The following is a 144,179-nucleotide window of genomic DNA, read 5'->3' on the forward strand; positions in this document are numbered from 1 at the left end:
GATACTCATTATTTAGGAAATATTACACTCAACCAATAAAAATAAAAAGGCAAACATGTTCATGAAATTGGATATTCAGAAAGCATATGATATGGTTGACTGGAGGTTTTTATGTAAAACCTTAGAAGCTTTTAGATTCTCTCACCAATGGAAAAATCTTATCTATCAATGCATATCTTCATCAAAAACATCAATTCTCATTAATGGAACCCCCAAAGGATTTTTTGACACATCTAGAGGTTTAAGACAAGGAGATCCACTATCTCCTTTCCTATACATTATCATTGTAGAAGCATTTGGTATAGTGATTACAAAAGCATATCATGATGGCAAAATCAGGTGAATTACTATGACCGAGAATGTTACTAATATAACCCATCAACAATATGCAAATGATACCATTTTACCAGGAGAAAGCACAATAAATGAGGCCTTAAATGTTATGACAATTATTCAACAATATATGGAAGCTTTAGGTCAAAAAGTGAATGCGGAAAAATAAAAAATATTCTTCATTAACACCAAACCTTAAATGGAAAAATAGATTTGTAACATTATGGGGTATAAAAGAGGTACATTCCCATGTAAATACTTAGTAATAGAGATAGAAAAAGGCAATAAAACTAACAAAGGATGGCATAATATTCTTGATAGAATAGATAAAAGGATGAGAGGGTGGAAAGATAAATGGCTCACTAAAGTGGGTAAAGTTACTAAGATCAAAGCAATTTTATCTGCCCTCCGAACATATCCCCTTTCTTGCTTACCCTTAAAAAAAAAATTCAATAAGAAGCATGAGGCAAAACTCATAAATTTTCTCTGGAATGACACTGACGAACATAAAAAACTAGCGCTTATTAAATGGGGAAATTTATGTAAGCCAAAGGAATTAGGAGGCTTAGGTATCAAAAACCTAAGTTGGCAAAATGAAGCATTAGGGACTAAACTTACTTGGCATCTCTTTGTAGAAAGGGATAAGAAATGGGCGAAATGGGCTAAATTCATGTATAACAAATACCTTAATGCAAATGATCTTTATTCCATGTTTAAAATGACGACCCTCCCTAAAGGATCTAAAAGTTGGAATTTTATAGCAAAAAGCAAAGCCCTTATTAATAAATATCTCACATGAGATGTTGGGAATGGTGATGAAGCTCTCTTCTGGGAGGATTCATGGGATGGTTACCCCTCAATACATAGCATGGGGATCCCAGCTAGCATCAAAGAGAAATTAGTTAAACTCTAGGGAATTGAGGTCAATAATTATAAAACTAAAAAGTTATTAATGGAATTATAAGATGGGAATGGAAATCTGTGGAAAATATAGAAGTGGAACCAATAGTAAAAAAGGCATTTGAAAAAATCATTCAAAACAAGAAAATAAAGCAGTTAGAGAGAAATGAAAAACTCATTTGGGCAACATCAAAAGATGGTAGGTACAGTGTTAAAAATGGATATAGAGTTATCATGTATTCCCAAAAATGGGAAAAAGTAAACATCCCACTTAAACTATGTTGGGATTCATCTTGTCTGCCAAAGGTAAGATTCTTTTTGTGGATGGCATCTCATAATAGGATCCTAACTACTAATAGACTCAGTAAGATGATCATTAAGGGACCATCAAGATGTGTGTTATGTAAGCATGATAATTAAATTATTGATCATATCTTATATAGATGTCCTGATACTCAATATTGTTGGGTTTGGCTTAGACAAATGTTGGGTTGGACAACCCCTATGCCAAGATCCCTAGAGGATTTTTTTAAAGGTTGTCCAATAGATAATAGTAAATGTATATATAGAAAATTATGGAATATATGTCCTTCTATCCTTATGTGGGAAATATGGAAAGAAAGGAATCGAAGAATATTTCATGACAAGGACATGACAGAAGATAAGATTATTAAAAAAATCGAGGCATGTATAGTTGAAACTGTAGATGCTTAAAATCATCCCAAATGCTATATTAATTCATTTAATATTTCCTTTGAAATTATGGTTAATTATTTATTAATAAATTATATATTTCATATTCTTCTACTTATTTAATTAAATATGTTCATTTCCCTAATGTATTTAAATTTAATTTAAATACTTCCCCTCTAATGTATTAAATTCATTTGATGCATAGTGCTCCATAAATCCCCTTTTAAATAAATTATAATTTATTTAATTCCCTCCACTTTATTAAATTCTCTAATCATATGATTAAGTTAGATCCTATTTAATTTAATCCTAATCCCATCTTAAAACCTAGTCTACACCCATCACCCTCATCCTTCTAAGCCTATCCATTAATCAATCCCACTTTATTATTCTAAACGTCTTTTAATCACCTCTTTAGCAACTAAGTGGTTGATCACAAATATGTGAGCAACACAAGGCTCAAGGAGCCTCCTTTAATTAAAGTCTCCAAAAGGTACTCTTATACCTTTGTCCCCCACTCCTTTCCCCAAGGTTGCTCACACATGTGTAAGCACACCTTGAGCCTCTCAACCATAAAGGCTCTTTTTGACTTTTGCATGGCTTGTACTTTAGCCCATGTGTCTCCCTTGTGGCACCTATGTGGATGACACATAGATACCACCTCCCCAAGGCCTCTCTCAAACCTATAAATAGAGCCTTTGTCTCAAGCATTTTTCATCTCCCTCATTTGCATTGTTATCATGCTAGTTTAGAGTTAGAGATTTCTAGTTGTTTTAGAGAGTTGCATGTTACTAACCCCTTTTGGTAGATGTTAGATTCATTTCACTTATGCTTGCATCTCATACTAGATTATTATTGCTAGTTTGTTTCATTGCTTCATTCCATTTCATATTCACATCCATGGAATCCTTTAAGGATGGCTTACTCATAGCCATTGCTTGAAGGCATTTCACATACATTTTAGTGTAGATTGAAATTTACTTATTTACATTCATTTGCATTGGTTTGAAGAGATTCATTCATAGTTGTGTTTGGGAGAGAACATCTACACCCCTCACACTTAAGTACACCAACAAGGCCTCTTATGGGTGTCTTTGTTGAGCTGCTTTGAGGTTGTGTGGGAACTCTTTCTTATCAGTTGCATTAGTATTAAAATGCAATATTAGTCAGTAGTTTTCTTGATTTCAATATGGTTTTATGCACATGCTACTAATGTTTTATTGTTTATGTGTGCTCCCAATAGGTTAGGTTTTCACACATACATAAATTTTAAATACTCACCTAAGGAAAGTCTAGAAAGAGGAAGGATCATTTTCATTATGGGATGAATTAATGAATAAGAATTAGAAAAACCTAATTAATCCTTCCCTTATTTATAAAAAGAAGAATAAAGAGGCGAGGGACAAATGTAGATGGATCCCACCATCAACTAGGTGGACCAAATTAAATTTTGATGGAGCCTCAAGAGGCAACCCTGGTATGGCTGGAATAGGATGTATAATTAATAATGATTCTGGTAGGTGGATCACCAAAAGGGCTAAATCCATAGGACCAACCACTAATGACCTTGCTGAAATAGAAGCTCTGCAAGAAGATCTCCAAATTTGCCTAAATCTAGGTTTATCAAAACTTATTATTGAAGGAGATTCACAGATTGTACAAAATGTCATTAGGAAAAGGAAGATGCCTAATTGGGTTTTAAACTATAAACTAGAAGAAGTATTGAATATTCTGGACTGCTTCGAAGATATTTAGATTCTTCATATCTTCTAAGAAGGTAACAAAAAGGCAGATTAGCTAGTAATTAAGGGTGCTGACGGTGAAAATATTTTATTATATAAGGATTAATAATGTAAACAAGAATCAAATAGCCATACTAATATAAAGGGATTAAGGAAAATCATTCTATTAGTGGAATTGATTTGGAGTAGTAGTTAGAGATTAAGGATACATCTGCATCACCTTTAGATATCTATTTCTATAAGGGTACAAAGGTTGGTTCAAGATTATACATACATAAAATATATTTATTTAGCTGAATGCAACTTATAGTCATTGGAACATTTGACACATATAGTTATAAAGGGATTGTGGGAAAAAATTTATATATACTAATCAAGAATGTGAAAGAATCAAAGGCAATCTAAAAATAATTAATCAAAAAAGAAAGGTTTTTATAAAAAAATTAAAACAGTTAGAGAATAACTGGAACATCTAGAAAATGAACTCTATGTATGATTTAGGAATTAGTAAATCATATCTATTTCTTTGGTTAATTGTTTAGATGAGATAGAGTTCTTGATATCAGAATGGGAGAGATGTTCATGATTTACACTAAACTCAGGTTTAAAATTGAGTAGTGGATGCAGATTTAAACCAACTATCAAGGGGTAGTTGATATCCAAAAGTTGATGTAAACATAATTTGTTAGTATAGGATATTACAAACTCAATTATAAAGTATAAAAATTCATAACATGTGAATTGATATGGCATTAAATTGTCATGAAGGGTGGGATTATTTTCATCATTAGGAAACTATTGATCATCGGATTAAGCCACAACCTTAGATCTTAGTATAAGGCTTTTTAATAAAAAAATGATTTTAATAACTAACAAGATCTTAAACTATTCAACACTGTTAGGATCAAGTTTGTAATATAGGTGGATATTATGTTAGAATTTAAGTAAGAACATTCTTAAAATGTACTACTGGTCAGTAATCTTTGACCTAATGTTAAAGGAAACAAACATAGGAATCTCCAACTAGGAATTCAAGGATATCTAAATCAATGGTTTTAATTAATAGTACTAACATTCATTTTGAGTTGCACCATTGAACAATAGGTTAGCTAGGTGTTATCACACCATCCAGGATTGCAAAAGAAGAGTCAACTATAAAGTATATATAGATCTGTTCGAAGCAGTCACTCTCATCTCAGACGCTAAAGAGTTCAAATGATTGTTATAGAGATCATTGGAGCTTGTATAATTCATAGAAGGAATCAGTCATTTATATTGTACTCAATAACAAAAATTAGAAATTGGTAACTGGGGTATCCCCCTTTTAATAATGTAATAATAAAGGACTATGGTCCCAAGCAAGACTAGAGGTTTTCTTCTTCATTCTTTCCTACCAATGCCCATTTGAATGAAGATACTCTGATATTTTTTTAAAAATTAAATTAATATAATCAAAGGCTTTGGCCATTTATGGATCAATTTTTTTTTTTAAAATCATTGAATCATCAATTAATTATTTATTCATTTTTTTCCTATGGTTTGACCACCTTATTAAAAGAAAATATCCCCTTTTATTTAAATAAAATCTCCTTTATCCTATGCACGCACATAAGAAGGGAATTCCTAATTTCAAAATAAAAATAAAAGGACTTTTTGTCTACACATTGAATGCACTCTTTCCAAGGTTAGTGGAATCATTTTTTGCCTCTTAATCCCCTTTACTTATTATTTTTCCTCTTCAACACAGCCTTTGATTTTGTCTCTTGAATTTCTTGAGCTCAAAATCAAAATGAGAATAATTCTCCACCCTTGACTTTGCCTCTTAATCTCTAATTGTCCAAATCTCTTTAAAAGGAGGCTCTCTCCACATTACTCTCTCATATCTTAGACTTTCATGGTATTTTTATGTTGTTTCTTTGTCTCTTGTTTTCTAGAACACTTGAGCACTCACTTGCATTCTCATACTTGCATCTTAGCTTAGTATTTTATTTTATTGCATTATCTTAGCTCATGTAGCTTAATTAGGGGATTGTAATCTTGAATTGTGAGATTATCTTACTTTATTTCACTTACATACCATCTTAGAATAATCTTGCATCATTAGTCTACTTAGTTTTGCATTGCATTCTCACTTGATTCTTGGATACTTGCGTCCTAATTTCTTGTACTCTTTGAATCTCTCATTCTATGGTGCACCTTGCAAGGGTCTCCTATCTTGGGTTCATTTGAGAGCCACCATTATCACATCTCTTTGATTCCTTGCATGTCATGGATAAAGGAACATGAGTTGCCATTCAAGACTCCATTTTCACTAGATATATTATAACCCTCTTAGGAATTGCTTTGATTTGCTTATGATTATTAACTTGAATTTGGATTATACTTGTAAAGGGAAGCAAAAAATATCTCTCTTTATAATTGGTCCATATAATGATTATTTGATGGCCCATATATGTTCTCTAATCTCCCTTTTACTTCACTTAATACCTTAGTTGTTTAATAATCCCCACACATATTAATTATTTCTTAAATATTTAATTTCTCTTTAACATTTAATATTTTATACTATGCATGTATATATATTAATACATATCTCAGTTTTTATCCTCTAAGTTGCCTTTATTCCCTTGGTTTTTTTTTGAAATATCTCACATTTAATGGGATTTAACACCCCTTGTTCCTTTATTTTCTAGGTGATACAAGCTTTCCAAATTAATCAGCAACTACTCTTAAAATATCCTTATTACCTTTATTCTTTTCACCCATTTAAGCACCTTATTCTTCTTAAATTGTTTTAGTCCCTTTTGATTCTTTACTTTTCATATCACCGTATTTATTTATTTTTAACTCTCTCGTGTGTATTCTTGACATGTTGCATATAAATAGTGAGCCAATTAAACTAGCATAGTTATCTTGAGTGGGCCCCAACCAAAAGGTGGCAAATCATGTGGTTTTTCAATTATATTAGAATGTAAGTTATTTGTTATAGGATATTGTACATATGGATAGTAATAAATATTATTATAGTCAAATAAATAAATTAATTAAGTAATGATATTATTTAAATAAATAATTCTTATATTAGTTATTAGTGTTTATTTTGATTATAGAATATTATAATATGGTTAAGTGTATACATGTATTCTTGATGGTAGAAATAATTATCTCATATATCTATGAGATTATAATACTATAGAAGTTGATAAAAATACAACTTTACATATCCTAGAAATATCTTTCAAGAAAATACCTGTTACAAGGAAGATGAAGCAAAGAAGAAAAGATTTCTCCCAAAACACAAATAATATATTCATGTGAAAATGAGAAGTGTTCTCATGAATGAGAAATGAGATATCAAGATGTATAATACAAGAGAGATGATCCCTATATAAAGGAGATCATACAATCTCTGAGGAGGATAAGGTGATAAGGGAATCCTTGTCATCCACTCCTAAAGAGATTAGGGGACCATGCAATCCTATTGTGGATTCCCTAAAGAGATAAAGCCATTTAATAAATGAAAAACATTTATTAAATGTCAACTATGCATAAAGGTGAAATCTTAAGAGAGGATAAAAGACAACTTTAATAAAACAATTAAAGTTAAGTATTTTACTCTAACAAATACTTGATATTATTTGATTATATCTCTAATCATATTAAAAACATATGTAATTTAAATTTATTTAACCCTTTTTATCATTTAAAATTGTTGGGTCCTATTCGTTGGGTCATGACAAGTTCACCCTCCCTCATATTGGTTGTCCTCGAGCAATGGTACATTACAATGAATGACTTCAACTATGTGGGTATTGATTTTAATTAAAAATTTGTAGCTCATTTTTAGATTAATTATTTCCTTATTCTAGAAATGCACATGAGTGGTTTGATAAAGAAGCATATGCGATAATGCATAAGAAAACTTGGGTCCCAACAACATGGCCTGATGAGGTACCCAATTACAACCCTAAAGAGATAAGGGGACCATGCAATCCTGTCATGGATTCCCTAAAGAGATAAAGCCATTTAATAAATGAAAAACATTTATTAAATGTCAACTGTGCATAAAGGCGAACTCTGAGAGGATAAAAAAAAACTTTAATAAAATAATTAAAGTTAAGCCCTTTACTCTAACACCCCCCCTTAAGATGAGCAACAATGCAAAAGAAAAATTGGGTCCCAATGACATGGCCTAATTAGGTATCCAATTACAACCAAAACTCTATGAACTACAGAAATATAGGAAACCAGATGGGAAAAAATCTACTTTGAAAAGAGATGAAGAAACATGTTGAAAAACATGAAAAAGGAAGGAAGGCCTCACTAAGAGCCCCCAAGGACAACTTTCTACACCCCAAGCATGGTGTGAAACTCAAGATAGCGCAGTGATGCAAAAGATTTAGTGAAGATGTAGGCAACATACTCTTTTGTAGGAATGCACTCTAAGATGAGAACACCATCTTGGATCAAGGGTTAGATGAAGTGCATGTGGATCTCAATATGCTTAGTATGTTGATGCTCCACTAGGTTGTGTGAAATGTGAATGACACTCTAAAGCATAGTGGGAGTATTAGGAGGAAACCCAAACTCAGTCATCAACTATCAAAGCCACAAAATCTCCTAACTAGCTAACACCGCTACATGGTACTCAACCTCTATAGATGATAAGAAATAGTAGATTGCTTCTTTCAAGACCATGTGATAGGACCATATCCAAGGCAAAACATGAAGCCAAAAGTAGACTTCATATCATCAGCATCGCCAGCCCAGTCTAAGTCAATAAAGACAACAATGTGTGAGGATATTTTAGTGTAGTAAATGTCAAAATGTGTAGTGCTTTGAATGTACCTCAAATATGTTTTCCTTTCTACTAATGGCTCTTATGAGGATCATGGGAAAACTAAGAAAAAAAGTCAACTGCAAAGGAAAGATCAAGACAAGTTTGCATGAATTGCAACAAATTGCCAACCAACTAAATTGGTATAAAGTGGAATCCATTGAAGCAATATTACAAGTGGTAGACAAGAAAAACCTAACTGAAATAGTGTAGGGGTAGGCTTGTAATCAAGCATGTTGAATTCCTAGAGCACATCAAGAGCATAATTTTGTTGACAGATGTAAATACCATCAGAAGTCTAAGTAACTCTGAGGCCCTAAAAATAGTGTAGAAGAACAAGATTTGTCATCTCAAACTACTCTATTAATGCTCTTTGAACACTCTAAATCATGGAGGATGAGTTACATGTAATGATGTGATCATCAACATAGAGCACAAGTATCACAATATCAACCCCCTTACACTGAATGTATAATGTGTGACTGGAATGACAATGTGTGAAAAGTAAAGTAAGCAAGAACGAGTCCATCTTCTCATACCAAGCTTGAGGGACTTGTTTGAGACCATATAATAAACATCAAATCCTGGAAAATAAGGAAGAGTCTTGCAAAAAAATTTGAGGCTTCTCCATATAGATCTCCTCATGAAGATACCCATGTAATAATGCACTCTTCACATCCATATGATAGATTGTCCATCCTTGTAAAGCTGCTAATGCAAGTACAAAGTGAATGAAATTTATCTTGGTGACAAGGGTAGAGGTCTTAGAGTAATCAATACCTTCTACCTATGAGAATCCCTTCGTAACAAGATGTGCCTTATACTTATCAATAGAGCCATATGCAACATACTTGGTACGATACACCTAATTGAAATTGAATTGAACCAACTTTCTCCCTTTCAAAAGAGAACAAAGATCCCAAGTATTATTCTTCATCAAGGAAGAGTACTCCTCAATTATAGCCAAATCCCACTTTGGATGTCATGTCACCTCTGACAATATCTGAGGATCTATAGAAATAACATGAATCAAAAAGCTAGAACTAGATGTATGAGCTCTAGCATGATGTGTATCAAAGGGAACACCTAGTAAAGAACCAACTACCTCAACTATGATGCATGCCCACTTGGAAAAAGGTAGAGCAACTAGTGGTGGAGGTGGATCATCATCTACATCATCCTGAAAAGATGGTAAATCCTCAAGAGATAAAGAGGGAGGAGTAGGTAATGAGGAGGAATCAAGTGAGGGAGAATTTGGAAGAGGAAAGTGCTCATCAAACTGGACATCTCTCCGAAACAAGACTTCTTTAGAATCAAGATCAAACAACCTATATGCCTTGACATCCTCACAATAGCCAAAAAATATGAGTGGTTGACTCTTTCTCTCTATAGATTTCCTCTGAGCATCAGGAATAAAAGCCCATGCCTCACTACCAAAAACTTCGAAATAGAAACATTGGACTTGGCATGAGACCAAGCTTCCTTAATAGTCATATTTTTCAATGCCTTGTGGAGCATTTGATTCTGCATATAGGTAGCACAACTGATTACTTTAACCCAAAAATAAGATTGCATATCCCATGACTGAATCATACAATTTTCCATCTTCCACAGTGTTTTGATCTTTCTTTTGGAAATGACATTCTCTTGAGAGGTATGAGGAAATGGAAACTGATGTAGTAACCATGTGCAATGAAAACGTCTTTGAATGTATGATTCACATACTTCCCCCCTGCCCCATTATTTGTGTGTATTTATTTGAGAGAAAAAACCAAATTGCTTCTCCACAAATGTCTTAAAGATTTGAAAGGAATCAAAGACATTAGATTTGTACTTAATAAAGTACACCCATGTACATCTAGAAAAGTTATCAATGAAGGTGAGCACATAGTGAGCCCTTGAAAAAGGAGTAGGAAATGACATAAGATCACTATGGACCAACTCTAAGGGTTCCTTAGCATGTTTGCTATTCCCGTGGGAAAGGGATCTTGATGATGCTTTCCAAGAATACATCCATGAAAAACACCATTAGTGCAAGAGATTTGTGGTAGCCCAGTAACAAGCACCTATGTACTCATCTATTGCAAATATTTATAGTTGACATGGCCCAAACATTGATGCCAAAGCTTGCTCCCTAAGTTTTTATGAGAAATAAGAGAAGAATTCAAACTTTCCAAACTCTCAAAGCCATCAAACTAGTATAAGTGAGACTGAGGATCAACACTGCTAGTAGCAACAACTGAATCAAGTTCACAAAGGCCATGAATAATCACATCATGTGGTGAGAAATTGACCATCTTACCAGAGCTATAATGGAAAATTGATAAACTAAAAGGAGGTTAGTTGAAATGTTAGGAACAAGTAGTACATCCTAAAGAGAACCACCATCTAATGAAACCAAACCTAAACCAAGAATTAGGAGTTGTGCTAAGTCACCAATTGCAATATATGAAGTATCACCATGGACAAGTATGGTGACCAAATCTTGTGAATGTGTCATATGGTGCAAAGCACCAAAATTAATGATCTAAAAAGATCCTAAAGGTAAGGCTTGTGCATGAAGAATACGACCTTTCCCTATGGAAGGAGGTTGAGGTGGGGAGATACGATGCTATTGCATGTCTTCCTCTAAAGCTTCTAACTGTTTCCAACACCTAGAAACTGGATGTCCTTCCTTGCCACAAAAGATGCAAGACTTCATAGTCTTGGAGGAAGACTCGCTAGAATTAGAAGGTTTAATCCATTTAGGATTGGATTGGGATTTTGAAGGACACTTTAACGGTGGCATGGAGGAATGCTCACTATTACCAGTTGAATCTTTCTCAGACTTTGGTTTCTATTTTGAATTCTCCTTAGATTATAGAGCAACCAATTCTTTGGTCAATGATGCTGGGAGAGAATCAAATTGAGATAGCTTGGCCTCCTCACAACTCAAATGATCACAAAACACCTCAAAAGTAGGCATGGTAAATCATGTACCCAAAGCATCCATGGTGGAATAGAAAGTCGAAGAGAAGATTTGAAAAGGAACTCAAAGCTTTGAAAGAATCAAATTGTCAGTTTTGTTCTTACCACAACCCTACAAAATAGATTTGATGGATTTGAATTTCATCAAGAAATCCTCAATGAAGGGAAATGAATGAGGAACCAAGGAAGTTAACTCTTCCTTAATTTGCAGTGCTCTAAACTCATTTATGGTGTCAAAAAGCCACTCAAACTTTGTCCATATAGCTCAAGGAGTAAGACAACCATCTAAATGAAAGAGTAGACTATCAATAACATGTAAAGATAACAAACCCATAGCCTAATCCATGTTGTTCTTGTGCTGCATGAACTCAAAAGCATGTACCAATTGAGGTTGAACTGCATCCAAACATGACCATAACCCTTGTGACCTTAGAAGTCTTGTCATATGAGCTTTCTAGAGATGATAGTTGTGTGGAGTAAGCGACTCTATAGAAGATGAATATGCCATTATTTTTGGAAGGGTTCAAAAGTGAAGAAGCTCTAGTTTCTGATGTAGATTACAGAAAACAAGAATGAAACTTCCCCCATAATGTAATAACCCAACCACAAAATTAATCTATATACTTAATTATGTGGAATTAAGAGTTCAATTTGTGATTTTCTAGTTTACTTAAGACACTTAAAGGAGCCAATGAATTCAAATTGAAACCAGATCACACCCCCCAGTTTCACTAAATCATAAATCCACACACCCCCCCACCCCCCCCAAAAAAAAAAACAATTTTTTGGTACTTTATAATGGAGTGTAGGTACAATTGTTAGTTGTAAAAAAAGAAAAGTGGGCTTTGTTTTTTTATGATTACAACTTCCAATCTAAAGTAATATCAAAATCATACAAAAAAAAACATACAGACCACTAAATGATCTAATATAGGATAAGTACCAAAGATGCCAGTTTTTGAAAGTGATTTTTTCACTCAAAGAAGACTATCTTTTAATAGTATATCTGGATGGATCATAAAACAATATGCACTTTAAAAAAAATAGAACTTGAACATGTGTCTGTAAGAGCCCATACACAGCTCTGAAAGTTGCAAAATTGAAGATTATGTAGCTACAGTCATAAAAATTATTTATTACCTCAAAATTTGTACATCACAAAAAAAATATTACCATTACAAAATTTGGGAGTTTCTACCCCAAATCAAAAAAAATGCATGTGATTTGGTGTCCGAATGACCAAGTTATGGCCTTTCGAAGTTTGACTACCAAATCAAACATCAGATTTCACATATCACATAATACATACACATTTCACAAAAAATTGTATTTGTAGTCTTATCTTTATACCTTGCTAATTTACAAATTACAACCCAGTAGGCTTTCATATCTTTATACACTTTACAAAATACAAAATTAACTTTCATCGACTTAAGGTTAACATTGCTGTTCTAGACCTATCACTGTGGCAATGTATGCATGTCGACTGAACTGATGAAGTGACCTCTCACTGTATCTGTCGACAGAACTCCACATATCTGAATCTGTTGAAGTACTATCGCTGGTGTCACTATCAGTATCCACACTGTATGATCTGTGAAGAGGAGTAGATGACAAGCTCAGAGAACTTTCCTCAAAATGTACATCCTTCTCCACAAATATCTGATGAGTCTCAGGATTTAGAAGTCTGTATGCCTTCACACCATCTTCATAACCAATGAAAGTACAAGGCTAAGATGTTTGTGCCTTGCGACCCCTAGAAGATCTCTTTGCCCATGTAGGACAGTCAAAGACTCTGAAGTGTGTCACAATAGGTTTTTTGCCACACCATGCCTCAAAAGGTGTTTTCTGTCTAAGGCTGGATGAGGAGAACGATTAAGAATGTGAGTGGCACTGGAGATTACTTCAACTTCTAATGATGGATCTAGAGACTTGGCATGAATCATGAAACTTGCCATAGACTTAAGAGTTCTAATCCTCAATGCTGCAACATCTGTCTTATGTGGATAGAATGCTGAAGGAGTCTAAAGATCAATTCCCTCATGTTTGCAAAAGTCCTTAAGTCTTCTGTTCACATCCATGTTTTCATTGTCCATGTGAAGTATTCTGATGGCCTTTCTGGATTTCCATTCTACATGAGTCTTGAAGTCTAGAAACTTGTCCAACACTTCATTCTTACTATGAAGAAAGTAGACCCAAGCGAACCTTGAAAAGTCATCAACAAAGGTAAGTATGTAGCGACCCTAGCTAAATGCAAAAGGACCTGCTAATACCATGTGAACCATCTGAAGAACACCTATTGCTCTAGAAGACTTCCCTCTTTGTAACTTCCCTTTTGGATGCATATCCACTGAATCTATTGAACACTCACCCTTAGAAAAGTTGATTTGAGGTAGACCTTTGACCATGTGGTATGTGCAAAGTTGCTAAAGATAGCAATAGTCAAGATGACCATACCGCTCATGCCATAATTGCATGTTTGAATGTGATTGAGATAACAAGGCTTTTGAAGAAGACTTGGGTACAAAATGAGAGAAAGAGTACAACCTCTTGTGATCATTCACTTTCCCCACTGCAACCAAGGAATCATCTTTATGTTTGTGCACTTTTACTGAGTCTAGAAGGAACTCAACTCTATGTCCATCTCCAAAGTGAGTGACTTGGTAGATTGATAGGAGATTTGAACTTAGGTTTGGAACATAGAGAACCTCTTGAAACTCTCCATTTTCCATTTCCACATTACCTTTTCCTTCAACTTCCATTTTGCTATCATTCCCCATGAAGATGTGCGGTACCCTTGAGTGATTCAATGAAGAAAAATCCTCCTTTGAAGAACCCATGTGATATGAGGCACCTAAGTCAAATATCCATTCTTTTGAAGAGTTTGCATTTGCCATGAATGCTTGCCCTTTGCCCTTTGAATCTAAAGAAGATCCCTTCTCCTTGTAAGCATTAGGCAATGGAACATTATGTTTCTTCATGATGTTGGTCAACTCATCAATCTTTTTGAGATAGAACTCATGCTCTTCATGACCCGTTTTCTGGCAATAAGCACACTTTTTCTTCTCCTTATTATTGTCCCCTTTCTTGTTGGAATTCGAGGACTTGCCTTGTTGATTGGATTGAGGTGTTGTCTTTTCTGTATCCTCAGATTTGTTCTTCCATTTCTTCTTACCCTTTCCCTTATTTGAAGATTGTCCAGCTGAATTTTGAGAACCCTCATTGGCCACCAATGCTTTGGACTGAGATGATTTGAGAATCCCCATTGATTTCAACTTCTTTTCTTCATCATCCAATAGTTTAGCATATTCATCAAAAGTGACTTTCTTCTAGGTAGACCCTAAGGTAGTCTTTGAGGTGTTAAAAGAAGATACAAATGTGGAATATTCTAATGGCAGCTTGTTATGGATGAGATAGATCAGTCTGTCATCTTTAATATAATTCTCACAATCAGTAAGCTTTGTCCTTAATTCATTCACCTTACTGATGAAGTCCTGTATTGAGTCATACGACTTAGGATCTAAGGAAACAAGCTCATCTTCAATTTTGAACACATCCTCTTCAAACAATTTCCAATAAAGGCTTTCGAGGGTATCCCAAGCTTCCTTGGATGTAGTACATTTCTTAATTTGATACATGATTTTATCATCTACCCCCAAACATATATCACCTAGGGCTTTCCTATCCATAGCTACCCAAGCTAAAATTTCACTTATTGATACATTATCACCTGCTGGTTTAGGAAGAGTACCATCTACATATTGTGAAACTCCATTATGCATTAAGTGATACAACATTTTGATTGACCACGAAGCATAGTTATGAGGAGTTAATTTAGGAAACTTAAAGTTGCCCATAATGCAAAAAATGAAAAAAAATTGTAGAAAAGAGAGAACACAACACCAAGAACACCCCCCCTTTTCACTAAATCAAGAAACCCCCCCAAAAAAGATGCTTTGGGCACTTTATCAATAGTGCGATTACAATGGGCCACTTGCCAATTTTGGCCTTTGTGGACTTCTGATTTTTTTTGTTACAACTTCTGAATAGAGTACAAATCTGAAACTTTATAATGTGCTAGAATTCTGAAGCATTACAAAGCAAAGAAAGGCCCTATTTTGAAAGTGACAATTTTGTCCACACAACACTATAATCTGATGCCAGATCTGGAAAGTAGATGAAAAAATATGTACTTTCAAAAAAAATGAAACTTGTTTTCGACTCTAGATGTACCTGTATGGATCGTTTGAAGTTGCAAAATGTATGATTATTCAAGTATAGTCACCAAAAAATGCAATTTTTGAACAAGCCATGCACCAAAACCAAAAACTGGCTACACCACTGAAAAATTTAGAAAATTTTACCCAATTTCAAAAAAAATTGCATTTGATTTGGAATCCAGATGTGCGAGTTATGGCCTCTTGAAGTCGGACTGCAAAATATAAAATCAATTTGGAGAGGGGTTGCAGTAGCAAAAGACAGGGTTAAATTTGACAGTCATACGATTGTCTCAGAAGTTATAATTTGGCCTGTGTTGACGTCCAGACGGGCGTCAATTTTAAGCTCATAAAAGTGATGACATCATCAGATATTTGCCAACGATGACGTCAGCGTGACGTCATGATGATGTCATCATGTATGGACCGTACAAAATTTTATCACGTGGCAGGGTGACGTGTCCAGATACAGTTGGAAAATTTGTTGACTGGGCAAATAATGCTGACTGTATTGTTTGAGGTGGATTGCATGGTCTTATGCTAACTATGCAGGATGAGTTGGCATGTTTGCGGGCAGTGCTGACTGTATTCAACTGCGAGTTTTAAAATGCCATGTGGAGGCTTCGCTGTCCATCGCAAACTGCCAAAAATGGATGTGTGAAGACCAGGTCAAGAAACTGTCAGAGATCCTATTGTGATGCCGGAATATGCTCCGCACGTCTAAAGAATCTGGGGTTTAATCCTACATTTGTGGGAATAGAAGAGTGCGCAAACTTTATAAGGCACAATCCGCTCAAACTGAAATAAAGGGCTTCCAGATAGGGATTGATCACCGCTGGTGTGAGAAGAGTGTTGTCGGGTCTTTAGAGTGACCGCGATCGAAATGTGGCCGTTGACTATATAATGCGCAGTTACAGCTTAATTGAATAGGGCTGTAGATTAAATAAAAAGCCCTGCAAAAAATAGTAAAATATTCCACCACACCAAATACCAGAGCCGAGCCGAGGTGTCACTGCCCAGTTCGACAAAATTTTTCCTCTGCTAGAGTAATAAATAATTTTGAAAATAATAATTCGAAATACTCAAAAAAATGCAGAGAATAAATAATTCAGATCTGGAAAATAAATTAATTAGATCTGAAAATGACCATACCCGAATTGCAAATCAAGGCCTCCGAGGTCCAATTTGCAAATTTTTTTTGCCTCATGATCAACTTTCACCAAAGATAGGCAAATTTATAGTCGATCTTCACCGAATCGACGCTCCAAACGCAACGGTGAGGTCAAATCTGGCTCTAGATGCTCCCAATTTTTGCGGGTTCTCTAGATGCGTGTCGAGGTGTTGAAGCATGAACGATCTCAAACAGCTACATGATGAGAATCCTCCTTAGCTCTGATACCATGTAAGAATTTGGCTTAGGCCAGAATTCACCCAAGAACTAAAGAACTCAACAATAGCACACAGTAGACCAAAATAGATAGAGTATGATTAGAATGATGATATTCATTCAATAATTTGATTCAAGAGTACACTAGGAGTTCTTGAATATAAAGGCCTCAGGAGAGCTTCTAGAATGCATAGAAGTTAGCATCATGATATGTCATACAACCAAACACATGTCCACCAGATATAGATTATCCTTCATTAAGCACGGGATTAAGTGCGATGATGTAAGGATAAACCTACAATGGTGTAGCACGCAAATCAATGGAGTAGACAACACGTGCTAAATGAGGAGTGCAAAAAATTGTGTTGTCATCATAACAACTCAGTGAATGATGCGTACTCCTGTGTTGTAGACACCATGTGCATAATTAGAGTTGCGTAACTCAATGAGAGTTCACAAACTCCTAAGTCTCTCACCTAAAATAATAATAAAATAATGCAAAATAATTAAATAATGCATTAACCTAAGTAAAACTTAAGTAAGTGTAATAAGTAAATACTTATTTACACCAACACATACAATCCTATACACTTGCATACATTATTGTCATGATGTCAAGTATTGGTACATAACTTCATACATGTCCATGATATGCCTATGAAGCTCGCTAATTGAAAATCTATCTATTCTACCAAATAAACTATATGATACTTAGACAATTTTCTAAGTATAAACACCATAACTGATTATCCATAATCTTCCCTCTTCACACAGAAGATATATTCCCATAAATGACAACATCTAATGCTTACTTTAGCTAAATTTTCAATAATTTGGAGTCTGGATGACCAAGTTATGACCTTCCAAAGTTTGATTACCAAATCAAAATTCAAAAGTGCTATTTTAACAGGCATATACGCTACAAAATATATCAAAAGTGCTATAGGATACCTCATATGCACTAAAATAGAATTAGAAGTGCCAAAATGTTGTGCAGATGCACTACAACATAATTTAAATGCACTAAAGCAGAGTGTAAAAGCATTGAAATGACATAATTTTCTAGATTGATCTAGTGGTTATCTGTTGTGATAACACAAGTTCTATTAATGTTGGTAAATATATTTGTTCTTTCCAGTTCTTACTCAAAAGTTCCCTAATTTATGAACAAATTCTGATTACAATAGTTTGAAAGTGGCTTCTTTAAGATTTGGTTTCCTCTAAATTGTTAGGTACAACTCCAATTCCATAACCCAAAATACCCATTTCTTTGTTATACCCCATTCTATCAGTATACTGTTGTATTTGGTAATATGTTTGTAACTCTATTTGTATTGTCCATACAATCCTGCACACTTGCATACATTATCATCATGATGTCAAGCATTGGTACCTAACTTCATAAGTGTCCATGATATGCCTGTGAAGCTCACCAATCAAAACTCTATCTGTTCTACCAAATAAACTGTATGATACTTAGACAATTTTCTAAGTATAAACACCATAATTGATTATCCATAATCTTCCCTCTTCACAAAGAAGATATGTTTCCATAAATGACAACATCTAATGCTTACTTTAGCTAAATTGCCAATAATTTGGAGTCCAGATGACCAAGTTATGACCTTCAAAAGTTTGACTACCAAATCAAAATTCAAAAGTACTATTTTAACATGCCTATATGCTACAAAATATATCAAAAGTGCTACAGAATACCTCATATGCACTAAAATATAATTAGGAGTGCCAGAATGTTGTGTAGATGCACTATAACATAATTTAAATGCGCTAAAATAAAGTGTAAAAGCATTGAAATGACATAATTTTCTAGATTCATTATTTAGAAGTACATATGCTTCAAAAAAATTCAAATAGGAATAGGAAGCTGCATATCTGGGGCTTTGATACCACGTAGAAGTTGATAAAAAGACAACTTCACATATCTTGGAAATAACCTACAAGCAAATACCTATTACAAGAAAGATGAAGCAAAGAATGAAAGATTGCTCTCAAAAAAAAAAAAAATATTAATGTGAAAATGAGAAGTGTTATCATGAATGGGAAATGAGTTCTCAAGATGTATAATACAAGAGAGATGATCTCTATATAAAGGAGATCATGCAATCTCTAAGGATGATAAGGTGATAAGGGAATCATCGTCATTCACTTCTAAAGAGATAAGGTGACCATGCAATCCTATCCTAGATTCTCTAAAGAGATAAAGTCATTTAATAGTGAAAAACACTTATTAAATGTCAACTATGCATAATGGTAAAATCTTAAGAGAGGATAAAAGACAACTTTAATAAAACAATTAAAGTTAAGCCTTTTGCTCTAACAAATACTTGATATTATTTGATTATATCTCTAATCATATTAAAAATATATGACATTTAAATTTACTTAACTCTTTTTATCATTTAAAATGGTTGGGTCCTATTTTGAGTTGGGTCATGACAAGTCCGCCCTCCCTCATATTGCCTGTCCTCAACCAATGGTACATTACAATGAATGACTTCAACTATGTGGGTATTGATGCTAATTATAAAATTTTAGCTTATTTTTAGTCTAATTATTTTCTTATTCTAGAAATGCACATGAGTGGATTGATTAAGAAGCATATGCTTGAATGCACAAAGTCATGAAGTAAACACAAAGTATACACATTGATGCAAGAAGACACAAAGAAAACACAAAGTAACACATTGATGCAGAAAAATATGAAGCAGATACAAATCATACCCATGAAGACTTGAAACATACATGATGTATACATTTTGATGTAGGAGAATACAAAGTATACATGTAAATGTAAAGAGACACAGATAACATACTTAAATATTTACTATCTATCTCTTTGATATGATTGTTTATCTACACGGGCATGTTCTTATAGTGAGTGGTTAGATTACTATTCTTGGGCATGGAAACAATCTACTTGAGGCTCCCTCATGAACAACACCTATTTTAGGAATCTCTACCTCAATGTGACTAAATTATTCCCCTCTCCCTTCACAAGATCCTTATTCACTATAATGCTTCAAGGTAGGAAAATACCTATGTTAATAGGACTTGGAAAAAAAAATGCAATTACTATTCCCCTACATTGTCATGATCTTATAGTGAATGGTAGAATTATTGTGCTCAGGCATGGAAACAACCTACTTGAGGTGTCCTCATGAACAAAGCTCGTTTTTGAATTTTTTTCCTCAATGTAACTTAATTACTCCCCTCTCTCTTCACAAAATCCCTATTAATTATAAGGCTTAGGTAGACCTTCACACATGGTGGCTTCAATATTGAACCTTGATTTATATATGTTCAATCTTGGCTAATCATTAATTCCTCTTAGTTTTTTTCCCTTCCTTTTATATGCACCTTCCCTACAAGATGGCAAGATCATGCTCTAATACAACTTGTAATAACCCCTCTTAGCCTTGATTTTCTTATGATAAACTTGAGTTTGGATTATACTTGTAAAGGAAAACAAAAAATACATCTCTTTATAATTGTTCCATATAATGATTATTTGATGCCCCATACATGTTCTTTTATCCCCATTTTATCCCTCTTACAAAAAATATTGCTTATAGTATTTTGTTTACTAAGATATTACTTTTAGAACTAATTAATATCTTAGTTGTTTAATACTCCCCACAAATATTGATTATTTCTTAAATATTTAATTTCTCTTTAACATTTAATATTTAATATTATGCTTGGATATATTATTATGTATTTTTCTTTTTACCCTCTGAGTTGCCTTTATTCCCTTGGTTTAATTTTTTAAAGAAATATCTCATATTTGATGGGATTTAACACCCCTTGTTCCTTTATTTGCTACCTGATACAAGGTTTCTAGATTAATCGGTGGTTGTTCTTAAAATATCCTTATTACTTTTATTCTTTTCACCCATTTATGCTTCTTATTCTTCTTAAATTGCTTTAGTCCCTTTTAATTCTTTTTTGTTTGTATCACCTTCTTATTTAAAAAATAATAATCTCTAGTATGTATTCTTGACATGTTGCCCGCATATAAATAGTGGGCCAATTGAATTGACACTGTTATCTTGAGTGGGCCCCAACCAAAAGGTGGCAGGTCATGTGGTTTTTTAATAATATTTGAATGCAAGTTATTTGTTATAGGATATTATATATAGATAACAATAAATATTATTACAGTCGAATAAATAAATTACGTAATGATATCTTTAAATAAATTATTCTCATATTAGTTATTAATATTTATTTGATTATAGAGTGTTATAATATGGTTAAGTATATACATGTATTCTTGATGGTATAAATAGTTATCTCATATATCTATGAGATAATAATAATTGATATTATTTAATTATATCTCTAATCATATTAAAAATATATGGCATCATCCATATACTTAACACTTTTATCATTTATAATTGTTGGGTCTTATTCCAAGTTGGGTCATGACATGTTATCTTGGATAGAAGGGTTTATAGAAGTGTACCTACTTTGAACATACACCTAGATACTTCTTGTATCCAATATATTAAAAAAATCATTTACCAAATTGAAAGTTAAGCTTTATATTGTGGATTTGGTAATCAAAACCTTGTAACTGTGCAAACACCTTTATATTAGGCTTGTGATTTAAGATCTAAAACCTAATTTCACCAAGAAATGACCATTCATGACAATTTATGAGCTTACAACATGATTTTAAAATCCCATATAGGGCATTGAAGGCACCATACAAATAGTTCTTGGCTTGTAATTGGCCTATAGGTTTGAATTTTAAGGGAGAAAATAGAAATTTAAGGCTACTTTATTGGCACTAGTAATAAAACATACAAAGAAAATTGGTTTATGTCATACATTTGAAAATCACACTTGAATACATAGTTGTTAACAAGAGTTAGGCAACAATGATCCATCTTAAACTATCACATCTAAATAAATTGGGACATGTCAAAATTATAAAGAATCCAAGACATTGGAAATTAGGTCTAGTGATGATGAATCAACTTTCACATTTAGAGCAAAGGATGGAATGGATCCAAAGGGAAAACACTTTGCCCTTCAAAAAGTTGGGGAGAAAACCCTACCGTGTCACCTTTTGTACAGTGAATACTATTGATCCCCTTATGAATAGTAGGGCTATTTCACTTGGGAGTGGATAGTTCATAATACCTAGGAGAGTAAGTGGGACAATTTGTGGTACTTACAATCATAGGGAATAGTTGTTGGGAACCAAAGCAATATAAATAAAATTCCTATGACTTTTTTTATGAGGATGTCATTCAAACCCCTATTAAAAGATAAAACAAAAATCACAAAATACCTTTTGAAAGATGAAGAGTGATTGAAGGAAAAAAGTAGAGAATAATCTTGACAAATTTATTATTACATAATCACTCATGCAAGCTTCTTGTTATTCGAAGGATCGAATTAGGGTCAGATCAATAATCTTAATTATTTCATTAATTTAACATATAATACATAAAGAATACATAATGGTATTGTTAAATTTTTGATCATTCCCAATTTGTGTTCTGGGAAGTTTAAAGTACCAAATGGATTAAAAATTGCAACCTAATTCACTTTCAAGAAATTTTTGAAGCACGAACAATAAAAAATTCACTACCCACTACTCAATCTGGAATTTCCTACCATACTTTAAAAAAAAATATTGCTACCCAATTTATGATTTCAATTCTTTTTTCAAATGTTGAGCATATAAAAAATTGTCGCGTAGTTCATAGTCTAGAAAGCATGAACTTGAATAATAATTTCTCTTAATTCATGTCTTGGTGTCTTTCCAAACATAAATGAGATAAAAAATACACAGGATGTGGATAGGAGAGAGTTTTGTTTATTAGTGGCCAAAAGTCTTGACAATGGTAACATATATTTCAAATCCTTCCTTTCAAAAACAAGATTTCTTACACTGAAAATAGAGGTCATAACAAAGAAACCAAAGGAAAAAATCAATGCAAATCTCTAGGGCACAAACAATTTGTGGGTTTTAAAGTGTAAACATAATTCTACCCACTCAAAAAACTTGTGGTTGTGTGGAATTTCAAAACACTCTTCTCTTTCTATGCTGAAAACTAGATATCCAACTTAGTGAGAGGGTGTAGCAAACCCTACAAGTTGGTGAAAAAAGTTAACTTCACATTAATTATGCCTATGAAGGTTACAAAAAAATGACATAAATAAAGCTATGCGCTTGCCAATTAAAATTAATTTGTTATCACAACACAACTTATATATATATATATTCTATTCTTCTATTCGCAAAAATACATAAAAACCCCACCAAATTAAGTACAAACCAATAAAAAATTGAAAACAAGTGCTACATAGTGGCTTGTATTTGTCATAAGTTGTATAGTTTAAGTTAAAAAAATTAATAGCTAGAGAATAGTGAGTTCCCATAAGTTATACTATTTTAAAATTAAAAATTTAATAGAGAATAATGAATTGTAATGATGCTATTTGATATAATTTAATCAATACTTATTAAGATTAAAAAATTATAAATAATTTATAATATAAAAAATATACTATGCTCCATGGAGTTTCCAAGACGGGGACGTTTTAGGGGATGAGAATGTGTTTTTGGCACGGGTACGGGTCGAAGCCAAAATTTAGGGGACGAGACCTCAGGGGACGACAATTAAAAACAGAGAGAGAGAGAGAGAGAGAGAGAGAGAGAGAGAGAGAGAGAGAGAGAGAGAGAGAGAGAGAGAGAGAGAGAGAGAGAGAGAGAGAGAATTCGAATATGCGTATCATAACATTGATAAACCATTCACCATAGAAATTTAAAAAGATCAATACATGGAATTTAATCAAATGGCAAATACTAAATACTTCCATTATAACAATATGTCAATATCACATACATATATAGCAAAAATCAAAATGCCTAAAGTCTCTAAGTACTATGCTGAAATTAGAATGAAATAAAGAGAAGTCCAACTAAAATAGTTAATAAATACTAAATGCAATCTTTCCTCGCTAAAAACAATCTTTCCTTACTGCTGCCACTGCTCTCATGTTTTTTTCTTCCACTTAGCAAGTATGTCAAATCTAAAAATGATTAGAAGAGTTAGTGTTTTAATAGACCATATATGGGTTGCATATTTTTATTATGTCTTTAAGATGACTAAGGGTTGCGCGGACATCAAAAATTAGGTTTTTTTTTTTTTTTTTGGTGGCGTTTTGCCTTTACCAAATTGGCTGGAAAAAAGGGGATGACCAACAGTTTCGAGGACGGACAGGGGACGACAAAATCGTCCTTGGTACTGTTGGCTGTCCCCAAGTTTCCTGTCAAAAAAATTGCTGTTTCGGGGACGTTTTTGAATTTGCCAAAAAGGGGACGACTCAGGGGACGACCAAAATCCGTCTCCGCATCCTCGGTATGAGGACAACCAAAATCTGTCTCCGCATCCTCGGTATGGGGACGACCCCAAAATCATACGAGACACATCCCTGTAAAACACATAAATTATATAATTAAAAAAATTAATTTATATATAAATGTAATGTTACTATTCACTTTATTTTGTTTAAATTATCATTCAAATTATTAAAAAAAAAATTAAAAAAAAAAATTTATATATAAATGTAATGTTACCATTCACTTTATTTTGTTTAAATTATCATTAAAATTAGATATCATTTGTTCAAGTAGAAAAAAAAAATCACTACTTATGCTTGCAATAGTATGTTGCACGACAAATACAATAACACATTAAAATTAATTCATAAAATCTTGCCTTCCAAACTTTGGACTATTGTATTTGTCTTTAAATAATTGAAGCAAACGAAAAAAATAAGAGTTCCCTCTCGACTAACAATAAATTGATGAGAAAATAAATCTAAATCTTAAAAAGAAATATCAATTAAACTTTTAATTAACATACATTTCATTAGCTAAGCAAAATATAACGGCGACCCAACCAAAATGGTAATGTTTTACGTCGACACAACTGAAAAAAAAGCATATGGCTCTTGTTTATATTTTCTAACGGACACTTAACGGTAGTAGGTTATTGATTTTACCTTTACAATAATATACAAATAATATTAATTTAATTGATACAATATCAAAATTGAAAACAATTTAGAGAAAATAGGGCAGAGAAGTTGCCTTATCAGACAATAATTTAATCTTTTTTGGGTTTCATTTTAGCCCAACGACCATCGGATTCGAACCTGCGACTCCTCTCGGTGTTCTGAAATCTTCATCGCTTTGTACAATGCAACCATAGAAAGCAAGGACGTATCTTTTCTTTTATTCTGTATGGGAGTGTGGCCGAATCATTGCCTTAATTCATCTCATGATTCCTAAAAAGCTGCTGTGTATGGCATTGTGAAATAAATTCTATCAACTGAAGTATATGATGGAGCCAGAGCCAAGTGATATTGCAATTGTACTTTCCAGGGCGTCCAAGCTTCATTCAAAGCTGAGCACTTGTATTATCGAGAGAGCATCATCGGCACAGGAGGAAGAAGAAGACGATTATGAAGACACGGAGACCCTAAGCCTAATAAATATTCGGGACGCTCTTGAATCGCTTGAGCAACAGCTTTCTTCTCTCCAGGTCAGCAATAACCATTTTCATTTCCAATTTCGTTTTGCCTTGTTTGTCTCTCTACGTTAAATTGTTTTTCGTTTTGTTTTGAGGAATATTTTTCCTTAAGCAAACAGTTGTAATGTAAATCAAATGTACAATATCCAATGACGTATAGCATTTTTATAGCCGTCTTGACATGCCCTACAACGATTTCGGTTATACTAAAAAGTGAGGTTATGCGTAAATATGAGGGAAGAAAATGGAAGAATTAGGCCAAATACAATTACCAATAGAATGACCTGTCGTAAGGACTCTTTATGACATTGTTCTGAGAGAATTAAATAAGCCCTTCTTTTTCAGCTATAACTGCTGGAAAGAGGGTGCAATAAACAAAGAGGCTAGCTACGGATTGGCCTTGTGGTATCCTCAACATGATAAGAATTCAAATATTCTTGAAAATGCAACTTTCAACAAAGACAAAGTGAGATTGCAGCGAGAAGAATTCAAATATTGTTACATATGTATATAAACAAACTCAACTCGAGGTTTTGGTCAAGGTTCAAGGTGCAACTTGTTGAACGCAAATAAATTTGTGCAGGAGAAGTGGAAAAATTGCTACACTTTCAACCTTTTACCTTTTCTTATGTGTGGGCCATAATGTGGCCAAGAGCTGATACCCAATTGATTGCAGAAAACCCTCTTGGATAGCAGGAAAATGTGAGATAATGAGGTTCCCTTCTCGATTAAGTGTAAAGTCATCAGGATTTCTTGTGTCTTGGAGCTAGTGTGTTTACCCTTAAGCAGAATTTCTCTGCAGCTAAACTTTGAACTGGATTGCCCTTATGTGCATGGGTTAGTGCTAAAGGCCTGAAACTCACTGATATAAAATAAAAATATTTTAGGTGATTCTTATAAATGAAATCAAGTAATCTTCAATGCATTTAGCTTCCCAAAATGCTACAGGTTCTGTATTTAGATCCTATCAGAGAGTTTCTGCTGTGGCTGAACCTTTCTTTGCCAACAGTCTTTGCATGTGATTTGTTGAACTGATTGTAACCTGTTAAAACAAATTGAGTAGGCTTAATTTATCTGTTAGCCATGCATGTTTTCTGTAGGACATCAGTATTAAGTTTCAATCACTCAATGCACCCTTTCTCTGTGTTCTGATCTGACAACCTGATTTTCATACTATAATGAGTCATTAAGAGTATAGAGTACAAGGAAGATCTTCATGAGAAAACTACGTGACCGAGTTAGCTAATTTCACTAAATTTTTATTGGAAGAATCAAATCAATATTCTAGATTACAATTCAGATTACAGATTGACAAGAAAACTACTGACAAAGACAGCAGCAACCAGCAAGTCTGCTGAAAAAAAAAACTGTAGTCGCAGCCATAAACAGAAGAGAATGATATACTGTAATGTATCACTCTATATTCTGCCCTAGAAGGAAAAATTCAATGAAAAAGAGGGAACATAATATAGTTAGAGATATAACTTTACCCAAAGAATGTAAAAGAAAAAGAGATCCTTGTTGAGATCCTGCAAACATGTTAGGCAATTATTGAAGATACAATTCATAAGAGTGGATATATAATCCCTCTTGTCCTCATTGGGCCTTCTACCATCCATCCATCATAAGGTGGTCTACCTAGTGATGAATCGTGTAGTTCTTATTACGATAATAGATAGTTTCTATTATATCTGTTTAGTATCTAATGGTTATCTATTGTAATCTTCTGTAAATATTAGAACGTTTTTAATATTTAGTTAGCTGTGGTTATCTGTTAGCTTTCTTCAACTTTCTTTTAGCTAGAATAAAATATTTTTATTCTTTACTATCGTTTCCTAAGGAAACATTGCTTTATTCTTTTGTATATGTAGACCTCTCGGTCTCTGTTAATAACAAGCAAATATTTTCCAATTACTTCGTAATATGGTATCAGAGCCAACACTCTAATTTTTTTTGAGAATAATTATAATTTCTTGGTTGAAATTATCTGCCTTTTATTTTCAAAATTATTTACATGCATATTTGCTTCCAACTCTCTCTATAATCTGACTAGGGTTTCCATTCTAAGAGATCTAAATCCGTTGACTTCTGCTTCGGTTTTGCAACCCATTTCTATCCAGATCCGTTTGCTTTTTTTGCACATTTCTACCATTTTTTGTTTTTTTTTTTGCAGTAGGGCCGCTTTTGTTCAAAACCCAACTTTTGGGTTCGGAATTATTTCCGAATTTAGATTCTTGGTGGGTTTTTCGATAGATCAATTGGGTTGTCAGTTTTTTTGGGTGCCTCGATTTTTGTGCCTCAATTTTCAAGCTAGCTGCTCGAGAAACTGACAACATATTCTTGCTAGGTTTTTTGAGCTCTCTTCTTGGTCACCCTTCAAATTTTCTAGGTCTCTACTTTTTGAAGGTTGAATGTACTTGCATGTTGTTTGCATGTGCTACTTTACAATGCAAAGTCTCGTGTTTTGCCTCCCTTAAAAATTTTGGTGGGTTTTCATAATTTTTTTCCCAAAAAAAAAAAAATTCTGATGGGTTTACATTTATTTTCCCTAAAAAGTTTCTTATGGGTTTCTATAAATTTTCCCTTAAATTTTTTTGATTCTGTAATTCGCAAAGTTATGTGGGATTCCTTTGTGGGTTTGTAATTTTATCCTAAAAAATTATCTGTTGGGTTTTACCATTTTTCCTATAAAAAAATGAAGCTTTGTAATGTTGGGTTTTGATTGATTTTTCACCTCAAAAATCATGCTGGATTTTGATTGTTTTTAAACCTCGAAAATCATGTTGGGTTTTGATTGATTTTTGACCTAAAAATTATGACTTCTTGCGATTTGATTTGGAGAATTACGCTCATCTACAAAGTTTTGGAGCATTATCCAAAGTACCGTCAACACTCTTCTTAGCAGACATCCTCTGCTCCAGATTCAGAAGGCTCCCGGAAGAAAAACATTCAATACAACTATTGCCACAAGTTTGGGCACATGAAGGTTGAATATTGGACGTGCTTAGCTGCCCTATCTAAGCAATCTGGTTCGCAACCCACAGTGAACAGTGCGAAGCACCTTGAGCAGAGAAAATGATCTAAGCAATCTGGTTCGCACCACAACGAATAGTGCAAAGCACCTTGAGCAGACAAAATCTGCCTTTTATGCTTTTTGATAGCTTTGTGCTCTGGATAGATTAACCATTAAGGGAGGGTATTACGATAATAGATAGTTTCTATGATCTCTGTTTAGTATCTAATGGTTATCTATTGTAATCTTCTGTAAATATTAGAATGTTTCTAATATTTAGTTAGTTGTAGTTATCTGTTAGGTTTCTTCAGCTTTCTTTTAGTTAGAATATAATATTTCAATTCTTTATGATCATTTCCTAAGGAAATATCGCTTTATTCTTTTGTATATATAGACCTCTTGGTCTCTGTTAATAACAAGCAAATGTTTTATAATTACTTCGTAATAGTTCTCTATCTTCATGTCATCCTTATTCACCCCCTTATGATTGAGAATCCCTTGAAAATATCCTAGCAATCAATTAGGTAAAGTTTGGAGGGGAAACTTCAATAGGGTGCCCAAAATGATACTCTAGCCTAGCCTCAAGAGCAGATATACCATCCTTCTTGGCCTTATGTGGCCTTTCGCCATCCATATGAGGCAGTGCACATAGTGATGAAGCCTATAGCATTTCTTCCTCCTTGTATAGGGTACCCAAAACGATCCTCTACCCTAGGCTCAAGAGTGGATGTACTATCCCTCTTGGTCTCGTGGCCTTCCACCATCCATATGAGGTGCTGTGCCTAGTGAGGAAGCCTATAGTAGTTCTCCTTCTTTGTATTCCATTCCTCACCTTGCCATGATTGATTGTTGCTATTTGGAAACCGACATTATCACTTATGTCTAATATATACGATGCTATGGCCAAATATGTTATCCTATATAATTTGTAAGAAATTGTGCATTATATTGCTGCATATATCAGACATAGATGTTTAAAAATATATTCATGCAAACCACCTAAGTTGCCGACTTGTGTTGGGGATTGGGTTTTGGGTTTGGGTCCATAGGTTTGATCAAATTGTTTTAGGGGCTATGGGTTTGTTTTGGGTTGCCCGTACAAAAACATATAAAAAATAAAAAATAAATTCATATATGCAGTAGTAATTGAGTTTGCAATACATCACTATGCTAATTGTCAAGTAACATAGTAAAATACGCCACCATACATATTAATGTTTAGTCCAAACAACATAGCAAAATGCCAAAAAACACCACCATGTCAATGTTTCAGTTAAAAAATAATTAACTATTAATAATCAGCCTTCACTGATCAAATATCATCAAAACTCATAAAAAATATTATCAATAATCATTCTCCATATCAATATGTTGTGGTAAACTAGAAGAAGCACAAATAGTGTCATTGGCAGTGGCACTAGCACAAGGATTGGCCGTGGTGCTAGCAATCTCATGATCTACTTTATGATCACTTGTTAGCTCATGGTCTTCATCAACTCCAAGTGCATCAAGGCGGGCAAATAAATCATCTGACTCCACATGCTCTGGATGAACATTCCACTCCCTTATCTCCCCTTTTTTGTAGGTATTTTCTTTGCGTGTTAGGTGCCACAAGTTTGAATGCACATTGACCAAGTCTTCTGCATTCTTGGAGTTTAGTCTATTACACTTTATTGAGTGGATGAAGGAGTACGTGCTCCAATTCCTCTCAAATTACGATGAACTAGCAACCTAGCAAGATTTTCAATTTTGAAATTAGAGAGTTAAGGGCTATGGATTAAATTTTAAATGTAATTTCATCAACAAGAAATTAGAATCTTAAGAGTTAAGAATGAACTTTTGTTAAAATTTCTATGGCAATGGGTTGTAGGCATTAGTTTGCTTCTCCATAGAAGTACTGCCATTTATGAGCATCAACACTATGCTTGTCCAAAAGAGTATCAAGACCACAATTATCCATGTTTGTAGAACTTATGAATTCACCGCTTGTTGTAGGTTGTATATCTTCGTGAAAGAGTCTACAAAGGGCTTCCTTCTATCCTTGAGCAACTTCAAGATCTCTATATTGGGCAACTCTTGTGCTAGTGGCATCATTATTAAGGACTAACTGACTATAGCACTTAGGGCTCAATGCAAAGGCAAGGAGATGCAAAGGAGTAGTCATTTTGCTCCATCTTTTTGCCATGATTTTCTATAGCTCCTTGAATGTATCTTTAGGATCTTGGTCTTTATCATTTATGATGACTTTGGTATCCTCAATCATTGCGTCAATGTCATCATATACCTCACGCAAGCAAGGCTTGTTCGTGTCAGTATATGGAATGATATTCAATATAGGCTCAATAAATTTCAGGAGGTACTCAATGTGTTTTTGCCAAGATTTATCTAGTTCGATTGCGTTATTGGTAGTTGCTTGTTGATTTGAGTTTTTGTGACCACTCCAATGTGAAAGATATAATACAATTATTCTACCCTCTCTTGAACAAGGAAGCTTCAAATGTAGAACAATGTGAAATTGTGTGATCAAGTAAAACAACCCCAAGGTTTACAATGCATACTAGTGTCTTTAGTATTGGACACAATTTAGTTTAATGATGTGATTTGTTGGTAATCACAAAGGGACTTATGCTATTCGTTCATGGATCCATCAAATTTTCAAATGACAAATGATTTGGCAATGTGGGCTCTTCAACTATTTTTAATGAGGATTTTTAAATAAAATGCAAGAAGGATATGGGTTTAGTTATTTAAGCTACTTCTACCTCTAACTCTTCCAATGCAAGAGATTATTGATGATGAGGTGAAGCAAGCCAAACTTTGTTTTGCCCACTTAAACAACTACACAAAGGAAGGTGCTATCTTCCAAGGGTGCGTGGATTATTTTAAAATTGCTCATCTACATCAAAACCATAAAGTATGCAAGTCAATGTGCATGAAAAAATTGAAGCTAAGTGCTTTGCAATGAGTTCAACCTTGTACTTTGACTTGCAATTAACAAGTAGCAAGAGTTCTTAACATAAGTTTAACCATGAATCAATAGTAAAGTCTTTCATTGTCTACTCAACTAAAACAACTTGTACTCAACATAACAAATCCTATCTAGGTGAGAAGTAGGACACCATGCAACACTCGTAAATAATACAAATACTCACTGAGCTTCAATGGATTGGAAATTACTTTGGTAGTATCTTAGCAACAATTTCACAAAATCTCCCTTTACAAATGAAATGAGCATGCCTTACAATAGAGGCCTCAAGTACAATGGACGCCTTAAATTGATTCAAGATCAACAACCAATATTATTTAAAATAACCCTAAAAAGGGTTTGCTTTAACTACCCCTTGCAAGCATTGAATGCTGGCCAATGAGAAAATCACATTGCTTTGAATACATATCCTTTTAAGGATGGAACAATGAGAAAAATTCAATGGGGGAATACATTAGATGCATTCCACATCTCTACTTGGAATAACTTGATTGGATGAACTTGGACTTGTCAAGTTGGAACTACTTTGGTTGAAAATGAGTTGGCACCACCTCAACAAGCTTTTCTTGTTATCCTTATTTCAACTCCACTTCTTCATCCTACTTATTTTGGAAATCTTCTCATTGAAAAATGTTCTTGAAGTTTTACTTGTCTTGATATCTTGGCCTTGGTCCTTCTTCATGACTTGAACTTGTCGACCCTCATCTTCCCTTATTCCATGAGATGTGCATATTTGCAATTCGATCATCACCCTTGGTTAAGGTTTCCAACAAATTTGGATATGCAACATTGATCATCATATAAATGATGCCTTCTTTATGGGGACATTGAATCATTTGGCAAGGCAAAATGTGCCGGAGGCATCTCATAATCCTTTCCTCTACATCACTGAAGTTGTGATGTCCTTCCTTGTTCAGGTTGCTTTTGATGTTGCAATGATTTTTCTTTTCCCTTTGAATTCCCTTTCATGCAGTTGCTCACCTGATCATCATCGTCCACAATTATCTCCAATTCAGCTCCATGTTTAAATCCTTGCAAAACAATAGAAAATATTCATATTAGAAGTGAAGTATTTGTAAGAAGATAATCACTAACATTTTTAATCCGAGATTTGAAAGGAACTTAAATGCGAGACACTCCAGGTTCTTACAAATGATTTACAAACTCAGATCCTTAAATCTTTATCATTCTAACTGCAAGTCATGCCTGCCATAAAGCAAGATCTGACTTTGGAGCTGAACTCTAAATTTTAATTTTCAATCTGCACCCTTTCTAGTTCTGATTTTCACACTTTACACCTGATTTGGGGTCCGTCTAATGATCATGTTCACATGCCTTTCCAGGGTCTTCTCTGCACTTATCGATTTCACCCCTGCTGCTCTGATTGTAGTCAATTTAGCTTGAAATTTGCATTGAATTGTGATTGAAATAAAGGCACTTGATCTGTCTTTACAGGCATCCCTTTAAAGGACACGCCTTCTTAGTTAAAGAGGGCGACCCTCAGCATATAAATGATTTGTTTGCAACCCTTCACACTCTCAGGCTGACCTGATTAGCAATTAAACGTTTTCGTTTGCATCTCCCAGCAAGCCGACCTTCATAGCAAGCTGACTGTCATAGCAATCGGGATCTTCGCCCTAGTTGGAGCAACATCCCTCAAAATTTGTTTTAAAACTAATTCTACAAGTGGTCAGAATTCTGACCCTCATTAGGATTTTACCTTGAATGGTTCCTTAAGCCCCCAAGACCAGGGCGGAAATTCTCCCTGCATTAGAATTTTTCATCGCATTGACATTGGAATTTCTACCTTTAGGTATTTTCTTCATAACTGCAGATTGAAATTTACATGATGGTTTGGAATTTGACTCAAATAGTTGGAAATTTGGGGGAGGTTGGAAATCAGGCCATTGTTACGATTTTGCACCAAAGCCAATCTTTACAATTATCTCTTCAAATCATATGGTCTTTAGGAATTTCGCTCAGGAGCAAATCAGATATCTCACTAAGGTTTTGTAATTCCTTAGCAAAAGCAGGTTGGAAATGAGGCCTGCCTTGGGACTTTTCAAAAGCAGAGAAAAAAGTATAAAGATTTCTTCTCCATGTTGGGTGGAAGTTTGATCAATGTTGGGAATTTTGAATTACAAGCAAATTGGAAATTTCGTTTGTGCTCGGGCAATTTCTCATGTAGGTTGGATATCTGAGGCTCATTTTGGATTTTTCTCACAACCTAGATTAGAAATTTGACAAGTCTTAGGAATCACTCTTCAAATGTGGTGGGAAATTAGGTAGTTGTTAGGATGAAATCACATGATGCTGGTTGGAAATCTTAAGCTCTTTAGGAATTCAGAGTTTTCATGCATTATTGTTGGATTTTGGAATCCTATATAAGTATTACGCAACAAATGATACTCATTCAAAGCTAAGTTACCGATTCTAGTCTGATGCGGGTGTGGGGTGCTCATGCGTGGATGTATGGATTTATTTTTTTGGGATTTTGGATGCGTTTGGGTGCATCCATACATACATACATACATACATATATATAAAGTTTTTAACTATAATTTATGTATGCAAAGAAATACAAGAAATATACAAAAATAAACCGTTCATTGAATCATTATCATAATCAAATTGAAATAACAGTAATGTCTAATTAGTAAATTACTCAAGTTCAAGATTCTAATGCATTTCGAATTACAAAATCAAAATATAGTTCATGGTTCAATGTTGATCAATCAAGAGTCAAGGTTCAAGATTCACAAATCACATTCAGTCATTCAGAATCAGAAGGATTCTCAAAAAAATCCACATTCTCATCATCTTCTCCTACTGCAACACTTGCAAGTTCATTTGAACCATGCATGGTTCCAATTGTGCTAGATGCACGTGCTATGATGTTATCAACATCATCATCCATCATCATAGTAAGATCCTGAAGTGTTGCATCCAAGTTCGCACATTTAGGGGCTACATCCCAAAGCTTGGTTGACTCTTCCTTGTATCCATCCTCCATATGTGACAAAAGAAGCAAGTTGGTATGTATATAAACCAAGTCCTCAGCTTTCTTTGAGCCCAACCAGTTGCGCTTCACTTAATGGATATAGGAGTATGTACTTCAATTCCGTTCAACAGAAGAACTTGCAACTTGAAATAGTGTTCATAAAAATTTAAAATGAAACATACAAATGAAAAGCAAATTAGATAATGTTAAACACTACAGTGTAGAATACAATTGCTAAATATATAAATAAATGAAAACCTACTTGTGAGAGGATCTTGATTGCAAGAGGTTGTAGATGCTTGAATGGTTGACCATACATGTACCACCATGTGATAGCTCCCATGTCATTTTGGTCCTTTATTGCATATGGAGTAAGTTTTGATCCTGAAGCAAATAAGCAAAATTCTTGCCTCACCATTTTGTGCATTTCATCATCTGAGAAGAGTCTTGCAAATGCAGTGTAGCACCTAGTAGCAACTTTTTCATCCGCATATGGTGCAATTCTATTTGGCATAGCGAGTATTTCCTGGCTATAGTACCTTGGAGATAAGGCATATGCAAGGAGGTGCAATGGGGTAGTCATCCTCTCCCAACGAGGATGAATGATACCCTCCACCTTTTTGCACAAGGCTTCGCATTCTATGGAGTTAGTCTCATGTGGTTGTATGGAAAGCTTTACCTTTTCTACCATGGTGTCCATGCCATTGTACACATCCCCCAAGCAAGGTGCATCTGTATCGACAAAGCATAGCATAGTCATGATAGGATCAATGAAATCCAATACAAATTGCACACGAGCCCACCAATGCTCATCCAAGATCATACCCTTGACCTTCAAGGCTCTCCCTGAATTTGAAGCCCTCCATATAGCCCATTGGTTACAAATAATTATTTGGCCCAATGCTGATTGCACCTTGAGGAGTTGTTTCAGAACAACAATATGAGATGCAAATTTAGTCTCAGCAACCTATAAGAAAGTTGACAATATGACATCAAATATAAAACAAAGTTATTAACAAGAAATTTGATAATCGAACATGAATATAAAACTGATTCAAAATAAATAAATAAATGAAACTAAGTAATTACAATTTTAAATCTACCTTCAACAACTCCAACTTGGAGAATGATCTGATTATAGATTGTGACATGTGGTGGTTTGTCACAAACATTTGTATCTCCTCTCCCTCTTGGTATATTTTCTTCACCCAATCTATTTGGGTGCCAATTTGTTGCATGACCAAGTTGAGAGTGTACAGTGCATGGTGTCCAAAAAATATGGTCGTATCGAGACTCGACCAAAGCACCCACACCTCTACAATTTGTGGCATTATCTGTGACCACCTAGACCACATTCTCACTACCCACCATCTCTATTGCCTCAATGAGAATTTTAGAAATGAATTGTGAATCCTTAACTTGTCCTTCACAATCAATAACCCTTAAAAACATTGCCCCTTTGGGAGATATTGCAATCACGTTTATCAATGGTCCGTTTCTTGTGTCTTTCCATCCATCGGACACAATAGTTATGCCGGAAGTTTTCCAAAATGTCCTAATTGGTTGAAGAGCTTTGTCTATAGAAATCTTTTCTTTTTGCAAAAGAGTAGTACACACCTTTTCAAACCCGGGGCTAATGTAATCAGCTGGTGCTCTAAGGATGGCTGCAACCATTTCCTTCCAATATGGTGATCTTACCAAATCAAAAGGAAGACCATTGGCATAAAGGCAACGCGCAATTGCTTCATCAACAATCTCTCTTGCCTCCATTTTGAATGCTTGATCCAACGGACCTCTTTTGCGAGTGATAACTTCTACTTCATCCTCCTCCTCTCCCACTTCCAAGAATGGATGTTTGGAGGATGCAACATGATCGGTGGGCACATTCACTTTGCTCTTTGTAGGTGAAGTTTTGTACAGACTTGTTTTTGATTTGCTCATTAAACGATCAACAACCTCTTGTTCTTTTATGAATCCGGCTAATTGTGCATCGCTCAACCTTTTTCCATCTTTACTTCCCTTGCACAATCCTATTCCTTTACTAGTAGGGCCCATAAAATGAGCTTTGACCTGAAAATAAGAGCTGTTGAATGGTTTACTATGACATACATTGCATCTCCAAATGTATGACCCACCTTCGAAAACCTGTGATGATCTTGTGGTGTGTTTCCATAATGGAGATGCCACATCAATATTGAAGTTATCACTTAGTTCTTGCCCTGTTGTTAAACTTTGACTATTAGTAGTGGCTTTTCTTGCACAATAGAAACTATGAATCTAATAAGAAAATAGAAAAAATTAACTTAGAAATGTTAAAAAAAACTATGAACATGAAACATACAAGTGCAAATATACAGTGCAAAAATACTAAAAAAAGGTGGCTACACTTATTCCTTCATTTCTTAAAAAAAAAAGATGAAAAATCTTGAAAGACTCTTCTAAAACTTGAAAAATTCATGAAGATATAAAAAAATCACTAAAAAAGCTCATGAAATGGATCAAATGCTTACCTTGGATGCTTATTCGTCCTTTGTGGAAGCTCAATAGACACCCTACTAATGATTCTCTTCAAAACTAATGACCTTGCTTTTAGAATGCCACAATGGAGACCAAATGAGAAGAGAGCCCAGCTGCAAACAAAATGGGAAGAATGGGCAATGAATGACCTCTATTAGGGCCGTTGTAGGGTTGAGGCAAATAGGAGGAAAAAAATATAATAAAAAAACATATAAAGCACATGTTTTATTAAGTCACTTAAGTGACTGGCCGCTCAAAGCATCTGGATGCTCACGGGATGTGCCCAGATGCTCTCCCAAGAACCCCACGCGCATCCGCAAGAGAAAGAAGTGCTTTCTGACAGCACCCCCGTGCATCCTCCCGCATCTGCACACTAGAACACACCAGCATCCGCATTTCCCTCCATCCTAGATGCATTGGTAACTTAGATTTAAATGAATAATGACTTACTTTATGGTAATGACTATAAGTAAAAACTAAAGTCTGTTAGGACAGACTATGTAGGAATATGATAACCTGCATACGTTTTTAAATAGGGTCTGCTTTGTTGGGACTCCTTAAACCCTTGTGTATTGTTTCCTTGGTTTAAATCTGATTGCTATGTGAAGCTGCAACTTTAGTTAGGCTGAACCTCTGAAACTCTTATCCACATTTGTCCAAGTCCAATCCTGGGATGGGTAGAGTATTGTCTTTCTAGAGACTCGTTGATAATTGTAGCTGATAAAGGTAAGTTGGAAGTAGTGTTCAAGTAGGACTCTACTTTATCCACCTAACTAATTAAATTAGTCACCTACAAAGTAGACTTCAAGTAGGACTCTACTTAATGGAAGTAGGCTTCAAGTAGGACTCTACTTTTCCCAACTGCTGTTATGAAAGGAAGCTAAGAGTTAAAATAGAATTCAATAATCTTTGTCAAGGACAAAACAATCAGAGAAGAGAATTCTGATTTGCAGCAAGGCAGAAAGGAGAAACTTTACATCAGTTGACAACAAAGGAGAAGGTAGCAATACCAAGTATATTCCAGGTTTTCTGTTTTGGTTATAACTTGTTTTTCAGAGGCAGTTTCCTGTGTATTGGGAGCTCTTATAAGTTCTGAAGTTATTTTGAATGATGAACTGATTGAAGAGCATATGAATTGTGTATGACTGTGTTTTTCTTTTCTAGTTTTCCGCTGCTTTATTTTGCTAAATAAATCTAGTAGTGTAAATCTAGATCTGATCTATTTACCTAGATATTGGATTTAAGAAATTAACATGGTATTAGAGCTTTAAGTTTTAAAATAAAAGCACATGACAGATGGCAGCCAACAGTCTCAGGTTTGAGGATAGGCTAGATGGGGTTTCAAACTTCTTGCCATGGAATGCAAGAGTCATACCGGCTTCTCAAAGGGCAAGACTTGTGGGAGAATGTCGAAAAGGTTTTTCCACTACAAACAGATTTTGCACTTCAGGCAGCACTGGATAAGGACACTAAAGGACAAAGGGTGATTCTAGATGTTGTAAAGGATCTCTTGATTCACATATAGTAGAAAAGATGTAAGCCAAGAACCTGTTTGATGACTTGGTCTCTTTCAAAGTGATAATATGAACCCAAAGATGGTTCTGAAGAACAAGTTCCAAGAGTGTCAGATGACCAAATCTAATAATGTTACCAGTCTCCTTATGAGGATCACACAGATCTGTGATCAGCTTGCAGTAGTTGGAGAAAAGATCTCGGATGCATAGCTAGTGAATATAGCTCTAAATGGTTTCACCTAGCCATGGGAACCATTTGTGAAGGGAATTTGTGGTCGAGAAAACATTCCAGATTGGCAGAGGCTATGGGATGATTCTTTTCAAGAGGAGACTCGAGAGGAGTTTAGGTCCAACAAGCAAGGATGTGGTGATGAAAACTTGGCCCTCAACACCAAGACTAAGAAAAGAGAAGGTAACGATTGTGGTGAAGGACATCATCTTGAAAACAAGAAAGACTTAAGCAAGATCAAGTGCCTTGTTTGCCATAAGCAAGGTCACTATGCTTATCAGTGTCCAGAGAAGAAGAAAGGCACAAGGAAGACACAAGTAGTAGCAGCAACAACAATAGAGACTTAATTGAGTGAATTTGCAACAAAGTTTGAGAAGGATTTTTCCCTTGTAGCTTGCCCTTCTACCGAATCTATATTTAGAAGTGATTGGCACCTGGACAATGGTGCTTCCCGTCACATGACTGAAGCACGAGAGTTGTTCAATCAACTTTCTGAGTATAACTCAGGGATCACTGTGGAGCTTGGCAATGATGCCTTGCGTGCAGTTAAGGGACAAGGAATTGTGTAGTTTTAGCTTGAGTGAGGAGGATCAATTGATGCTCAAGAAGTGTTGTATGTACTTGGTCTAAAGAACTTGTCCATCTCAGTTATGGGGGACAAATGTTACACTATTACCTTCCAGAAAGGGCAAGTGTTTATATGCCTAGAGGGAGCCAATTCAGACACAGCTATGAGGATAGGAGTCAGGGAAGGCAACTTGTATAGGCTACAAGGTAACTCCATTCAAGCACTGGTGCATAGCAGTGAGAGCTTGTGCACATTGCGGCATAAGAGGATGGGGCACTTGCATCACAAAGCACTATCTAGATTGAGAGAGATGGCCACCGGACTTCCAAAGTTTAGTTTGGAGCAACAAGGGGTATGTAAAGGTTGTGCTCTTGACATAAATGTCAAAGCTTCATTGCTAAATAGTGAAATTCGATCCAAAGAGATTTTGGATCTAGTACATTTCGATGTTTGTGGGCCTATGTCAATGGCATCAACGAATGATGCATCCATGTCACCTTCATTGATGATATCTCTAGGAAGACCTAGATCTACTTCATGAAGACCAAAGATGAGGCCTTCAGTCTACTCAACGAGTATAAATCTCAAGTGGAGAATTTGGTAGGGAAGAAGATCAAGGTGCTGAGATCAGACTATTACGATAATAGATAAGCTTCTATTATTAGTTAATGGTTATCTATTTGTAATCTATTGTAAATATTAGAATGTTTCTAATATTAGTTAGTTTGTAGTTATTTGTTAGCTTTCTTTAGCTTTCTTTTAGCTAGAATAGAATGTTTCTATTCTTTACGATCGTTTCCTAAGGAAACACTATTTTATTCTTTTCTATATATTGACCTCTTGGTCTTTGTTAATATCAAGCAAATATTTTCCATTTACTTCGTAATATGGTATCAAAGCCAACACTCTAAATTTTTTCGAAAATAATTATAATTTCTTGGTTGAAATTATCTGCCTTTTATTTTTGAAATTATTTTCATGCATATTTGCTTCCAAAACCTCTGGTTCAACTAGGGTTTTTTGCCAAAAAATTGCACTATATTGTCTGTGACTCCTGCGATTTTTTCTGATCTGCAAACTCGCATCCTTCTATTTGCAACTAGTTCGACTCGATCTTTTGAAAATCGAGGGTTATTATCTGCTGTTCATGTGGAGGCTTGTTGGGCGCCATTTCTCTACAACTCACGGCCAAATTTTCCTACCACTTGCGTCCAAAATTTTTTGAAAATCGCACGTCTGTTTTGTGGCCCGATTTTTCCATTTTTTTTTTAAAGTGGTTGTTTTTTGCCTATTTGGAGGCGTCTAGGTTTTTTACAAGCCTCTATTGGTTATTCATGCACAGATTTTGCAATTTTCTCTGCAAATTTGCCATTTATCTAAGCTTTTTTGAAGCTAGGGCCATTTTTGTTCGAAAGCCTAATTTTTGGTATAGGATCAAATTTTTTCGTATAAATTTGTGGGTTTTTCAAGAGCTCAATTGGTTTGCCGTCTTTTTTTTGGGTGCCTTGATTTTCGAGCTAACAGATCCAAAATTAACGACATATTTTTTTTGGGTTTTTTGAGGCTCTCTTTTGGTTACCTCTTCATTTTTTTGGGTCTTGTTTTTTGCCTCAAAGTACGTGCCTTTACAAATTTTTACGCTTTTTCATTGAAAAATGTGCTATGGCATCTTTGACTAATATTTTGCTCGAGGGAAGTCAGAAGTTCAACAGTCGCCATTCTGGCAGGTGGAAACAACAGATGCTAACCATCTTCGAATATCACGACAATGATAAGGTGGTTTTGGTTCACAACAATCTTCTTGGCAGAGGTCCTCTGCTCCAACTTCAGAAGGCTCCAGGAAAAAGAACATTCAATGCAACTATTGCCACAATTATGGGCACCTGAAGGTTGAATGTTGGAAGCGCTTGGCTAACCTATCTAAGCAATCTAGTTCGCAGCCCACAACGAACAATGCGGAGCACTTTGAGTAGATAAAATCTGTCTTTTATAGGGTTTAAACTTGAGATAGGACATTTTAGGACTTTTAGTTGTCTAGTTTATATTCACATGCCTGTGGAGAAGAGGACAAAGTTGGAGCCCTCAGGTGAGAAGGGCATTCTTGTGGGATACAATGAAGAGTCAAAAACCCACAAGGTTTTTATACCAACACAACAAAGGACATTTGTGAGCAGAGATGTCAAGTTTGAAGAAAACTTGGTCTCCAAGAAACCTCATGATCCACCAACAGTTGCAAAGGATATTTTGCAAAAGGGTTCAAAAGGTGAGAAGAGTTCACAAACTTCTAGTACAAAGGGCCAAACTTCAAAAGAAGGACAATTAACCCCTCTTGTAATAGTTGGGAGGCCCAAATTGTTTGAGAAGACCTTGCGAGATGCTCATTGTTGCCAAGTTTTAGTTGCCCCTTCTTGTTTTGATTGAAGTATTTGGTTAGATTGAGAATGTGTTATACATGAAGTATGTCTTAGGTAAATTACTTCTCATCTTTCCCAAGCCATCTACTTTCTTCCATTGTGGCTTTCTTGTTTATCCAACGCGCATGCAATTTAGGTCATCTAGGAGTCATTGGTTTGTACTTTGGCGTCTTCCCGATGAGAAGTAAGTTGTTCTTCACCTCATTATCAAGTACTTGGTCCTAACATTTCATTTTCCACGGCTTCAGAGATCTCGAGCAACTCTTCCCCTTCAAGCAAACCACATCAAGTGCGGCTCCGAAGAACAGAGGCATGGCAGTTGCTGATAGGTCTCAATTGTGATTTTGTCAAAATCAGAGGTTTGCGAGTTTATAGACGGAAGCAAATGTATTTAAGATAAAAGTCTACTCTCTGCTTCCGATGCCACATGAATTTAAGATAAAAGTCTACCCCAATGACCGAGGGACTGTATAATGACTTGCAATTGTTAAGATGTGGTCATAAACTAAGCATTGAGGCCTCCACAAAGAAATAAAAGTAACAGGCTGCTTGCTGGATCTTAGATTGGGAAATGCGGTCGTAAAGGGTATTTTCCATCCTAAGGTAACAAAGAAGCCATTTTTCTGAAGAGTGTGAAAAGAGTAAAGTAAGGATGCCCTAAAATATGAATATTCCTCAGACACTCCCATTAGATGCTTCCGGAAATGTCAATAATAAAAGGTAACCCCGATACAAAGAGAAAGCAATACTAAAAGCTTTCGGTGGGAAGAAGAAGAATGAAGTGTGCGCGCTACCAAAGGATTATTGCCCATGCTGTATTTCCGGATAAAGGGAAAGCGACTTGCGGAAAAGTTAAGTGTATCTCTCTCTCCCACATATATAAGCGCTGTTAAATATTTGTGCATTTTGGACTTTGGTGGAAAGTTGGGCACTTCTCGTAAAGATAAAACACTCATGCAAAGTCATATAACTCTAGTAAAGTAATTGTGCTTCCGGAAATGTTATATTTGATGTGCAAATAACAGAAAGTTTAAATAGCCGTTTCTCAAAGAATTAAATGCAAATCTTTCCATTGTGAACGTTGGCCAAACTTAATTTTGTTCATGTGGCGCCAACGTTTGAATTCATCTACCTATTTCATTAGGATTGCTGGTATTTCCCTTATTCAAGTATATTTAAAATGACTATTTATCAAAATCTGCATCCTTTGTAATCATTTGGCAAATGACAATCAAAGCTTCTAGTTACGAGAAACTTATTGGCCTAGAGAGTAAGCCAAAAGAGTTGTCAAATACATTCTTCAAATTCTAGGATTTGGGTGATCTTCATAGAAGGCTTAATTCTCAACCTCTTCACCCAATCACTCAGAAACTCAAAGATAGTGGATTGGTCGAGGTAGCTGGATTTCCTATGGCTGTACATGTACGTGAACTTGTTCAAGAGTGCATAGGACGATATGACCCAGAAACAAAGCAGATCTTGTTTCCCGACTAGTCTATTCTCTTGTCTATCAACAAGGTATTGATGCAGTTTGCGTTTGGCATCCCAGTCAAGGAACAATATTGTGACATAGATTTCATGTCTTCCACGTCCATGTTCAATGAAAAGAAGAGTCTCAGGCAGGAGGACATGCAGAAGACCTGGTTCCAGATTGCCCACTTGAAGAAGAGCAAGATGCCAAAAACTTTGTTCGGCACAAATTTAAAGCGAGAAATTGTAGACATGCTCACATTTCTCAGGCTAAAAGGAAAAGAAGAGATATTAGAGTTTGTTGAGTATCATTTCTTTCTGGTTCAAGGAATTTGTGCAGAAAATATGCACATAGATTGGGCACAGAGCATCTGCCATGAACTGTTGGCATGGTTAAATTCAGCCAGAGGCTTCAAGCAGTTCTACATGTCTTCTTATTTGATTTATGCCCTAGCGACTCACCAAAGGTGGCTTGGCCTTCCTTGCATTCAGGATTACAATGAGAATAGTAAAGTCTATGAGTTTTACCCACATCCGCAACTACAAAGAAGTTATGAGGAGTACGTGGCAGTTTAAAATGCCTTCACAATGAGGCTATGCTGTGAATTGCAAGGATGACCATGTTTACTGTATAGGTAAATTAGATTAATTCATATAGATAATAGGAACACGAACAACAGAACTCCTTATGCATATCCAAGAGATTACATATAGAGCATAAGATAAGATAAGATAAGATGCTTTACAATGATCCCAGACGGGGTATAAATACTTCCTGCCGAACCTTCATGAAGGGGTCCGTCTACTAACTAATCTACCTGTCGGCTACAAAATCTTTACCGACAACATGAACCCGTCGGCTACATAGTTTCTACCAACGACATCATCCCCCTCAAAAGAAAAGTCGTCTTCGGACGACAATTACAAAATATTTGAGACAAATTAACAAACAAAATACATTAACTGACTAACTACAACAAGATAGATCTATTTCTGTCACATCACTTTCACATTTGTCTCGTGCCTGCACCAAATTGGTCTCCAAACCACGTTGCATCTGCAGCCTTTGCTAACGTAATACTGTCTCCTTAGCAAGCTGACCTTGATAGCCACCGGTGCTGCTTTCTCTGCTTCCAACTCCTGCATACCCTGAGCCAAGTGTCGCTGAACTGCCTTCAACTGGATGATCAACTCCTCCCAAGCTCTCTACGCATCCACCATGACAGCTTCACGTCCAACACCTGCTCCAAGTGCCTCAAAGCGTAACATCCCTCTCGAAAGGCTTGCTCTGTTGATCTCTCCACCTCTGGCACACTATGCTTGCAGCAGCTCCAGGTCTTATCAACTGGCCATGCTTCCCACGACTAACAATTGCAGCGATTGGGGGTCTAGGGGGCAACGCCCCCAGCGGGGTCGAGGAGCAGCGCCCTCGCGAGGTCTTGGGGCAATGCCCCAAGAATACAGGGCAGGGTCGAGGGGCAGCGCCTCTCGTTGCCAAAACCAAATTAGCACTTCTGAAGCCACACGAAACACCATTTTTGTGATTTTCTTTCGATCCCACACTCTTTTTGGTAACCGCTGATGTTTTCCCTTCCCTTTGGCATCATGCGTTATTCATTTTGAACTGCTTCAATCTGTCTTCGCTTTTTTTTTGTTTTTAAATTTTTATTTATTTTATTATTGAGAAAATCTGCTGTCACCCTTCTTCTGCGTCTACCAGTGTACTGCAATCTTCTTCTTCCTCTCCAGTTCCTGACCGTATGGAATGGCTCCCTTCCTGTTGCTCTAAGATCTATCCATGGGAGATCAAAAGCTCACTCAACACACCTCCGCGGAACACTAACCCGCAATTACAATGCAACCCGTGGAAACTAGGAAGTAGCCCACGAATAGAAGAGCCAGTGTGCGGAAAGGAAGACACTCCATGGGAAGGCAGACAATCCGCAGGAAGACAACTCATTCGTAGGAAAAAACATCTGCAAGAGAACAAAAAAGGACTCCGTGGAAGATGAAAAAGCTCTGCGGAAACACTTGCATACGTGGAAAAACAAAAGAAGTCTGCAGAAAATAAGTACTGCTCCAGAGTGTGTCCACCGCAAGCTACTTCCTGAGTCTGGGCTGACCTTGTGATCTCAAAACGGCTTATATGCCAAAATGCTTTTGTTTGTTCGACGACTTCACTACTTCGTTACCTTGCAAGAAGGTAAATACACATGCAGCAACCACCCGTGGAAGGACCACAAAGACACCCGTGGAAGGAAAGATGCCCATAGAAGGTGAACACACGTGGGAAAAAACAAAAGTTGCCCGTGGAAAACATTAGGTGTTGCGGGAACTAAGATACCTGCAGGAGGATGTAGGAAAACGCTCGCGGGAGGGGGAGTCGGTGGAGCATCCGCAGAAAGTTGCCTGCAAGACAAGTGTCCGCGGGACAACCTGCCCACAGAGCAACAGTTCGCGGGTGTTCCTGCGGGCACACTTCCACCCTTGCCATTATTATTATTTTAATTTAAAAAAAAAAATATTAATTAATTAATTTTTTTTAACAAAAGATACAATTGCCCAATTTTCCCTCCCAACCTCGCCAACCTATGACGAGGGAGATTGTCGGGCTTGGTCATTCTGCAACGACGACGAGCTTTTCTTTGCATAGTACATCTTTAGTTTCGACTCATTGACTACCTGAGGCACTTCTTGCTCGTCCAAGGTCCACAATTTTATTGCTCCATTGTCGCCTACCTCTTGGATTTGATATGGTCCGACCCATTTGACCTTAAACTTTCTTGGTTTAATTTCATTTCGACCATCGTACTTGAGTACCAATTGCCCCGGTTGAAACCTATTGAGTTTGAGATGCTTATCATGCCATGCCTTACCTCTGTTCTGTGTCACCTCCCTGGCCCACTGTGCTTGCGGTTGTCGCTTATCTAGATTATTTCCTTGCTGTCGGTACCCTTCAATGAATTTTATGGGGCGGTGCATTCTTTTCTTTTTGTGCGGTTCGTTCATCGTGTACCGGACAGTGGGATCTTTCTTTTTTCTTGGTTTGAACTGTATGTTCTTCCCATCAGCTTCAACCGTAACTGCCTTTCCTTCTTCCGCTTCTTTGTATTCCTTCGGACATCCATTTTCGTCTGTTTTCTCACCTTCGTTGACCCTTAACATATTACAACTCGAAAATAGTTCGTAGTCTTCTATTTGCCAGTGGAAAAAGCCATTCATCGAGTCTGGGTCATTGTCATTCGATCCTCCTTCTAGTATCAATACTCCTTCATTCGGTTCCATTCTCCTCTTTCCTTCGTTGTCACTTTCGCCTTCACCTTCTGAATCTGATGATGTTGCCTCCTCACTTACCATTTGTGTGTGCAGGTCAATTATGAATCTTTTGCCTCCGCACTCCATTGATAGGGTATTTCGTTTTCAATCATGTTTTTTTTTTGCTTGCACCAACCAATTCCATCCCAGAATAGCATCATATCCTTTTTTTTTCAATGGAATGACTACGAAGTCCAATAAAAATGGTTGCGTTCCAATAGTTACCAGTTGCGCCCTCAAGGTTCCCAACGGTTTGATCCCGTGTTGGTTTGCCATGAGCAACTGGAATGTAGGTGGCCACAATGTCGGCTTTCCCAGCTTCTTCCAGGTATCCTCTGGTAACACATTCACGCCAAACCCTCCATCGACACTTGTGTCTGTCAGAACATTTCCCAAAATCCCCATCTCGACGACTGCTGGATGTCTTCCTGTTGTGAGTGCCAGAAGCATTGGGTTTGTTGCCGTCGTTCCACTACTGTCCCTTCCTATTTCTTCCATTGCTTTTGGGAGCGTTGTAGAATTCAGAATGGCCGTCCGTAACTGGGGCATTGTGAGGTCACTTAATTTGATTGGAACTTCCATTTCCATCACTTGCTTTATTATGTTTTGCTCGGCGCAGTTCCTTGTTGAGGTGCTGGTGATGTCTTTCAATTGAAATGTCTTCGCCTCTGCTGCTTTTTCAATTTTCGTTTGTGCTTCCTCCAATTTCTTCTTTTCTTTCGTTGGGGCAGGGTACACCTTTGCTTGCCTCCATGTAATTGCCAGAACCTCCTCTTTGTCCGTACTGACAGTGATCAAATTTACTCCAGATTTTGGACACTTGGCATCTTCATGGTCCCCGGGTCCGCACCATCTACATAATAATTTCGATGTGTTTGTCGTTGTACAATCCCGTGCAAAATTACCCTGCAAATTACATTCTCGGCATTGAACGATTAGCCGTCCATTTGCATCATAGTGGTTTCGACTTCGGCTGCCATTATTATTATTGGCATTGTTGTTGTTTTGCCCTCTGCTATTACTCTTGTACCCAAACAAAGTGGCACCATCAATGTTTGCATTTCTGTTCCCTCTTGACGTGGAAACTGCCTGTGTCAAGAGCACCTGCTTAGATCCTCTGGTTTTCATGTTAAGGGGCATTCTTTTGTCGAATGTCCCATGATCTGACAGATGTCGCAGAATTGGTTCTTTGGAGAAGACCCTTTAGTATGACCGTCCGTCTTACACTCCGTGCACCATAGCTCACTTCGCTTTGTCTCTTGTATATTTTTAAATTCCTTCATCATGCGGATCATGTCCTTCTGTAGGGCACAGACCTTCTTGCTACTGCTTTCATCATCATTGCTATCCTCTCCCAAGGACGTGTCGTCATCTGAATTGGAGGAACTATTCTTCTTTTTTGTCCTCTGCTCGCTTTCCAAGTTCATTGCTCTGTTGTATGCTTCTGTGTATGACAACGACGGTACAATTTTCATTTTCTTCCACAGCTTCAGCCGTAGGCCTTCCACAAACCGTCTTTTTTGAAGTCTGTTAGCCGGCTTATTTTCCATTTTACTTATCAAGTCTTTTAAGTTCCTGGCGTAGACGCGAATAGTTTCATTTTTCCCCTTAGTATTGAATATCTTTGCTACAATTTCATTATTATTACGCAATAGTTGAAATTCTGTGAGAAACTCCTTTTTAATGTTGTCTCAACTGTTTAGCTTCTGTGGATCTGTATTTGTAAACTATTCAATTGCCACACCTCGTAGGGTTGCTGGAAATTGCCTCACCCATTCGTTTGTATCTGTTATGCCATTTGCCCTCCAAATCGTTTCACATGTTTTATAGTGTCGGATGGGATCGACCGTACCATTGCCATCGAACTTCAGCAGCTTTTCTTTTGGCCCTAAACAGGTGTTGCTTGGTCCTGCAACAGTGGCGCTGTTCACTCCCACACCGTGGCTTTGCACTCCCACACCGATAGTTTGCTCTCCCACATCGGCAGTGTGCTCTCCCACACGGACGGTCTGCTCTCCCACATCGGTGGTCTCAACAGCTATGAACCTTGCTGAAGAAGGATCTTCTGAAGTTGTCCCCTGCAGAAGTGTATCCCAGCCGAAGAGTTCACTCTACGCTCATGCTCCCTTGGCACCCCGAGCCGTGTGAGTCGATTCCCTTCCATCTGGATTCTCTTCCCTCAGCGAATACAAGTTCAAAAACTCTTCTTTTGCTTCTTCCACCAATTCCACCCGCTGGCGAGTCTCCTGCAACAATTCCTCGGCGCTCCTATTTCCGTCGGCAATTTTCTGAAATCTCCTTCGGCGCTTGGCCTGTTATGCCAAAATTAAATTTTCCTGAGTTGTGCGAATTTCATCTTTGTCCTTTAGCTTGTTCTTGTTTTTATTGAGCTGATTCGGCATTAGTCTTCATTCTCCTACCTTTCTAGGTCCATTGGGCAACGGCGCCAGATGTTTACCGTACGGGTAAATTAGATTAATGCATATAGATAATAGGAACACGAATAACATAACTCCTTATATTATTCACATATCCAAGAGATTACATACAAAGCATAAGATAAGATAAGATGCTTTACAATGATCCCAGGCAGGGTATAAATACTTCCCACCGAACCTTTCTGAAGGGGTTCGTTGGCTAACTAATCTACCCGTCGGCTACCCAGTTTCTACCGACAACAGCCCAAAGAGGAGATTCTCACCTGAGGCAATTTCGAGAATAAGTCAATTCGGATGTTCATTCATCTAGTTTTCGAGTTTCTCCTATTTTATGGATAGGAGCTTATGACGGTTTTCCTAAGAAATTACGAAGGTATCCGAAGGACAAAGTGGTGCTAGTTGAGATGTGTCGAGAGATTCTAGAAGTAAACACTCTCTATTCTAATGTAAAGAAGGTTGCCGAAATTTCATTTCCTATAGTGGTTGGCCCGTATTCTTGTGCCTCTAGATTAGATGCTCGAAATCTGGTGAAAAGCTTTGAAGGCAAGATCAAGTTGCTAGATTATGAGGTGCTCAGGCCTCAGTATGATCTAGTTGATTTTGTAAAGGACCATTTGAAATTGGGATATGCCTATAGGCATGTCCCAGACATTGAAATTTATTGGTCTAGGTGTCTCAATGAGCACCAAACTCAAGAGAGATTTTGGTCACGGCTAAGTGTTGATGAAATTAAAGTATATAACAATTCTGTTGATGTTTCTGACCTTGCAGATGATGGAGGCTTCATGCATACCACATCATATGAAAAGATCAAGAACACCCTGATTCTGTCCATGCCATATGCTGGCCTAGTTATTGATACCATGGAGGTCCTAATGCGAGGGATCATTTAAAGAATTGATAAATGGGTTGAATGGAATCGAGCAAGGAAGAAAAGAACGGGAAGTACTAGATCCATAGGAGGAGTTTCCTTTGGGGCCGCTCAGTTCGCTGTAGCAACAAACACCACAACTACTACTTCAAGTGCTATAGGTCTTGCTCAATCCATTGGGCAGGGAGGAGATCAACGTCCGGAGAAGAACATGTCAATTACTCCTATGTGCAGAAGTGGCTCTCTTCTAGACACTAGAACTCTTGGAGAAAAGCACAATGTTGGAGATAAGGGGAAGGAGCAAGAAAAATCAGTGGCTAAACCTTCCTCCCCCATTCAAGTCATCAATTTGGATGGTGACACCAATCTTATGGATGGTTAGGAGCAAGATGTATCCCAACAAGGATATACCTTAGCCCTTTCGGTCAAGGTAGTTGCTTTCCCCATTGCTTCCCGGGACAACACAACTCCTTTAATGCCAAGGAAGCTGTTCAACCCCACTGCTTTGCAGTCGGTTGTCAATGTACTATCTACGGAGTCATGGCTCGAGGAGACTATTGACAAAAAGAAGAGGAGATATGAGGATGCTACTCCATCAAAGGACTTGGTCACACAAGTTACCTCTTCTTAGCCATCCAAAAAGACGAAGAAGCAAAAGACAATTGCTGCGTTGGCTACAGATTCCGCCATTGGTCACATGCTGATCGATATCGCTGAGCCACATAAAGACGAGAGATTTCATGAGCTTTCAAAAGATTATTTCCAAATCAGAACTCTGAATCTTGGTATCCTTGTTCATGATTCCATGGTAAACATTTGGAAATCTACCAATGAGAAAATAGAGGACAAGCTGGAAGAGCTTAGAGTAGAGAAAGAGGTGTTGAAGGCTTCAAACAAGGAGCTGGTGGAATGCATCAAGTCTGCCCTTGGAAGCATGTCCCTAGGTCAATTTGACCCGAATGCAGAGGAAAACAAGAACTTGTTGACAAAGTTGCAACATTGAAGATAGTTCAGGCAGGTTGGAAGGGCATAGATAGATCATTCAAGGTAACCCACTGGTGGAAAATTTGGGAAACTTGGTGTTGGATGCACGCAAGCTTAGAGAGGTAACCTCAGACCGTAAGAAGACTATATAGAAGGCGGCTGATGGATTGACAGAGCAATTAGCCCTTCTACAAGTGGTAATTGACATGAAGACTAATGTGGCAATTACTCACGGGATCCTCAAGACGGGCATGGAGCCATTGTTTCATTGGAAACAATCTTCAGAGTTTGTCATGGAAAGCTCTGCGAGGTCCGTAAATAAGCTAGGAGACGTATGCGACCTAATGCAAAAAGTTATTAACAAATGCTTTTACAACTTGAAAATATTGCACACAGAGTCTTTTGTATCCACTAATGGTAAGCTTGTGGATGTCGAGAGAATGAGGTCAAAGTTCTTGAAATTTGTCGATGAAGCCATTGACCCTCTCAATTTCCAAGTGTCTAAAATCCAAGAGCTCTTAGTAGTAGATGCAGTCATAATTAAAGAAACAGAGAAGTATAAATCCAGACTGACCAAAACGGATGAGTTAATAGACATACATGACTACTAGATCGTCCAGGCTGATAACATTATCATTTCAAATGCCGAAGAGTTGAACAATGTAATGGACGTTGTGAAAGCATATAAAGCTAACCCCGAAGAAGACATAATTGTCTTTGACATCTGTCATTCTTCTTTCTTCTCTTTCTTTTTGTAGCCACTCTTGGGATTTTGTTAATCTCTGTAACAGGCAAATGATTGAAGCTTGTTCTATTAGTAGTATTTTTGTTTGGAGATGCTCTTCAAAGCAATCATCCGGCCATTTGGAGAAAGCCTATATATATAATCTTTCAAGAAGTTAATCAGATTGGCAAAATTTACTTTGGGCAAACTCCTATAGCTGTGACTACTGTGTGCGACTCAAAGTTCATATTAGATTTTGCTGTTCATTTAGTTTAAGAGGAATTGGTGGAATGAATGTGCTAATGCTAAAAATTGAATGAGTGTGAATGAACTTGGTTTTATTCCCTTTATTTAATGAATGGTGTGCTTTACTCTATTCAGCATAAACATGTCTTCTATTATTTCTGCTGATCCATGTCTTTAGTCAATCCATTGCATTTGGAAGTTGGAAACTAATCATTGAAGTGGTTGAAGAATAGATAATTTGGGTATTATCAAAGCATCAACTGAGTTTCGTAATCAGGGAATTACTTATTTCATGGTCTCTTCCTCTCTTCCTACCGTTTTAGTTATTGCTACATGTTTCTCAACATCCTGCATTGTTGTTTTAAGTAGAGTGCATTTAGCGAGTTCTCCTTTTTCTTGCCTGAGTTGTTTAAAGTTTTAACTTTTAAGCAATTTGGTTTTTGCCTCTTCTGCTCTCAGGTTAAGAGCATACCCTCCCCATAAATCACATAAACAAATTCATTGCATATCTTGCACTTACAAGGGAGTTGTACCTTTCAATTTAGGGGTCTTTGAATAGATTACTACATCGACCCATTTTGTTGTTAACTTTGTTTTTTCCATAAGCCATAGGGCAAATAAGGAGTCAAGGTACAAACCAATAGATTAAGGAAGATAAACTGTTAACCAACACTTAGGAACATGTTGAGACTCCTAGAACCACATTCAGGGAGAGTAGGCCTTCATAGGAGTTTTTGACATATATGGCCTTGATGACCAACAGCTAGACTCAGAGCCTTCTAGCTTTGACGAAGCAACTAGCCAACGGGTGTGGAGAGATGCCATGGTGGAGGAGCATAACTCCATCATGAAGAATGATGTTGGGAATGTGTGCAAAGGCCAATGGGGAAGTCATTAGTGAATTCTAGATGGTTGTATAAAATCAAACATGCAACATATGACAGTGTGGAGAAGTATAAAGCAAGATTTGGGGCCAGCGGATTCTCTCAAAAAGAGGGAGTAGACTATGAGGAGACCTTTGCTCTTGTTGCGAGATATTCTTTTGTGCAAACTATTATATCCATTGCTTCAGAGTTGGGGTGGAAGATTCACCAGATGGATGTGAAGACAACATTCCATTGAGGAAGAAGTATATATAGGGCAGCCCAGGGGTTTGAGGTACATGACAGAGTCACATGTATGTAGACTTAAGAAAGCATTGTGTGGACTCAAACAAGCTCCGAGGGCATGGTACTCCAAGATTGACTGCTATTTGTAGAGCATGGGCTTCACCAAGAGTGAGGTAGATCCAACCTATACTTTATACTAGTTGGATATGAGATCCTCATCTTGGTGCTCTATGTAATGTTCCCGTTATAAAATAAATCATTAATCAAACTATTGTTGATGGGCCAATTGATTTAATATATCTTGGACCCATTTTTTGTTTCCGTAGTTTTTGTTGCCGTCGGCTATCTTTGTACACCCTCGGAAAGTTTTCCCCGACGAGTATTCAAGCACGACTTGTAGGTAGTCATTAGGTATGCAATTTGGATTATTTTTTTCTATACTACGAATTTCTGTTGGGATTCTTTGTTGTTCGCCATTTCGGAAGTGAAAGACCTTCCCCATTTGGTTCTTCCGATTTTGGTGGGATTCAACCTTCACCCTACTCCGTTCCCTATAATGCTTCACTTGGATCTGGCAAATCAGAGCACCATCATTTTGCGAATTGGATTAATAACTTGTTTAATTTGTTCTGCTTGCTTGTGTTCAATCTCTAGCACACGTTTGTGTTCTCTAGCATTATTGGTGTATCGTCCCTACTCTCGTCCATTTGCATTTGCCATACGTTATCAACTTTGTCCCTCATCTGTATGGTCATTTGGCAATGACTCAGCCACTAAACGTACGGCCTCCATAGCTACCCATCACCCGATTACACACTGTACAACCTTGCAATTCAAACCATAGTACGGCTTTGTCTCCACTCCCCTGTACAACCTACAGTCATCCATTGTACGGCTTGTCTTCAAGCCACCGTACGGCCACCCTGTCTGCCACCATACGACCTGTAGGATTCTACCATATGACCACCCTATCTATAACCATATGGCCTCCATATCTCTTTTGCAATTCAAAACATCGTAAGACCCTCCATAGCCTGCATTACCGTACGACCCACAGACCATTGTTACTGTACAGTCACTCTGTAATTGTATACTGTACACTTTGTTGCACTCACGGAGGTTGGGAACATCACAGTGGTATCAGATCCTCGATCCTGCTAGCCTGTGGACAGTGAATGAGAGTTTTTAGCTAGAAGAGAAGAAGAACCCATTCTGTTGATATAATGGTTGCCAAATCGGAACTCACAATTGTTGAACTCGTGGAACTACTAAGAGAACTTGCAAAGCATCAGGCACAGATCAATGATACTCAGCGACTCATGGAAGAGACTCTCAAGAAGTTGGCAGACAATAAAATATCCAGAGAACAAAATGGTCACAGCGCAGACTCGATGTCAGGTAAAGCAAACCCTCATCTAGCACGCTCTCGATCTTCCATGCCGTCTTTTCCCCATGGATGGAGACACCACCTGGAGGGAAGCAGCCAACCTTTGAAGAAATGCAACTGAGAGAAGACTGGAAGAATGCGAATATTGAGGAAGATATATCCTACAAAGACTATGCAAATCTGAGAATGAGATATTCCAGAGGTGGAAACAGAGGATATTTTAATGACGATCTCAGGAGGAAGTTGAGTAAAGTAAATCTGTCACCATTTGACGGATTTGGATCCGTGCAAGCATGGGTAATGAAGGCGGATACTTACTTCCAACTTAATCCCATGCCATAAGAAGAAGCAATTTAATTTGTGGCCTTACACTTGGAGGGAGTTGGGCATGAGTGGTGGCATCACGACACCATCACATTGAGGCATGATCAAATAAATACCTATGCTGAATTCACTGAGAGATTGATAGATTGTTTTGACAGTAAAGATCGAGAACTCAATTCAAAGATTTGGCACAATTGAGGCAAACTGGATTGATTGGCCAGTACGTTGTAGAATTTCAAAAACTCTTTGTTTTGGTCATGGACTTATCTGAAAGAAGACAGATAGTGCTCTTCATGGACGGATTGATAGAACCATTGAAAGGTTGGGTAAAAGGGTTCAATCCTGCCACCCTGTCGGGGGCTATTAAGAGGGCGACAAGTATGGCATCATCAACGACGTCATCCTCACGAAGTTACTCACATTCCAAATTGCCAGTGTTTCCGAGGGACAAAGATAACAAACTTCCATCGAGAAAGCTGTACATGGACGAAGTGACTAGACAGGAGTTCTGAAGGAAGAAACTGTGTTTCAACTACAAAACACCATGGGAACCTGGGCACAAATGCCTCAGAAAAGGAAAGATCCACTACATTGAGGTTGTGTTCGATGATGAGGGAGATCAGGAAGAAATACTCTCCGAAGACAACCAACACCACGACGACACCAACATGGCTAGTTTGAACCTTGCAGAAAGAATTGCAACATTGGTACAACGTGGAGGAACTATTGCTCTAGCCGGTAGCCTGAGGTGTATGGTTTTTCGTGTATGGGGAACCCTTCAAGGACAAAGGGTCATGGTGATGCTCGATAGCGGAGCCACTCTGAACTTCATAAGGAGACGCACGCAGGATTCCAGGTCAGGTTGCCGGAGGGACTCTTCTGCCTTGCACATACATTGTTCTTTAGCTAAGTATCACAATGGCGAATCACACGGTGATCGAGGATTTCTGCATAGTGAACCTTGATGACATGGAGGTTATTTTGGGCATACAGTGGATGGAGACACTTGATGAATACACTCAGAGTTTCAAATGGATGAACTTCACTTTTGTTGTTGATGGAAAGAAGGTTGTTCTCCACGGAATGACAAATGAAGGTCTGAAGGAGGTTTTTGCACATCAGATGGAGGCAATTTTTCAGCGTGATGACATTGCTTGGGTTGCACATGGTTTTGTCTTGGCGGAACCTATAAAAGGGCAATGGACACCTCCCCAGGATGATGATCTTCAAAATATTTTGAGTGAACATGATAAAGTTTTTATTGACATTCCTCGTAGCATACTGCCTCATCGAGGGTTTGAACATCCTATTGAGTTGGAAGCTAGAGCCAAGCCGGTCATAACCACACCCTATTGCCATCCGAAGAAATTCAACGATGAGATCGAAAAGACTATTCAGGAATTGCTGGAGAAAGGATGGATTTGTCCCAGTTCTAGCCCCTTCTCATCATCAGTGGTATTGGTCAAAAAGAAAGATGGGACGATGCGCATGTGTGTGGACTACCATGCGTTGAACGAAAAAACAATAAAGAATAGATATCCCATTCCCAGGATAGATGAGTTGTTGGATGAATTATGTGGCGCAGTCTATTTTTCGAAAATAGATCTCCGTTTTAGATACCACCAGATCCGCATGAGGGAAGAAGACGTAGAAAAGAAGGCTTTCTGTTGTTACTACGGGTATTATGAGTTCCTGGTCATGCCATTTGGATTAACAAATGCACCTGCTACATTCCAATAATGCATGAATCTCATCTTCAACAAACAATTGCGTAAGTACTTACCATTATTTTTTGATGATATTCTTATTTATAGCAGGACATGGGAGGAGCACCTGAAGCACCTGGATGAAGTTCTAAGGATCATGAAGGATCAATCTTTGTTCGCCAAGCAATCCAAGTGTGAATTCGGTATGACCAAAATATTGTACCTGAACATGTCAATAAATACGGCGTTCAAGTTCATCAGGATAAGATTCAGGCTATCCTTCATTGGCCTCCCCCAAAATCACTCATGGAGTTGCGAGGATTTTTTGGATTGTGCAGTTATTACCAGAGGTTTGTAAAAGGGTTCTCTCAGCTCAATGCCCCACTAACAGATTTGACAAGAAAGGGGTCCTTCCAGTGGAATGAAAAGGCACAACTCACCTTTGATAAGTTGAAGGAAGCAATGAGTACTTGTCCTGTGCTAACTTTACTTGATTTCACTCTGCTGTTCTATATGGAGTGCGACGCATCCGGAGAAGGCATTGGCGCAGTATTGATGCAAGATAGACACCCCATAGCCTATGAGAGTAGGAAGTTGACGCAAACAGAATGCTTGTATTCCATCTACGACAAAGAGATGTTGGCCATCATACATGCACTAACCAAGTTTGGACAGTATCTGGTAGGTGCCAAGTTTGTTGTTCGTACGGATCACAATAGTTTGAGATATTTTCTGTAGCAAAGAGATTTGATTGAGAGGCAACAAATATGGGTAAGCAAGGTTTAGGCTTTTGATTTTGACATTGAATATGTGAAAGCAAAGAACAATGTGGTTGTAGATGCTTTGTCCAAGAAACGCACCATCTGCTTACTAACTCAGATTTCAATTGATTGGAAATCACATTTGTTGGTAGAATATTCCAAAAACACATTTGCCTATGAGCTGATAGATGGCAACATCGAGGATGATTGGTACAAAGTGGTGGATGACATCATTTACTATAAGAATTGGATATTTTTAGTGCCGGAATCCAAATTGAAGCAGAAAGTCTTGAGGGAGGTACACAACTCACCCTTGGCAGGACACCCAAGCTTCCTCAAAACGTGTAGACATCTTAGGGAGAGGTTTTCATGGAAAGGACTTAAAGGAGACGTATTGCAATATGTAAGAGAGTGTGTGGTCTACCAGCAAAACTAATCCGAATATACTCTACCTACCGGGTTACTGCAACCTCTGCCAATTCCATAACATAAGTGGGAAAGTATCTCGATGGATTTCATCACTGGACTTCCCAAGGTGAACGGAAAAGATTGTATCTTCGGGGTGGTTGATAGATTGAACATACATTTCTTTGCCATCCCCTCAGATTTTTAGGCTGCACAAGTTGCCGATTTGTTTCTTAGAGAAGTCTTTTGTCTACATGGGTTACTCCGAAACATTGTCAGTGATCGGGATGGGCAATTCATCAGTATTTTCTAGATAGAACTGTTTCAGTTGGCAAGGATAGAATTGTCACCAAGTATGAGTTACCACCTTGACATAGACGAACAAACGAAGATTGTGAACAAGTGGCTCGAAGGTTACCTTCAGAACTACCTTTCGGCACAACAACGGGCGTGGGTCAAATGGATACATCTAGGGGGATACTGTTACAATACCACATACCAAATGTCCATTGGAATGACACCATTCAAAGCTCTATAGGGTACGAACCCCTTTCCTTCATTGACACAACGCTGGGTGACAATTGCGCACCAAGGGCGAGGGACTGGCTTCAGGAGGGACAGAACATCCTCAGATGCTTGAAAGAAAACTTACATCGGGCACAAAATCAACAGAAGATGTATGTTGATAGACATCGAATGGAGAGGAGTTTCGAAGTAGGGGACTTGGTTTATCTCAGGCTCTAGCCATATCGACAATCCTCATTGAAGGAAAAGGGAAAAAAATTGAAGCCACAATTTTATGGTCCCTATCGTGTAGTTTGTCGCATTGGTGAAGTTGCCTACGAGTTGGAACTTCCGGAGGGGAGTTGTGTTCATAACGTCTTTCATGTTTCATGCCTGCAGAAGGCCGTGGGGTAGAACGTCACGGTAGCCATAGACCTTCCGCCACTCAATGAAGAAGGAAAGCTCATATTGGAACCAATTGAGATCATCAAAGTACATGAGAAGAACTTGCAGAACTGCACAATGAAGGAATATTTGGTGTGTTGGAAACACTTGTTGTTGGACGACACGATGTGGGAGGGCGAGCACATTCTTCAACACCCGGCATTGCATTTGCTTGAGGACAAGAAAAATTTGAGACAAGATTGTAATGTTCCCGTTATAAAATAAATCATTAATCAAACTATTCTTAATGGGCTAATTGATTTAATATATCTCAGACACATTTTTTGTTTCCGTAGTTTTTGTTGCCATCGGTTATCTTTGTACACCCTCGGAAAGTTTTCCTCGATGGGTATTTAAGCACAGCTTGTAGGTAGTCATTAGGTATGCAATTTGAATGTTTTTTTCTATACTGCTAACTCCTATTGTGATTCTCTATTGTTCGCCATTTCGGAAGTGAAAGACCTTCCCTATTTGGTTCTTTCGGTTTCAGTGGGATTCAACCCTCACCCTACTTCGTCGCCTGTAACACTTCGCTCGGATCTGGCAAATCAGAGCACCATCATTTTGCGAATTGGATTAATAACTTGTTTAATTTGTTCTGCTCTTTTGTGTTCAATCTCTAGCAAACGTTTGTGTTCTATGGCATTATTGGTGTATCGCCCCTACTCTCCATTATCTGCATTGCCATATGTTATCTGCTTTGTCCCTCATCGATATGGTCATTTGGCAATGACCCAACCACTAAACGTACGACCTCCATAGCTGCTTATCACCTGATTACACACCGTACGGCTTCGTCTCCACTTCCCTGTACGACTTGCAGTCATCCACCGTACGACTTGTCTTCAAACCATTGTACGCCCTTTAGGTATCTACCATATGACCACCCTGTCTACCACTGTACAACTTGTAGGAATCTACCATACAGCCACCCTGTCTGTAACCATATGGCCTCCATATCTATTCTGCAATTCAAAACATTGTATGACCCTCCATAGCCTGCACTACCGTACGACCCACAGACCATTGTTACCATACAGTCACTCTATAATTGTATATCGTACATTGTGTCGCACTCATAGAGGTCAGGAACATCACACACTATGTAGAGGACTTAATTCTTATAGGCGTAGAGAAGTTGGTCGCCGAGTGCACATTAGAGTTGGCAATAGAATTTGAGATGAACATTGGGTTGATGCATTACTTTTTGGGACTTGAAGCTCGACAGAGATCTAGAGAAATCTTTCTTGGACAAGGGAAGTATACACTGCAGTCCCGTATGAGATTCAAGATGGAGAATAGTAGATCAATGGCTACTCTAATGGTAACCAACTTGAAGAAGGTTGATTCTTCAAAGTTGGAATTGGCAAATTGTAGACAATATAGGCAATTAATTGACTCATTGATGTATCTCATCAATACTCGACCAAACATTTGTTTTGCTGTAAGCACCTTGAGTCAATATATAGTAAAGCCAAGCAAGGTTCATTGGATTGCAACAAAGCATGTGATTAGATATTTGTAGGGCACATTGGAGTATGGTTTGCAATACTTCTGTGGAGATGGGGAAGTTGCAGGGGTATTTTGATTCACATTGGGTAGGGAGTGATACAAATCGGAAGAGTACCTCAGGTTTTGTTTCAGTTTGGGGTCACCCATGATTTCCTAGATCAACATGAAGCAAACCTACTGAGCACTCAGTTCAATTGAAGTTGAGTACATGGCAACTGGTTTTGGCAAGTTGTGAAGCAATTTGGTCAGGATTTGGGGCCCACTGTGAATAATTGTAACAATCAAATTTGCATAAAACTCTCAGAGAATCTTATGTTTCATGATAGGTCAAAACACATTGAGATCATATATCATTTCAATAGAGATAAGGTCTTGAAGGGAGCAATCAAGCTTCAATTTATTTCGACGGATGATCAAGTTTTAGACATACTCGCCAAACCCTTGGTATAAGGGAAGCTTGTTTTCTTTTGAGACAAGCTTGGAGTGGTGGTGAATACCTTCCTCGCTAAGAGGGCATGTTGATAATTGTAGCTCATAAAGCTATGTTGGAAGTAGAGTTCAAGTAGGACTCTACTTTTTCCACCTAACTAATTAAAGTAGTTACCTAAGAAGTAGACTTCAAGTAGGACTCTACTTTATGGAAGTACACTCCAAGTAGGATTCTACTTTATAGAAGTATACTTCAAGTATTACTCTACTTTATGGAAGTAGACTTCAAGTAGTATTCTTGTCATGGGGTTAGAGTAAACCCCTGTGCAGTACTGCCTCTAAGACATAAAATGGCAACAAAAGATTCAGTACAAACTACACCTCCACAATAACACAAATTATATATCTAGGGTAACCATTAAAATATGCATAGAATCTTTATAAGACTTAACCGATGTAGCAATGCATAAACCCAAAAGCATACAAGAAGTAAATAAACACCGAATATGGGGCAAGACACAAATTCTTTATTCATGCAAATATTAATCATTATAATAAACAATTCATGCTCTGTAAGTTGGATACCACTGAAAGTGCTTACAACGTAGTTTAAGACCATCCACTTACGCCCACAAAAGGTACCATGCCATGACAGAGAATCCAGTCATGCTAGTAACCTATGAAAATATCCCATCTTACTTACAATATGAAACCAAACTATGCATCACAAATTAAGCCTATGTAGTTCTTGCTCGCCTTAGCACACTATGTCTATACTCTATATCAATTATAATGAATAGCCATCCTCATATAGGTAACCAAGCCAATCAAGAAGATCTATGCCAACTGGTAACAACCATGGAGAACCTTGGCAATCCGTGGCTCTAGGATAGAACCAATCCTCGCGCAGGGTATTCACATAAGTTGTCATGTTTCGGTTTAGACTTGTCACTTGCGTTCCCATAGATTGACCTAGGCCATCCGATGTCGATTTGCATGGATTGATCCGTGTGACCTTGGATCACAAGCTTTCATGATAGCCATTCGATCATGATCTGTGTGCGTTTCATGAAGCATTGCACCTTCATGAAGCACATTTGCTTTCAAGCTCAACATGATGCATAAGATGAGTTGTGTTTGTTTCCACCTTTCATTATGTAAGCATATACCCAATTTGCATTGCAATTCTAGCTCGAACATGAAAGGCCGCAACATTCTCCCCCACTCAAATTAGGCGACGCCCTCCATGTTGGTGCACCCTGCCTTCCCTTGACTGCATGAAGATTTTCCAGTTCTGCTCAAATTGGCCGGACTGAGCTCCTCTTGTTTAGGAACTCCATCACCTGTTCTTCATCCCACCAGAGAACTTCAGAAAGTTCCCATGTCGCCTTACCCTGATTAGCATTATCCCAGATCACTAGGAACTCCCTGTATACCATCTTTCCAAACCCTTTGATTCTGACAACCAATACCTCTTTTACTTGTTAGTTTGGGTTGTCCATGACATTTGCTGGACCTCTCTCAGGGATATTTCAGGCTAAGTCTTCTAAGTCTGCATGATGCAACCTCAACTGGGACACATGAAACACTGGATGCACTTTTAGATGCAAAGGCAAGATTCAACTTATAGGTGACCTTGCCCACCTTTGCAACAATTTCAAATGACCCATCCCAACACTGCACCAAGGAAGAACTTATACTTTTTGGAGCCTTGAACTGATCCGGATTCATCCTCAAAAACACTTTGTCTCCCACTTGAAACTCCACACTGCTTCTCTTGTGATCAACAAAGTATTTCATCCTGTCACTCGCCTTAGTGAGATGATATTGAGCAACATCAATCTGCTTGTTGCATCTTTGAACAATCTAAGTTGCACTTACTTCATCTCCTTGGTAGCCACCTAATATTGTATGTGGGGTTAAGGGTTGTTGTCCAGTGGCTTGCTCAAATGGAGAAAACTAATTGGACCCGCTTTTTTGCAATTTATAACTAAACTGTGCCATTTCCAAAAGTTCTGGTCATTCAGCTAGTCACCATCTACATAGTGCCTCAAATAATTCTCAAGCAAAGCATTCATTTGTTCGGTCTTCTCATCTGTTTGAGGATGGTAGTTGGTACTCATAAGTTGCCTTGTCCCAACGAGTTTGAACAATTCCATCCACAATTTTGAAGTGAACCTGGGATCTTTGTTGCTGATCAGGCTAAGAGGTACTCCCCAATACTTTACCATACTTGGCGACAAGCTTGGTGGGGCATGGATATTTTGCAAGGCACAATTATGCCATTCTTTGTAAATCTTTCCACTACCACCACGGTGCTATCAAATCCTTTGCTATTGGTAATGAAGTTATGAAATCCTTATAAATACTTGCCCAGGGATGAACTGGTACAGTCAAGGTTTGCAAAAGGCTTCCTAGAAACTTGATCTATTCTCGTTGGCAGACAAGGCAGGTTCATACATACTACTCAACATCTATCCTCATCTTTGGCTAGCATAGACCTTTTTCCAATAGAGCTAGTGTTTGATGCTTCCTTGGGTGACCAGCCCAGATGACATTGTGACACTAAGATATTATTTCCCTCCTCAATTCTTTCCACTTAGGCACATACGTCCTATTGCCTGCAAAATAGAATAACCCAACAATCATATTGAATCGTCTAGTCCTCCCAGCTTGGACTTGCAAGACGATTTGGTGGGCCTATGTATCAGCATCCAGGCCTTCCTGAATCCCATCCAACATCTCACTGTTTAGTTCCACTTGATTGATAGCTAGCTCCTCTGAATCAGCAACAACAACTCCCAATTGAGCCTTTTGGCTTAGAGCATCGACAATGACATTATGTTACCTAGATTGTGAATCAACTCAAAGTTGAATTCAGCCATGAATTCCTGCCATCTCGCCTACTTGGGTGTTAACTTGGCTTGAGTTTTGAAATAAGTGGAGCTGATATTGCTAGTGCGCACCACAAAACTGACACCTAGAACATAATGTTGCCAAGTCCTAAGGCAGTTGAATTCAGCCATGAATTCCTGCCATCTTGACTACTTGGGTGTTAACTTGGCTTGAGTTTTGAAATAAGTGGAGCTGATATTGCCAGTGCGAACCACAAAAGTGACACCTAGAACATAATGTTGCCAAGTCCTAAGGCAGTGGACTATGGCCGTGTTGAGGTCGATTTTGTACCACTACATAACATATAGCAATTGAACATCTGATATGGAATATCAAATCCTCAATTCCTCTCTTGAAAAGTTAATACTCATGAAGACATAAGCAAAACTCCAGTGTTCCTTACACCTGTGGATACTAACTCAGTTATTGATGTGTTTTGCTGGTAATCACGTCTATTCGTTTGAGGACAACTTGGACTTTTGATGGGATGGTGGTGACAATGGTTTTGTATGAGTTCCAGATGATGTTGATGGAGATGGTGATGGTGATGGTGAGTGTAGTGCTAGATAATGTTGATTGCGCGAGGAGGCAATAATGCTTCTAATGACTTTTACCTTCCTAACTTTCTAGAATGAAATTCAACTATTCAACTACTCGCTATTCTACTCCTACTCCTATGAATGGAAATATTAGCAAGTGGATGGGGATCGAATCTAATGAAAGTTTACCAGTGGCTCTACCTCCATAGATGCAATGATTCAAGGGAAAAGAACTAGTTTACCACGCAAGGCTTCCCAACAAGGCGCTAGGATGCTAGTGGCCTAGTTATAGATCCCTATCAAACATCCCCTAATACTACCAGGCAACTATCCATCTACTTTTCTCTCTACTCAACAACCTTGAAATGAAATCTACTTTAGCAACTTCAAAGAAAATCTTATTCTAACTATTGGAAGTAGAAACCATGCAATAACATCAAATGTTCTTAATCACCATGCAAGTCACAACAATGATAAAGGGAGACAATTTTGGTATTATTTTAGCAACAATTTTCTTCAACCCTTTACAAATGAGAGCAAATGGCCTTATATAGAGGCCAAAATTACAACCAACGGTAGAGATTAAGAGGCAAAACCAATGATCTAGATTGGATCCTAGAAACCCTAATTAGGGTTGCCACCCCATCAGCCAATGAGAAGACGCCACCTCATCGATAGACCATTGAAAAAAAGAGAAAATGGCTACCAATGAGAAGGTGTCAAAATGGTAGCCAATCAGAATTAGACATCTATTCTACCCAAGAAGAAGGAGAATTTGCCACTTGGGCTTACATCAAATGATCTTGTAATATAGTTCTACCCTTTTCTTTCATCTTTTTAGCTCGTTGACTTTCTTCATGGGAGGGCAAAGTGTATGTTTCAGCTTGAGCTCAGCTGAATTTATCATGTTGTTCGCTGCTTGTGTTTTCTCATGATCCTTCTCATATTCTTTTGCGTATCCAATAAAGGCATTAAAGGAGGCAAGGGTGCCCAAATGTTTCTTCTTGATGGCAGCCTTCCCCAACTCATCCAATCTCGATCCAAATTCTGTCTCATTGATATTCTCTTCTTTGACATCTTCAAAATCAAGTGCAGCGCCAACATCGCTCATCATGGTTGAAATGAAAGTGTCAATGCTTGGGCTGTGCTGTGAAATCTCATTCCGTATTTGCTCAAGTATTCTCAATCTAGTAGTCAAGGCAACAAACCAAGACTCCACAATGCTCAAGCCTCCTCCATCTACCAACTTGGCTCTTTCCAGATATTTCTTTGGTAGCTCAATGAATGCCTGTAGTCTAGAAATAGCTAAATTCTTGATTGGAAGGAAATCTTCCATTCACCTTCAAATGTTCTGAATTTATCTCTAATAGCCACTAATGACCTGAATGTCGAGACAAAGGAAGGCAAAAAGTTTCACCCGTCTTGGATTGTATCATGGATCCAATCCTTGACTTCACGCAGTTGAGTTGATATCTCTTCTATGTTGCTCCCATTGTCTTGAGGAAGGGCTGCCTGGTGGTACTGTTGGATAGACTAGCAATCTCTCCAATACTTGTTCTCGGCCTCCAACTTTATGATCTTTTCATTTGCCTTCCTCAACCTTTCTCTAATTGACACTATGCCCTTCTGGATCTCCTTACATTCCATGTCATCCATGCTTCTTCCCAAGTTATGCTCTAGTATCTTGTATTCCTGAGTTGCAATTTCATCCAATGCCTTGTTAACTGTTGGTATAGCAATCTGAGCCTTGTTTGCCACTGTTTTTGCAATTTCTCTCTAGTTCTCGCTATCACCCTTTTCTACTAATCCTTGGATATCTTCAACTGTTCGGACAATCACTACCTCGCCTCTTGGCATAAGCATTTGTCTTAATCATCATGGTGCAATGCATCTCCCCAAATTTGGATTCGGTTTGACTAGCAAAGCATCGCCAACGGCTTTTGGCGCCTGGCTTATTTCCTCAATATCAATTGGCCTATCTTCTTCACTAGTGACTGTCATATCTTCTCCATGTTGGTTCTTTGAGAGAGGAGAGTACTCAGTGCTATCACTGTACCCACTTGATTCTGAATCAGAGCTCACCTCTACCGCAGTCCCTTGTTCACTTGTGTTATCTTTTTGACCTCTAGCCTCAATTATACTTTCCCTTGATCGTGCTGCATTCTGTCTCTTTGTTGGAGGTTCCTGATGTTCTTTACCCTTTTCACCCTCCAAACCTCTCTTCTTGCTTCTAACTGTACCTTGCTGCTGGCTACCTCCTTCACCCCTCTGTTCGACTGATTCCGTTGGACCTTCCTTTGGCTTCATCTTCTCATAAGTAAGGTGTACCCTTTGACTTTGTAATTTCTTCAACTTCCCATTGTACCATGACTCAGTGTGCAAATCATCTGCTCTTGTAACTGCCTCCAAGGAAGGATCCTGGTGATCATTTCAATCCACTAGATTCAACTCTATTCCCTCCTATATTATAATCTTCTCTCAACACATTTTCATCATCCTCCAGTTGATCGGGAATATCAAGGCCTCTCCATCTGATTGCCCTCATCATGTTCACTAACAATCTTGAAAGCTAGCTTCCTTACGTGAAAGTCATCCTGTGCATTGGCCCAGAAATCTTCTATAGTAGGAACATGTTTGAATGTATTTCCATGAGATGCCTTGATAAAACCATTAGCATCAAATCCTTGCCTTGCTCTATACCATGCTAGATGATACCATTCTAATTCGTTCTCCGCAATTGCAAAGGCGATAGGATTGGGGCATCTATCATTGCCAATTCCAAATGAGAAGGTAATGCCTGTCTCACCTTTGAGTTTCAACATTCTGTCATAATACTCAAGTTGGCTAGCCAATTCCATCAAAACTACCTTGTTAGGTGGGTACCTTGGAAGTCTCTTGGGACATACTGTGCTTCTTGCTACTCTAATATAAGTGAATTGCGGAAATTGGATGAACCAACTCTCGTACTTCTTGACTTTTGCTTTTGCTTCCACGGAGAGTCTCTTAGCAGGTGTCCCTTGCAATATCCTTACCGTTTTCATGGAAAAGGCGTCACAAAATATCTTATAGTCTTTGTTGTTGTGCAAGTGAAGTTGTGGATAGCATTCGTGCACCAAACATTGCCTCGACCCATTACCAATTACTCCTAAGGTCTTAAGTTCCGAATTTTCATACAATCTCGCAATCATATAGAACAGATAGGACGCCATATAGAATTGTTTTTGATTTTGTATGATCCTAAGTTGCAATTCTAGATTCTCACGTAGGATCCTAGCCCAATCAAATCTTCTTTTTCCTTTTTCAATTTCATTAATAAAGAAGTACATCTAGTTTTCAAATTGCATACCTTGAGCTAGGCCCATGATCCGGTTGAGAAGCACAATGCGATTGCCAAACTTCGATTTGAAGTTTGACACAATGAGCTTTGATGATCTGGTAACTCACTTCTTGCCTTCGTGTAGCCAATCCTGCTTTAAATGAATGAAATAAGCCTCCGGGTTATCTTGGAATAACTTAGCCGCCTGATCCATCATTACCACTGTCATGCTTTTGTGCTTGGGAGATTGAATGTTTCTTCGATCACTTGTCCATTGATGTTGGCTAACACTCTCTTCCGTTCATCAAAAATGATGGATTTACTAACCAAATCAAATCGAGATGCACATTCCATTACCAATTCTGGACAAGGCAAGGTAGGAGGGAAGGCCGCCGCGTGTACAATTCCGCTTTTGTAAATCTTCTTTGCCATAGGGGATTGTCCTTCCTTCAGTCTGTCCTTTAATTGTATCATGTTTACTGTGCAGATATTGGTATCACTTATTCGCCTCACTTTCGAGAAGAAGGTGGTCTTAGGCATCATTTCTTCCTTGCCCTTTTTGGTGTTCGTTCCTGTTGGGTTCTTGCTTGCACTAACATCTACCATCCTAAACACTTATTTTTGCCCCTTTGTTCTAAGTGATATGGACTACCCTTATCGATCTCCAACCTTCTTTTCTATCGATGGATTCTAACTTATTTTTGCCTCGTCAAGTCCTATCACTACACTTATCAATCTCCAATCTTCAACCTAGGGTTGGGCCTTTTATTTCTGCTTCTTCGTTACTTTAAGATGGACTACACTTATATCTCCCAACTTTATTCCTAAGGTGGTCTAGCTTATTTTTGCCTCGCCAAGTGTCCTATCATGAAATCTACACTTATCTCTCCAATCTTCAACCTATAGATGGGATGATGAAGTGGTGGATGATGAATGCAAAAAGAACGTAAGGGAGACGAAACCAAGCAAGAACAAGGAGTAAAATCCGCCTTTGAGACCAATCTTCAGCTCTAAAATGAATTGAATTTTACCTTGATTTTACCTTTACCAATAGTCGGGCCTCCTTTTGAAGTTCAGATCAGACTTTGAAAATTCAAGCCTCCTTGCAAAATCAAAATTTTGATCTCTTTCAAACTGCCCATACTCTGCCAAAAATCAGACTTTTGATCATGTGTTTCCTCCTCCAAGTAAAATTACCTCGATCTGGTGCAAAATTCATAGCCCTTCTAGAGAAAATTAGGCCTCCACAAAATTTGCCCAAATCTGAATTTGCTCCAAAAAATTGCCTAGGGCAGAAAATATTCAGATGTGCTCTCTTTTGGAAAATCGCCAAACACTTGAAATCTGCCCAAAAAATCGCTAAGCACCAAAATCTGCCCTTGCAAAATGACCAAAGCATAGAAAATCTGCTCCTTTAAGAGAAAATCACCAAGCATGAAGGCTGGTCCAAGGGGAAAAAATCGTAAAAGAGAAGGCGGCTGTGATGGAATGGAGAAATGGGAGAGGGAGGAGCCCTCTTATACCACATTCTACTCACTCCTCCAAGCTGGCCGACTAACACCTATAGGAGAAAAAGATTAAATTAGCATTCCATTAATGGTCCCAATTAAATGCCAAGCTAAAAATTAATTTTGCTTGTAGTGAAATTTGCATATTTAATTGCCAGTTAGGACCAAAATTGCAAAATAAAATTAAGAAAGCCTTGGAGATGTTCAAAAAATTTCATTTAATGACATTTTAGTAATTAAAATATCATTTAAAATCGGATTTATTAGCAAGCTAAAATTGTGAGATTGCTATCAGGATTCAATTGTGTGATTTTTGAGTCAAACTCATTGACCCATGTTTCATGAGTAGTGATTCAACGTGAATCCATCTCTCATGAGAATAAATGGAACACTTAGCACTCATTAGATCGAGGTGATGCTCACAAGGGTGAAGCATCGGGACTTCTTGGGAGGTCACCCATCCCAGTACTACTCTAGCTTGATTTTTCAATTTTAATTTACCAATCATTTTATATATATATATATATATATATATATTTTAAAAATCTTCAAGGCAATTTTTCTAATTTAATGCAAAATTTTGCAATTTAATCCATTTTCAATTTTGCAATGCAATTTTAATTTTAATTTTTTTAAAGAAACCATTTTCTAGCATTCAAAATCAACTTTTCAAATTTAATTTCACAATCACAAAATTTTCTTTTCACCCAATTTTTTTTTTTATTTGTTGAAAAAATTATATCTAAAAATTTCATTTTTAAAATGCTAAAGATTATATAATTACATTCAATTTTCAAAATAAAATCGTCCAAGTCCCAAAATTTGTAAATTTATCTTGCCAAGTGTTGTTTTTTGAAATTTGTTCGGCCTAAGGATAAAATTACTCGTTTCGGAAAATCATATCAAGATCGGGTGAAAAAACAAATCTAACCACATTCCTCCTGGTCCAGAGACGTCCAAAGCGTAAAATTTCTAAATTCAAGATTTTTTTTTTTGGACAACTCCAAAAAATTCACTAAGGCGATAAGAAAAGGGGGTCCCCAAAATTTAGGGTGATGATGTGAGAACTTCACAATAGGCCGTCATCTCTTTCTCACGACTAGGATAGTTCCTTTCCTTGTCCTTCAATTTCCGTGACTCAAATGCTAGAGGAGGTCCATTTTGCATTAATACTCCACCAACAACAAAGTTAGAAGCATCAATTTGCACCTTAAATGGCTCACCATACTTCGGAAGTGCCAAGACTGGTTCCTCAGTCAAGCACTACTTCAACAGGACAAATGATTCCTACTACTTGTCACCCCGTCTCCAAGCTTTATCCTTCTTCACTAATTACTATTCTATCCGGTACTAGGTAGTCAATCCAAGGAACCGGCGAACCTCATGCAAACTTTGCAATGGCTCTCATTCACGATGGCCTGCAATTTTTTTGGCTCAGGATAGATCATATTGTAGCCAACGATATGCCCAAGGAGTCCAATGTCCTAAGCAAAAGAACACTTTTGCTTCTTAACATAAAGCTGGTTCTTCCTCAAGATGGAGAACACCTTAGCTAGATGTTCTTTGTGATCCTGCAATGACTTACTATACACCAAGATGTCGTCTAGGTACACCTCAACACATTAACTATTAAATGTCTAAAGATATCGATCATCAAAGTGCTAAAGGTAGGAGTGACATTTGTCAAGCCAAACGGCATGACAAGAACTCAATGCCATACCTTGTTGTGATCATTGATTTCTCCTTATCACCAAGGATGATTCAGATGTGATAATAGCCCAATCTCAAATACAACTTTGTGAAGATCCTTGCCTCAACAAGGCAATCAAAATTGTTTGCAATTAAAGGCAATGAGTACTTGTTCTTTATGGTAAGCTTGTTCATAGCCCTATAGTCCACACAGCCGCGCAAAGAACCATCTTTCTTTGAAATAATATAGGAGCTACATAAGATGAGTGAGACGGGCACAGGTAACCAGCATCAGCAAGCTTTAATTCAGCCATCTCGGGCCCTAAAATACAATAAGGAGCTTGAGTTGGGGCTTTAGCACCGACCTCTAGCTCAATAGAAACTGAGACTGTTCAAAGATGGAACAAGCAGATTGATGTTGCTCAATATCATCTCATTGAGGCGAGCGACAGGATGAAATACTTTGCTGATCACAAGAGAAGCAACGTGAGGCTTCAAGTGGGAGACTAAGTTCTTTTGAGGATGAATCTGGATCAGTTCAAGGCTCCAAAAATTATAAGTTCTTCCTTGGTGTGGTATTAGGATGGGCTGTTTGAAATTGTTGAAAAGGTGGGCAAGGTCACCTATAAGTTGAATCTCGCCTTTGCATCTAAAAGTGCATCTAGTGTTTCATGTGTCTCAGTTGAGGTTGCATCATGTAGGCTTAGAAGACTTAGCACGAAATATCCCTGAGAGACGTCCAACAAATATCATGGACAACCCAAACTGACAAGTAAAAGAACTATTGGCTGTCAGAATCAAAGGGTTTGGAAATATGGCACACATGGATTTCCTATTGATTTGGGATGATGCTGACCAGGGTAAGGTGACATTGGAATGTTCTGAAGTTGTTTGGCGAGGTGAAGAACGGGTGATGGAGTTAATGAACAAGAGGAGCTCAGTCCGGCCAACTTGAGCAGGACTGGATGATCTTTGCACAATCTAGGGAAGGTAGGGTACACCGGCGTCAAGGGCGTCGCCTGATTTGAGTGGGGGAGAAGGTTGTGCTTTTGATGTCTAAGCCAGGGTTGCAATGCAAATCGGGCATATGCTTATGTAATGAAAGGGGGAATGAAACACAACTTATCCTATGCGTTGTATTCATCTTGAAAGCAAGTGTGCTTCATTCAGTGTGCAGCCTCAAATGTTTCTCTAGTATATTCAGTTGCACAAAAAATGAAATGACTAACTTTGGAAATTAAAATATTTTGCCCCAGCCATTATTATCAACATTCATTTGACATTTTGGATTTTTTTGAATGACATTCTTCAAATGTGTTAGTTTCTGAGACTCATAGAGGTGTTTTGATCAGCTTTTGAAGCCAACTCTGGAAGCTATTTGAGAAATTTTGATTAGAGTCCAGGAACTTTGGATGTTAGAATTAAATGATGGTTTCTTCAAGCTTTTTGAAGTCCCGAATCTTTCTAGTTGAGGTTTTAGGATAGTTTTACTGACCACTTATTCTAGAACATAATTTGTGTCATGTCATCAAGCCTCATTTCAAGTGTGCTTTGAAATACATCATTAGTTTAAGTCATTTAATAATTTTAATATTGGCAATGAAATTTACATTCATGCAAGATGAGGAAAAGGCGGGTTGAAATGTTTTAAAGAAATCTCTATGGTATTTATTACACGGTGGCCACTTGAACCAATGGAAAAATGTAATTCAATTGCAAAAGGGTTTTTAAAGACTCTTTTGCGTATTTTGGCATCATGGTGTGAGTTGAGGTTAATCAAACAATAGCATATTCAATGTTTTTCTGCAAAATTTGATGTTCTCCAGCTCTTTGATTGCTTGCACGGATGTTTGGACATGTAAAATCAATTGAAAGGGTTACACGTGTTAACTAAACCACTGAGGTGATTTGATCTCATTTGGGGCAATAGGAAGGAAGATATCCAAGATTTTGTGCAACTAGGTTTGAAACCCTAGGTTTAACAAGGTTCCTGGAGTAATTTGCTTCTAATTCAAGTTTTCATTGATGACTTTCAACGACTATTTGAGGATCAGTAGTAGAGGGGTCTTTTATGTCACAAAATGTTTGGAGTTAAAAACTAAAGGGGGTTAGGAGAACCAGCGAGCCCTAGTCAGGTAAACAAATAGTTGTGGACAAGAAATTGTTGCAAAAACGATCTCAGAAGTGAGAAGTGGATTGATAGACTTCATCCAAGGACTGGTTAGTAGTCATCATGGTGTGGCAGCACTGCTCCAACCATTGGTTTGGTCAAATACCTCAAGGAAAGTAGAGTTGCTTCAATATGTGCAGAATTAGGCCTAATTAAGACTAATTCACACTAGTATAGGGTTGACATAGTCCAAGGCAAAACCTATGTCCAAATCGTTGATCTCTCAATATTTCCAAAAGGTATCGAATCTACAACTTGTTAAGTGGGTTGTTTGGAAGGAATTAATAAGGTAAAGGAAAAATTACTTTAGGAGGGCTAATTGTAGCTAGGTCTCCTACTAGTCCTATTTGCAAAACTCAACAAAAGGATACCAAATTGTTGATATTGCATATTGGGGTTGGACATCTAGGAGTCTTGGAGTTTGTCAAAGGGCTCTAGGAGTTGTGAGAACATATTTTGACTCTTCTGCCTATTTTGGTTTGGTTGTGGGCCTCTTAGTGGAGGAAACAAACTAACCTATTTAGTTGCTTCTCATCACATTGGTATTAGAGCTAGCACTGATTTTTGTGTGGATAGAAGGATTGTGGTATATGTTAGCTGAAGGTTGTGAAGAAGAGGCTAACACAATGCCTCCCAAGGGTATGTCACAAGATGCAGTGAAGAAACTAATAGAGGAGATGCTAGAGGAAAAGAGTGGGGAGCTGAAACAACCTAAGGGGAAGGAAAAGGAATGTGAGAATGAAATGATGGAGAAAAAGAAGATAAAGCAGAGGGAGGAAATCTTAACCAAGCAATAGAACTACTTGTAGAACAAAAGGATTTTGTGGAAGCCTTGAATTCAATAAATCGGAATGCTAGAGTTAGTGTACCCACATATAGTGGGAGTATGAATGCAAAATAGATAATAGATTGGATAGCGGCCTTAACCAATTATTTTGAATACAAGGAAGTACCAGAGGACAAGAGGGTTAAGTTGGCCAAAACAAGGCTAAAGGGGTCTCCTCTCACATGGTAGAACTATATACAACGAGAAAGAGTGAAATAGGGAGAGAATCTGATATCCTCTTGGGAGAGGATGAAGGCAAAGATCAATGCTCAATTTGTACTAGTGTATCGTGAGGTTCAAATATATAGGAAGTTGCAGAACCTTAGACAAAAGGATCTTGATGTAAGTTCCTAAATTAAGGAGTTCCATAGATTAAGTCTTAGATCAAGGAGACAAGAAGAGGACTCATAGAAGGTAGCCAAGTTAATGAATGGCTTAAGGATGAGTATCCAAGATGAAATTGGGATACTAGTACTAGATACAATATCAATGTGTTTTCAATTAGCCCTAAGGGTATAAGAGAAGTTGAAGAGAAAGAGTGAACAAAATAACCCAGGAAGAAGAGGAATAGATTTTAGGGGCAAAGATAACTTTGGTTGAACGAATCCACACCAAAGGGTCTCAAGGGGAGTCTAGCCATGGAGAACAAGTAGCAGAGGAAGCTACAAAGGAAGGGGGCCTAATGGAAGAGGAAGGTCTAGTAGACTAGGAAGAGGATCAAATCCTTTTAAGTGTTACTACTGCAACAAAGTGGGACACTCTGTTAATAGGTGTCTAGAGAAAGCCTCAACTTCTCAAGGTGGAGAGAGAGGAGCTACTTTGGTTCAAGAAGACTTAAGGAGAGTAAGCTCACCTGAAGTACAATTGATTTTAGAAGGAGAAAGCCTAATGGTCAGAAGAACCTTACTCAAGGAACCGACCAAGAATGACTCACCCCAAAGGAGAGCATTACTAAGAATTAACTGCAAGATACAAGGTAAGCTTTGTAAAGTCATCATTGATTTAGGGTCTATTGATAATGTAATACCTTTAAAAACTGCAAATAAATTAAAGTTCGAAAGAATTCCCCATAGTTGTCCCTATAAGATGTCTTGGTTGAACAAAGGTCAATGAACAAAGTTGGGTAGAATTCAGTGTAGGAGCCTCTAAGTACGGAATTTTATGTAATATTTGTGCCAATGGATGCTTGGCACCTGCTTCTTGAAAGAGCTTGGCAATTTGATAGGAAAGCACACCATGATGGGGAAAATAATTCTTATTCTTTTGAAAAAGATGGGGTGACCTACAAAGTACAATCATTAGTGCAAGAAGGGATCCAAAACAAGTCAGTCCTAGTGTAGTGATGGTAGGAGAGAAGGAATTCATGGAGACCCTCAAAGAGGAAGGGGAGAAGGTTTTACTTTAGTTTTGAAGCCAAAGGATCCAAAGAAGAAGGGTGTAAAGGAAGAAATACTAGTAGAAGTGCTTCAAATTTTGGGAAGGTGTAAGGGTGTAGTTTCAAAAGACACCCCAAAATCATTGCCTCCAATCGGTGACATTAGTCATCATATAGATCTGATCCCAAGAGCTACCCTTCCAAATAAGGCTGCTTACAAGATGACTCCTCAACAAAATGAGGAGACAGCCAAACAGATTTAAGAATTGTTGGTAAAGGATTGGTCGGGAAGAGTTTAAGTCCATTTGCAATACCTACTGTCTTAGTCCTCCATAAAGATGGGGAGTGGAGATTGTGCATTGATTCTAGGGCCATCAATAGGAGAACCATCAGGTATAGGTTTTGTATCTTTGGGATAAAACATTTGATGGATTGCTTAGGAGGAGCTACTCATTTCTTAGAAACTGATCTAAAAACTGGATATCATCATATAAGGATAAGAGAGGGGGATGAATGAAAAATTGCTTTTAAAACAAATGAGGTATTGTGAATGGCTTGCAATGCCATTTGGGCTATCCAATGCTCCTAGCACCTTAATGAGGTTAATGAATGAACTATTACATGATTTTATAAGGAAGCTTGTATTGGTTTATTTTGATGATATCTTGATATTCAGTAAAACTAAAGAGGAACATCTAAAGCATCTTGAAATTGTTCTAAGGGGGCTACATGAACAAAAACTTATGATAAACCTTGAAAAGTGTGAAATTTACAGTGTAAACCTGAAGCACCCGGTGCGAGTGTGTCGTGCACCTGAGCACCCCCGCCGGCCGAAAAAGTGCCGCCGCATTGGTTGAGCACCTACGTGGGATGCGAGACTCGGGTGCGTTGCGAGTGCTCGGGTGCAGGGGTTTGCGCAAGGTGCGATCGGCTGACTGGCCCAAAAAGCTATAAAAAAATACTTTTTGCATTTCTTTTTTAAGCAAGCTAACCCTTGGGATGATTAGGACTGTTTACCGCATGGGGTAAATAGATTAATGTACACAGACAATAGACAAGAACAACAGTACTTATTTTATTATTCGCATATATGCATAAGAGATTACATAGTGCTTCTGATGATTACAATGACCTCAAAAGGGGTACATATACTTTCCGAAGAACCTTCCCGAAGGGGTCTGTCGGCTACATAACAAGAACCTTCCTGAAGGGGTCCGTTGGCTACTTAATATTTACCAATGACATACATCCTATCGGCTACACAATATTTATCGACGACATCATACCCCCCAAAAGAAAAAGTCGTCTTCAGACAACAACTACAAAATATTCGAGACAAATTAACAAAACGAAATACATTAAATGACTAACTACAACAAAATAGATCTGTTTCTGTCACACCACTTAAATGTTCATCCCGTGCTTGCACCAAACTGGTCTCCAAACCACGTTGCATCTGTAATCTCTGTTAACACAATACTGTCTCCTTAATCAAGCTAACCTTGATAACCACCCGTGCTGCTTTCTCTGCTTCCAACTCCTGGGTACCCTGAGCCAAGTGTCGCAGTACTGCCTTCAATTGGATGATCAGCTCCTCTTGAGCTCTCTATGCATCCACCAAGATAGCTTCATGTCCAACACCTACTCCAAGTGCCTCAAAGCGTATCACCTCTTTCTAAGAGCTTGCTTTGTGCTCTCTCTACCTCTGTTACACAAACACTGCATGCCTATAGCAGCTCCAGGTCTTATCAATTGGTCAGACTTCCCACGACTAATAACTGAACCGACTGGGGGTCTAGAGGCAACGCCCCCAGTGGGGTCCTGGAGGCGTCCGAAACTCACACAAAACTGCATGGAATACACTATTTTTGTGATTTTCTTCTGATCCCACACTCTTTCTGGCAACCGTTGATGTTTTACTACCTGTTTATGTCTTTCCTTTCCCTTGGGCATCATGCATTATTCATTCTGAGCATTTTTCATTTGTCGTCGTTTTTTTTATTTTAAAATTTTAGAAAACCTCCTGTCACCCTTCTACGTCTACTGGTGTATTGCAATCTTCTTCTCCCTCTCTAGTTCCTACTGTATGGAATGGCTCCCTTCCTGCATTGAAGATGTTCCCAGTTCTCCGACGTATGGCTTCCCTTATTTCATATGAGTTTCTATCTTGCTCCTTGTCGTCACTCCTTCCTTTGTCTGCTTCATATGTATGGTGTCCAATAGATAAATTGTAATTGCTGTATGGCAATCTCTGCTTACTCTGCTAGGTGATATCGCTGTACTGTGTCTGCTAGGAGAAGTCACACTTCTGTACGGTGGATATCCAGAGATATATATCTTGACTGAAAGGTTCGTATAGTCATAAGGCTATTAGAAGAAGCCGTATGGTGGTACCTTCATAAAATCGCATCAATTATCTTTTCAAAACATTGCCATAAAGACGCATCAAATATCCTTGCTTTAAAATTGCCGTACGGATGCATCAATAGGAACCCATACGATGCTACCTTAATATTCTAAACTTTGTTTAAAAATCTGTACGGTGAAGGGAAAAGATAATATATGGCATATAAAACACCATAGCATTTATTACTACCTTGTCCGTACGGGTATGAGGATCTGTTTTTTTTAAAAAGGCTATATGGCGTTTGGATAGAAGGGGAGCCGTATGGTGACTGTGCTGTACGGTTCCTTTCAGCTTAACTTAAGCTACAGTACAATGACTTTATTAACTTTTTTTTTTTCATTTAAAAAAAATAAATAAATTCTCCTTCCGAGTTTCGTCATTCTCTGATGACGAGGGGATCATTCTGGCATGGTACATCTTTAGCTCCACTGCCTCTGGTATTTCTTCTCCTTCTAATGTCCACAACTTTATTGCTCCATTATCACCTACCTCCTGGATCTGGTATGGTTTGACCCATTTGACTTTGAACTTGCCTGGTTTGATTTCGTTCCGTCCGTCATACTTCAACACCAGCTGTCCTGGTTGGAACTTGTTCAGTTTTAGGTGTTTATCATGCCATGTTTTGTTTTGTGTCACCTCCGTGGCCCATTGTGCCTATAGTCGTCGCTCATCAAGTTTATTTAAGTTACAAGATCTCTCCCTCAGGTTTTCCATATCGCCTCGTTTGTTCTTGACACTCGATACCATGAATTCCGTCGACTGCCACTCCTTGCCGTCAATAACTGTATTCTTGATTTTAGATCCTCCACTCCGTACTACTGAAGTTTTTATTAAACCCTTACTCTTTGTTTCTTGTGCAGACTGTACGATGTGTTTTCCTTGCTGTTGGCACCTTTCTAGTACATTCATGGTGCATTGTAACCTTTTCTTTTCGCGTGGTCCGTTTACTGTGTTTCGTACGGTGAGATCTTTCCTTTTCTTGGGTTCGTATTGTATGTTCTTCCCTTCAGCTTATGTTGAACCGCCTTTCCTTCTTCCGCTTCTCTGTATTCCTTAAGACATTCATTTTCCTCTTCTTTCACACCTTCATCGACCCTTAACATATTACAGCTCAGAAAGAGCTTGTAATCCTCCATCTGCCAGTGGAAAAGGCTGTTCATCGAATCCAAATCATCGTTCGTCGATCTGCCTTCCAATCGTAGGACTCCTTCCGGATCTGGTTCTATTTGCTGCTTTCCTTCATCCTCGTCTTCAGAATTAGATGAGAGAGCTTCCTCGCCCACCATTTGCGTGTGTAGGTCAATTATGAATTTCTGCCCTTTGCTTTCTAGTGATAATGTATTTTTCTTCCAGTCATGCTTAACCTTTGCTTGCACGAGCCATCCGTAGCCTAGAATGGCATTGTATCCTCTCTATTTCAACGGGATGACGACGAAGTTGAGTAGGAATGCTTGTGTTCTAATCGTCATTGGTTGTGCCATCAGGACGCCGAGAGGTTTAATGCCGTGTTGGTCCGCTGTTAGCAACTGGAATGTAGGTGGCCACAATGTCGGTTGTCCCAACCTCTTCCAGGTGTCCTTCGGTAACACATTGATGCCAGACCCTCTGTCCACAATTGTGTCTGTCAGAATAGTTCCCAGAATTCCCATCTCGACGACCGTCGAATGCCGTTCGGATGTGAGGGCTAACAGCATCCGGTCCTCTACACGTGCTCCACTTTCCTTCTCCCTTCCTTGCTCTCCTGATAATTTAGCAGTTGGAGCAATGTTTGTGAGTGCCGATCGGAGTTGAGGCATTGTGAGTAGCAGATCGTTGATTTTGACTGGTACTTCAGTTTGTAATATCTGCCGTATGATGTTCTGTTTTGCGCAGTTCCTTGTTGAGGTACCAGTAGTGTCCTTCAAGTGTGCTTTCTCCGCTTGTGTCGCCTTCTCAATTTCTGCTCGTGTTTCCTCTAATCTCTTCTTTTTCTCCGTCGGGTTGGGGTACAATTTTGCTTGCTTCCGTGTGATTGCCAGAACCTCCTCTTCGTCTGTCCCGATTGTGATCAAATTCACTCTGATTTCAGGCACTTGGTATCTTCATGATCTCCAGAACCGCACCATCTGCATAACAACTTTGGTGCGTTTGCTGTTGTACAGTTTCAGGCAAAGTGGCCCCACAAATTGCATGCTTGGCATTGAACCATTAGGCGATCGTTCGCATCGTACTGAATTCGGCTGCGGCTCCCATTATTATTGTTGGTATTGTTGTTGCTGTTTTGCCCTCGTCTATTATTTTTGTATCCTCTCAACGTGGCACCCTCATTACTGGTGTTTCCGCTCCCTCCTTACACGGAAGCCTCCTGGGTCAAGAGCACTTGTTGAGGTCCTCTTGTTTTCATATTGAAGGGGCATTCTTTTGTGGAATGTCCCATGATCTGGCAGATCTCGCAGAATTGGTTCTTTGGACAGGATCCCTTCGTGTGATCTTCTGTCTTACATTCTATGTACCATAGCTCGTGTCCCTTCGTCTCTTTCTGCATATTCTTAAATTCCTTCATCATTCAGATCATATCCTTCTGGAGAGCTCGGACTTTCTTGCTGCATTTTTCGTCATCGTTGCTTTCTTCTTCCGAAGACACATCGTCATCTGAATCGGATGAGTTACTCTTCTTTTTTGTTTTCTGCCCACTTTCTAAGTTCATCGTTCGATTGTATGCTTTAGTGTATGACGATGGTGACACAATCTTTATTTTCTTCCGTAACTTCGGGCATAGTCCTTCAATGAACCATCTCTTTTGCAATCCATCTGTTGGCTTACTTTCCATCTTGTTTATTAAGTCTTTTAATTTTCTGGCATATACTCAAACTGTTTCATTTTTTCCTTGCTTCGTGTTGTATATCTCTACTATGATCTCATTGTCGTCGCGCAGCAATTGAAATTCAGTGATAAATTCCTTTTTAACTTCCACCCAATTGGTTAATTCTGGGGATCTGTATCGGCAAACCAATCAATTGCTACACCCCTTAGGGTTGCCAAAAATTGTCGCACCCATTCATTTGTGTCAGTTATGCCATTTGCCGTCCAAATTGTTTCGCATGTCTTATAGCATCGGATTGGATCGGCCGTTCCATCACCATCAAACTTTGGCAACTTCTCCTTTGGTCCAGCCATTACTGTTCGAGGTTGAGGGATCTGTTGTGTACCCATGTTTTGTGCACCCGTGTTGTTCGGCACACCCGCGCTGTTCTAAACTCCCGCGCTGTTCTACATACCCGCGCTGTTTTGAACAGTCATCTTATTTCCGACAGTCATGTTATTTGGTGAAGAAGGGTTTTTGTCAAGCGAAGCTGTCCGTTCTGGAAGTGTATCTCGGATGAAGAGTTCACTCCATGCTCATGCTCCCTCGACACTCTGAGCCGTGCGAGTTAATTTCCTTCTATTTGGATTCTCTTCCCTTGGTGTATGCAGGTTAAGAAATTCCTCCCTTGCTTCTTTCACCAAATCCAACCACTGTTGAGTCTCTTCAAGCAATTCTTTGGTGCTTTGGTATCCGTCGACAATTCGCTGAAATCTTCGTCTGCGTTCGGCTTGTTGTGCCAAAATTAAATTTCCTTGTGCTGTGCATATTTCATCTTTTTCCTTCAGCTTATTCTTATTTTTGTTCAGCTGATTCAGCATTAGTCTTCATTCCTCCTTCGTTCCAGGTCCATCGGGCAACTGCGCCAAATGTTTAATGAAATGTCTAATCAAAAAATTTCAATATATAGGTGTTGACTGTTTAATGACCAATGGTTGTTTGTTTGAGCGACTTAAGTCACAGTTCGTTTAATTTGCTTTGACGGTTGTTATTTGTTATTGAGAGAGACACATCACAAATGAATGTTCCTTAATCCTTTTCTCTCCTACTTAAAGGTGTTCAAGTAGTCCTACAACTTATCGAATTTATCTTGATTTGCAGTCTTCAACATCTGCCAACTGCTCAATATAAGTACACTCAGTCTAAACTGCAAACTATTCAAAGACATTAAAAGGCGGGTCATTATGCAGGGCCATTGATTACAGGAGATATATCACTGAAGATATTAATACCAATCACAGAAGCCAGTATTATTATAGTGGACAATTCAACTATTGGTGACTATTTATAGTTATTGTGAATTATATCACCCGCAAACAAGAATATATTATTATTCTTTATATCATAGTCTTAAAGTTGTAGTTTACACTCATATTGCAGAGGATATAAATAACACCAGAGTCAGAGTTTATATCACATTTACATATATAAATCTTAGCATATATTATATCAGAGGACATGCAGATTATAGCAGAGGTTATTCATATATTTGTGCATCAATATATATTTTGATCTTGACAAATTGTGGATATATCTGATCATCAGTTTCAATACCAAGAAGGAAGACCATTTAGCAGTGAGAAACTCAATAAGGCTAAGAGGAAATACTCTTCTTATGACCTTGAACTATATGCTATGGTTTGGGCCCTAAAGAAATGGAGACAGTAAGCCTACAAGTTTATACATTTACCATTAAGCACAAGAAAGGGCAAACAAGGTTGCAGATGCTCTAAGTAGAAGAGTACTTACTGCTCAAGAAGTGCCAATGCAAAGCATGGGCATTGAAGCATTAAAAGAGATGCACATGGAGGATCAAGACTTTAAAGAGATACATACTATTTGTAAGAACTTTGAGTAGTCTTTCCACTCTGATTTTTCTGAATACACTTTACAAAATGGATTGTTATTTAAGGGGCATCAACTTTGCATTCCAAACTGCTCAATGAGAGAAAACATAATCAGAGAGAAACATTCTAGTGGGCTCGGAGGTCATTTTGGTTAAACAAGACTTTGGATCTAGTAAGGAGGTTCTACTTTTGGTCGAAGATGTAAACGATATCAGAAAGTTTGTAGAAATTTGTGCCATCTGTCAAAGAGCAAAGGGCAATTCAACAAATGTAGGGCTGTACCAGCCTTTACCCATTCCAACCAGGCCATGGGAGAGCTTGAGCATATATTTTGTATTGGGTTTGCCAAGGACTAAAGCAGGGTTTGACAGTGTGTTTGTAGTGGTGGATAGATTTAGTAAAATGACCCATTTTATACCTTGTAAAACCACCAATGATGCTAGCTATATAGAAGGCTTGTTTTTAAGGAAGTAGTAAGGGTACATGGATTACCACTGACCATTTTGTATCTTACAGAGATTCAAAATTTATTGGTCCCTTTTGGAGGACCTTATGGAAAAGGTTGGGCACACATTTGTCATTTAGTTCAGCATACCGCCCTCAGATTGATGGCCAAATTGAGGTGGTTAACAAATCAACATGAAATCTCTGAGGGTGTCTAACCAAGGAGCATGGTCAATCTTGGGACATGGTGATCCCTCAAACACAATTTTCTTATAATGATGCTAGCTATATGGCAGGCTTGTTTTATCTGGAATTAGTAAGGACACATGGATTACCACTGACCATTTGTATTTGACAGAGATTCAAAATTTGTTGGTCACTTTTGGAAGACCTTATGGAAAAGGTTGGGCAGAAATTTGCCACTAAGTTCAATATACCACTCCAGACTGATGGCCAAATTGTGGTGGTTAACAAGTCATTAGGAAATCTCTTAGGGTGTCTAATCAAGGAGCATGATCAATCTTGGGACATGGTGATTCCTCAAGCCAAATGTACTCATAATGGCTTAATGAACAAAAGTACTGGTACAAGCCCTTTTGAAATTGTTTATTGGAGTCACCCTGGAGGAGTGTTTGAGCTTAGAGATGGACAAGAGAAGTGGACATGTTGAAGGTTTTGCAGAAGCCTTGAAGGATATCCATTAGAAGATTAGAGACAATTTGTAGCAAAATGCCCAAAGAACCAACGAAAGAGTAGATAAGAAAAAAGAGGGATGTACAATTCCAAATTGGTGATCTAGTTATGGTCCATCTTAGTAAGTATGTGTTACGTAGAGGCAGTCATGGTAAGCGTAAAAACCCCTTCTGACGTTTTGTTTGTTTACTGAATGAAATGAAGAATGTTTTCGAATTTTGTGTTTCTTTCTTTTGAGTTTATTGAACATAGATTAAACCACAAAAATGAAAATGAAAATCACAACAAATTTAATTCCAGAAGTGGGTTGTAGACAATTATACTGCCTGGGGAGCTCAACTCAAGGCCCACCTTCACTGGCTGGAGGTTGGTGATCAAGCTTTTAAGGAAATTTTTAATGCGTTGAGGGCTCGCCATTCTGCGGTGGGGATCAAACGCATTCGGGAGGATCAACACTCCTTTTGTGAGCTTTCTGACATTCTCCAAGCTTTCATTTGCCACTATGAAAAAGTTTTCATAGCGCAGGGTCCCTCGAAAGCCCGGAATCAAGCCTTGCAGGCTTGTTTGGATGTCACTCCTAAAAGACTCGCACCAGAACAATATGCGTTCTATGTGCAGAAGCTCACTTTAGCGGACCTCAAGGACGCTGTCTTCTCCATGGCGGACAATAAGGCCCCTGGTTGTGATGGTTTCCCTTGTGAATTTTACAAAACCTTTTAGGATGAGATTGGACCAGACCTGCATAAGGTTTACCTTGAGGCCTACAATTCCCACTCTCTAGGCAATATTATTAGTAAGGGGAATATCAAATTCATACCTAAGGCGGGTGACCCTGAAGATATATGTAATTGGAAGCCCATCACTTTGTTGAATGTCTCTTATGAGATCATTGCCAAGGTTCTCTCTCTTAAAATTCGTCATCTTCTTCCTCAGATCATTCACCCTGAACAGATGGGTTTTATTGAATCCTGTTATATCTTGGACAATATAATTGTTGTGTGGGAAGGGATGGAATGGGCTCGACATTCCAAGCAACAGGCCATCTTTCTCAAGATTGATTTCGCCAAAGCTTATGACCGGATTGAGTGGCCTTTCATCCTTGCAATGCTTCAGGCGCTTGGGTTTGGCCCTACTTTTCTGTAGTCAGTCCAGATGCTTTTTGGGGATGCCTCTGCTTGCATCTCCATTAATGGCCGCTAGTCTCAAGCCTTTGGGCTTTATCGTTTAATTCAACAAGGCTACCCGTTGGCACTCTCTTTATATGTGTTGGCAGCTGAAGGTTTTGGGTATTTGCTTGCAAATGCCATCTCACAAGGGAGGATCCGTGGTATTTCCCTCCCGGAATCCCTTGATCAGCTTGTGAATGGCCGTTTCGCAGATGACTCCTTCCTCACTCTCATTGAGGATGAAGAGAATGTTGCCTCCGCTTTGCAATGTCTTGACACATTCTGTCTTGCTTCAGGGTCTTCTATTCAGTGGCACAAAACCCTTTGCTACCGGCAGTCTTCCCTTCCCCGTCCTGCTTGGCTTGGGTAATATCAATGGAAATGGGTTCAACATGGGGAAGTCTTTCGTTTTCTGGGCATCCCTTTTGCCTTCCAAGCCTTAGTTGTCGAGCTCTAGAATGCGGTTCTTGCTAGATTAGTGAAGAAGTTGGAGTATTGGATCACCAAACCTCTCTCCGTTGCGGGAAAATTCCAGATTATTCCAAAGTGTTAGCCGCCACCCATGTGTACTATTCCTCCTGTTGGGTTCCTTCAAAGGCCTCTTATCTCAAACTTGAGCGCCTATTACATGATTTCCTCTGGGCGTCAGATGCTTCTCACCAGGGCTTTCATAGAGTTGCCTGGGATTTCTGCTATCTTCCCAAAGAGTCTGGTGGCCTAGGTTTGCTGTCCACCCAGAAGCAAGTTACTGCTTTATGTGCCAAAAGGGTGATTCGAGCTCTTTTCGGCAATGAAGCTTGGAAGATTTTGTTAAGACATTGCATTTCCTTAGGCTTTCCGGTTCACCAGCCAGCCTGGAAGGGGATTGGTTTTCAGACCCTTCTTGTCACCACCGAACCTATCCAGATCCAAGGCACTTTTGTTGCTAAGAGTATTTGGAAATCTTGGGAAGTAGTTAAGCCTTGACTTCGCTGGGTTGGCAATGGGTTTAGAGATGGGCTCTCCATGAACCGACACAATCTCTGGTGGTCACCATTATTTGTTATCCAAGGTGTTCCCTTGGCTACGGTGCATTGGGCTAGTGCTTTGCGTTTTTTTAAATGTGGCATAAGGACCCCTAAAGATCTTTTCTCTAGAGTTACTATGAGCTTATGGTCGTGGGAGGATATGAAAGTGCAATTCCGGCTCACTCATCCAGATCGATAGACTTTTGATCTTCTAGTTTCTGCGGTGCCTCCACATTTGTTACATAAAGTGGACATTCAGTCCTCTCGTCCTTGGTGGAAAGACTGGAAGTGGTATCCAGACACCGCGGTAACTAGCTATAAGCCTAGGCTGGGTTACCGATGGCTGGTTCCTCACCTGCCCATGGTTGAAGTTCTCAACCAATGATGACATTTGCAATCTTCTCACCGTACTTGGAGTCATAGGTTCTCCATTGTGTGGCAAGCCATTACTGAGCCTAAAATTGCGCATTTCGCTTGGTGTATTCTTTTCTAGGGCTTGTCTTTGGGCCCCTGATTGTGGCACCTAGGTGTTCCTGACCCTCGTTGCCCTTTCTGTGGTCAACCAGAGACTTTTTTGCACATTTTTTGGTTTTGTAGATGGGCTCAGTGTTATTGGCGATGGATGCATGATCTCTTTTGCCTCTTCTGCCCAGTACCTTTCTCTTGGCATATGGTTGTTCTGGGTGACAATACTCAAATACCCTTCAAGTACTCCCAGATATGGCATGCTTTTAGATTGGAGATCTTATTTACCATTTGGAAAGATAGCAATGCAGTTATTTATGCTAACAACACACTTGACATTAATGTTGCTATGTACGCTAAAGCATGTATTTACAACAATGTCATGTTGCAAATTCAAGTTTAAACAGAAAAAATGGCTCTGGAGGTGGCTCACTTATAGGAGCTTTTGGCTCATTGGGGAAATGCCCCTTGTACGGTAGCTCGTGTTCCACCGGATTTGGCCTTCGGCGATCGTACTCCTCGCGGTCGCCATTGAGGATGTAGCAGTTTTGCTCGCCGCTTGCACACGCCTCGCTCTTAGCCGCACTGCTCTCCCAGTGGTGGTGCTTTTGATCGGCGCCGCTCTTTTGGAGGATCTGTGGTCGGCACCGCTCTGCCTTGCCTCCTCGGAGGTTTGGCTCGGGGTGGTCCCCAATGGCTCCTCTTGTTGTTCCTGCTACCGGTTGGCCCTTTGCGCACTCAGACCCCAAGGGGGTGTTTCCTCGGTTGGACTTAGCCATTTCTCCTCCTAGGCTTGAGGGAGAGAAAGATGAAGATAATGCTGTTGCTGCTGATGACGGATGGGCTCCCCCTTAGCCGTCTACTCACCCCATCCTTGGGTGGGGCTCTAATGATAAGGATCCTCCTTCAGCTGATGCTGCAATGGCAGCTTGAGGATTTTTTATGTTTTTTGAAGTTTTTTTTTGATGAATAGTTGATATCTGGCCTTTGGCCATATGATCTCGTGGGGTGATCCTATTTCCCCCGGCCCCTTTTTTTGTGAGTATGTAACTTTATTGTATTTTTTTGTTAATATAAGGGACTACTCATTAAAAGAAATTACAAATTTTCAGTTTATTGCATCCATCCAATTACAAGTAATTCTGAAATGATTAAAGAACAATAGGAACCTGATTTGGCAATGCTCTCCAATCTTGAATGCTTCAATCTGTCCTCTAATTGGCAGAATTCTACCCTAGGAGGGGATATACGTCTCCCCCTTGACTCCACGTGTTTGTTGAAGGCACCACGTTTTTCCAATAGAGCTGGACGTTAATGGCATAGACAGAATGTTATCCACCTTAGGCAATTTGATGGTGAATGGAGGATGTCTGGGATGGCAGAATTTGCATCCAGCTGATTTGAATCGCAATTGCCTTAGATATACAACAGAGTTCCAGTTATTGCAGACCCTCAAAGATGGAAATCGTCCTCCTTAAATGGCAAATGACACTTGCTGTAATTATCGTGAGTCCCTCTTAATGCAGCTATAGGTCATAATAGTGAAATCACAGGTTACTAATGCTGGATGTAGTGACGTCTAACCTTCCCAAATCCGAGATCAGACTTCAAACCTCCACAAAGATTATCACCAGTCGGTGATCAGTAATTGCTAGAAATTGTGCCTCTAGGATAATTCCAGAATTCCTCCAAACAGTTTTCCCAACACAATTCGATTCACCAATATGTAAATCCAGGCAATTTGTTATTGAGCAGTCTAACCATTGTATTCAGTCTCCAGGCACAGTAAAAACCAATGGGAGATTCTTGCAACTTGTTATACCACAGCAACAAATTGCACCCAAAACCAAACTCAAATAATTCTCAGAAGTTCACAAAACCCTTAGCCAGATCAAAAGATGAGAGAATATAATAATAAAGATTACTTTCCTTAGCCACAGAAAATACAGTAGGAGATGTTGGCCAATTGTATACTTCAGCACAATTGCCAAGAACTTCTCAGATGTGACCCTTATACTGCAGAAAGGGTATACAATTTATAACTTGGGAAAAAGCCACAAAAGCAACAAAAGCAAATATATATTCAATTGTTCTTTTCCCAATGAAATGAGCTCTTATTTATAATCTTTTGTTGGCCAAAGTTTCTTAAAAAACTCCACTTCAAAAATTGTGGAAGTTTTCCAAAAGAACTCAACACTTGAAACTTTACAACATGCTTTTTAGAAATATCTCTTAATGTCATTATTATAATAATAATAATATAAATATCATTATAACAATGCAACTTGATAATTATTTAATAAATAAGAGCTCATGCAATTATTAACCTTATTTACTGTAGGTGACGACCAACTGTTAAAGCCACCCATTGTATTGCCAAAGATAACAATTGCCAAAAACAGACTCACTAAAAATAGTAAGTCCACAACTGGGACCCCCAAAACACCCTGTCAGCTCACGAGGGTCGCTATGATGAGCTAACTCCATCAATTGCATAGACTTGCCAAAAAGAGGGACATTACAGTAAGTTGATGATAAATAAAATTAACCCTTGCAAAATATTGAGCAAATATGGAGCAAATGCATAGAAGTTGGAAATCACCACCTAATATTGCCATTTCTCCCATTTTTTATATATCAGATCTCACTCCTTACAAGGCATTTCTGTGATCAAATAGTAAACAAGGAAGAAGATAATTGGCTAAATCAGATACCTACTGTTGAAGCCTCAATAATGGAATGCATTCTAGATACTAGAGAATCTAAGAAGACTAAGAGAAAGACATACTATGAGCATTTGGTCAAGTGACAGGGATTACATGGGTTTGAGGCAACTTGGATCGTTGAAGAGGATATTAAGAAATAAGGAGGAGATTTGCAGGAGTTGGTCTCTAAGGGGACTAGAGATTTTTTTTTGCCCGGGGGAGTGTGGTGCAACAGCACCCCTTAGAGGCCAAACAGGTGATTGAAGGCTCATGGAATGCCATGAGTACTAAAACATGTAATTGGTGTTTTAGGTTGTAATAAGGTTTGAAGGACCAAGTTAGGTGTCAATGTGACCCATTTTGTGAGGCTACTTAAAATGGTAGGCATATGTAAGCCACCAGGTCAAACTTGGTCAACAGGTCCAAAATGTCATGAAAGTAGCCAAGTAAGGTGTTTTGAGTCATGTATGATCAATTTTGATCAAGTTGTAGGGTCTAGAGCACAAGATGCTGCAGTTTCTTGCAAAAGTTGTCAAAAAGTTGCATGACAACTTTTTGCAAAATTGACAACTTTGGGAAGATGAAGAGTCAACTTCATCCCAACTGCCATGGAAGTTCAAAAGATCACCCCAACGGCCATGGATGTTCAAAAGATCAATGGGGAAGTTAGTTAGAGGTTATTTAAGACTCATTTGTGTGTTTTGGCACCATGGTGTGAGTTGTAGTCTTCTAGATAATTGAACAATAGCATATTCAGTGTTTCTCTGCAAATTTTGATGTTCTCCAGCTCTCTGATTGCTTGCACAGATATTTGGACATGTAAAACCAATCGAAAGGGGTACACATACGTGTTAACTAAATCATTGAGGTGCTTTGGTCGAACTTGGTCAGCGGGCTCAAAATGTCATGAAAGCAGCTAAGCCAGGTGTTTTGAGTCATGTATGATTAATTTTGATAAAGTTGTAGGGTCTAGAGCACAAGATGACGAAAGTTGCAATTTCTTGCAGAAGTTGTCAAAAAGTTGCATGACAATTTTTTGCAAAATTGACGACTTTGGGAAGATGAATAGTCAACTTCACCCCAACAGCCATGGAAATTTAAAAGATCAATGGGGAAGTTAGTGAGGTTATTTTAGACTCATTTGTGTATTTTGGTGCCATGTTGTGAGTTATCGATAATTGAACAATAGCATATTCAGTGTTTTTCTGCAAATTTTGATGTTCTCCAGCTCTCTGATTGCTTGCACAGATGTTTGGACATGTAGAACCAATTGAAAGGGGTACATATATGTGTTAACTAAATCACTGAGGTGATCTGGTCTCATTTGGGGCAATAGGAAGCAAGATATACAAGATTTTGTTCAGCTGGGTCTGAAATCCTATTTTTAACAGGGTTCCCAGAGTAATTTGCTTCTATTTTAAATTTCACCAGTGACTTTTAATGGCCATTTGAGGCTCAGTAGTAGAGGGCTCTACCTCCATGTCACAAAAGATTTTGGAGTGTAAAACTAAAGGGAGTTAGGAGAACCAGCGAGCCCTAGTCAGGTAAACACATAGTTGTGGATAGGAAATTGTTGCAAAAACAATCTCAGAAGTGAGAAGTGGATTGATAGACTTCATCCAAAGTCTGGTTAGTAGTCATCATAATGTGGTAGCCCTGCTCCAACCATTGGTTTGGTCAAATACTTCCAAGGAAAGTAGAGTTGCTTCAATAAGTGCACAATTAGGCCTAATTAGGACCAATTCACCCCTGTATCGGGTTGACCTAGTCAAAGGCAAAACCCATATCCAAATCTTTGAAATTTCTCAATTTTTCCGAAAGGGTATTGGAATCTACACTTTGTTAGGTGGTTTGTTTGGAAGGGATTCATAAGGTGAAGGAAAAACTAGTTGTGGAGGGCTAATTGTAACTAAGTCTCCTACTAGGCCTATTTGCAGAACTCAACAAAAAGATACCAAACTGTTGAAATTGCATATGGGGGTTGGGCATATAGGAGTCTTGGAGTCTGTCAAAGGGCTCTAGGAGTTGTGAGAACATATTTTGACTCTTCTCCGTACTTTGGGTTGGTGTGGGCCTCTTAGTGGAGGAAACAAACAAAACTATCTAGTTGCTTCTCATCATGTGGCGATCATGAATACAGGATATGCACAATGGTTTTGTGCCAAGTTTTAGAAATATCTTACCAAATATAGCTTGCAAGCGTGATCCTAAGTTGCATAACTTGTTTCATTTTTCTTTGCCAATGGATGCCGTCTTCCCCATAGACAAAATGTGGTCTCATGGACTGCAGAGATTGCTGGATTCACACACATTATGGATTTGCTGAAAAGGCTTGATAACTTTCAAGCAAATGTGCTAGGGATCGAAAATGCTATGATAAAAAACAAACAAAAGTGGTGGAAGCTTAGACAGGGCACATGAACCATCCGACAGAAAGCCTCAGATAGATGTGATCTCATGGAATGCCAATAAATGCAGGGCATGCACAAATTGAATTTTCTGAATGAGCTCTGGAAACTTTGTAGCAGATGCATGGCCGGTAAAGCCTATTCAGCATTCTTTGCCAGTGCTGATCTGCATATAATGAGTGGGGGAGGTTAAAATATTTTGAAGAAAATAATATGCTATAGTGGAGGTTTTCATCTAAATGTGAAAAGTTTTCCACCAAGATGTTTTCATAAGAAAATAGAAACAGTTGCACTAGAACATGAAGAGGTGAATTTGAGAGAGATGCTGTGTTTTCCAGTAGAAGATTGAAATAATCTTAAAATAGAACATTAAAATGAAATATTCTTTTACACCAGCAGAGGAATCTGGTGTTATTCCTCAAAGCATGGGGTTACATATTGTTTGTCAAATAATGAGATAAACTCAAAGGGCGTGCACAAAATAAACTTTGCCAATATCGGAGATTTTAGTCATGGAGGGAAAAGTGCAGAGTTTAGTATAATTTTGTGAAGTCCAATATTTGAGGGAAGCAAATGTTTAAAGGCTTGTGTTTCTCAGATCTTCTTGTCACTTTGAAGGATGAACCTGAAATGTTTGTTTCACTAAGGGGTTGGGACACTTCACTAACAGGGTGAAATTTGTTTCCAAGAAGTTACAAAAGGTTAAAGGAGTTAAGGCAAAGCAGAGGGGTTACACATGGATAGATAATTATCATTGGTGAAATTCAGATGTAAAAAAGAAAACACAGATGATGAGTTTTACCATTGGGAGCATCTATTTTCACGCAATAGTAATGGACTTTTTTCACATCATTAATTAATTCAGTAAATTTGCAAATAATAGGGACTGGAAATTCTTATATTTTGTAATATGTAATGTGGATTTTTCAATCAAAGAGAAAAAAGGGGGACATTTCCAAATCAAGAAAAAGTGAAATATATTTTCAATAGACATTTAAAAGTGATTCAACAGCAAAGTAGAAGAATATTTTTAAATATAATAGAGAAAAGTACAATTGTCTTTGATGAATGTGAACTTGAAGGGGTTGAAAAGAGACAAAATGCAGTTCAAATGCAAAGGGAAAATGTCTTCAAATTTTTAATGTGCATTCACGTAAAGAGAGGAAGTGCAGAAAAGACAAAAGGCCAGGGGTACAGATCAGACAGAGAAAATACAGATCAGATATTTTTCAGCTAAGTGAAGAGGGAGAAGATATTTTTGTAAATCAGACTTTAAAAAAAAGGACAGGTGCTAATTCTCATTCTCTGTCTTGAGATATCTCTGTGTTTTGCAATGAGCTGCATGAATATATTTTATTCTGAGACTGTCTCCATGACTGGAATCTAGTACTCTTTTGAATCCAATGATTGATGATCTTTTGGGTTTTTTCATGCACGTTTGCTGCATTTGATTTATATTTGTTGTTGCCTTCTGTTCAAGGAGTGGACTATTTGCTTCAGCAAATGTAACAGGAGTATTGTGTTTACAGATGGTTTCTAAGAATGGTCATATGATACAGTGTTAGTGGTCTTGTTATCGTAATGTGATAATGTTTTCAAAGATTTGTAAAACATGTTTGATATTGCAAGATGACATGCTGGTTATGTGACTCCGTAGCCCTTCCCTTGGCACTGGTCAAGGCTTGTGCATCTTCTGTTTTCAGTTTGGTCTCAACTCTTAAAATCACACAGAATCTTAACCTTTTATGTATGTTGCTGTATGTTACAGCCATCTCATGCTCCAAATTTGCCATTCTTCAATATCCTCCCCTTTGTTGAGCCCTTTTTCGTGTGATTATCTGCTTACGAGTAAAGTGAAGTGATTGTAAAGGCATTAAGGGATCACCCTCCCAGGTTTTTGCAGAGCCCAACGTGTGGAAGGGTTTGTTAGATCCTTGTCAGTTGGTCCAAGCCCCAAAGATTATTGATAATTGAAGTTGACTTCTCCATAGATAATTGAAGGATCAACTTGGTTACTATTTTATAGTGTAAACCCTTTTAGTAACCAACAATAATGACAGTGAATCTCAGGAAGGGACCACTTATTGGTTCAAGTAATTTAGAAAACTAGTGGACATAAAACCATTTTATGTAAACAAGAAAACCTTTGAGCCAAATCCACTTAGAATCCAAACTTTGGAATAATTATTTTAAGGCTGGAATAAAACCAAGAATCAGGATGAGATCATTACACTCATATTGAGCATTGAGAAGAAGACAAAGATACCCTCATTCAAACCAAGTAAAGAAACCAAATAGTTGCCAAAGGAACTTTTGGAATGGAAGGAACTCATCTTATTAGGGGACTAGGTGTCAGGAGATGCCTCGGATTCTTGTGGAAACTTATGAATGAATGCTAAACCATGAGGAGCCTACAATAGTCTAGAGTGGCAGCCACCTCCAGGGGAACAAGAAGGTTAAGTTAGGTCCAAAATTAACTAGTATTACTAAGAAATAGTTAGCCAATAAGTTTTGAGAGAAAATTCTAGTGACTAACGTATGTGCTATGTCTAGTGGAAAATTATGCCTTAGGAAACAAGAGTTGGGAATTGGTTGAGAAGTCATAGTAAGACAAATTTTGCCATGCAAACCAGAGTTGCAACAGGAAAGGGTGGTAGAACCTATAGTTAATAATGAAAGATTTAGTGAATCAAAAGCGTAACGACCTCAAAAATATAATGTTTATAAGTTATCCTCTCACGTTGAAAAGAGAATAGAGAAAAGAAATTAAGGAATAAATACTCCTTGGCGATAATTGAAGACTTGTTGAACCAATTTGAGAAGCCAGATATTCCTGAGGCAAATTTGTGGTTAGGAAATCATCTGTGGAACTCAGCGTGGACAATACAAGCTCACTAGAGCCACATACGGGCTCACCTATGTGTCCTAACGACTTTTATGAGTCCGTTGGGTAGGATGTTTATGGAATATTTGGATAAGAGAGTATTACTGCTCCTTGACCCATTCTAAATACATAGAAGAGTATCTTTCTTTGGTTGTGAATGAGTTTCATGAATGGCTAAATAATTTTTTTTTGAAAAGGGATCTGCCATACCCAAGGCACAAAATTCTATCAAAAGAATAGCAGGGAAAGCTAGTAATGGGCTGATTGGTAGCTCACAATGAAATTATCATACACAACTCATCCTCCTAGCACATTCTAGAGGAAATAGATAAAATTTAGAAGAATCCCAATTATTGAAGGAAAGAATATGCCCAATACCAATGTAGAAAGTGTGAGATTCTTCAAGAACAGTGCAATTGTCACAAACGCATTTGAGAAGGGTTAGGAGGCATGCTTTCCAATGTAGTTGTGATGGCTTCTTGAAAAGTGTTTGAACTTAAATTTGATCATCAAGGAAATAAAGTCTATAATGACAACAAGGAACCCAATTCCAATATATTTTAGGTATACAACTAAAGATGGGGGAAGGGACACCTGGTCTTTGTTGTCAACTAAAAGAAGCTAGAGAGTCAGGGGAGATAGTCCACCATGATGATACGATGCTTTATGGGACATCAACTAAAATGTTGAAAGATCATGTTATGACATAATCTTTTGTGGAGAAAAATCCATACCTACAAGATTTTTAGGATGTGTTTCCAAAGGAATCACTAGGGTTCCCTCTGCCCTCGACGACTTTTATGAGTCTATTAAGTAGGGTGTTTATGGAATATTTGGATAAGAGTATTATTACTCCTTGACCCACTCTAAACACAAGGAAGACTATTTTTCTTTGGTTGCAAATGAGTTTCATGAATGGCTAAGAGGGTGCAAATGGTCAGAAAACTTGTCCAAAAAGGGAAGTGCCATATGTAGGGCACAATATTCTATCCAAAGAAAAGCAGAGAAAACTAGTAATGTGCTGATCTGTTATTATGAAAAGATCACAATTAAATACTCACACACAACTTATCATCCCACCAAAATCTAGGGGAAATAGATAAAATTCTAGAAGAATCCCAATTGTTGAAGGAAAGACAACTCAATACCAATTTAGAAAGTGGGAGACTCTTCAAGCATAGTGAAATTTTCACAAACACATTCGAGAAGGATCAAGAGGCATGCTTTCCAATGTAGTGGCGATGGCTGCCTAGAAATTACTTGGACTTAAAATAAAGTCAATAATGACAAGAAGGAATCCAATTCCAATATATTTTACTATACAACTAAAGAAGCAGGAGCAAGGGAGTCAAATCTTTGTAATCAATTGGAAGAAGCTAGAGAATCAAGGTAGATAGTCCACCACGATGATAAGATGCTTTATAAGACATTAACTCAAATGTCTAAAGATCATATTATGACAATCTTTTGTGGAGAAAAATCCATGCCCACAAGATTTTTAGGCTGTGTTTCTAGAGGAAGTATCAGGGCTACCCCCTTAGAGGATGTTTAATTTCTATGCAGATTTGGTACCTTTAGAAAATGTTTGACTTCTACATTGACTCGTCACTAAAAATTGAACCAATTTCCAAGACCCTTAGAATTTTCACTGTTGAATTGATGGAACTTAAGGCACAACTACATGAATTACTCTCCCTGGGATTAATCAGACCAAGCATGTCTCCTTGGGGTACACTAGTGATCCTTGTAAGAAAAATGGAACACTTTGCCTCTACATTGATTAATAGGATGCTAAATAAGGCTACCATTAAGAATTGATTCCCATTAGCCAAGATTGATGACTTGTTCGATCAAATGAGAGGGGAAATAGTCTTGTCCAAGGTAGATCTATGATCTGGCTATCATTAGTTGAGATTGAAAGAGGAAGATATTTTTAAGACAACATTTAGGTCTCATTACGACCATAATGAATTTACTGCATTACTTTTTGGACTCACAAATGCTCCAGCTGCCTTAATGAACCTTATGAACTGCATAATCAAAGATTGTCTAGACAAGTTTATTTAAGTAATTCTTAGTGAAATCTTGATTTATTGAAGGAATGATGAGGAACATCATCGACATCTACAAATTGTTCTTCAACTACTAAGGGGACACAACTATATGGGAAGCTGTTCAAGTGTACATTCTTTCAAAAAGAGGACTGCTTGAGCAAGTTTGTTTTAGTAATTCTCGATGAAATGTTAAATTATTCAGGGAATGAAGAGGAATATCATCAACACCTGCATATTGTTCTTTAATGACTGTTGGGACACAATTACATGGGAAGCTGTCCAAGCGTGCATTCTTTCAAAAATAGGTACAATATCTGGGGTAAATCATCAAGACCCTTATAAGATGTTCACTTTTGAATTAATGGAACTCAAGGTGTAGCTACATGAATTACTCTCCTAGGGATTAATAATACCAAGCATGTCTCCTCAAGGTACTCTAGTGTTCTTTGTAAGAAAGATGGAACAGTTTGCCTTTGTATTGATTAACAAGATGCTGAATAAGGTAACTATTAAGAATAGGTACTTGCTAACCAAAATTGATGACTTGTTTGAACAAGTGAGAGGTGCAATGGTCTTTTCCAAGATAGATCTATGATCTAGACTAGAAGAGGAAGATATCTATAAGACAACATTTAGGACTCGTTACAACCATTATGAATTTGTACTATTACCTTTTGGATTGACAAATGAACAATGTATTCAAAGACTACCTAGACAAGTTTGTTTTAGTAATTCTCAATGAAATCTTAATTTATTCAAGGAATGAAGAGAAACATTATCGACCTACAAATCATTCTTCAATAATTGAGGACACACAATTAAATGGGAAGCTGTCCAAGTGTGCATTCTTTCAAAAAATGACTGCCTAGACAAGTTTGTTTTGGTAATTTTCGATGAAATCTTAATTTTTCAACGAATACAGAGGAACATCTTTGACATCTATAGATTGTTCTTCGACGGCCGAGGGAACACAATTATTTGTGAAGCTGTCCAAGTGTACATTCTTTCAAAAAGAGGTGCAATATTTGTGGCATATCATCTTTGTAGAGGGTATTGCTGTAGAACTGAGTAAGATTAAAGCTATAATAGAATGGCCCCTTCCTAAAAATTTACAAGAAGTAAGAAGTTTCATGGGGCTACCAAGATAATATCAAAAATTTGTGATGAGTTTCTCTCATATTGCATGCCCAATCACCTTTCTTCAAAGAAAAGGTAAAATATTTGAATGAATCGATAGGCATTAGAAGGCCTTTGAGTCCTTAAAAGAGAAATTGAACATGAAACCCATATTCAAGGTCCTTGATCTTGTAGGATAGTTTGTTGTCACCCATTCCTCCGAAGAAGGTTTTGAGGGGTTTTGTGTCATGAACCCTCCAGAAACAAGACCCAACAATTATAAATTATAAAAAATATTAAATATTAAGTAAATATTGTTTTATCTATTATAAATGTATATATCTAATTGAAATCAATATAAGGAACATTAGTTACAGCATTGGCAAAGTAACCATCTTGATCATAACACCTTGGTTATACGACATGCCTATAACATCCATAATGATAGAAGATAGGTGTCAACATATGGATATCTTAATAATGATCAGTAGGAAATAATTTCCACAAGTTGTCAAATTGTGATATTGCTATTAGGATTTAACTGTGTGATTTTTGAGTCAAACTCATTGACCCATGTTTCATGAGTAGTGATTCAACATGGATCCATCTCTCATGATAATAAATGGAACACCTAGCACTCATTGGATCTAGGTGATGCTCACAGGGGTGAAGCATCGAGACTTCCTGGGAGGTCACCCATCCCATTACTACTCCAGCCGGAGTGCGCTTAACTACGAAGTTTCCTCCATGGTTAAACCCAAAGCTTGCAACCCCATTTGCAAAACCTTCACCGAGTGTTGTGCCTTATGAACCATTCATTAGAAAGCCCCTTAAGCTCATCAATTGATAAGTAGGAGATAATTTCCACAACAAGTCAAATTGTGATATTGCTATCAGGATTTAACTGTGTGATTTTTGAGTCAAACTCATTGGTCCATGTTTCATGAGTAGTGATCCAACATGGATCCATCTCTCATGATAATAAATGGACCACTTAGCACTCATTGGATCTAGGTGATGCTCATAGGGGTGAAGCACCGGGACTTCCCGGGAGGTCACCTATCCCAGTACTACTCCAGCTTGAGCGCGCTTAACTACGAAGTTTTCTCCATGGTTAAACCCAAAGCTTGCAACCCCATTTGCAAAACCTTCACCAAGTTTTGTGCCTTATGAACCATTCATTAGAAAGCCCCTTAAGCTCATCAATTGATAAGTAGGAGATAATTTCCACAGCAAGTCAAATTGTGATATTGCTATCAGGATTTAACTGTGTGATTTTTGAGTCGAACTCATTGACCCATGTTTCATGAGTAGTGATTCAACATGGATCCATCTGTCATGATAATAAATGGAACACTTGGTACTTATTGGATCTAGGTGATGCTCACAGGGGCGAAGCACCGAGACTTCTTAGGAGGGCACCCATCCCAGGACTACTCCAGCCTGAAACATGGGTCAATGAGTTTGACTCAAAAATCACATAGTTAAATCTTGGTAGCAATATCACAATTTGACTTGCTGTGGAAATTATCTCCAAATTATCAATTGATGAGCTAAGGGTCTTTCTAATGAATGGTTCATAAGGCACAACACTTGGTGAAGGTTTTGCAAATGAGGTTGCAAGCTTTGGGTTTAACCATGGAGGAAACTTCGTAGTTAAGTGTGCTCAGGCTGGAGTAGTACTGGGATGGGTGACTTCCTGGGAAGTCCTAGTGCTTCACCCCTGTGAGCATCACCTAGATCCAATGAGTGCTGTTCCATTTATTATCATGAGAGAGGGATCCATGTTGAATCACTACTCATGAAACATGGGTCAATGAGTTTAACTCAAAAATCACACAATTAAATCCTGACAGCAATATCACAATTTGACTTGCTGTGGAAATGATCTCCTACTTATCAATTGATGAGCTTAAGGGGCTTTCTAATGAATGGTTCATAAGGCACAACACTTGGTGAAGGTTTTGCAAATGGGGTTGCAAGCTTTGGGTTTAACCATGGAGGAAACTTCATAGTTAAGCGCGCTCAGGTTGGAGTAGTACTGGGATGGCTGATCTCCTGGGAAGTCCCGGTGCTTCAGCACTGTGAGCATCACCTAGATCCAATGAGTGCTAAGTGTTCCATTCATTATCATGAGAGACGGATCCATGTTGAATCACTAATGAAACATAGGTCAATGAGTTTGACTCAAAAGTCACACAGTTAAATCCTGATAGCAATATCACAATATCACTATCTTAATAATATCATCAACAAATGTATATAGATTCATAATCCATTGATAATATGTAATGTTTTATTTTCCAAAACTGATTAATAATAATAATAATAATATTTACATACTTAGAATTCAAATATAAACTAAGGCAATAAACATAAACTAAAGCCCATATTACTTTTAAAATAAAATAATAATGAAACGTGGGTGTCCACCCCTTTTGGTTGGAGGGGGGGCCCACACGACAAAGGGACGTTACCCTTACTCATGCCACACGATGACATTATTTAAGTGGGGAGGAACTTGCATAAGCACGGAAAACAAAGGAAAACATAAGCATCGAGAGGAGATTTTCTACAAGAGGAAGAGCAGCAATGCATGCAAAAGGAAATAAACACTGAAGGGAAAAAACAACAAATATTAGAAACATAAACATAGCCTTAGACCATGTAAGCATAGCCTTATGAAAGGGGATAGTCAGCATTCTAAATAAAATTTTAAGATGAAAAGTCATTGAAAAAGGTGTAAAAAGAGAATGAAACATGGATATATTTTTTAGGTGAGAAGAGGGGCTTAATACATAAAGTGACCAAAAGGAATAAGGAAGTAAAAGGGGGTAAATTAAGTAATAAAGTAATGATAATCCAATTCATTTATAAAAAGAGTATTAAGGGGACATTAAGTGGAAGAATTAAGGAGAATTAATAGTGGGACAGAATAAGGTACATTTAAGGTGTCATATTTAGCAAGATCTATAATTAATTATATATTGTTTGATATAGAAATACAATTATCTTTCTTGCATGCAAACTTGTATACATTTTTTGAAGTATACATAGACTTCATATATTTTCGAGTGTAACAGATATTCAAAATCAGTAAAATTGTTAATCTACTCCAAACTCCAAGTTGTAATTAAAAAGTGAGATGACGGTGGACCCTAATAGGGGTTATTACATTTTGATGCAAGATGGGCAGCTGGTCGCCTACAAATTAAGGAAATTGAAGAACTTTGAGCAAAATTATACACCCCATGATCTTGAATCAATAGCCATTGTTCATGTGCTACAAGTTTGGAGGCATTACCTTTGGGAAAACCCTTTGAACTACAGTCAAATCATTAAGGCTTAAAATACTTGTTCTCTCAACCCAACTTGAATGCCTGACAAAGGAGGTGGTTGGAATTGATTTCAGACTGGCTTCGAGATTGGTTATATTAACGGAAATGAAAATAGAGTTGTTGATGCTCTAAGTCACAAAAGACATATCTCAACAATAACAATAGTGGGAACTGATTTGAGTATCAGAATCTTTCAAAATCTAGAAAGGGAATAATGCTACAACCAAGTCAGAGTAGCATTACGAAAGGATCCTCATGACTCTAGGTATGAAGGCTTCTAGATTGAGCAAGATGGTCTATTGAGGCATAAAGGGAAGATATACATACAAAATCTTTCTGAACTAATGAGGCTTGTACTTAAGGAAGTTCATTCCATGCCTTATTCAAGGCATTCTGATGTATTTAAACCCTGATCTTAAACCCTTTGTACTTTTGGAAAGCGATGAAAAATGATATTGCCAGATTTGTGGTGTGCTGTCTTGAATGTTAGATAGTTAAAGTTGAGCACCAAGACTCAACATGTTTACTTCAACGCCTTGCCATTCAGGATAGGGAGTAGTAGATAACCAACATGGATTTTGTTCATGGTCTTCCTATGTCCAGGAATAGACACAATGCAATTCTAGTAGTGGTAGATAGACTGACTAAAGTAGTTCATTTCGTACTCGAAATTTTGATTGATGAAGCTTCTATCTTGGCCAAGAAATTTGTATAAGAAGTTTTCCAACTGCATGGTATACCCAAGAAAATCATCTCAGATAGAGATGCAACGATAACCTTTAGGGTTGTGCAAACACTCTTTACAGCATTAGGAACTTGGTTCAACATTAGTTCAGCATATCGCCTAGAGACAAATGGGCAAACAAAATGAGTTAATCAAGTTTTGATTGATGCCAACATGCTTTGTGGATTAATGTCAATCTGATTGTCGTAAGGTACGAGAAGCGCAAAGTATCAGGAAATAGTGTATGAAGTCTAATAGGTAGGAGAGAGTATCTAAAACCTGATATGCAGAGAACATACTTGAAGTGTTGTGTTATTGCTTCTTCTACTATTTGGAGGTAAGTACAAGTTGTATGTGGTATGTTGGCCAAATATTTCATAAGCGGTTGTAGACATTACAAAATGGAGTTTTTAGATACAGTATGTGAGATAATCTTGTTAGCATGAATGCTGATGATATTCCTATGGGGGAGTATACTAGCATTACTGAAGACATGATTCAATGGTTATGTGTTGCTTTCATGTTAGTGTTTGTCATTGATGCCAACATATTTGTTATTTTATAAAGATTGGTAGAGTTACAAAGTAAGAAGTGTTTAGTGTGGTTCAAGGAGAAAAGATCAGCTTATGCAACTTGAGGATATGTTCACCTATATGTCTAGATGCTATAGCTATGAGTAGGTACAAAAATATGAAGACTGGTTCGAGTTATGAAGAATTTACTGAAAGCAGCTTTTCGACAACGTTTCTAGAAAGTAGGTACTGTTGTTTTGATTCTATCTCCTCACAGGGATGGAATTGGCTTAAGTGGATAGAGACAGAGATTGAAGCCATGACAAAGATGCCTTGGTTAAGAGGGCATAATCAGAAGATCATTGTGCAAGTTAAGAAGACTATGAGCCAACGGTTTGTTGGTAATCTTGAAAAGTGTAAAATCATAATGTAACGTGTATTGTAATATCTTTAGATTGTCCTATATTATTATTGTAAATTGGGAAAGTCTCAAGATTGACTCGATACTTATTCTTTAGGACTTGGTATAAAGGAAAGCTTATTTCCTTGTGGTAAAGTGTAGTGGTTTTGATTAGTGAGATCATTATGCGAACTTCAATGCAAATATCTTTTGATTGGAGTAGAAATTGATGTGGGTTGATGTACTGTGAGCGTCAAAGGAACTGTATTGGCAAAGGAGTTACTGTTTAGTGAGTTTAGAAATCTTGGATATGCTTATCTGAAAGATTGTCTAGTGAAGACTGTTTCTTAGGCTATTTAGACAGTGGGTTCAGTTGTCCTCCTTTCAACTCCTAACAAGGTTGGCACAACTCCTAACAGGGTTGGAATCCCTCAACAGGGATTCAAAGTCTCCTAACCGTGACTCTATGCACTGATTGTATTTCATTGACTCCTAACAGGGTCAATCCTTTCACAAGGAACTTTTATATTAGTGCATCATCTTGTGGGCATCATTCCCACCGTGGTTTTCCCTCTGATCAAGGATTTTCCCAGTTCACATATCTGGTGTTATTGTGCATGGTTATCTTTCTATGATTGTTGCATCTATTGTTTACATGTTTTAGAATTAATAAAGACATTGAGAGTTATTTTAAATGCATAACTAATTCATCCCCCACCCCCCCTCTTAGCTATCTTGGTGGACTTTACTTTCGAATAATTGGTATCAGAGCATCAAGTCCTTGAAAGAAAAGTTTAATAGCTCGAGGAGATCCATGATGCATTTCAGAAAAGAAAGTCTGAAGTTTGATGGAGTTAACTATGATAGCTGGAAAGAAAAGATGAAAAACATTTGCTATGCATGGGTCCTAAATTTTGGTTGGTTAGAATAAATAAGAAGAGTATAATTAAAGAAGACAAGCTTGATTCTTGTGAAGAAGCTCAAAAAGATTTATTCATGTAGAATATGCTTGCTAGAGAAGCACTACCAACAACCCTTAAAAACATTAAGACTTGATAATGGGATTTGGCTTGCTTTACAAAGAATATTTGGAGGTGATGAACATGCTAAGAAGGCTAATTTGCAAAGTTAGATATGTTTATTTCAAGATCCTATGATGTTGGAAGATGAAACTATAAGAGGTTAATTTGCTAGAATATTAGAGATTGTTACAGGAAGTAAGAGTTGTGGAGGTACAAAGATAGAAGATGAAGTTGTGTGGAAAATTTTGAAGACCTTAACACCTGCTTATCATCAAAGAGTACAAATTATTGAACAAGTTATTCCCTGGACACCTAATTTTACAAGAGAGACTCTTCTTGCAAGATTACAAACATCTGAGATGTGGATGAAACATAATGGAAAATTGCCTAGAGTAGAGATTGCTTTTAATGTACAAAGAGATAGACCTACATTGACAAGAAGTGCAAGTACAAGTGGAGATTATGCTAGTAGCACCCAAGAAAAAGATGAAGAAGACAAGAAGATTGAAGAAGGCCTTGCCTTGCTTATGAAGAGAGAACTTGAAGGTAACAAAATTCTTGTTTGCTGGACATGTAAAGAACTTGGTCATTATTCTTCTAAATGTCCTAAGAGAGTAAAGAAGTTTAAGCCTAGAAAGTCTTATAAATCAAAAGTATCTAAAGATTGATTCTATGTTGATGAGGATGGTGAAGTTGATTTTAAGATGATAAATTGCTTAGAAGATAGTGATGACAAGGATGATTAGATCGGATTTGTTGCTATTAAGGAAGAAAGCCTTGAAAAAGAAGAAATTAGAGAAGAAAAACACTAGTATAACAAACTGAAAAGAAAAAGTCTGATGGGATTATAGATAGTGGTTGTTCCCATCAGATGACTAGAGATATGAATTAATTTGTTGAATTCAATAGTTATGATGGAGGAGTAGTTAGAGTTGGAAACAATACAACATGTCACATAAAAGGAAAAGGATATATCACACTTGATGGAAAGATGAACACCGAAGATATTTACTTTGTGGATGGTTTGAAACATAATCTTTTGAGTGTTGGACAACTTGTTGACAAGGGATATTAGTTGTAGTTCACAGAGAAGACTTGCATCATCAATGATAAAGATGGTAAATTTATTGGTATTGGTACAAGGACGAGAGGTAATGTATTTTTGTTGAATCCCTTTGAAATGACATGTTTAGTTGTTAAAGTGGATGTTAGTTGGTTATTGTATAAAAGATTTTGTCATATCAACTTTGATAACACTGTGAAGATCAGTACTACACTTGCAGTTAGAGATTTGCCTAAGATTGTGAAACCTACGAATATGATGTGCAAAGAATGTATATTGGGAAAACAAAATAAAAATTAATTTCCAAGCAAGACAAGAGCATTGTATGGCGAAAGGTATTTCATGCTTGTTATTGATGATTTTACTAGAATGACGTGGGTTGCATTTCTTAGAGATAAATCTGAAGCTTTTGAGAAATTCAAGATATTGAAGAGTAAAGTTGAGAATGAATGTGGTTTGAAAATTAAATACTTGAGATCTTATAGAGGAGGAGAATTTATTTCAAATGAGTTTAACAATTTTCATGAAGATAATGGCATAAAGAGACAACTTTTAGCCCCTAAGTCATCACAATAGAATGGAGTAGCAGAAAGAAGAAACATATCAATAATAGATGCAACAAAGGCAATGATGTTTGAGAACAATGTATCACATATATTTTGGAGAGAAGCAATGAACACAACAATAGACACTATGAACAGAGTGCAGATTAGACAAGGCACTGGTAAGACACCTTATGAACTTTGGTTTGGTGATGCACCTTCTCTGAAGTACTTTAGAATCTTTGGAAGTAAATGCATACATTATAATCTTTAGAATCCTTGTCTAATCTTTAAAGAGATGATGATATTGGAAAGTTTAATTCAAGAAGTGATGAAGGAATGTTTCTTGGTTATTCATTGAAAAGAAAAGCATACAGATGTTTTAATCAAAGATCAAAGACTATTGTTGAAAGTGCTAATGTAAGAGCTGATGAAAAGTTTATCATTCAGAAAAGGATACTTGACAATGATTCTGATGGAAAGAATAATTAGAGGACTAACAATAAGAATGCTGAGTAGGAATTGTTTTATGAAACTGACACTGATTTGTAGACTGAATTACAAGAAGAAATACAGAGAGAAGAACCTAGATCTAAGCCTAGAGCATAAATTAGAACAGAACAAGTGACACCTAACATAAATGTGGCAAAGAATCACCCTACTGAACATATAATTGTTAGTGTGAACAAAGGTGTCTTGACAAGGAACAAGGTAAGTGAAGAATTGTGTTTGATTTCTCAAGTTGAGCCTAAGAATGTTGATGAAGCTTGTAAAGATGATTATTGGATAAAAGCTATGAAAGAAGAACTAGAACAGATTGAAAAGAACAAGACTTGGGAATTGGTTCTTGGACCTAAAGATAAGAATGTTGTTGGAACTAAGTGGGTGTTTAGAAACGAAATGAATGAACAAGGTGAAGTTGTGAGAAAGAAAGCAAGATTGGTATGTAAAGGTTATTCACAGCAAGAAGGAATTGACTTTGAAAAATCTTTTGCATTTGTTGCTAGATTAGAAGCAGTGAGAATGTTTTTGGAATATGCAGCTAACAAAAACATTGCAGTTTATCAAATTGATGTCAAATCAACTTTTCTAAATGGAGAACTTGAAGAAGAGGTATACATTGAACAGTTTGATGGTTTTCCTTTGACTGATAAAGAACATATGGTTTTCTGATTGAAAAAGGAATTGTATGGATTGAAACAAGCACCTAGAGCCTAATATGCAAGATTAGACAAACATTTGATGAGTTTGGGACTTGTGAAAGGTAATGTTGATATTAACTTGTATCTGCGAAAGGAAGGTAATGGCTTACTGATTATTGAAGTATTTGAGGATGACATTATTTTTGGAGGTAATGATGAGGCAACTAAGATATTTTCAGAAGAAATGAAGGAACTTGAGATGAGTATGATTGGAGAGATGAAATACTTCTTGGAATTGCAAATTGTACAGATTAAAGATGGAATTTTCATATCACAAGCTAAGTATCTTAGAGATTTATTGAAAAGATTTGGATTGGAAAGTTGTAAATTGGCACACCTATAGTAGCTGGTTGTAAACTGTCTAGCAAAAATAAATCCCCTAGTGTCGAACAGAAAAAGTACATATCTATTATTGGTGGATTACAATATTTGACACATACTAGACCTGATATAGCTAAGCAATTAGAATAGTGACAAGATTTCTAGAAGATTTTAAAGAGACATTATGCAACAATAAAAAAACCTTTTAGATATTTGATAGGTACACTTGATTATGGTTTACGGCATGACAAATCGCATGATTTTACTTTATGTGCGTATACTGATGCTGATTGGGCATGACGCATAGATGACAGAAAGAGCACCAATGGTGGAGCATTCGTCTTGGGGGGAAGATTGGTTTCTTGGCTAAGCAAGAAAGAGGATTGCATTTCACATACCATAGCAGAAACAAAGTATGTGGCAGTAACAAATAATTGTAATCAAATTATTTGGATGAAGCAGATGCTGAAGGATATTGGAATAGAGTTTATCGAACCTATTATCATACATTGTGATAATTCAAGTACACTATGTCAAAGAGTCCAGTTTTACATTCAAAGAGAAAACATATATCTATTAAGTATCACTTTTTGAGAGAGAAAGTTGTAGAGAAAGAAATCAGATTGGAATATGTTAGACAAAGGAGCAGATAGTAGACATATTTACAAAATAGATATATTTACAAAACCTTTGGCTGACAACACATTTGAGTACTTGAGAGGTATGCTTTGGGTTATGCCCCAACCTACTTCAGTGTAGTTGATGCAAATATTGCATTAGTCCAGCTAGTAGCAGAGCACTATTTCTTTATCTAGACTGGATGCTTGATGCTTCTCCTATGAGGGAGTATTTGTGTATGAGTCGAGTCGTTAAGGACTTTGGGTATTGGAATTCAACAATGGCTTTGGACACTTGAGCTTGGACATATTGTTTTGGAAATGATTGAACCTCAAATTGACATAATGATACCTTTGTCATTGATGTCAATGGGGGAGAGATGTGTACATGAAAAACATTTTTTGAGGGAGAGTGACATTCGTTGGGGAGAGTGTTGATTGAAGAAGATTTGTAGATGCTTATGTATGGGGAGATTAACACCTTCCTTATGCATGTTGATTACTGTATGTTTGTGGTTTGAACATGAAAAACTCTCTACAACTTGTTTGAGAATGAGATGTATGTTTACATTCATAAGTAGCATGAATGGCGGAGTAAAGGCATACAAGGAAGAGATATATTTGGTATTCATGGTACTCAGATGTTTTTCATCTACGTTGCCATCAATGCCAAGGGGGAGATTGTTAGAATGAATGCTGATGATGTTCCTATGAGGGAGTATACTAGCATTGCTGGAGACATGATTTAATGGTTATGTGTTGCATTCATGATAGTGTTTGTCATTGATGTCGACATACTTGTTATTCTATAAAGACTAACAGAGTTACAAAGGAAGAAGTGTTTAGCACTTTCCGATGAGTAAAGATCAGCTTATGTGTACTTGAGGATATGTTCATCTATATGTCCAGATGCTACAATTGTAAGCGTGTATGAAAATATGAATACTAGTTCGAGTTATGAAGAATTTACTGAAGGCAACTTTCAGACAACGTTTCTGGTAAGTGGGTACAATTGTTTTGATTCTATCTCCTCATAGGGATGGAATTGGCTTAAGCGGATTGAGACAAAGATTGAAGACATGATAGAGATGCTTTGTTAAAAGGGCATAATCAGATCATTGTGTAAAAAGTTATGAAGACTATGAGTCAACAATTTGTTGGTAATCTTAAAAAGTGTAAAATCATAATGTAACATGTATTGTAATATCTTAAGATTGTCCTATATTATTATTCTAAATTGGGAAAGCCTCAATGCCGACTCAATACTTAAAGACTTGGTATAAAGGAAAGGTTATTTCCTTGTGGTCGAGTGTAGTGGTTTTGATCAGTGAGATCGTTGTGCGAACTTCAATGCAAATATCTTTTGAGCAGAGATTGATGTGGATTAATGTATTGTGAGGTTCAAAAGAACTTTATTGGCAAAGGAGTTTCTATTTAGTTAGGTCAGAAATCTTGGATATGCTTATCTAGAAGATTGTTTAGTGAAGACTGTTTTTGAGGCTATTTAGATAGTGGGTTTAGTTGTCCCCCTTTCAACTCCTAACAGGGTTGACACAACTCCTAACAAGGTTGGAATCTCCTAACATAGATTCAAAGTCTCCTAACAGGGACTTAGATGTATTGATTGTATTTCATTGACTCGTACACTATCCTACAATGATTTAAAGGATGAGGCATCAATTTGTTTAGCACAAATACTTAATACAAAAATCTTCCTTTCTAATTTCTAATTCTATGAAGTCATATCTCAAAGAATATGTATTCACTTCTACTTAGCTGCAATTGATAAGTACGATATAAACTTTGGACAAAATGAGATTTAAAGTTCACCTTGTAACTACACAAACAATTCATACACTTTCTCAATAGGTTCAAGGTAATACCACTATTGTGACATAAGAACCAGTGTTACAAGCCTCAGACTCGGCTTGGACTCAACAAGCTGTGTTTAGGCTCAGACTCAGACTCGATAAACGAACTTGGCAAGGATTGGATAAAACGAATTAACCAAGAAATTCACATATTCTTAAGGATTTAAAGTTTTTTTCTTGCATCATTTGGTCAATTAACATCAAATACACAATAATTGAGATAAATAAAAGCCACTTTGCACACATACACTACTTTGCATAGATCACATAAATATAAATGCAATTTTTTGAAGGAAATTAGTTAAAGTTAAACTAAATAACATAATAGAATCGTAGTGTCATTATCAAATGTCTACAATATTCATGGAATATGAAATCAATGGAATAAAAAATTCAAAACATATATCAAAATAAAGGTCTCATAGTAGACTATGTCCAACGAATACATCTAAGATAGCTCATGGAAGACTCTAGAGCAACCTCTCTCCCTCCATATGAGGCTGAACCTCAGTGACATGCTTATCCTTCTCATCGTTATATTCATCCTCATAATCCTCATCATTAGGGTTGGATCCATCACTCTTAGCCTTAGGGTTCTACACTGGGTCTCCTTGTGCTCTAGCCTCCTCTACTGCCATCGCTACTACCTCTGCTTCTTGATCCACCTGATCAACCCACTCCAAGTCTTCATCACTACAAATAGGATCATCAATCTCTTTGTTCCACCCTTGTGGATCAACCTTCTCTAGTACAATAGGCGATGTGTCGGTGCTTAAACTCTATTTGTGACAAAGGTGAAGGTTGTAGTGAACAAACACAAGATCATTCAACTTTTCTCAGTGCCAACTTGCTGTGCTTCTTCGAGTGTATATGCTCAAACAAACTCCAATTACGTTTCCTAAAATCCCAATACTCTCCTCTCAAGCCTTTTTTCTCTCTTGCTTGTGTTTGCAAGTGATAGAATGACCTTTTTAGGTCTTAGACATGGCATACATACTGAAAAAGTCAAACACAAATATTTAAAATTTATTTTTTTTGCATTTTTTTGCTGGCTGATGTTAGAGTCAGACCAGCGAGACTCACCGAGTTGGCGAGTCCATAGAAACTTTCCTAGGACTCAGCCGAGTCCGAGGCAAGAGGCTGGCCTTTGTAAGGCTGCCTCGCCTCGGGAATTGCAGAGTCCTGTAATGCTGGCAAGAACACGATGATGATAGAACAAGTTCAACACAAAGATTGAAAACACTTGCTCTTTTATTTACACTGAAATCAACTTACACAAATTAAAAACAAAGTTTGTATCTTGCACAATTCCAGTAGAGTTTTCTTACAGTGCATAAAGATGTTTATTTATAATGAGCCATCCTGTATTTATAGAAGAGGAACTACGAGAAAAAAGATGGAAAACAACTACCTAAAGTTGACATATTCAACATTACTGTCCTATGTGATGTGATTGCATGTAATGAGGCTATGCGTGATAGCAATTTTTGGCTTTACATCTGACATTATATATGCAATTGCAATTTTTTTCTGTACATTTAACCTGTCAAAACTCAATTGCAAAATGCAAGTCTAAGATCTTGAAAAGCACGTGAAATCTCATTAAGTGCTTGAAAGCACTTTTGATTCTTTTTCATTATGTGCCATGCAATCCTGAAACCTGTGAATGCCCTCTCGTATTTCACTTGGATTCGGCACACCAGTGAAATCTTTATCTATCTAGCTGTTGTATCTGGCATTGTCTTGCGCAATTTCTGTGATTGCTTATACATTCCACAGACGGGAGTAAGGAAATTCATTGGAGCCTAATTCTATTAGGTTTTAATTTTTCTTCTTAAGGCTGGAGTATAGAGATATGTCAGGTTTAGGTTTTTCTTGATGGACCAAATAATGTGACTTCAGAGATGGGTTTTCCAAGAGTAAGACAAAATGTTAGTTGTCATGGTACATATAAAGCTATGGATCTTTTCATGTGGAAACAATGAATCTTCCAATTGAAATTGTTTATTGTAGAGGTCACTATAAATAATATAGGATACATAATTGTCGCCTGCTTTCTGTTTCATCTGCATTTTAACAATTATGGATCTGTTTGCAGAGTAATCTGATAGCAAGTCCCTTCAGTGCCCTCTGATGCCATTGAAGTCTTTCGCAAAATTATAAATTTTTTGTGAATTTTCAATTTTATCCTATTTAGTGCTTTAAAGATTGTGTTTGTCAAAGGAATAAGCATTACTGGTTCTCTGAACAGGGGAAAAGACCGGTTAATGAGTATGCTAGAAAGGCTAGGAAGTGTTGGATAAAATGGACTTTTATCCTCCTGGCTTTATATGAGTTTAATATACATATATAGAGAAGTGCACAACAAAAGAACAAAAATAGATAAACATGGAACAACACTCTTTGTTGTTGCATAAACCTTGTCATAACTCATTTACATTGCAATACATTGCTTAGGTTGCTGGCATTTTCTTGTTTGTGTAGTTTGAACTGTGTCTTTGTTACAAACTTACAATGGAGGCAGTGCTGTCAAATTGCATTTTTGAGTCAATTTGACTTGTTATTCTCCCTGTTTATATGCAAAGCCAATAACTACCTGAAGTGCATAGCAATGCAATTCAGTATAATAGCAAGAACTTTTCTCTGCATTATTTTGAAGAAACCTTACCAGCTTCAAGTGCTGAAAAGCATATCATTTGTTTGTTTGGTCCTCTTATCAAGCAGATCGGTAACCCATGTTTAAATTTGCGGACAATTTTTATTCTGCCCTACTTAGATTCCTTATGCAAGATATACAACAATGTAGCTTGTTGTGTACTTCCATATAGTTTTTTGTGTATATGAGGTCATAGTGTCAAAGATGGAAGTCTTAAACTTATCATACTTGTGATTGTAATCTTATATGTACATCTCTCAAAATTTTGTCTTGAATTAATTTAATACTGTTCACCAACCACAGTTTTTTTTTTGATAGGTAACATTATTGGTGTTATATTGATATTAAAGAGAGATTACAATATTTGAGGTATGACCATATACCATATTTCCATAAATCTAGCCGTTCCCTAGCTATACATATGACATTACACAAAAATAGAGTATGAACACTCTGTCAAAAGCCAAGACCACCCAACCCGTATACAAAAAAGAACCAAAGACAAAAAAAGACCAGGGTATCCGCATGTAAACGCCGAAATCACCACCATCTTCTGTTGCTACTCTTTAAACCAACACGTAGCTTCCTCGTGTGTGAACATTGGCGTTGAGCGATCATCCATTACCGAAATTCCCTGCCTACCCCGGCGACGCTTGCCACTGCCATCCCCCTCTACTTCAAGCAACGAGGCATCCACCCAAACTCCCTTTGATGTGGCAGCACCCCCTCCTGCTGGTTCTTCTTTGCTAGTTGGTGGCGGAATTGTTGCCCTGGAGCCAGCGTACTCTTTCTCGGTGTAGCCTTCATGAAGTCTTGTTTGCTCTCCTCTGACACCCAAATACGCTCAGTCAGGAACTCCACAATCTTTCTGCAGCCCTTCTTTGCTTTAGGGAGATGGACACCTTGTGGATTTGCGGAGGACCACACTACCAGTGGCTGAATCGATGAATCCTGGCCACCAATTAGCCTCCAAGGCTCAACTCCCATCTCAATAGCCACGCCCAGGACAACTTGTTCAATTATGTCTTTTAGCTCCAAAAGCCACTGCATATCCACATAAGCTGCAACAACACGGTGAACCTCCTCCTTTGTTTCCCCCAACATCAATGCAAGTGCAAAAAACAAAGATGCCACGTCTAGGTTTAATCTCCGCTTCCAAAATGCATCCAGGTACTCCAGCCCAAACATCTGTTGCACTCCCTCTAGAAAAGCCGGATCATCAAAAACAAAAATGTTCTTAAGACACCGCGTAGCACTCCGGCCCTCGTAAGTCTGCATCTGGTTATCAGAGCCCAAAGAAAACTTTGCCTCCATAATTGTCACCTTTGGAAACAAAATGAGTATGACTTGCCTTCTGTCTGAATTTAACTAGCTTGGAACTTGCTGGAAACAAGCAACGCCGCAGTACTGAGGAATGAATACACACAAATTGGCATGCACAGAGGATTGGGTATCTCTACATGCCGTAAAATGATTAATGCCGTTGGGGGTAGGAGTCATGATGCCTTCCCCATGAAATCAGCCAAGTTGAATTTTTATTTATTATTTATTTTTAAATGTGTAAAATTGGCCAAACCAAATAGTTCTCTCTTTAATCTAATACAAGGTGTCACAAGTCCTCAAAAATTTCATTTTGAGTACCCATTGCTGCATTTTGACCCATGTTGGCTAACATGTCCACCTTGTTTGCTTCTCGGAATGAATGAAAAACTTTAAAGTCATCAAATTCCAGAAGCAAATCTTTGGTCTGTTGGATATATTTATCGAGGTGCTAGGTCTCCAGCCTCCCTTTCTTTATGCCATTTATGATTATCTCCGAATCCCCTTCCAAATGGACTCTTCTAATGCCTATTTTGGCTCCTAAGATCAAAGCCTCTTTGGCTGCATAACATTTGGCAATACCATTCGTGCCATCCTGCAGATGTTTGGCTACAAAGGCGAGAGTATTGCCCATATGATCTCTTGCTACACAACCACACCCCAAGACCCCCGGGTTTCCCCTAGCTGCGCCATCAAAATTAATCTTGACCCATCCTTCCTCTGGTGGTGTCCAGCACACCTTTGCCCTATCTTTTATAGGATTAACCCTACCAAGCCCATAAACGGGCCACCAACCAAAGTTATTACAAATATTTGAATAGTTTGTGATTAAACTTGAGTGGATATATTTTATAATGCAGTCCTTAGCAAATGAAAATTTGCTGGATAGTTTTGAAAATTCTTGTCTCGTCTACTTCTTGATATAAAATGTTTACTTTCAGGTCTGTATCTATGTTCATTCTTTAGGAAAGCAGAATTGACAATTAATTTGACATTGCCTTTATGGTTAGGCATGAAATAATGAGGTGGTTGATTTCTACCTACAGAATTTACAGCAGCGGCAATGTCTGGAAAAAGAGGCCAATCTTAAAGAGCTTGATGCAAGTCGGAGAATTCTGATTAATAAACTTAAAGAATACAGAGGCACAGAGCTTGAAGTGATACAAGAAACATGTGTATTTGTGGGTGGGTCAGTTGAGCAGAGGGATAGCATTGTTCTACCTCCATATGGAGGGCATCTTCCAGGGTCTTTTTTCTCATCAGTTGATGAGTCTCGGTCACTGCCCACTGCACATTCAGTGAGGAGAAGGAACCCATCTAATTGGAAATCATCTGTGACAGGTGATGAAAGAGAAGAAAGTGATCATGAAAATGATTGTGATGAAAGGGGCGAGAGCTCCAGTCCAGTAATCAGTAAAAGAAGTGCCAAAAAGGTAGCAAGTGGCATGGACCATATAATTGGTTTGACTACAAAAGCAGTTTTTGTAGTTGCAAGTGTAATTTCAATCTTTGCTTTAGTTTGTTTTGAGCCCAAAATTCGTAGAAATGCATCTCTGAAAATATCAGGCCTACTTTCCAAACGGCAGATACAGATTCCTCCCGTGCAACTAAAGGCTGATGTTCCCAGGTGCCCCCCAGGGAAAATATTGTTGATTGAGGATGGTGTTCCAAGATGCTTTGTGAAGGAACGTGTAGAAGTACCTTTTGAACCTGTTATAGAAGTTCCAGATGTGGCATATGGCTGTGGATGACTTTGCAGATGACCTCCAATGCCAGGGATGTATGGTGCCCAGCAGAGAGGTTACCTTCAGGTTGGTGTTTTTTCCACAACCTTTTAGTAGGTGGAATTAATGGTTATTACTATCTGAAATTATGAAAGGAGGAAAAGACCTTCAACTTTCTGTTTAGGAGTCAAATATTCGTGTCATGGAGCCGTGATTTTTGAATGTTGGATTGTTATCTATATTATCATAAATCAGTCTTCTATTTCAATTATACTCTTGTTGACTAGAGATTGTCTCACATGTCAAATTGATCTCTAAATTTAGATTGGAACTGATTTTCCTTTATAACATTTTTTATTAATAGTAATAATTTTTTTTTTCTATTTTCTATTTAATTATGATAAAGCATTATGGGGCTAAGGCTAACCTCTTAATTGAATATAAAATAAAGTGCAAAATTAATATCTTTGTGAAATGCTTGTACAAACTTCAAAGGAGTCGAACATAAATATGATGAGTCAAACATTAATATGATGCATTTCAGTTAAAGTAACCTATTTTTCTTATATATTTTTATTTATATAATAAAAGCAGAAATAGAAATAAAAATAGAAATAAAAATAAAAATAAAAATAAAAATAAAAATATTTCAAAATAAAGCTTAAAATACATTGTTATGATGAGTAGGACATAACACTTTTTAAAAGATTATAGAATATGAGGGATAAAGATTTCTGCCCTTTTTCAAATGTCCCTTCTTTCAATTACTTCAATGTTTTTAGGGTACTTTACATAAATTTAAAAAAATTATATTTTATATCTATTAATTGCACATGTTTTGCATTTGAAATTATAAGTAATATAGATTATATAAAATTATATATGTTTTTTTTTTTTCAAATTATCAAAGCCAAGACTAATTATTGTGTTGTGATTAATTATTATTTTTGAGTGTAGTCAAATTTAAGTCCTCTAAGATAAGAGGTTCACAATTTACGGTTGTGTTGTAGACTCTTGCCTAAATTATATAAGCAGTTATTCATCAGTAATTATAAAATTATAGATAATTTATTATTTTTTGGAGTATATATGTAAAATACTTATATGTATGCATTCCTAGTAATTGGTTTTGTGATTTGAATTTACTACTTTATAATACAAATTTCACAAGAGAATATTGTGAAAGGTGTTTTTCTTGTGCTAAGTGAAAGAAATCATGTTTAATATAAAATACAAAATAATGTATTCATAGGATTTGAAAAGTGGAATAAAATGTTAAAAATAGTGAGAGATGTAGGAATTAAAAAACCTCATGACAAGTGTTATGTAAATTTGGGGTTTTTTGACATGTATTCTGTAATTTTATAGTTCTTTGAGGAATAATTGTAGGGAGCATGAATACATGAGAATTCAAATTTAGGTTGTTGTTATTATAAGTATTTTAATTTATCACTAGACCACAATCTTGAATTGATAGCCATTACACTATTAACTTCATTTAGATCATAGTATTTAGAACAACATAATATTAAGGGACAATATTTCTATTCAAGAAATAGGCATAGCAAGTGAATGCATTTAACTATCATAAATGGGTTATTTGTTTTAAATTTTACTATTAGATTCCATGCAAGTGTTTAATTGCTCAACCATTTTAATGATCATGGTACCTTTAGTATTTTTAAAATTAAGTAGGGATAGGGTGAAACCACAAAGCCATGTCTATCTTATTACAAGATAAGAAAAAGCGTAGTTTTTGCTATACACAAGTTTAGATGAACCCAAGTTAGTCAAATCACATTTACATATTAAAGTAGTCAAACACAATTATGTTATCTTTTATTCTTGGTTTCTCTAAGTGAGGAATAATACTACATTTTTTTGTTTTCTTTGTAGCCTATGCCCTCTACGAACACATTCACACATTCTAAGGTAATCTATGAATGCCCTTGAATGTGGATTGATTCCTTAGAAAGTGTAATGCCTTGCTAAAGTATCCTCAAAATAGGGTTCAATATGCGCTAAACAGTCTTTTCTTTAACACAAAATTAAGAGCATGAACATAAGTGAATCCAGATCCATAATGCATGAGCAATGATATAAAAACAATAAAAGTAAACTACAATTACACATAATTGTGCACTAGCATAAGACTCAAATGTAATTCCAAGAGTTCGAAGATAACCCTAATACAAGCAAGAATGACCAAGCCACATTCAAGAGAACATAAAATTATTGCAAATGTGTAGGAGCAATCTCCAAATGAATGCATAGTTCTAGTAACTATTTGGGTAGTGTAGGAATTGATGTGTAGATCTGTAGAAACAAATGCATAAGAATGAACAAATTTGTAGGATTGATGCATGAATGTGCAAGAATGATGTTTAATTGTGCATGATCCCATGGAAGTATACAATAGGAAAATAAACTAATGTCGACTCCAACACATGGCCTAAAAATGAATAACTCCACACTAAGGAGTACTAGATGCATGAAATAAAGGTTGTATACACTTGCTACAATCATAAACATCAAAATCAAAGATAATCTATTGAGCATACCATCAAATACACAATTAAAGAAAGAAAAGATCCAAAGGATAAAATGAACACATCATGCTCTTAAAGATGTCCACCACTTGTACATTGGTCCCTAATAGTGGTGTACAACCCCACCCAACCACATGGTACCCTTAGGTCCACCTAATTGGCCACAACCACAAGGTACACAAAAAATATGTAAGGAGGCTGCTATACATGCCAATCAAATAAATAACTTAGGGGATTGTACAGTGATTCCAATGCAACATACTAATGCGGACATCATAATGCAAGTAGACTAAGGTCACTAATAACTAGACAAGGTATGGTGACAAGACTCAGGAATGGAATGTCATCACGTGAAACATGAAGGCCTAGGTGGTTTCGAGCAATCCTTTACTAGTCAAGGATGCTTTACTAAGCCATTTCAATGATAACGAGGCTAAACTATATCATATTGACTTCCAAAAATGACAAAGTGCTATACCATATCAATGCCTGGAGATTGAAAGGCAAGGACATACAATATTAATGTCCTCAAATGACTTTGAAGGTAGTCACATTAAGTCTTATATTATGTTTTACCCTATTAAGTAATTAAGTTACTAGTTCTTATCAAGGACTCTTCCAAGGTTACCTTAGGGACCCTTTGTGCCTTGTCTCATCTTGGAGAGTCACATGAACCATTAATAGCACAATAATACAAAAATAGACTCCATGCCCAAAACCAAGAAAGAGATAGAGTGAGCTCCATTGGCCTCAACCAAAAGCACAAGTCCCTCAAGATCTTGATAGCACACATTAAATTGTGCTTATGGTGCGGTCTCAATAGTAACACAAATAACTTAAAATGTGATCAAAATCAAACATCAAGAAAGACCCAACAAGGAAGACAATGGTATTAACTTGGGTGTATGACACACACAACCAATTGCTAAGAATAATCCTAGGTGAATCCAATTTCAACACACTAAAAATATACAATGGCCAAAATTATAGGATTAATTCACAATGTTGAATTACAAGAAAATGTAAGAAATGTTCAATGACTAAAATTTGGTCTCGAAGGTTATCACCATTGGTGAACATAGAATACCTCCCATAGATCATTTACATAAAACTAGAAATATTTCAAAAAATAAACAAAAGAGATTTGGGGAAAACACACCGCACACAATGGTCAAGACCAAAACAAAATAACAACCCCAAAACTCCACATAACTGATGGAAACGTCGTCAAAGCAAAGCGATCCCGACACAAACTCAATGAGATGATGCTCACAAAAGTCTAGTGAGTGGATCAAACCCAAGAAGGGAAAGAGTGATTTTCTCCATCACACATTGGAGCAAAATCCAATTTCCCAAGACATAAAGTGGAAAATGAATCTCCTCCCACAATATAGAGTCACTTTTTGCCAGAAGGGCTAAAATAAAATCATGTAAATAAATAGATCAAAACTATAGAATCCTCAAACATCCATCTCAAATAATTAAATCATTTCCAATTAAATAGCTACATTGAAAAGATGATAAATAAAATTAACTCCTAATTTAATTAAATCAAAATTTAATCAATAACTTAGCGACAATTGTGAGAACTCCAAATGCATGAACACATAATGGTCTAACACAAATAGCCAAAGCATACACATAAATCATTAGAGTATTCCTACTTATCAATTGCCACATCATTCAATTGCTATAAATGTGGAAATAAACAAACAAAACCCTAGTTTGAATAGTCAATAATTATTACATTAACCATAATCAAGGATTACAAATAGCTTACCATTACAAAATGCATGATTTATAATTACATTCAAGTTCATTGTGGATACATTATCCATTAAGTACAAATACATTCAAATGATCATCATATAATGTTTATATACATCACATTAAGTAGAGAGCTAATCAAGATGCCTCGAATATGTAACCATCAAAAAGTCCCGACCTCCAGAGCCATCAGACATTGTCCACTTGTTATTTGAGATGGGAGTATGGCCTAGACACTTTTACCACGCTAACCAAAAAGTGTTTAGCTCCCCCAGGGTCCTTCCTGACATGAAGAATGCCTTGACCTTGGCACGAAAAACTTAGCAACTCGGAACAAGATGATAAGATGGATCCAGTGCAACCATGAAACATGCTACTCTCCACATATGTCTAAGTAGCCTAATCACAAAATGTGATAGGAAAAATAACATGTCTATGCATATGTAGTAAATGAAATCACAACATATCTACTCATGCGGTAAATGAAATCACAACATATCTACTCATATGCATAAAATGAAATCACAACATATCTACTCATAAGCAGAAAATGAAAAAGAAACGAAACATACTGAATCCATTCTAGTAGTATTGGCAGGTAGAGAGAAACAAAGCATAACATATCCATCTCTAACCCCCCTATTTAATGCCACATTACACCCATCTCATAAAGGAGTTTAAAAGATAACTCAAAACATGTAACTAATCGAAGCAATATAACTCAGAGTAATGCACCCATCTACCATGAGAATAAGGCATACAGCATAGTCTAAAAAATGTGTCTAAAAAAATGTATCTTCTGCTTCCACCATGACAATATAAATCAGAGATAACTTGTAAGAGTGCATCCAAACTTTATATATCAATAGCAATTGTAAATGCAGGGTTTTTTGAATACAAGACAATGATTTACGTATTCATTAGGAAGGAATTTAACACTGCAATGATAATTTGCTAAAAACGACCCAAATCCATTGATCTAAGTAGTAAAATCTTCAAATATAATCTAACGACATTGTCACTTTTGAATCATGAATGCTTGAAACTACAAACTTAATATAACTTTTATGGAAAGATTTCACCGGGTACTCTCATGGGAAGATTTAACCAGCACACTCGTTGACTAATAGTGGTTAGGAGTGGACCCAGCCACTCTTAACCAATACCATGAGACTAATGCATAGCACTATTAGAACCATTGACTAATAGTGGTTAGGAGTGAGCCCAGCCACTCTTAACCAATACCACAAGACCAATGCATAACACTATTAGTCAATGGTTATTATAGTCTGCCCTACTAATCATTCTAGCTCACAAAATAACTTATATTATCCAACAACAGATAAAACATTTTAAGCTTTGGATCCCAAACTTTAAACTGGGGTTGCCGCCCACAATCCCAATAGACACCTATATAATATTTCAATATGGGTACAGGTAGTTCTCTCAGTATGATTTCTTCGCTTTAAATTTTATGTTCAACCTTTCATTACAGAGTAATGGGTGCCTCTATTGTTAGATTATCACAGAGATTCTATAGACCAAGAAGACACGTTTCCAGTTCTGGCTTTTGCGTTAAGAAGACTGTAAACTGATCCTCCTATTAACTTGAGAAATTGAACATTCATTCGATTTCCGCCATGAAATAAATATGGAATAACAATTTGATCAACTGACTAGATATTAGACAAGTTCAAAATAATTTATCTCAAGGTAGCTTCATATGTTACGATTTTGGAGTGGAGAAGTAAACAAGCTTTTTCAGTTTCTCATTACTGGTACTATGGCACCTACCATACGCAGTCAGTATTCCAAATTATCTGTACAAAGCAAGCCATATATCCACAAGAATCAATATTTACGTCTTAGGTGCTTTACCAAACTTTTGATTTCAGCCAAAATTGCATACTAAGGGTGCAGTGTATATGCCACTTCCAATTGATCATATTATCTCAAATTGAGAAATTAACTTAAAGTCAACAAACCCATACCTGCGATGTCCAAGAATGAGTAATGTATTTCTAAATGCCAAAAATTATTCATGTCTCCCAACTCGATAAGCACCAAACGACTTCCTGAATCGCGTTTCATGAAATTTTGCATGTCTATTGTATCAACTGGTCAGTTTTTGTCCTTAAGGGAGGCATCGAGTTTAAGAGTATGCCATAACTCACAGTTTCAAATGGTTGGGAGTTCCAGTTCAAGGACATTCAACAAGATTTGTTTTGTTGTTTTAATGGAGGGGAAGAACAGTTGCATACTGTTCTCTTTGGTTGATAGTCGTTTCCATGGTACACACACACAACACATAAGGAAAGAAATGCGGCATTTTTTAAGAGCATAGAAAGACTTTGTACCAACAAAGATGATTTGCTACCAATACTTATCAATTCAATCAAGGAGATATACTAAACAACATTGTTTCCAACCGTATAGAAACATCCAATGCATAGAGTTTATAAAATATTATTAACTAGATTTCCGTTAACCATCGGAATAGTAGAAAGATGTAACGAGAATAGGAATCTGGTTAAATCTTGCTGTTGTCCAGTCTCTCCTTCAGTTCAAATTCCTAAGACTCTTCCTCCTTCCAGTCACCAATGCCCGTACAGTCACCAATGCCCGTCCAGTCACCAAAGAATGCATTCCTCCTTCCTTTATCAGTTACTTGTCACAATATCTGGTTTGATATTTCAATGTCATTGCCTTGCAAGGATGTGGGAGGCGCTGCACTCTCCCCAATTCCTCCCTTCCAAATCTTTCCCATGTTTTTAACCCCCGAGCTTCTCCGCTTCCCCCCCATTATGTTTTCAGACTCTTTTTAACTACCTTACCCCTTTGGTAACTGTCCTTAAGTTTTTTCCTTTTTTTTTACGATCAAGATGGAATGACAAGACATATCTTAACTAATTATTTTTTATATAAAATAATAAGGCTACCAACTTAATTAGTTAGTATTTGTAACAATGATTTTTCCATTTTGTTCAAAGTGTGAAACAATAGGTTGTGACATCCTCCTTCCCTTATATAATGCATCGTCTCGATGCATTGATATATAAAATAATTACAATCACATCTAAAGGTAGTTTAAGAAAATCAGTTTCATTATTCATAATAAGATATATGGTACATTTATCTCTTAAAAGAATTGAGTTTTCAATTGAATGCATTCTAACATAATATACATCAATTGTAGCTACTCTACGAAGGTAAGGTAATGTAATATCAGTCATCATATATCACAATGAATAAAATAAAGTGATTTACTATCTACCATTTATGTTTCCATCACAAGAGCTTTAAGTAGAAACAAAACTCAAAGTTGACTTGAGATAAGAGAGAAACAAAGGTCAATAAACCAATGACAATAATAACTATGTGGTGTGTGTAGGCTACTAGATGACCCAACCTTCCCCATCTGAGGAGCTAGCCTTCTCTACCTCAACCACGCTCTTGCCTTCTCCCTGCAATCACTCAAATACACTTGAAACCACATCGATAGGTCCGTGCTCATAGAAACATGATAAGATATATCAGTTCATTTTATATCATAAATCAAATAAAACATTTGAAGAATTATCAAACCAAATACTTCCTTATCTCAAGGATTCTAAAAATTAACATATTACCTTAAAATTGCATGATATCACACACATACCTGTGTTTACTTTCTATAACTTGGCATCACATGAATTTTATCCTATTGGTAGATAGTTCATGTCCACTTCTTGCAATACACATACATATACACTCACAATACCTTTAGCTCATTCACAATGTCAATAGCTCAAAGGATAAGTATTTAGCAGTAAATATCAAGAGTCAATGCTTCCTTTAAACTCATCTTTAATCACACCTTGATCATGAGTAACAAAAATAATAAACCATATGTACTATCTAGCATGTGTGCTCACTAAGTTAGTAAGCATACACAATATTAGGTCGGTGTCCATGAAACAAAATGCAGTAATGCATTTACATTACATCTAATTTATCATCATTTAAATCATTGTGAAATATAACAACATCAGTATATAACATCATTAATGTACTCATTAACATTTAAAAATCATTGTGCATCTAAATATTTGCAAAAGTTAACATTTTTACATCAAAATGCATCATTTAGCTCAAAACTAGCAGTATATATTTAACCACTATGATGAAGATCAATGATAGAAAGCTACATAGTCAAATATATCAAGCAACATTGTCCCAAAGTTCTATATCAAATAAATAGTAAAACCAAATCTCAACCACACTTATCGACCAATTGTCTAAGTTGAATACATAATGACCAAGCCTCTGTCGAACAACATATTGGTTAGGAGTCCAAAATAAACAACTCAAGATGACCAAATCATCGGTCAATGTTCATCGACTCAGTTGACTAAGTCAAATGTGTTAGCGACTTCCTATAAACTAGGAATCACAATATCAACTTCCCTTTAGATTATAACCATGGCAAAACCATATTTCCATACACATTCCACCTAGGCCAAAAGTCAAGTCAAGTCAAAGCTTGACTACACATAGTCAAATCAACCAAAAGTTAAAATATCTTCCAATTTATTATGTATCTTTATAGTGGTTTCTATCTACATGTCAAAATGATATATACCACAATGATTACATTTCATACATCGAATATCGACCTAACTGTCGAACACAACATGTCATCTCAAGACTATGCCATAAATGAATTTACTCAAGAAGTTGACCTACATGTCAAACTTCAATCCATCATATGTTTACATCAAGTATAATCTTAAAGTGTCATACTTAATGAACATTATAGAAAATGTCAACTTGCACATCAGACATGAAACAATAAAAACATCATACAAGTATAATACCATATGTCAAGAGATTTGCTCAAATTTAGTAAATCATCTAGATATAGCCACAAGTCATGTGTATATATTAGTAGACCCGCTTTTCTCATTTTTTGTGACCTAGGACCTCAAGCCCATCTCATCACAACAATGTTTCAAGGAAATTTTAAGTCAAAAAATGTTACATATTAACATTAATATTAATAGTTTCATTTAAGTAAGTGTGCTTAACCAACATATAAGCACATGTTGTGATGTATGACCTACTCACTATTTAATCATCACATAAAATATGGTTGAGATGCTTTCCTACCTAACCATGAAGCCTTACGCTTTCTTGGGATCCCACCTAACACCTAGAATACCAAACGCTGCAATGCCCAAATAATACAAAAGGCACTTCCTTGGGATCCTACCTAATACATAGAATTCCCAACTGTAGAATGCCCATACAATACCAAAGGCAAGAGGTATCTAGTGCAACTATGAAACATACTACTCACATATGTCCAAGTAGCCATAATCATGGATGTGGCAGGGAGATAGAACATGGGCAAGAATATCAAATAAACATATGCACATAGCTTTGGCCAAAGCATTTTAGTACTAGCGTTACATTGATAGGTAGAGTGAAAAAGGAAAGCATCACTTCTACCTCTCCCTGTCTATTCACATTCAACACCCACACTAAAAGGTAAGATTTCCAAATCTCATACATAAAATGATGAAATTTTAATGCAAAATGAAGAATGCCATGTTCTTCAAAATCTACTCCCTTATACATCCTATCAATGTTCCCGGATGAACATGATAGATGCCATCATTTCAAACACAAGACTAGCATCATAGAACACACAAACCCTAGCCACCTCAAGATCAAAGGAATCTTGAAATCAAGACTCACAATTTTCAATTCAAAGCCCAAAAGAGAGCAAAAAAACCAAATAAAATAAAAGTGAACAAGAGTCACAGAAGATAGATCACCGAGAAAATAGGTGGCTAGGTGGTCACAAGGAAGATATAAAATTTCAAGCTAGCCCTTCATTACTTTACAATTCATAAAAACTGAAAGATCACATGATCAAATAAAAATCAATTCACATAAAATACAACAACTCTCACTAGTTTTTACAAGGAGTAGAATTGTCACAACACCTTGCATCCAAGGAGTGCTAAGAACATGACCAAACTTCAAAAACATGCATCCCATCTTGTTAATTAAATATTTTCTTTTACAATTTTATGCATTGACCCTAAATGTAAAATTTCATGCATTGATAAAATTTAACATGCAATAATATCTTTACAAACAAAATCCCTCGTTCTTCCTTCATATCATACTAGGTTATTCCAAGAACAATATAAGACACATTTCCATTGTTTTCACAAGTCAAGTACATAACCTTATAGGCATTCCTAACCATCAATTCACTACCTCAATGGATAATATAAATTTACACCCTTCTTGCCTCACACATGCAAGAATCAAATACTTTATTTTTAAATCTAAAATACATATAGTGCAGGCACAAAACCCATGCAATTCTACCCATATGAGGTTCTCAACTTACCACTCATTTAAGGAAGCCTCCATTTTGACCATCTTTAAACGAATGCAAGGTCAACCCAAGATCAAACATACTTAAGGAACATTTTATCCTTTCTTGTTAGAATGAATCATAACTCAAAGAGACAATAAACAACCCAGGAGTCTATACCTATACACATAGACTATGCTTAGTAGATTCACAATTGTGTAACCTTGGGTCACATCTAAGTACAGTGAACTCAAGGCCCAAGTGTGGAACCAAGAGCTCTAGTGCTCATGGTGACAAATCAAACACTTGCACCCATATACATTTGTGCACATTAGCATAGTAGCCCAAGGCCCTAGGGTTTAAACACAACTTTGATACCATATGTAAGAACCAAGTCCTACTTAGCAATTGCCACACCATTCAATTGCTATAAATGCAAAAAAAAAAAACTAAAAAAACTCCTAGTTTGAATAGTTAGTAATCATTACATTAACCATAATGAAGGATTAACAAATAGCTTACCATTATAGATTGTAATTTTATCACATTATCTAAGAGGCTGACCTATAAGTCATCACCCATCAAAATACATGATTAATAATTACATTCAAGTTCATTGTGGATACATTATCCATTAAGGACAAATACATTCAAATTATCAACATATGATGTTAATATACACCACATGAAATGTAGAGCTAATCAAGATGCCTCGAATATGTAACCATCAACAAGTCTTAGCCTCCATAGCCATCAAACATTTTCCATATGCTATCTGAGATGAGAGTATGCTTTTACCACATCAACCACAGAGTGTTTAGCTCCCCTAGGGTCCTTCCTAACACGAAGAACACTTTGACCTTAGCACATGAAACCTAACAATTCAGAATAAGAGAATCAGATGGATCCGGTGTAGCCGTGAAACGTACTACTTTCTACATATGTCTAAGTAACTTAATCACAAAATGTGACAGGAAAAATAACATCATGTCTACACATATGCAATCAAATAAATAATATATCTACTCATATGCAGAAAATGAAATCATAGCATATCTACTCATATATAGAAAATGAAAAATAAAAAAAACATAATGAATCCATTCTAGTAGTATTGGCGGTTAGAGAGAAACAAAGCACATCATATCCATCTCTAACCCTCTCATTTAATGCCACATTGCACCCATCCTATAAAGGAGTTAAAAAGATCACTCAAAATAGCAACATGTAACTAAGATAAGCAACATAACTTACATTAATTCACTCATCTACCATCAAAATAAGGTATACAACATAGTCTTAAAAAAATTTATCTTCTGCTTCCACCATGATAATATAAATCAGAGAATGTACTCATTTATGTAACGATTTTCCATATCCAAAAATGATCTTGGAATGAGTGTATTGTCATTATGCACTATCACTTCACACAAGATAATAGTAGATCATACATTTCAACTTATAACTTGTAAGAGTACATCCAGACTTTATATATCAATAACAATTGTAAATGTAGTATTTTTCGAATACAAGACAATGATTTACGTTTTCATTAGGAAGGAATTTAACACTGCAATGACAATTTGCTAAAAAGGTCCAAATCCATTCAGCTAATGATTATATTTTCTTTCTTTGTTGTGGAATCTTCAATTATAATCTAACGATGTTGTCACTTTTGAATCATGAATGCTTGAAATTACAAACTTAATATAACTTTCATGAAAGACTTCACTGATTACCAATGAATTAATATTGTATAGTCAATAGAGCTTTTAGGCCTATTAATCATTCTGCCTCACAAAATAACATATATTACACAACAATATATATAATATTATGAGCTTTGGATCCCCAACTTTAAACCGGGGTAGCCACCCACAATCCAAATAGATACCTATATAATTTTCCAATATGGGTATAGGTAGTTCTCATAGTATGATTTCTTTGCTTTAAATTTTATGTTAAACCTTTCATTATAGAGCAGTGGGTGCCTACATCTTTAGATTATCATGAAGATTCTATAGCCCAAGGAGAAACATTTTTCAGTTCTGGCTTTTGTGTTAAGAAGATTGTAAACTCATCCTCCTATTAACTTGAGCAATCGAACATTCATTTGAATGCTGCCATGAAAGAAATATGGAATAACAATTTGATTAATTGACTAGATATTAGACAAACTCAAAATAATTTAGCTCAATGTAACTTCATATGTTACGATTTTGGACTGGAGAAGTAAACAACCTTTCTCAATTTCTCATTACTGGTGGGTAAAAGCACAAACCTATGCCACCTTTTATAAAGAAAAATGATCCTTGAATGCAACTGTTCAAATTAAATGACATAAAAATGGTATTTGTGTTTAGAATTTGAAGATGGTGTAAATTGATGAAATGTGTAATTGGATGAATTTTACGACTATACTTTTTAATTTTTTGAGTAAGACTTTATTCAATTAATTTTTTTTTTGAAGTCCCTTTTTCAACTACGAAAGAGATAGGGTGTAGTTCCTGTCAAACAAGTATATGCAAATCATCATTTTTTGCTCTGATTTGAAAATATGTTATAGATGACATGGATAGCTAGAGAACAAAAAAAGAAATATTGGTTGATGTATAATTGCTTTGTTATAAGTACTTGAGTTCGACCTTATTAGAAACCAACAGTTTTGACCTCCCATAAGAACTTCCCTATCAAATCTACACTTTTATGAAAAACAATTTCATATTTTTGAAAATGATTCTCTCCTCTAGGGATAAATATAACTTTTAAATTATGTTGATATGATTTACCATTTTTTTATTTTTTGAGGGAGCATCTTCAATTTAAAAAAAAAATCCTACTTATAATATTTCTAAATTATATCATATTATAACTAATCAAAACACTATGAAATTTATACAATGATGATATTGACGCTAAGATTTATAAACAATTATTTTTAGTTTTTGAAAAAAGTTGAGTTTTGATAAAGAAATGAGATTTGACCAAAATAAGTTTAGAGGTCCTAAAAGGTAACTCAGATCTATGCTTTTATCTTGGTACTATGGCGCCTACCAAACACAATTAGTATTCCAAATTATCTATGCACAATGAGCCAAATATCTACAAGAATCAATATTATGTCTTAGGTGCTTTATTAGACTTTTGATTTCAACCGAACTTGCATATTAAGGGTGTGGGGTATATGCCACTTCCAATTGATAATTTTGTTTCAAATTGAGAAATGAACTTAAAGTCAACAAAACCCTACCCGTGATGTCCAAGAATGAGTGATGTATTTCTTTATGCAAAAACTTATTCATGTCTCCCAACTTGATAAGCACCAAACGACTTCTTGAATGATGTTTCATGAAATCTTTGCATGTATACTGTACCAATTGGTTAGTTTTTTACCATAAGGGAGGCATTGAGTTTAAGAGTATGCTAAAACTCAGAGTTTCAAATGGTTGGGAGTTCCAGTTCAAGGACCTTTGACAAGCTTTGTTTTATTGTTTTAATGGAGGGGAAGAACAATTCCATACTTTTCTCTTTGGTTGATAGTCATTTCCATGGCATACACACAACACATAAGGAAAGAAATGTAAAATTTTTTAAGAGCATAGAAAAACTCTGTACCAAGAAAGATGATTTTCTACCAATACCTATCAATTCAAGCAAGGAGATATACTAAAAATATTGTTTCCAACCATACAAAAACATCCAATGCAGAAAGTTTATAAAATGTTATTAACTAGATTTTCATTAACCATTGAAATAGTAGAAAGATGCAACAAGAATAGGAACCTATTTAAATCTTGCTGTTGTCTAGTCTCTCCTTTAGTTTGAATTCCTAAGACCCTTCCTCCTTCCAACCACCAATGACCATCTAGTCACTAAAGAATGCATTCCTCCTTCCTTTATCAGTTACATGTCAAAATAGCTGGTTTGATATTTCAATGTCATTGCCTTGTAAGGATGCAACAAGTGGTGCATTCTCACCAATTCCTCCCTTCCAAATATTTGCCATGTTTTCATCCCCCAAGCTTCTCCGCCCAACCCGCCCACATCCCCCCCATCCCTCCCCCCCATTTTTTCAAGAATGTTTTTTGACTCTTTTAAACTACCTCCCCCCTTGGTAATTGATTTAAGTTTTTTTCTTTTTCTGATCAAGATGGAATGAAAAGACACATCGTAACTAATTATTATTTATTTATAAAAGAATAAGGCTACCAACTTAATTAGTTAGTCCACGTAAAATAAATTTTTTCATTTTGTTTGGAGTGCGAAACAATAGGTTGTGACATAATGGAACAATGACACTCTAGTGATGCAATCATGCGTATATATTATAATACACTAGTCATTCCATATTTAATCTTCAATATGCATATTAATTAACACTTTATTTAAATTAAGACATTAAAATAATAATTATACACCATTTAAATAAAAAAGAAGTGAAAAACCTTAAATCAAACATCTGTTAGCACAAAGGCATAATAACATTGGAAATCAATGATAATAATCACAATAACATAATCCAGTGTTCTCGAATACAAAATACACTAGATATCATCATAAAACATTATGTCACATCCTAAAATCATCACCACACAAATATGATCAAAGTGGTAAGAAACAATATAATATAATATAACATCTAAGTCAACAATGATATTGTTAGATTGGGGTTTCCATTTCACCGAAAGATCGATCTCTCAGTGCTCGATACAACCACTCAACTTATAGGACACAAAAGGCGGTTAAAACCTTATCACGAATCTCGAGGGGAGTGCTGAATAAATTTCCAACAACCTCCCCCTCAACATTACCTGAGGGTTTGAGGATTCAAATCTATGACTAAACTCTAATACCACTTGTTAGAGTGGAGTTTTTGTTGCACGAAAAGATTGATCTGTCAATGCCTGATACAACCACTCAACTTATAGTAGACAAGAGGTAGTTAAGCCCTTGTCACGAACCTTAAGGGAAGTGCCAACAAAATTCCCAATAGATATTGGTAAGTCTAAAATTATGTATTACAACCAAATATATCGCACAATGGAATGTCTGATCACATCATATAAATAACCAAAAATGAAAATGGAGTCCAACTTGGATCAAAATAACATAGAATATAATGCACCCATGGGAAGCACTACATTTGTCTCCCCTAGGCATAGGCTTACAAGTAGAAGCCTAGAAAAAGATAGGGGTACAAATATCTCAACTATGAAGGATCCTCCCAACTAGTTGAAGTCTCATCACTTAGGTCTTATTGGAATCTTACCTTCTTTATGTCTTGAACACTAAGGGTTAACTTGCAACACTAGAGAATGTGATAAACTCCAAAAACATTATCCTTCTTCTAATGTATAAAGTACCCCAATTGAGAAAATAGGCCACATTGAAAATATATTTGTCTCAATACAAGAAAATGAAATATATCTTGAATGTGCAATGGGATAGATGGAAACACAAATCGATTGACAACACAATGAACCCTCCCAAGAACCTTAAAATGTCCAATTTGACACTAACTTAGAGCCTTTCCCATATCGGATTTGGGCTCTTCCATGACCAAACTTACAAAAAACATAGTTACCTACTGAGAAGTGATGATCTAACCTTTAGGCATCTACATGCTTCTTCTGTTCAAGAGTAGTAACCAAATGCTCTCTAATATGAACCACATGTTTCTCCTTTTAACTCCTAAAAGTGCACCTAATACTAAGCTCCTAATAACTCAATTTTTTAGAGAACATGAAACAACCATGAGTTGGTGTATGGACTATTTGAATTGATGGATCAATAGATTCTAGGTTGATTCTTATATAATACCTCACCTAATCTAATGAATTGTAAAAATGATTGGAAAAGGAAAAAAAAAGTCTATTGAGAAAGGAAAATAGTATAAACAAAATAAAGGCGATGCACCAATTAAACTAATGGAATCTATTATTTCCTCTAAAATACAATGCAACCACCTACACCAATCTAACACAGATACAATCTATTGGCAACTTGGCTAAGAGGATGTATGAAGATGATATAGAGTTGTCATTTATGGAAACATATACCTACTGTGAAGAAGGAAAAACATATTATGGAGTTTTGGATACTTAGACTTAGAAAATTAACTAAGTGTTATTCAGGAAAATAACAAACAATCAAAGGATTTTGTTTAGCACACCTCACTAGAAGCACTTGAAGCTATGGACAATTTAGGGAAGTTAGTACATGATGTATAGGGCACATGGTTAAAAGCGCTAAATAATTGTAGATGTACATATAAATTTATCGATATTTTTCCAGGTATAGGTTATGACAGGTATAACATAGCAGATGACAAATTAAAGGGATATTTTTGGTTTACCAAAACAATGAATTAACAAGGTTGGAATGAAATCCTAGATGTTAACCCTCACTTAGCAAAAAGTAATTTCAAGTTTTGGGAAACATGAAAACTATTGAAAGTTGACTAGTTAAGCAATTTGGTATAAAAGAAGACACTTTTTATTTGTAATAAGTGTGGCATATTATTGTAATGATATAATGTTTGAATGTACACTTTGTATGATCAACATTTATGTGAAGTTGATGCTAATACAATACAACACAGAGGTATGGTCAATTTTGAGGATAGAGCTACAAGGACATATCAAATATTGAAGATATCAACATTATGTGAAAGGTTGTTCTATCTAGACTTTTTGTATCCATATTGTACTATTGTATATGCATGTTTGGGCAATGGGCTCATCTTATTACTTGTATTTTAATACCAAATCCTAATATGATTGAGGCCTCTAACAAAGCCTAGTCCTCTAACAAGGACATAAATCTTTCACAAGATATTTTTGATTAGTGAAACATTTTGTGGGTACCATCCCCATTGGGGTTTTCCCTTGGCCAAGATTTCCCTAGTTAACAAATAATAGTGTTATGAGTTGCATTGTCTTACAGTTATGTTTACTTTTTAGTTTGATCATATACACATGTATAATGATTGTTAATGATATCCATAATTGAGAAAAAAGTTTGTGGAACACTGATTCACCCACTCTCAATATTCCCTATTTCTAGCAATTGGTATTAGAGTGGAAATCAGACAAATGCACAATGGAAATGATGAGCCACCACTATGGGAAAACATTAGAAGGCTAAATGATTATGAACATAAAAAGTTTGATAAGAATATTCCAATTTGAGATGAGGAAAAGAGTGAGAATTCCTAAATTAGTTGTAGATAAGTATAAAGAAGAGATTTTTCTTATGGTAGAGACTAACAAGAGTTAATATAGAAGTAGTTGTTCCAAGAGTTATGCTTTTTGATTCCTTAGGATATGAGGTTATAGAGGTAGCTATAAATGAGTATGCAAAGAAAAATTTGAAGGAAGATATTGATGAGGACAACGAAAGATGTGAAACAATAGATGAAAGATTGGAAGAAGCACAACTAAAAACTTCAAAATCAGCCAAGAGGAAATTTGAAAATGTTGTAAAGAAAATGCTTCAAGACACTGACATGATAAAAGAAGAATATTTTGAGGCTAAGAAAACCATAGTTGAAATGAAGGAAAGAAGACAAAGTAATATCTTGTTGGTACAACCAATAGCAATAGCACTTGATACAAGTCCACCATCAACAATACCTATTCCTACAACACCAAGCCTTATCAATGCAATACCATCAGCAATAGAAACTCCACTAGCTAAAGAAGAAGAAGAAGTGATAGTTATTAGTGAGAAAAGTACCCCTACAGTTTTTAGGAGGTCTACAAGGACCTTTCCATCAGTGACCTTAGCTCCACCAAGCAAGAAAAGGAGGAGGATAAAAAGGAGGAAGTTACACCAAAAATATAAAAAAGATAAAGGGGATGGCATCTAGTTGAGGACCAAAAAAGAAGCCAAAAGTGTTGATGACATATGTTGGGAACGGACAACATAACAGAAAGAGGAAGAGACACCACCAAAGAAGATGCGATGAAATAAAACTCCACCATTAGTTGAATCATCAACCAAACCACATATTAAACCACAACAAGGAGAGAGCAGAGAAAATGAAAGAAAAAGTTGGAAACTGGAGATTGGAAGAATGCACCAAATGATCATTAAGGAATGAAACTTAACACAATTGAACAAGTATTATGACTTGTATGACCCTTGTAGAAAAGAAAGATAGAAAATGCAATTATCAGGTATATGTTTGATTTAAAGGAATTTCTTATGAACATTCATGGAAGCATACCAAAAGAACCATATAATAGATTAATTGAAAAGAAGGCTAGAACAAAAAAAGAAGACAAGAAAATTAGAGAACCAACCATTAGGAAGCTTTGTGATATTCATGACAAAAATCAATTGTAAGGAATATTGAATAAGATTGAGACATTGTTGAGGAATAAGAAAAGATAAATATTAATAAAGGGTGAACAATATGAGCTAGTGATTAAGGAGACTGAGCTAGCAGTTGTGAAAGTTATGAAAAAGACACCATCTACACCAATAGTAGCAACATAGAAGCCACAAGATAACATAACAATGAATACGAAATTCGATGATGCACCTATGGAAACACAAGATGATACATGATCATAGGGGGAGCTACAACTACCATAGACACTACTGAAGATTAGTTTTCTAGTACTGTAGAACATCCCTTTGCAGGATAAAAAGACTATAATGTTGGCAAATTGGTGATCACAACATTGTTGATTATTCTAGCTTAGAGGAAGAAGAGGATAAAATGAAGAAACAAAACTCTATTAGTGTGCACAAAAATGAACCACCAAAATAAATATTATTGATACCTAGTTCTCTGAGTGCAAAATTTGATTTCACACCACATTGTTAAAACATAGTGGATGGAGTCACATTCAACACTATTCAACTGAAGAAGACATAGAAAGAAGAAAATAAAGATGAAGAGCAAGAAAAAACTGATAAAATGGATGCCCATAGATCACAACCACAAGAGGAACAAAGGACTACAATTGAGGAGAGATAGATATCAGTTGTTCAAACACCTGCCAAGGATGAAGATACATCACCAACGAGTACTTCAAGGTAACCTCTTGAAGCACTTTTTATAGTATTTCGACAAGATGTTACCAAAATGTTTGATGGTAACATGGACATTCAAAAGTACATTTAGTTGACAACATTTTCTATTGGAAAGATTACTATAAATTTGGAAAGATGAGAAAGAGTTCATTGAGAACACTTGAAAGAATGGTTGAAAATATGAAAAAAACCATTCAAGTATAGATCAATGAACTTAATGTAGAAAATAGAGCTCATTAAAATATTGGAGGAATTTGATAATATTTTTATTTTTTTGCATTAGTAGAAGTTGCAACAGTGAAGGAACAAACTACACATGATGCAAATTTATTCAGCATTAAATGTAACAATATCACTTGTGGTTTATTAGTCCTAGATACTTGTATCAAGGAACTAAGGAAATTCCTACAGGAAGGCAAGGACCTGTACGGTAAATGTGCACTATATTTTGAATACATTTAAGGAATTGAATTAGAGATCAAGGACAAGGAAAAGTAATTGAAAAACATTGTGGTTGATCTAACAAATCCAAATGCACAGATTACTTATTTTGAAAGAAGAATAAGAAATTCTCATGATAAGATGAGGATACTAGAGTTACAAAAGGAAAGAAACATGAAGAAGTTTTCACTCTCATGGGAACACCTTACATTAAAAACTGATCATGTACATACACAACTTAAAGAATGCACAAATACAAAAGAATCTTATGGTAGACTAATATATTTCAGCATCATATGGATTATGTGCATTGATAAATATATATGAGGTAGTCAAGGACACATGGGATAAGGAGTTCACCAACCTAAAGTAGAATTTTCGAGAGTGCACAACACTCATAAATATGTAGCCAACATGAAGGCAAGAAGGTAACAAAATTTTGACATGTATATAGATTTTGACTCACCTTTACCATTGATGTCAAAGAGGGAGAGTATTGGATAAGAAAAATTTTAAGTATAAGGAGTTATAAGTATATTATAGTATGAATATAAGATGGTATAAATTTTGAAGATGATCCAAAGTTTTTGAAAATTTTCACAAGGCCACAATTTTTTAACTTAGCCAATTTTTCCATATGTTGCCATCAATGCTAAAGGGGAAGATTGTTTGTGATTTGGCCAAAAGGATGTATTGTGATGATATAGATTTTTTATCTAAGGAAACATAAAACTACTATGAGGAAAGAAACACAAATAATGGAGTTCTGGATACTTGGACATAGAAAATTGACTAAGTGTTATTCTAGAAAAAATGAACAATCGAAGTATTTTGTTTAGCACACTTCACTAGAAGTACTTGAGGCTATGCATAGTCAAGGAAAGGTAATATAGGATGTATAGAGATTCATGGTTACAAGTACTAAATATTTGGAGATGTATAGACAAAATTATGAATATTTGTTAGGTACATGATATGACAGGCAGAACAAAGCATATGACAAAGTAAAGATGTTTTGGTTAAGGGATTGTTTTGGTTTACCAAAATAATGACATAACAAGGTTAGGATGACATCCTAGATGTTAACCCTCAGTAAAAAGTAATTTCAAGTTTTTGGAAATATGCAAACTATTGAAGGCTGATTGGTTAAGTAGTTTGGTATAAAGGAAGACACTTTTTTGTTTGTAATAAGTGTGACATTGTGTTGTAATGATATAATGTTTGAATCCAAACTTTTTATGATCAATATTTATGTGAAGTTGATGATAGTACATTATAGTATGAAGGTATGATCATTTTTGAAGATAGAGCTACAAGGACAAATCATTTATTGAATATATCAACACTATGTGCAAGGTTTTTGTATTACACCTTTTGTATCTATATTGTACTATTGTATATGCATGTTTAGGTAGTGGGCTCAAATTTCTACTTGTTTTGTAATATCAACTCCTAATAGGATTGAGTTTTTTAACAAGGCATAGTCCTCTAACAAGGATAGATAAACTATACAAATGTAATAGACTCCTAACATTGTTGATATCTTTCACACCATACTTTTGATTAGTTGATCATTTGGTGGGTACCATCCCCACCAAGGCTTTCCCAGTTAAAAAATAATGGTGTTATGAGTTACATTGTCTTATGGTTATGTTTACTTTTCAGTTTGATCATATATGCATGTATATACAAATTGTTAATGATATCCATAATTGGGCAAAAGTTTGCGGAACACTAATTCACCCCCCCTCTCAGTATTCCCTATTTCTAACACAATATTGATGGAAAATAATATCATATAAGTAAATAATATCATATAAGTATTTTATAAAAAATACCTTAAAGGAAAATATTAGAGGAACTTAATCACAACTAATATTTTCAAATAACTTGTACAACATATGACCTATGAATAGTATATAATAGCCTTAAAGATGCATAATGAGATATATTTATAAAGGTTTCATAAAATGAAATAAAAAATGATATCAATCACAAATTTTCATACAAATAAGACTCTAAGATAGATTTGAAACCTGTTATATCATGCTCTGAAAGGCACAAAAATAATATGCTCCAATCTAATACAATAATGAAAAATACAATAGTTTGAAACTATTCATTGTAGAGGACCCAAAAATCACAAGGAAAAGGCTCTTTAAAACTTAATGGATCTCTCTCACAATGTATGAAGAAGAAGAAAACATCCCTTTTTTATTTTCCTAAAAAGTAAAAAAAAACATTTCAAAACTAGGGTTAGAAATATTTCTTCTCCAAAAAATAGTCTAACAACTCCCAAAAGGTCTCCAATAATAAGAGAAATATCTCCTTATAAATACACTATGAAGACAACTCAAAAGTAACTCCGAGAGCTCCCTAAAATAACTAAAAAATTCACCAAAATATCTCATGGTCCAAAACAAACTCTAAGACACATGGCAATAATGGAATGCAATCACCACTCCTCTATAGTCCTCATAAAAGTGAGAACACCTCTTTTATCCACTTAGCATTTGAAATTGCCACATTTCTCATTTAAAACTCTAAGTCAGAAATTCATTTCAACTTTATTCAATGTTAAAAAAATATGAATATGATATTACTAATTTGCATTAAAAATTTAATATTGCTTAATTGATCTATAGCTTACCAATGCAAGCAATACTAATTACAAATGATGCAAAAATAATAAATAAAACATACATCAAATATTTACCTAAATTTAATTAACATATACAATTGTTACTTAACATGTCGATTCAATAATATACTTAAATATTACCTAACTTAGATGATTTGATGCATGAGTCAAATGACTCTCTAACTAAGGGTAAACCATGAGTGTGAGGCGAGTTAAATCCTGAAAAAAAACACTAAAATTATTTATTCAATTCATTTTATCATTTTTTTCTTTCAAAGGCTCTAAAATTTGAAGGAAAAAAGAAGCTGCAGCCAAACCTAGGATTTTTAGTAATAATCTTGCCATTCAATCATTGATACAGGTGCTTCCTATGAAGTCAAATTCTAATATAAATGGTACAATGAAAATTTTCTAAAAAATGAACTCTTCGATTGGAGATTTTTCAATTTTTTACTAAAGAAGACTACAAATACACCTTAGATTTCACCCATTCTACAAGCCTTGAAAGATATTTTCCATTTGAGATAGCTTGAACCTCATTTCTCTTAAAATTTTGAACAAATCTATTGCTTCTCTTTGATCTTTTTTCTCCCTTGGTATTGAATTTAAAGCATGGTCGTCATTCTCTAAGGTGCAATAATTTAAAACCTTGTCTAGGACCACCATTCTCTACTGTTGGATCCCATTTCCTTTATCACTAAAAGTTCATTGCTTGTAATCTCTATTATTTTTGAGCTTGAACACCTTAGCTACCATGTTTTTCAAGGCTCTACATTTTTGTTTCACAAAATGAATGCATATAGAAACAAGGACTTCTTTGTTTAGGTCTACATACTTCTAAGATAAATCCTCATACAACCTTCTTTTTTGCATTTATGGTTGTGACCTTGGATATGGGTTTTCTTGAAAATCAACATGGCCTCTTGCTTTCTTCATAGCTTGGTTTTGCAAGATATATTGTTTGATTAGATCTCCTCCCAATTAGATGCTGCTATGCTTTATTGCATCCCTCATTTTTATTGTAGAAATGATTTAATTTTAGAATAACTAGAAGCAACTTAAATTCACTAGGTTTTAATCTCCCTCATTGGATGATACAATGTATTTTGAACACCAATCTCCTTTCAATTGGATGCTTCTATGCTCTATTGCCTCCCTCATTGTATGCATTATCTCATGCATGTAGTATCTTCTTTTCTTGTATTTTTTATTCTTCAAAAATGCATGTTTATGATACTTCAAAATACCATTCAACCATATTTCATTCTTGAAATTTTATTTATGATCATTTGATACACATTGTATTTTTTTATGATGTTATTCAATTTGTGTTTGATCATTGAACTATAATCCCTTTTTGTATGCTTTATTTTCTACTGACATGCAATTATTTCTCCCTCTTGATATTTGATACATTCAGCTCTTTTGACATAACTATCATTATCTCACTTGTATTATATCTTTTGAAACAAAAGGTTTCAAGTATCAAAATTTACCTTTAATGTTCCATATAATCTATCCTGGGAAATGCTAGTGATTTATAGTCCTTCTCAAGCTTGTTTAGGAACCTTCTGATAATATAAAGTCTTCCTAAACTTTCTTGAGCACAAATATAAACCAATAACTGGGAAGAGAAAAATATACAAAATCAAAGACAACATATCCATTTGAGTGATTTTTATCTAGGTTGAATCAAGTACAGGCTACCTTATGAGATGAGGCCACTTAGAATTTCTTCAACCCAAATGAGAAGAAACTTGAGCTGAATTTAGTGCATCTAAACTATGTGACACATGAAAAGAAGTATTTAAGGTAGGAATAAGGTGGAATAAACTCAACTTAAACCTACCCACATCCCCCCTCTCATAGTTGTGCACAAAAGATTCAAGAACAAAGAATCACATGGACAAAATAGAACACAAGGCCAGATGCAACATCTTTAGTAAGTGTAATTATTTCACTTCACATATAAGCAATCAACATGCTTGATTGTAAGGCCTTTTGGGATGTGGACATATACAAAGGAAATTAAGAAACTAGAGTCTCAAATGTCATCCTAAATTCTTAGTATTCTTCTACCATCTTCTTGATTCATCATAAATTACTTTCCTACATCTACCCAAGCTTATTATATAGCCATCTAAGTCACAAGTCAGCTAGTCAGGCAATACTTACATTATAGGTCTAGTCTTGGAAGAGTAAACCAAGACCCAAGAACAGGACACCATAAGATGATGCACACTTATGGATAGGTCTACACGAGTGTTAGAAGTTAGCTCCCAACTACACAAGATGCCACATAAGCATAGGAAACCACACCAAATGAAATGACATGCCTTGCTGGATGAAAACTGTAGGAAACAGAGATAAAATAGAATGACACAAAAATCGAGAAATATGAAACATAAAGACTTGCACACTTAGGAAAAGGATTTAGGACAGGTCCTTGACATAACGATAACCATGTACATCCTAAAAACAAAAGAAACAATGACTACTTTGTGAATAATAGACTGGTACATAAAACAAGAAAAGTTGTTGGTTGATGCAAGATTTCTCAAAGATGCAAGATGCTTCTACATCAGACACCTAGCGTTAATAAAGAATTGATGTCCATTTTAGACACTTTTGATAGTTTGATTTGAACCATAAAGATCCAACTCATCTTGTGAAATTCATGAACTCTCTTCAAATGGCTTATCTTTCCACTGAACTAGGTAATTCATATAGTCTTTTCCTCTGGTGCTTTTTCTTATTCTACTATTCAAGATCCTCTCAATGTTGTCTATTTTCTTCTTAGGATAATCCACGTTGTCTAGAAATTCATCATCTAATTCAAAATATTCAAGATATCTGCAATATTGAATATAGGTGAAATATCCATATCATCCAGTAATTCAGCTTCAAAAGAATTTCCACTATTGAACTTCTTCAAAATCTTACAAGGACCAAATTTCTTCATCTTCAAATTACTATAGGTACCAATTGGAAATCTGTTCTTCTTCAAATGAATCATAACCTCATCTCCAACTTCAATATGTGTCTTCCTCTGATCTTCTCTTTATTTGTATTTCAGATTACTATCCTCCAAATTTCCTTTTACTTCCTCATGCAAAGTCTTCATGAAATTTACAAATTCCTTAGCTTCAACACTCAATTTTGTCTTAATAGGTAAATATCTCAACTTAGTGGTTCCTTTAGGATGCATTCTAGTAACAATCTAAAAAGGTGTCCTCTTAGTTCTTCTATTCACATGATTATTGTATGCAAAATCTTCTTGTGCCAAAATCAAATCCCAATTAGTAGGCTTATCTCCAACCAAACATCTCAATAAGTTATCCAAACTTCTATTCATAACTTCAATTTTTCCATTTCTTTTGTGGATGAGATGTAGAAGTAAACTTCAACTATGTATTCATCTTCCTCCAATGTCAATAAATAAATAGTAAACTTCATATCTCTGTCTGAAAAGATAGTTTTAGGAAAACCATGCAATCTTACTGCTTCCTTAAAGAATAACCTAGCTACATGAACTATATGAAATGTTTTCTTACAAGGTATGTAATGAGCCATCTTTGAAAATCTATCAACCACTACCAAAATAGAATCATTACCTCTTTGAGTTCTAGGCAACCCAAGAACAAAATCTATACTGATATATTCCCAAGGCTTAGAAGATACAGGAAATGGTGAATACAATCCCAAATTTTGACTAGTTCCTTTTTCTATTTGACAAATTTTGCAACCTCTAACCATTCTCTTTACATCCTTATAAATTTATGGCCAAAAAAATCTATCAAAAATTAACTTTACTAGCTTATCAATCCCAAATTCTCTAGAAGGTCTACCACTAGTCTTCTCTTTCATGTTCTCTCTCATAGATGCTCTTGGTATGCACAACTAAATTCCTTTAAAGAAAACATCTTCCTGAATGAAGTAATAAAAATGGTTATCATTCATCAACTATCCTTTACAAGCTTTCCAAGGTTCTACAAAATTAGGATCAGTTTCATACACATACTTCAAATCATCAAAACTAAGTACCTTAACTCTCATCTCTGTCAGTAAATTCCTTTTTCTACTCAATGCATCAACAACCTTGTTTGACTATCCACTCTTTAATTTTTATGAAAAAGAGAAGTTTTACAAATACTCAACCCACCTCATGTGTCTATGATTCAACTTATTCCAACTTCCCAAATGCTGCAAAGCTTTATGGTCAGTATATAATATAAAATATTTAGGCATCAAATAATGTCTCTATTTCTTCAAAGCTTGAACAATAGCATAGAATTCCTAATCATAAACTAATTATTTTCTCTTAGCATCATTCAAATTTTATCTAAAGAAAGTTTCAAGTCTTCCTTCTTGACTTAAAACAACTCCAATGACACTTCCACTAGCATTACATTCAACTTGAAAAACTTTACTAAAATTAGGCAAAGAAAGTGTAGGAAATTATGAGATCTTTTATTTCAAAGTTTCAAAGATCATTTGTGCTCCATGTGTCCACTTGAAATCTCTTTTATTTCCTCTCATAGTCTCAGCCATAGCATTACAAAAATAACAAAAATTTCTAATAAAATTTCTATAAAAACTTTCCAACCCATGAATGATCTTACCTTTCCAACATCCTTAGGTGTAAGTCAATCAAGAATGACTTTTACCTTTTTAGGATCCGTCTTCAAACTGTCATTTGAAATCACAAAACCAAGGTGCACAATCTCTTCCTTAATGAATGAATATTTCTTTAGGTTAATCAACATCTTTTCCTCCTTCAATTTATGCAATACTTATTTGATATGCTCAAGATGCTCTTTCTTACTCTTACTAAATATCAAAATACCATCAAGATATATAATCACAAACTTACCGAAGAATATCTTCAAAACCTCATTCATCAGCTTCATCATTCAAACCATTCGAAAAGTTTCCTCCTTGCTTTCTTCTCTTTCATTCCATCTTCCAATGACCTTTCTTTAACTTCCATCTTCTACTCTTCTTCCTTTTTCCTTTTAAAATGGGCTCTCTTCCCTTTTATATCTTAATTTGAATGAGTCATATTTTATTATTATATTTGTGTTAACTTTGTATTAGATTTAGTTAATTTATATTATTCTATATTATATTATTTATTTTCTCATTTATTTTATTTATTAGCATGCATTACTAAATCCTATTTAGAAAGTTACCATACTTTCTACAACCTTCTTTATTGTATATAATTTTATTGATTTATTCATTCATTTTAATTTATTATTACTTCTTAATTTTAATCTTATACTATTTATTATTTTATTGATAATAGATTATATATTTTCAACTATTATTTCTTATTCTTCTATTCTAATATTAACTTAATATGATCTTATTAATAATTAATAATATTATATTAATTATTAAAAGTCTATCATAAATTAGGGACATGACACTAAGACACCACAACATAATGGTATAGCAGAAAGAAGAAAAATAATAATAAGTGGAGCAACTAGAGTGATGTTTCTTGAGGGTAAGGTATACACTATACACTATGAACATAGTTCAGATTAGGAAAGAAACAAGTAAAATACCTTATGAACCATAGTTTAGTCATACACATTCTATTAAATACTTCAAATTTTTTGGAAGCAAATGCTATATCAAAAGAAAAGATGACATAGAGACATTTGATCCTAGAAGTGATTAAGGCATATTTATTAGTTATTCTACTATACACAAGGCATATAGATGTTATAATCAAAGACTAAAGAATTTTTTTGAGAATTCAAATACTAGGATTGATGAGAGATTTTAGGTATATGAAATAACATTGAATATGACTATAATGATGTCTCAAATTAGGCTACTACAAGTCAAAGACCAATGATAAATCAAAATATAGAGAAAGAACAATTCTTTGAAATGGATGATAGATTACATGTACATATTGATGAACCTAGATAAGAGCAAAGAACACCTAAATATGTTGCGAGGAGCCATCCCAATAATTATATTATTGGTAATGTTGATAGAGGAACTTAATGACAAGAGTAAAGATAAGAGAAGAAATTTGTTTGATTTCATAGATTGAAGCTAAGACTAATGATAAAGCATGTAAGGTTGAATTTTGAATAAATATAATGTAATTAAAGATCAAGAAAATAGAAGAGAAAAATACATGGGAAACAGTCCTTTGACCTAAAGATAAGGATGTTATTGATACAAAATGAATGAGAGAGGTAAATTTGTAAGGAATAAAGTAAGATTGGTATGTAAATGCTATTCACAACAAGAAGGTATAGACTTTGAAGAAAAATTTTCCCCTCTAGAAAGACTAGAGGCTATAAGAATTCTTTTTGTTAATGCATCGAAGAAAAATTTCAAAGTGTATTAGGGGGATGTGAAATCAACTTTCCATAATGGTGAATTTGAGGAAGAGGTCTACATTGAACAACCTAATGAATTTATATTAAATGAAGAAAAAAAATGGTATGAAAGTTAAAGAAGACACTGTATGAATCAGAGAAAGCACCTAGAGAGTTCTAATTTGGATAAACATTTATTGATTTTAGGATTTACAAATGCAAACATTGACATGTATTTGATAACTAATTCTGATGGCTTATTCATCATTGGAGTATTTGTTGATGATATCATTTCTGGTGGTAATGATGATACAAGTAATAAGTTGTCTGATGAAATTAAAGATGAATTTGAGATGTCTATGATTGGTGAGATGAAATAATTTTTGGGATTACAAATGATACAAACTAGAGATGCATTTTTTATATCTCAGACCAAGTATCTTAAAGAGTTATTGGTGAGATTTTGCTATGGAAATTTTCAAACTTGATGGAACACCCATAGCAACTAAATGTAAATTTTCTAAAAAAGATAATTAACCTAATTCTATGAAGATACGCTATAAATAAATAATTGGTAGATTATAATATTTAACTCTTACAAGACCAAGTATCGCCAATGCAGTCTAAATTGTAGAAAAATTTCAAGAATATTCTAAACTAATACACTTTGCTACAGTAAAATGATTTTTTAGATATTTGAAGGAATAATGGATCTAGGATTATGATATGATAAATCTAGTAATTTCACATTGCATGCATATATTGATGTTGATTGGCTAGGATATGTTGATGATAGAAAGAGCGAAAGTGGAGGAGCATTCT

The 144,179-nt window shown here is 36.5% G+C and overlaps 1 protein-coding gene across 2 annotated transcripts; it reads left to right on the forward strand.

Moving 5' to 3' along the window:
* The first annotated feature begins 25,244 nt into the window (after positions 1-25,244).
* PDV2 (plastid division2) lies at positions 25,245-114,465 on the forward strand. Of its 2 annotated transcripts, XM_089826803.1 has the most exons (3): positions 25,245-25,667; positions 113,517-113,903; positions 114,057-114,465. In XM_089826803.1, exons 1-3 carry the CDS (start codon positions 25,464-25,466, stop codon positions 114,219-114,221), a joined length of 756 nt encoding a protein of 251 aa, XP_089682929.1. In that variant the 5' UTR covers positions 25,245-25,463; the 3' UTR covers positions 114,222-114,465. The 2 variants fall into 2 exon arrangements, with proteins under 2 accessions (XP_089682929.1, XP_089682928.1); XM_089826802.1 differs by having other exon boundaries at positions 113,517-114,465.
* The last annotated feature ends 29,714 nt before the right edge of the window (positions 114,466-144,179 follow it).

The sequence above is a fragment of the Cupressus sempervirens genome, chromosome 4, assembly GCF_028749045.1.
Source record: "Cupressus sempervirens isolate cs-2001-9-10 chromosome 4, ASM2874904v1, whole genome shotgun sequence".
Lineage (NCBI taxonomy): Eukaryota > Viridiplantae > Streptophyta > Pinopsida > Cupressales > Cupressaceae > Cupressus > Cupressus sempervirens.

What these genes read in the sequence shown, in the direction of transcription:
- PDV2 (XM_089826802.1), top strand. Translation starts at nt 25,464, where the DNA reads ATGATGGAGCCAGAGCCAAGTGATATTGCAATTGTACTTTCCAGGGCG. An exon ending in AACAGCTTTCTTCTCTCCAG is followed by an intron (nt 25,668 to 113,516) that starts GTCAGCAATAAC and finishes TTCTACCTACAG; the next exon opens with AATTTACAGCAGCGGCAATG.